The 128,840-nt window shown below is 35.8% G+C and overlaps 10 protein-coding genes, 1 long non-coding RNA gene and 4 pseudogenes across 15 annotated transcripts; 10 read left to right on the forward strand and 5 right to left on the reverse strand.

Annotated features, from left to right (window-relative positions):
• Positions 1-6,916: 6,916 nt before the first annotated feature.
• On the forward strand, positions 6,917-9,668 carry LOC116112886 (BTB/POZ domain-containing protein At1g63850-like). 2 transcript variants are annotated; one of them, XM_031399104.1, is made up of 3 exons: positions 6,917-7,966; positions 8,562-9,444; positions 9,628-9,668. In XM_031399104.1, the coding sequence occupies exons 1-3, from the start codon at positions 6,917-6,919 to the stop codon at positions 9,651-9,653; spliced, it is 1,959 nt and encodes a 652-aa protein (XP_031254964.1). In that variant the 3' UTR covers positions 9,654-9,668. The 2 variants fall into 2 exon arrangements, with proteins under 2 accessions (XP_031254964.1, XP_031254899.1); XM_031399039.1 differs by lacking the exon at positions 9,628-9,668 and having other exon boundaries at positions 8,562-9,546.
• A 3,546-nt stretch (positions 9,669-13,214) lies between these two features.
• LOC116107483 lies at positions 13,215-15,067 on the forward strand (annotated as a pseudogene).
• A 2,612-nt stretch (positions 15,068-17,679) lies between these two features.
• Positions 17,680-21,537, forward strand: LOC116111655 (BTB/POZ domain-containing protein At1g63850-like). 2 transcript variants are annotated; one of them, XM_031397895.1, is made up of 3 exons: positions 17,680-19,062; positions 19,658-20,540; positions 20,724-21,537. In XM_031397895.1, exons 1-3 carry the CDS (start codon positions 18,013-18,015, stop codon positions 20,747-20,749), a joined length of 1,959 nt encoding a protein of 652 aa, XP_031253755.1. In that variant the 5' UTR covers positions 17,680-18,012; the 3' UTR covers positions 20,750-21,537. The 2 variants fall into 2 exon arrangements, with proteins under 2 accessions (XP_031253755.1, XP_031253689.1); XM_031397829.1 differs by having other exon boundaries at positions 17,681-19,062; positions 19,658-21,536.
• Positions 21,538-24,616: 3,079 nt separating this feature from the next.
• LOC116110381 lies at positions 24,617-31,083 on the forward strand. 2 transcript variants are annotated; one of them, XM_031396696.1, is made up of 4 exons: positions 24,617-26,277; positions 26,467-26,755; positions 26,866-29,336; positions 29,448-31,083. In XM_031396696.1, exons 2-4 carry the CDS (start codon positions 26,567-26,569, stop codon positions 30,757-30,759), a joined length of 3,972 nt encoding a protein of 1,323 aa, XP_031252556.1. In that variant the 5' UTR covers positions 24,617-26,277; positions 26,467-26,566; the 3' UTR covers positions 30,760-31,083. The 2 variants fall into 2 exon arrangements, with proteins under 2 accessions (XP_031252556.1, XP_031252498.1); XM_031396638.1 differs by having other exon boundaries at positions 24,617-24,960.
• A 346-nt stretch (positions 31,084-31,429) lies between these two features.
• LOC116112070 (phosphoglycerate mutase-like protein AT74H) lies at positions 31,430-33,150 on the reverse strand. The gene is made up of 5 exons (XM_031398293.1): positions 32,538-33,150; positions 32,326-32,445; positions 32,033-32,246; positions 31,864-31,944; positions 31,430-31,767 (listed from the first exon to the last, which is right to left on the reverse strand). Exons 1-5 carry the CDS (start codon positions 33,028-33,030, stop codon positions 31,695-31,697), a joined length of 981 nt encoding a protein of 326 aa, XP_031254153.1. The 5' UTR covers positions 33,031-33,150; the 3' UTR covers positions 31,430-31,694.
• A 10,687-nt stretch (positions 33,151-43,837) lies between these two features.
• On the forward strand, positions 43,838-47,666 carry LOC116111178 (homeobox protein BEL1 homolog). 2 transcript variants are annotated; one of them, XM_031397471.1, is made up of 5 exons: positions 43,838-43,937; positions 44,297-45,328; positions 45,675-46,057; positions 46,489-46,549; positions 46,724-47,666. In XM_031397471.1, exons 2-5 carry the CDS (start codon positions 44,384-44,386, stop codon positions 47,348-47,350), a joined length of 2,016 nt encoding a protein of 671 aa, XP_031253331.1. In that variant the 5' UTR covers positions 43,838-43,937; positions 44,297-44,383; the 3' UTR covers positions 47,351-47,666. The 2 variants fall into 2 exon arrangements, with proteins under 2 accessions (XP_031253331.1, XP_031253264.1); XM_031397404.1 differs by lacking the exon at positions 43,838-43,937 and adding an exon at positions 44,017-44,098.
• A 6,493-nt stretch (positions 47,667-54,159) lies between these two features.
• LOC116111430 lies at positions 54,160-57,507 on the reverse strand. The gene is made up of 3 exons (XM_031397633.1): positions 56,100-57,507; positions 54,558-55,100; positions 54,160-54,464 (listed from the first exon to the last, which is right to left on the reverse strand). Exons 1-3 carry the CDS (start codon positions 57,036-57,038, stop codon positions 54,363-54,365), a joined length of 1,584 nt encoding a protein of 527 aa, XP_031253493.1. The 5' UTR covers positions 57,039-57,507; the 3' UTR covers positions 54,160-54,362.
• A 17,324-nt stretch (positions 57,508-74,831) lies between these two features.
• LOC116107577 lies at positions 74,832-77,195 on the reverse strand (annotated as a pseudogene).
• An 8,049-nt stretch (positions 77,196-85,244) lies between these two features.
• On the forward strand, positions 85,245-85,620 carry LOC116110094. The gene is made up of 3 exons (XR_004124850.1): positions 85,245-85,322; positions 85,404-85,455; positions 85,589-85,620. It is a non-coding gene; the product is annotated as an uncharacterized LOC116110094 (long non-coding RNA).
• Positions 85,621-87,434: 1,814 nt separating this feature from the next.
• On the reverse strand, positions 87,435-89,361 carry LOC116107656 (annotated as a pseudogene).
• A 314-nt stretch (positions 89,362-89,675) lies between these two features.
• On the forward strand, positions 89,676-92,217 carry LOC116109911 (putative pentatricopeptide repeat-containing protein At3g25970). Its single transcript, XM_031396176.1, is given in 1 exon segment — positions 89,676-92,217. A coding segment is annotated over 1 exon segment (2,433 nt). The 3' UTR covers positions 92,109-92,217.
• A 4,635-nt stretch (positions 92,218-96,852) lies between these two features.
• On the forward strand, positions 96,853-98,430 carry LOC116109998. Its single transcript, XM_031396272.1, has 6 exons — positions 96,853-97,279; positions 97,376-97,490; positions 97,596-97,677; positions 97,761-97,812; positions 97,954-98,008; positions 98,106-98,430. The coding sequence occupies exons 1-6, from the start codon at positions 96,917-96,919 to the stop codon at positions 98,282-98,284; spliced, it is 846 nt and encodes a 281-aa protein (XP_031252132.1). The 5' UTR covers positions 96,853-96,916; the 3' UTR covers positions 98,285-98,430.
• Positions 98,431-99,236: 806 nt separating this feature from the next.
• On the reverse strand, positions 99,237-101,532 carry LOC116110547 (annotated as a pseudogene).
• A 5,227-nt stretch (positions 101,533-106,759) lies between these two features.
• Positions 106,760-107,507, forward strand: LOC116112446 (protein SPIRAL1-like 5). Its single transcript, XM_031398610.1, has 2 exons — positions 106,760-107,077; positions 107,169-107,507. The coding sequence occupies exons 1-2, from the start codon at positions 106,850-106,852 to the stop codon at positions 107,241-107,243; spliced, it is 303 nt and encodes a 100-aa protein (XP_031254470.1). The 5' UTR covers positions 106,760-106,849; the 3' UTR covers positions 107,244-107,507.
• Positions 107,508-117,757: 10,250 nt separating this feature from the next.
• LOC116110987 (probable polygalacturonase) lies at positions 117,758-120,429 on the forward strand. The gene is made up of 6 exons (XM_031397224.1): positions 117,758-117,904; positions 118,080-118,415; positions 118,931-119,054; positions 119,140-119,314; positions 119,410-119,480; positions 119,559-120,429. The coding sequence occupies exons 1-6, from the start codon at positions 117,869-117,871 to the stop codon at positions 120,257-120,259; spliced, it is 1,443 nt and encodes a 480-aa protein (XP_031253084.1). The 5' UTR covers positions 117,758-117,868; the 3' UTR covers positions 120,260-120,429.
• Positions 120,430-128,840: the final 8,411 nt, after the last annotated feature.

The raw sequence follows: 128,840 nt of genomic DNA on the forward strand, positions 1-128,840 counted from the left end.
TTACGTACACTTCGACTAATCTTCAAAAGAAACTATCCCATAGCAATCTACCGTTAAAATCTCCTAAGTAAATCATGGATAAAAATACTAACTTTACGCTCAGCAAAGAATCAAACTGAAACTGTAAGTTGAAACTATGCAAATATAAAATACCATGGATACAATATAAAATAGAGAATGTGGCTATTGGGAAAAGCTAATAATAGCCTTCTTAATTAGTACTACGAATAAAGCAGTGAGTTGCTTTAGTGATGATTGTCTTTACAATTTATAATTTGCAGCAATTTGTTTAACCATTTTTTTTTTTTAATGAAATATAGGGCCCCACAAATTATAATAAAAAGGCCGATGGCTTTGAAGGATTCTTCTGGGACTCAGTCCAAAATTAACCATGTAATTAAAATCACATTTTAGGTAGCATTTCCTCCATCTGGGGTCCAGGAATTTGTCAATTTAATTCACTTTCTTAATCCAATAATTAAATCTGCAGACGTTTATCTTTGACCCACCCTTATCAAATCACATTATTAATATGAATTAGTGTATTCATATGTTGAATGGTTAAATTTATGATTAGTTCTCTGGAGTTGAAGTCCTTTTGGAGACATTTGCATTACCTTAAGTTTTTCTCTGAGATAAAGGTGGGGCAAAGATGGAGAAAAAGAGAGGCAAAATGAACAAGACATGAAGTGGGGGTTAAAGGGATCCACCAATCAATCCATGGGAAGCCCACAAAGGAAGGTGGGCATCAAGAACAAGAAGAAGAAGGGGTGATATTTGGTGTGTTTTTTTGCACATCATGTTGTCATTGTCCCCATCTTAAATGGGGTTGCCACTAACATATCAAATGGCCTTATTGAATGATTTGGGACAAGTTCAGGGTTAGGGCTCCCCCCCTCCCTCTTTCTTTCTTTTGTCTTCTTTTAAGTTAAAATCTCCCTAATTTAAAAAAAAAAAAAAAAACACTATTCCATTCTCACTTTCATCCAATCCATCCTTATCCCAAGTTATACATGAAAAACAAACAATAAAGATAACGTTTGATTTACAAGTCAAGTCGTATACGTCACAAATTGCTTGATTGATGAATAGTTGTTACGTTAAAAAGAATGGAGGAGATCGATAGTGATAGTTTTTTTTAATTAAATTTTTCTGAAAAATATGAGGCCAAAAAAGGGTCAAAAGAAGTCTAAATTGGTGAGTTAACAAGGGAAGGCAATGGGGGCTGTGAGTGTCGGAAGGGGCAACCATCCCATTAAGAAAAGTGATGGGGGAGATGAAAGCTCATAAACCCTTAACTAATGGCCAAATTCTTCTCTGACAAAATGTCTAAAACCGCCAAGACAAAATTAGGCCCACCCCCATTTTTTCACACAGTGTAGGGGCACCCCACCACCCCCGACCGCTCGGAGCGGACCTCTCATCACTCACCACCACCTGCGTGCTTCCTCTCTTGTCTCATTCTCTGTCTCTGTCTCCATGCCCTTTCACTCTCTCATTTCACTTTGTTATTGAAATGAGAAAGTAAATAATGTCAGAATTAATTACCTTAATAACAAATTAAGAGTGGACCATGTTGGGAACACCAAAACTGGAAAACCCTTTTTCAAATGGGGACATCAGATTTTACTGTCATTTGGCCTTATTAAGGTAGGCCAGCTAAATCCAACCCAAGATTCATAATTTTTTTTCTTTTTTCACCTAAACTTTATTAAAGACAAAAATATTCCACTTGCTAATGCAATTCTCTAAGTCTGAAGAACCAGTTTGTTTAATCTGTTTGTTCTCTTTTCCACCATGTTTAGCCAAAAAGCATGATTTGTATGCGATTAACTCCAACTCTTTATTCTAATTTAATACAAGTTCCTATCAGAATTTGCCTGCCATGAGGTTGAACTCAGAATCAAACTATTGTTAACTAGAAGCTAGAAATCAAATTCCATCCAACTTTGATTGTCAGAAACTGTCGTCTAAAACTTAGCTTAAAAAGAATGGCCATGGAATAAGGTAAAAAATATATAAATATATATTAAGAACAACTTGCAAGATGGTTTTCTGGGTCACGCTTGAATTGACATGTGAATGCATGTTGATCATTGGCGATTTGGACTGACAAGGACCACGTGGCCTGTTCTCTCTGTGTCCTTTTCCCCTTATTTTGGGAAAATTCAATCACTCCTCATGTATATTTCCCCTCTACATCTTGCCTTAAAAATGTCTTATATACGTACACTAATGAATTCATTTCCTCATTTTGTTGTGAAATTTTTGCTGTCAATTTCATTATCCCTTATTGCAGAGCCATGAACCCAGAAATGGATCTTTCTCTTTCACTCTTTCTCTCATGCATGCACAAGTACTGACACAAAGGACAAACACAGCCTTAAAGACATATATTAATGAATACATAAAGATTTGACAAAAGAGATTTACTCAAGAGATGAGCTAGCTTAGTTCTCTCTTTTTTTTTTTTTTTTTTTTTTTTTTTTTTTTACAAGTTGCTTCAATAATATTATTGAATAAGATCATTAAGCAGAAGATGCCTGCACCATGAAATTAAAAAGAGAAGTTACAGCTATGTAATGAGATGTAAAACTGAGAAGTATCTGTTGTCCCCCTTGTGGTTTGTCAAGGAATGTGGTTTCCAGACAAGTTTTTGTACGATTGCTTTGCTTTTTGGACAACTTTGATCACATCTACTGTATACCCACGTTTTGTTTGAGGAATTCAAACCCTGTGTAAATTATATTGTGATTTCCATAATTAAATGAAATTTTTTAAGTGAGCTGACTGAGGGACCTCTCTCTCATCCATCTAATCAAAACGACAAAACAACCACAGTCGTTTTGTTTGTGCATCTCTCTCTTTTTCTCACCACCACCATCAAAACATTATCTTCTCTCTAATGGGGACTCTGCCGGGCTCCCCTCCTCTTCTTTGACCCTTGATTTGGATTGTTTCTGAGGGTTCCTCCGACCACTATCTAAAGAGAAGTTTAATTGTGTTAGTTATAATAGAGAGAATATAGAATTAGTTCTGAACCAAATGGTTTTGTTTTTGTAAAATAAACAAAATTTGTAAAAAGATTGGGACCCCAAGATTGAAGAAAAAGCAAAAGATGAATGTGGGAGAATTGCAGAGAGATAATAATGTGATGAAAAAGATAACGATATTAGCAGAGACATAGGTCAGAATGGTGGGTCATATTGGCATGTGGCTATGTCTGCCTCTGGTGTTCTTCTACCTAACCCCCACCCATTTCTTAAGAAACTATTCAATTCATGTGATACACTCTTCATATCTCACCATGGATGTAGTATTTCTCCCACCTATCATCACCGTTCTTCATCTGTTTCAATATCATGCAGTATCATCAGAATCAATTTTAATTGGTTAAACGGATGTAAAGAATAAGTTTGTTGTGCCTAAAAAATAGCACTGATATCAGCACCAACCAATCAGAGTTCAGGAAAGCTTTGTATCGTCTAGGAGTTGCCACTTCATCCCAAGATAGAGGGATACGATTGTCACCAACCCAGTAGATTCAAGTTTTTGTCTATGAGTAGATGAGGACCGCACACCTGTCCCAATTTATCAAAATAAAAGAATAAGAATTAAGGAGTCATCCCTACGTGTCAAGACAACTTTTAAAGCATTCATTACATTAACCTAAAAGTGTATAAATGAGCACTTCTCTTCACGAAAAGGGAGATTGAGCATATGAAGCTAGACATATATTTGAGCTTCATTATTTCTCTCTATAACAAAGTATTTCTTTATCTTTGTATGCCTTACGGGTAATATCTAGAAATACTCAAAGAATTAAAATAACAGTGGATGTAGGATTTGCTTCAAGCATCTGAATCACTATAAAAACTTCTCTTATTAGTCTATTATTTATGTTTCTGCAAATTATATATCTCGCACCATATTCAAATCTCATGGATCCATCACATATAATTTCTAAGACTCTCTTAGCACTTTACATGTGCGAGTCATCAACAAACTTAAACATTGCGGGGATAGTGTAAAGATTGAATTATTTCCACTGTGCTCCTATCAACTCGTTGTGATACATACAAACCAAACAAAGCAAAGACAATCTCTCCCGCACACTCAATTATTCCTTCTTCTGCAAGGTCTTCTCCATTGAGCAAACATGAGCTTAACTTCATCAACTTTTGATTTGATTTAATAAACAATGAAAATTAGATGGTGATAATTGGCATAGGAGAAGACAAGTCGTTTAACTTTTAAAAGGTAAACACCGTTGTTGCAGATTAATCTGGTCCATCAATAGTGATTAACTACTAATTAATTATACAATAAAGAATAAGAAAAAGCATACGAGAGTTAAAGTAAACAGAATATGTTGGGTAATTAATCACCATTGTTGAGAAAAATACTCACACTACTTAGCTCAGGCCTTGTCATCACATATCATTTGGATTAATATATTGCAGCTTGCGCTATCTTTGTGCCGTGTGATTTTTCCTAAACTTTAGAGTAAAATTTTTAATTTGACAGATAGTTTGTCTTTGTCCATCATTATCTTTGACAATTTGGTCATATTATTTTCTAAGTAACGGGTCCTCCAAAGTAGAATTTAATGGGGTAAAGTAATAAAGTCATAGCAAAATTGAGTAATAATAGCCTTACAAAGAGGCATACAAAGAATCAAATCCAGTCCTTGAAATTCATGATTGTCTCTTTCTCTCTCTCTTTTTCCCTTCTTTTAAGGAATGGATTTGACTCTTAATATGTCTCTTTGTAAGGCTAGTATTACTCTTTAAAATTTGGACATGGTACCTAGTGGCTGTGGCAAACCCATGGAATGCCAAATAGAGACGAAAATAACATTTCACCCTTGAGGTTTCATTAAGGTACAAAGCAACCCACAATCCCAGATGCTAAATTCTATGAGCTCTTGAGTAATTGAGTTTGAGTCCTCTTAGACATTAAAAAAGGTCTAGTGGGACTCTTACTCAGTCGATAGTTTCATGGTTCGGAGAGATTAATTAAGGTATGCGTAAACTAACTCGAACACCAGTGATTAAAAAAAAAAAAAAAAAAAAAAAAAGCCCAACATGCTAAAAAATGACAATAACACTCAAAATGTTAATTGATTCTATTGAAAGTTTAGTAAGAATAAACTCATCAATTGTTATACGAAATATATGAACGAAACTGTAGATGATATGGACAATTAGATGGCCCTTTTACAAGTCCAAGCTTTCGTCCCAAGCCCAGATTCTAAACTCAAATAAACCCAACAATAACGTTCCAAATTCGGCCTATGTTTATCTCAAAAAATACCTTCAGCTAGACTCAAGTATTGCAGACGAGCCTATACGAGAAAATTGATGAGCCCAAATTATGGCATTGTAATATTTTCACCGCCAAAAGGGTTTGAATGATTATCCACCTAACTCCAAAACTAGAAAGTCTGCTCCACTCAACTTCATAATAGCACCACTGTTCCCTGTAGTCCATTAAAGACCGCATCCATGAAAGTACTTGAATGAGCTCGGTCATATTCATTGCTCTGAACAATGAAATTATAACAAATACTTGCATGATTTCTCTTGGAAGTTTTGATTGTTGTCCTCAAGAATTCCATTAAAATAATGGTGGCAACAGAGGGTGAGGAGAGATCCACTAAAATCCACACACAGCCTCAAACCCAGAACATCAAAAATCATTCCCACTTATGATTTGGGATTATGGTGTGGAAGATGATATCCACGTGAAGAAGTATGTATCATTTTTACTTGACAGAGATGCAAACTGATATTCATTTTTTGGCCCACCATGAAGACTTGACTTGCTTAATTAAGCTGCTAAACTAATATTAGTAATATGCTTTAATTTACATTAAGAAATAAGACAAATGAAATTTGGTTTGGTTTTATCCGCTTTTGTAAGTCACATGCCCACTCAAATCTAAAAAGGGTTTTGTACAATGTCTTTTGTAGTCATTTTATATAAATTTCTTTGCTGGTTAGAGATCAGAGAATGGGGCAAAGGTCTTTTAATAAGATAAAGTGAAAGAGGAAGCAGGACTCACAAGCTATTATGATGAAAAAGGTGTAATTAATGTAATCAAACTTAGCCTTTTGTCTTTCTTCATTAATGCTCCACCTTCATATTCAATAAACAAACACAAAGCCTGTTGTTTTGATTTGAGCTCCCGCACCCTGTTGAAGCTTGAGCATAATGAGAGAGACCCTATAAAAATCTCAATCCAATATCTCGGATTATACACAGATAATACAGAAGAATACTTCCATGCTTCATTCATATTACCACTTTTCATTCATTATTCAGCATGCCCACTCTCTGTTCTATGTTAATATTATTTTCATGAATGGGGCCAGTTTGAGTCCACGTGAAATTGAAAGCTGTAAAAATCAAGGCAGAAAATACGATCCCATCCCGTCAATTGAAGTAACGAAGCAGCAAAAGACACGATTGATATGCATCATCTCATAAATAAAGAAAAATATGAATGAAACAAGAAACTTCTTGTGTTTGTGGGGCTGACCTGACAGTCCTTGAGTGCCTCTCTCCCTCACCTTTTATTTATTTTCTCTTTGACAAGAAGTATCCCAAATCCAAAAACTCATCGTCGTCGGCGGAAAACACAAAACCCAAAACCAGCACTCTTTCATAACAACAATAACACACATTAAATGCTCTCTCAGGTTTCTCAGTCACAATTTGCTGTTTCCTCCTGTCCTTTTTCTCACTCTCACTGTGTCTGTCTCGTGAACACCGCCATTTTTTTTTTAATTCAATTTTCTCTGGAAAAACAATGACAAAAACAAAAACATGCATTCTTTTTCTCTCTAATGCCCTAAACTAAAAGACAACAAAACGCATAAACCAGCCACTTGAAAATAATTTCGCATATTTCATGGCAACAACAACTACAACTACTACTAGTACAACGACCACTACTCATCTCAAAGTTCAAGCTCAGCCCATCAAGCCCAAACGCCGCAAGTATCGTGAAACCACTATCTCCTCCTCTGCCACCCCCACCACCTCTACCGCCATTACTACTACTACTACTGACTCCTCTGACCTTTACCCGACTCGGAAACTTGACCCGCCTACGATAGTCTCGCCTGATAATTCCTGGTGCTGCCCTGCTTCAAAGCCCATTTCAAATCCTCCACCAACGCCGCCGCAGCCGCAGCCACAGCAACAACAGCAAAGATCCGTCCGTACACCCGTAAGAGAGGCTGACCCGATACTAATACCGTATTCGCCTTCATCGTTCAGGATCCGGTTCTCTCCCGGGAGTCTATCGCCAGTCATGGACTTCACGCATACCTCACCAACATCATCAACGACAACAACGCTCAACGGTCACTCCTCAGATTCAGCATTCTCTTCAAGTTTCAGCAAATTTAATTCGGCTTTAACCGCGGGTCTTTTAAACCCGATGTCGCCCCCACCGGATAAAACCCGTTCCAGCCCGACACTTTTCGAAATGATGGCGAGTGAACCCGAGGTTCACCCGAAAGCCCAGATCCCAACAAGCCACAACTGTATCCCCATAATTCCGCCAAAAATGAGTCACTACCAACAACAAACATTTGATAGCCAGCAATTGAAAATGCAAAGAATTTCAGATCTTTTGCTGACGAGGAGTCCAGGTAATCAGTTCAACGAGGCGGCGTCGAGTGACATAAAACTAACTCTGAGTTCTAAGGATGGTATAAGCGTGTCCATCAATGTGCACAGACAGATAATTGTGGCACATAGTAGATTTTTCGCGGTTAAGTTATCGGATCGGTGGACAAAACAGCAGCAGAAAACTAATCTTCCGTACATTGTGGAGATTGCGGATTGTGATGACGTTGAGGTTTATATTGAGACTTTGAGGTTGATGTACAGTAAGGATCTTAAAAAGAAGTTGATGAGAGAGGATGTTTCCAAAGTTCTTGGTATCTTGAAGGTAAAGTGGTTAAAAAATTTTTTTTCTTTTTTTTGTCAAGTAAGAGCAGTAGTTATTGGTTTTTTTTTTTTCTTTTCTCGGTGTCAATTTTTATGTTTTGGGGTTTTCTTGTTTTTGAAATCTTATGGTCAAGTGTTAGGATTTATTTTTGTTGCTTAAAAACTGTATGCAGGATAAGGAAGGAAAATCAAAGATTTTGAATTAACTTAAAGCCTCCACTTAACTAGGAACATGCTAGTAAAATGGATTCTTTATGTGCAGTGAATAGTGTGGTTTCGGTTTTATGCTTTGTTGTGGGAAAATATAGCTAAGTTTAAAGGTTCTTACTCTAATATATATTTCCTTTTGTTAGGGAGGCCATGTAAAAGGATTTACCAACTGATCCTTTTTTGTCTTTCTTATAAATTCAAGTCAACCAAGATCTCCTATACACTTAACAAGGGTAGCAATCAACTCTTGAGAAAATTTGAAATTGCAAAATTCTGACTGTTTGATTAGAAGTTCTATATAGATCATTGTTGACTATTTTTGCAACTAAATTGAGGGTTGGGGTTTAGGGGATTTAATTGGTTGGTTTTTATGTGTGTTTTTTTAGGTTTCAGCAGCGATTGGGTTTGATGCGGGGGTTTTATCTTGTCTAGAGTACTTAGAAGCTGCACCATGGGCTGAGGATGAAGAGGAGAAAGTGGCTTCACTGTTATCAGAGCTCCGACTTGAAGGTGTTGGAGCTGGTGAAGTTTTGAAGAGGGTTTCAGTTGAAGTTAATGGTGGAACAGAAGAGGGTAGTGACAACGAGGAGGTGCTTCTCAAGCTTTTACATGTAGTTCTTGAAGGCAAAGATGAGAAGGCAAGACGCGAAATGAAGGGGCTGGTATCTAAGATGCTCCATGAAAATTCATCTCAAAATGATCTTCGAAAGGAGTCACTGTACTCTGCTTGTGATGGGTGTTTAAAATTGCTACGCCAGCATGTTCTCCAGGTGGCAACAGGGGATTTGCAGGATGTGGGACAGATTGCCAGGCAGGCGGATAATTTGCATTGGATTTTGGATATCTTGATTGATAGGCAGATTGCTGAGGACTTTTTAAAAACATGGGCTTCTCAATCTGAAGTATCTGAGGCACATTCAAAAGTTCCAGCCATCCATAGGTATGAGATTAGCAGAGTTACTGCTAGACTGTTTGTTGGAATTGGCAAAGGACAGTTATTGGCTTCAAAGGATGTGAGATACTTGCTTTTAAGGACTTGGTTGGAGCCTTTTTATGATGATTTTGGGTGGATGAGGAGGGCATCCAAAGGCCTTGATCGACACTTAATTGAAGATGGTCTTAGTAACACGATTCTTACTCTGCCTCTATCTTGGCAACAGGAAATTTTGCTTGCTTGGTTTAATAGATTCTTAAACTCTGGTGAGGATTGTCCTAACATACAAAGAGGGTTTGAAGTTTGGTGGAGGAGGGCCTTCTGGAGACGCAATGGTGAGCAGGAACGACCAAGGCAATTACGAATTACAACTGCAACTATTGAGAACTCATAAATTTACCTCTTGCGCCATGAAATAAATGATAATGCTCTAATGGATTTATTGCCTTCTTGTGATTGCTTTGGTCTTGGTTCTAAATTAATTTTTTTCTTTTTTGTCTCCTTCCTTGCTAAACCAGGACTGGATATTCTTTGGAGGAGTTGAGTTTCACTGTAGTGGATATGTGTCTGTTTGACTTCATATAACCGGGTTTAGTCTGGAAGAAGACAACATTCTCTGAATGCAACTCGCATGTATATGTGAAGATAAACTCAATAGAATGCTTGTTTTGTCCATTTGACACTTCAGTTGGTGCACGTATACTTTTGGTATTGGATTTAGTTTTCTTATTAGGATGGTCCATCTGTTCTTATGTTATCATCTTATATTTATATAGACTCTTATAGTCTTATTCGGTTGATCTCAAAGAAGAGGAACATTCTGGCTAACCAGGATTGGTTGTTCATGTCTGAGATATTAGAACTGGTTTTTATTGCAAGAGGGCTAGGTAAAGCATCCAGCAAATGTGATTGTATAGCAACAATGATGGGCTCAGCTTCACTTTGTAATCAGTTCTGTCCATGTTGACAATGGATAAGCTTGGAGCTATGAGATGGTGGAAATTAAGTGTAACTATATAAGGTTATATGGGATATCTCTGAAAAATCAATTTGGCCGCTGAGTAGTTGAAGCATTACAAACAGTTACCATCATTATCATTTCTCATTGCTGTATTGCCATTTTATTGGATTGGGTTGGTACTGGATCAGTTGGTGTTAATCATATGAATTACCATGCATGGTGTTAGATAACTAACCTGTATTTATTTTTATTTTTACTTTCGGAAATGTTATTATAAGTTTGATTGACACTCATCAGTTTGATTGCTTGGCTCAGTCTTAAGTTTTGAATTTTCTTATTTAGATAAATTCTCTCACCAGTTCCTCTGACTCTTATCTTGGAATTGTACGGACATGAGATAACCATTGAGGATATATCTGGATTTTTCTTCTCTTGTGCTATTTTTTCTTTGTTGTTTTGGTAGGAAGTCTGGTCATTTTGTTTTCCTCTATTGTCCTTATCTCCTTATGAGAACCATATGCATTCCATCCACTACATAAATATTGGGGGCATTATTAGAGCTGCCTTGTCTTTGTGTGGACTTCTTGTCGCTAGAGCTATTAGAATGCCGAATATTTGGCAGGAAATTTTGAATTTTTTCAGACACATCTAGATGAAAGTTGGTGTTTTGCTGTTATGACAATTGCTAGTTCATGGTTTCATGGACAGAGGCCAATGTGAATCTGCAGTCTAATGAAACTTATTTCATTTTGTGATTTTTGTTTTGTGATCCCAATACTTTGCTTTTGAGGTGATACTTAGTACTAGCTTTTCCTTCCGAGAATAACTTTAGAATAGCTTCAGAGTATCAAGCCATGTGAATCATATTCTCTTTAGGTAACCTAAAGAATAACTTCCCTGGTGGTTTTCCTGTTAGTGTTTGATGTTCTTTACTTGCTTCCAGGCAAAAACAGAACGTTCTTTCATTATTTTTCTAGGATACGGAGTTTCAGATTTCAACTTTACAGGTACCAGTTCGCTGTAGGATTCTCAAGCTTTCTTATCATCCTTTTCTTGAGTTCTAGGCAATGTAGATTAGGGAAGCACCACTATCATATTATTCATGTTTAAGGGTCCAGTTAGCTTAACCAAACTGCTTAAAAGATTTGGTTTCCAACAATAATTGGATTCTTTTACCCCATTTAAAAAAATGTCAATCTTGCAACAGGTTTTTGATGTTTGTTTTCATGTTAAATTTGGTGGTTGAATGAATGAATGAATGAAGGTAGCTTGTGCCCACCTCCTGCTGGTAACTTTCCTTGTGCATGTGCTGGAATTGATGTTAAAGTTTGATAGAGACAATTTTGACAGGACTTATTTTATTTGATGATTTTGTGTCACCATTTTCAATCAAGATCCGTGCAGCTCTCTATTGATGGAACATGCACTACCAAGAAATTTCCTCAGTTCTCCTATACCAAAATCTTTATGTAGACGTCAAAACTTTATAATATACAACCCACTGTTAAGTTTTCACTTTAAGAATATGTTGGGTACTCATTTAGTAATGAACAAACATGAAGAACTATTACATTTAAGTGGGATTAGGGTTGGCAATTTTTAGGTCCTTATTTCCGTTCTCCTTAAGATATCGTTACCTGACCTCAAGCTTCGGCCTCCACTCCGGAGTTTTGGAACCAAGGTGATAGAGTAGAGTGTGTTTGTTTTATTATTTTGGGTATGATTTTTTTAAAAATTGAGTTGAGTGGTTATTACGAGGTAAAATTTAAAAATTAACAGAAACATCCCCTTGGGTTTGTTAATTTAGTTAAACACCCTTACAATAAAACATTGAAAATTAGTAAAATCACCCCCATTCACCCATTAAATGCTGACCACCACCGTTGAAGGGTGGTCGACAGTCATTGTAATGGTGCATGACCGGTTAGATCTAGCCGGTCGTACATCGATATGACATTTTTCGATCAAATTCACAGTGGATTAGACCACATTTGGTCATCAACGACGACCATGATGACTAGTTATGACCAAATATCTGGCCGTTGAATCTTTGGTTGTAGATTTAGTCTTTTCCGACCAGATCCACGATGGATTTGGCATGGAAAATGGTAGACTGGCACATTACCGGCCAGATCCAATTGGTACCCCATTACGCCAAATTTCGGCCACCTTCCGACGGTGGTGGCCGAAATCTGGCAAATGTGGGTGAGCAGTGGCAGATTTACTTAATGACGAGTGGGGACCACGGCCCCCACTCAAACTTTAAAAAACTTTGATTGTATAAATATTTATATTTAGTTGTATTTTACCCCCTATAAGACTTTGACATTTTGCCCCCACAAATTTTTTTGTTTATTTTTTGCTCCCATCGAGTGAAATTTCTGGATCCGCCACTATGGGTGAGTGAGGGTGTTTTGGTTAATTTCTAAAACTTTTTTAGGGAAATTAACAAATTTAAGGGGTTTAACAGAGTTGAATAAAATAGAATTAGATTTTTAGAATAAGGAAACAAATATGTTTTTTAGGTATGATAGGGTATAAATAAAGAAACAAATACAACCTTAAATTTTTGTGTGGGTTTTCACCTTTTCCCACCTCCACCCTAATCCCGGCCTCTGGTTGCAGGGTATAATTTTCTCCATTATTGCCTCTAACCTTGACTTTTTTTGAGGGTATAAGCTTGCTTTCATAATCTCTAAAGAGGAGCAATGAAGCTTGGTCCATTGGTAGGTTTATGTTGTATTCATGAACTCTATGGCTACGCGCATGTTTACCTTAAAAAAACATTAAAAAAATATATTTTAAATCATAAATACACAAACCAAAGCCCTAACCCTAACCCTAACCCTGGCATTAATTAAAATTTTCAAATTTTGAATTGAAAAACATTTAATGTTCGTATTTCCTATTGGTCCACAACTTATAAATATCTAATTTCGTAATCTACCCAATCATCAGTCTTTTAAACCCGATGTCGCCCCCACCGGATAAAACCCGTTCCAGCCCGACACTTTTCGAAATGATGGCGAGTGAACCCGAGGTTCACCCGAAAGCCCAGATCCCAACAAGCCACAACAGTATCCCCATAATTCCGCCAAAAATGAGTCATACCAACAACAAAACTTTGATAGCCAGCAATTGAAAATGCAAAGAATTTCAGATCTTTTGCTACGAGGAGTCCAGGTAATCAGTTCAACGAGGCGGCGTCGAGTGACATAAAACTAACTCTGAGTTCTAGATGGTTAAGCGTGTCCATCAAGTGCACAGACAGATATTGTGGCACATAGTAGATTTTTGCGGCGTTAAGTTACGGATCGGTGGACAAAACGCAGCAGAAAACTAATCTTCCGTACATTTGGAGATGGCGGATTGTGATGACGTTGAGGTTTAATTGAGACTTTGAGGTTGATGTACAGTAAGGATCTTAAAAGAAGTTGATGAGAGAGGATGTTTCCAAAGTTCTTGGTATCTTGAAGGTAAAGTGGTTAAAAATTTTTTTTCTTTTTTTTGTCAAGTAAGAGCTAGTTTTGGATTTTTTTTTTTTCTTTTCCGGTGTCATTTTTAGGTTTTGGGGTTTTCTTGTTTTTGAAATCTTATGGTCAAGTGTTGATTTATTTTTGTTGCTTAAAACTGTATGCAGGATAAGGAAGGAAAACAAAGATTTTGAATTCTTAAAGCCTCCACTTAACTAGGAACATGCTAGTAAAATGGATTCTTTATGTGCAGTGATTAGTGTGTTTCGGTTTTATGCTTTGTTGTGGGAAAATATAGCTAGTTTAAAGGTTCTTACTCTAATATATATTTCCTTTTGTTAGGGAGGCCATGTAAAAGGATTTACCACCTGACCTTTTTTGTCTTTTATAAATTCAAGTCAACCAAGATCTCCTATACACTTAACAAGGGTAGCAATCAACCTCTGAGAAAATTTGAAATTGCAAAATTTGAGTGTTTGATTAGAAGTTCTATATAGATCATTGTTGACTATTTTTGCAACTAAATTGAGGGTTGTGGTTAAGGGGATTTATTGGTTGTTTTTTTATGTGTATTTTTTATGTTTCAGCAGCGATTGGTTGATGCGGGTTTTTTATCTTGTCTAGAGTACTTAGAAGCTGCACCATGGGCTGAGGATGAAGAGGAGAAAGTGGCTTCACTGTTATCAGAGCTCCGACTTGAAGTGTTTGGAGCTGGTAAGTTTTGAAGAGGGTTTCAGTGAATTAATGGTGGAACAGAAGAGGGTATGACAACGAGGAGGTGCTTCTCAAGCTTTACATGTAGTTCTTGAAGGCAAAGATGAGAAGCCAAGACGCGAATGAAGGGGCTGGTATCTAAGATGCTCATGAAAATTCATCTCAAAATGATCTTCGAAAGGAGTCACTGTACTCTGCTTGTGGGGTGTTTTAAAATTGCTACGCCAGCATGTTCTCCAGGTGGCAACAGGGGATTTGCAGGATGTGGGACAGATTGCCAGGCAGGCGGATAATTTGCATTGGATTTTGGATATCTTGATTGATAGGCAGATGCTGAGACTTTTTAAAACATGGGCTTCTCAATCTGAAGTACTGAGGCACATTCAAAAGTTCCACCATCCTAGTATGAGTTTAGCAGAGTTACTGCTAGACTGTTTGTTGGAATTGGCAAAGGACAGTTATTGGCTTCAAAGGATGTGAGATACTTGCTTTTAAGGACTTGGTTGGAGCCTTTTTATGATGATTTTGGGTGGATGAGAGGGCATCCAAAGGCCTTGACCGACTTATTGAATTGGTCTTAGTAAACGACTTTCTTACTCTGCCTCTATCTTGGCAACAGGAAATTTTGCTTGCTTGGTTTAATATATCTTAAACTCTGGTGAGGATTGTCCTAACATACAGAGAGGGTTTGAAGTTTGGTGGAGGAGGGCCTTCTGGAGACGCAATGGTGAGCAGGAACGACCAAGGCAATTACGAATTACAACTGCAACTATTGAGAACTCTAAATTTACCTCTTGCGCCATGAAATAAATGATAATGCCTAATGGATTTATTGCCTTCTTGTGATTGCTTTGGTCTTGGTTCTAAATTAATTTTTTTTCTTTTTGTCTCCTTCCTTGCTAAACCAGGACTGGATCTTTGGAGGAGTTGAGTTCACTGTAGTGGATATGTGTCTGTTTGACTTCATATAACCGGGTTTAGTCTGGAAAGACAACATTCTCTGATGCAACTCGCATGTATATGTGAAGATAACTCAGTAATGCTTGTTTTGTCCATTTGACACTTCAGTTGGTGCACGTATCTTTGGTATTGGATTTAGTTTTTCTTTAGGATGGTCCATCTGTTCTTATGTTATCATCTATATTTATAGACTCTTATAGTCTTATTCGGTGATCTCAAAGAAGAGGAACATTCTGGCTAACCAGGATTGGTTGTTCATGTCTGAGATATTAGAACTGGTTTTTATTGCAGAGGGCTAGGTAAAGCATCGCAAATGTGATTATAGCAACAATGATGGGCTCAGCTTCTCTTTGTAATCAGTTCTGTCCATGTTGACAATGGATAAGCTTGGAGCTATGATGGTGGAAATTAAGTGTAACTATATAAGGTATATGGAATATCTCTGAAAATTCATGGCCGCTGAGTAGTTGAACATTACAACAGTTACCATCATTATCATTTCTCATTGCTGTATTGCCTTTATTGGATTGGGTTGGTACTGGATCAGTTGGTGTTAATCTATGAATTACCATGCATGGTGTTAGATAACTAACCTGTATTTATTTTTATTTTTACTTTCGGAAATGTTATTATAAGTTTGATTGACACTCATCATTTTGATTCTTGGCTCAGTCTTAGTTTTGAATTTTCTTATTTAATAAATTCTGGCACTAATTCCTCTGACTCTTATCTTGGATTGTACGGACATGAATAACCATGAGGATATATCTGGATTTTTCTTCTCTTGTGCTATTTTTTCTTTGTTGTTTGGTAGGTTAATTGATTCTATTGAAAGTTTAGTAAGAATAAACTCATCAATTGATATACGAAAGATATGAACTAAACTGTAGATGATATGGACAATTAGATGGCCCTTTTACAAGTCCAAGCTTTCGTCCCGAGCCCAGATTCTAAACTCAAATAAACCCAATAATAACGTTCTAAATTCGGCCTATGTTTATCTCAAAAAATACCTTCAGCTAGACTCAAGTATTGCAGACGAGCCTATACGAGAAAATTGATGAGCCCAAATTATGGCATTGTAATATTTTCACCACCAAAAGGGTTTGAATGATTATCCACCTAACTCCAAAACTAGAAAGTCTGCTCCACTCAACTTCATAATAGCACCACTGTTCCCTGTAGTCCATTAAAGACCGCATCCATGAAAGTACTTGAATGAGCTCGGTCATATTCATTGCTCTGAACAATGAAATTATAACAAATACTTGCATGATTTCTCTTGGAAGTTTTGATTGTTGTCCTCAAGAATTCCATTAAAATAATGGTGGCAACAGAGGGTGAGGAGAGATCCACTAAAATCCACACACAGCCTCAAACCCAGAACATCAAAAATCATTCCCACTTATGATTTGGGATTATGGTGTGGAAGATGATATCCACGTGAAGAAGTATGTATCATTTTTACTTGACAGAGATGCAAACTGATATTCATTTTTTGGCCCACCATGAAGACTTGACTTGCTTAATTAAGCTGCTAAACTAATATTAGTAATATGCTTTAATTTACATTAAGCAATAAGACAAATGAAATTTGGTTTGGTTTTATCTGCTTTTGTAAGTCACATGCCCACTCAAATCTAAAAAGGGTTTTATACAAAGTCTTTTGTGGTCATTTTATATAAATTTCTTTGCTGATTAGAGATCAGAGATTGGGGCAAAGGTCTTTTAATAAGATAAAGTGAAAGAGGAAGCAGGACTCACAAGCTATTATGATGAAAAAGGTGTAATTAATGTAATCAAACATAGCCTTTTGTCTTTCTTCATTAATGCTCCACCTTCATATTCAATAAACAAACACAAAGCCTGTTGTTTTGATTTGAGCACCCGCACCCTGCTGAAGCCTGCTTGAGCATAATGAGAGAGACCCTAGAACTTATTACATTTACTTATCTTAGAATAAAAGAATATAACTTTTTTTTTTTTTAATTATGGGGATGTTCGAGTTACTTTATACATATTTTAATTAATCTTTCGAAATTTTGAAATTACCAGTTGGATAAAAGTTCTAATGACTATCCTTGTTAGTATTCAAAAAAAGACTTAAACTTAAAATCTCTTGAATAATACACCTAAAAATCCTTATCGAACAGCTAAATCACCTAAAAATAGTGCAAAAGAATACTTCCGCTTCTTTCATATTACCATTTTAAATTCATTATTCAGCATGCCCACCCTCTGTTCTATGTTAAATATTATTTTCATGAATGGGGCCAGTTTGAGTCCACGTGAAATTGAAAACTGTAAAAATCAAGGCAGAAAATACGATCCCATCCCGTCAATTGAAGTAACGAAGCAGCAAAGGACACGATTGATATGCATCATCTCATAGATAAAGAAAAATATGAATGAAACCAAAAACTTCTTGTGTTTGTGGGGCTAACCTGCCTCTCCCTCAACTTTTATATTTATTTTCTCTTTGACTAGAAGTATCCCAAATCCAAAAACTCATCGTCATCGGCGGAAAACCCAAAACCAGCACTCTTTCATAACGAACAATAACACACATTAAATGCTCTCTCAGGTTTCTCAGTCACAATTTGCTGTCTCCTCCTGTCCTTTTTCTCACTCTCACTGTGTCTGTCTCGTGAACACCGCCATTTTTTTTTAATTCAATTTTCTCTGGAAAAACAATGACAAAAACAAAAACATGCATTCTTTTTCTCTCTAATGCCCTAAACTAAAGGACAACAAAACGCATAAACCAGCCACTAGAAACTAATTTCGCATATTTCATGGCAACAACAACTACAACTACTACTAGTACAACTACCACTACTCATCTCAAAGTTCAAGCTCAGCCCATCAAGCCCAAACGCCGCAAGTATCGTGAAACCACTATCTCCTCCTCTGCCACCCCCACCACCTCTACCGCCATTACTACTACTACTACTGACTCCTCTGACCTTTACCCGACTCGGAAACTTGACCCGCCTACGATAGTCTCGCCTGATAATTCCTGGTGCTGCCCTGCTTCAAAACCCATTTCAAATCCTCCACCAACGCCGCCGCAGCCGCAGCCACAGCAACAACAGCAAAGATCCGTCCGTACACCCGTAAGAGAGGCTGACCCGATACTAATACCGTATTCGCCTTCATCGTTCAGGATCCGGTTCTCTCCCGGGAGTCTATCGCCAGTCATGGACTTCACGCATACCTCACCAACATCATCAACGACAACAACGCTCAACGGTCACTCCTCAGATTCAGCATTCTCTTCAAGTTTCAGCAAATTTAATTCGGCTTTAACCGCGGGTCTTTTAAACCCGATGTCGCCCCCACCGGATAAAACCCGTTCCAGCCCGACACTTTTCGAAATGATGGCGAGTGAACCCGAGGTTCACCCGAAAGCCCAGATCCCAACAAGCCACAACTGTATCCCCATAATTCCGCCAAAAATGAGTCACTACCAACAACAAACATTTGATAGCCAGCAATTGAAAATGCAAAGAATTTCAGATCTTTTGCTGACGAGGAGTCCAGGTAATCAGTTCAACGAGGCGGCGTCGAGTGACATAAAACTAACTCTGAGTTCTAAGGATGGTATAAGCGTGTCCATCAATGTGCACAGACAGATAATTGTGGCACATAGTAGATTTTTCGCGGTTAAGTTATCGGATCGGTGGACAAAACAGCAGCAGAAAACTAATCTTCCGTACATTGTGGAGATTGCGGATTGTGATGACGTTGAGGTTTATATTGAGACTTTGAGGTTGATGTACAGTAAGGATCTTAAAAAGAAGTTGATGAGAGAGGATGTTTCCAAAGTTCTTGGTATCTTGAAGGTAAAGTGGTTAAAAAATTTTTTTTCTTTTTTTTGTCAAGTAAGAGCAGTAGTTATTGGTTTTTTTTTTTTCTTTTCTCGGTGTCAATTTTTATGTTTTGGGGTTTTCTTGTTTTTGAAATCTTATGGTCAAGTGTTAGGATTTATTTTTGTTGCTTAAAAACTGTATGCAGGATAAGGAAGGAAAATCAAAGATTTTGAATTAACTTAAAGCCTCCACTTAACTAGGAACATGCTAGTAAAATGGATTCTTTATGTGCAGTGAATAGTGTGGTTTCGGTTTTATGCTTTGTTGTGGGAAAATATAGCTAAGTTTAAAGGTTCTTACTCTAATATATATTTCCTTTTGTTAGGGAGGCCATGTAAAAGGATTTACCAACTGATCCTTTTTTGTCTTTCTTATAAATTCAAGTCAACCAAGATCTCCTATACACTTAACAAGGGTAGCAATCAACTCTTGAGAAAATTTGAAATTGCAAAATTCTGACTGTTTGATTAGAAGTTCTATATAGATCATTGTTGACTATTTTTGCAACTAAATTGAGGGTTGGGGTTTAGGGGATTTAATTGGTTGGTTTTTATGTGTGTTTTTTTAGGTTTCAGCAGCGATTGGGTTTGATGCGGGGGTTTTATCTTGTCTAGAGTACTTAGAAGCTGCACCATGGGCTGAGGATGAAGAGGAGAAAGTGGCTTCACTGTTATCAGAGCTCCGACTTGAAGGTGTTGGAGCTGGTGAAGTTTTGAAGAGGGTTTCAGTTGAAGTTAATGGTGGAACAGAAGAGGGTAGTGACAACGAGGAGGTGCTTCTCAAGCTTTTACATGTAGTTCTTGAAGGCAAAGATGAGAAGGCAAGACGCGAAATGAAGGGGCTGGTATCTAAGATGCTCCATGAAAATTCATCTCAAAATGATCTTCGAAAGGAGTCACTGTACTCTGCTTGTGATGGGTGTTTAAAATTGCTACGCCAGCATGTTCTCCAGGTGGCAACAGGGGATTTGCAGGATGTGGGACAGATTGCCAGGCAGGCGGATAATTTGCATTGGATTTTGGATATCTTGATTGATAGGCAGATTGCTGAGGACTTTTTAAAAACATGGGCTTCTCAATCTGAAGTATCTGAGGCACATTCAAAAGTTCCAGCCATCCATAGGTATGAGATTAGCAGAGTTACTGCTAGACTGTTTGTTGGAATTGGCAAAGGACAGTTATTGGCTTCAAAGGATGTGAGATACTTGCTTTTAAGGACTTGGTTGGAGCCTTTTTATGATGATTTTGGGTGGATGAGGAGGGCATCCAAAGGCCTTGATCGACACTTAATTGAAGATGGTCTTAGTAACACGATTCTTACTCTGCCTCTATCTTGGCAACAGGAAATTTTGCTTGCTTGGTTTAATAGATTCTTAAACTCTGGTGAGGATTGTCCTAACATACAAAGAGGGTTTGAAGTTTGGTGGAGGAGGGCCTTCTGGAGACGCAATGGTGAGCAGGAACGACCAAGGCAATTACGAATTACAACTGCAACTATTGAGAACTCATAAATTTACCTCTTGCACCATGAAATAAATGATAATGCTCTAATGGATCTATTGCCTTCTTGTGATTGCTTTGGTCTTGGTTCTACATTAATTTTTTTCTTTTTTGTCTCCTTCCTTGCTAAACCAGGACTGGATATTCTTTGGAGGAGTTGAGTTTCACTGTAGTGGACATGTGTCTGTTTGACTTCATATAACCGGGTTTAGTCTGGAAGAAGACGAACATTCTCTGAATGCAACTCACATATATATGTGAAGATAAACTCAATAGAATGCTTGTTTTGTCCATTTGACGCTTGAGTTGGTGCACGTATACTTTTGGCATTGGATTTAGTTTTCTTATTAGGATGGTCCATCTGTTCTTATGTTATCATCTTATATTTATATAGACTCTTATAGTCTTATTCAGTGGATCTCAAAGAAGAGGAACATTCTGGCTAACCAGGATTGGTTGTTCATGTCTGAGATATTAGAACTGGTTTTTATTGCAAGAGGGCTAGTTAAAGCATCCAGCAAATGTGATTGGATAGCAACAATGATGGGCTCAGCTTCGCTTTGTAATCAGTTCTGTCCATGTTGACAATGGATAAGCTTGGAGCTATGAGATGGTGGAAATTAAGTGTAACTATATAAGGTTATATGGGATATCTCTGAAAAATCAATTTGGCCGCTGAGTAGTTGAAGCATTACAAACAGTTACCATCATTATCATTTCTCATTGCTGTACTGCCATTTTATTGGATTGGGTTGGTACTGGATCAGTTGGTGTTAATCATATGAATTACCATGCATGGTGTTAGATAACTAACCTGTATTTATTTTTATTTTTACTTTCGGAAATGTTATTATAAGTTTAATTGACACTCATCAGTTTGATTTCTTGGCTCAGTCTTAAGTTTTGAATTTTCTTATTTAGATAAATTCTCTCACCAGTTCCTCTGACTCTTATCTTGGAATTGTATGGGACATGAGATAACCATTGAGGATATATCTGGATTTTTCTTCTCTTGTGCTATTTTTTCTTTGTTGTTTTGGTAGGAAGTCTGGTCATTTTGTTTTCCTCTATTGTCCTGTTCTCCTTATGAGAACCATATGCATTCCATCCACTACATAAATATTGGGGGCATTATTAGAGCTGCCTTGTCTTTGTGTGGACTTCTTGTCGCTAGAGCTATTAGAATGCCGAATATTTGGCAGGAAATTTTGAATTTTTTCAGACACATCTAGATGAAAGTTGGTGTTTTGCTGTTATGACAATTGCTAGTTCATGGTTTCATGGACAGAGGCCAATGTGAATCTGCAGTCTAATGAAACTTATTTCATTTTGTGATTTTTGTTTTGTGATCCCAATACTTTGCTTTTGAGGTGATACTTAGTACTAGCTTTTCCTTCCGAGAATAACTTTAGAATAGCTTCAGAGTATCAAGCCATGTGAATCATATTCTCTTTAGGTAACCTAAAGAATAACTTCCCTGGTGGTTTTCCTGTTAGTGTTTGATGTTCTTTACTTGCTTCCAGGCAAAAACAGAACGTTCTTTCATTATTTTTCTAGGATACGGAGTTTCAGATTTCAACTTTACAGGTACCAGTTCGCTGTAGGATTCTCAAGCTTTCTTATCATCCTTTTCTTGAGTTCTAGGCAATGTAGATTAGGGAAGCACCACTATCATATTATTCATGTTTAAGGGTCCAGTTAGCTTAACCAAACTGCTTAAAAGATTTGGTTTCCAAAAATAATTGGATTCTTTTACCCCATTTAAAAAAATGTCAATCTTGCAACAGGTTTTTGATGTTTGTTTTCATGTTAAATTTGGTGGTTGAATGAATGAATGAATGAAGGTAGCTTGTGCCCACCTCCTGCTGGTAACTTTCCTTGTGCATGTGCTGGAATTGATGTTAAAGTTTGATAGAGACAATTTTGACAGGACTTATTTTATTTGATGATTTTGTGTCACCATTTTCAATCAAGATCCGTGCAGCTCTCTATTGATGGAACATGCACTACCAAGAAATTTCCTCAATTCTCCTATACCAAAATCTTGATGTAGACGTCAAAACTTTATAATATACAACCCACTGTTAAGTTTTCACTTTAAGAATATATTGGGTACTTATTTAGTAATGAATAAACATGAAGAACTATTGCATTTAAGTGGGATTAGGGTTGGCAATTTCTAGGTCCTATTTCCGTTCTCCTTACCTGACCTCAAGCTTCGGCCTCCACTCCAAAGTTTTGGAACTGAGGAGATAGAGTAGAGTGTGTTTGTTTTATTATTTTAGGTAGGATTTTCAAAAAAATTAAGTTGAGTGATTATTACGAGGTAGAATTTGAAAATTAACAGAAACACCCCATTAGGTTTGTTAATTTAGCTAAACACCGTTATAATAAAACATTGAAAATTAACAAAATCGGCCTCACACAAACATTAAATGCTGGCAATCGGCCACCACCGTCGGAGGGTGGCTGGCAATCACCGTAATGGCACATGACCGATTGGATCTAGCCGGTCATGTGCCAATATGGCATTTTTCGGCCAGATCTACCGTGGATCTGGCCACGTTTGATCGTTAACGACGACCATCTCTTGGCCATCGTTGATGACAAGCTACAACCAAAGATCTGGTCGCTAAATCTTTGGTCGTAAATTTGGTATTTTCCGCCAGATCTATGGTGGATTTGGCACGAAAAATACTAGATTGACGCACTACCAGTCAGATCCAGTAGATAGGGCATCATTATGCCAGATTTTGACCACCTTTGTAGTGATGGTGGTCAAAATCTGGCAAATATAGGTGAATGAGGGTGTTTTTGTCAATTTTTAAACTTTTTTTAGGGGGTGTTCAGTTAAATTAATAAACTTAAGAGGTTTAAAATAATTAAATAAAATATAATTGGTTTTTTAGGGAAATAAATATATATTTTGGGTAGGATACGGTAGAAATAAGGAAACAAACACAACTGTAAATTTTTGTGGGTTTTCACCTTTTCCCACCTCCACCTCCACCCCAATCCCAGTCTCTGGTTGTAGGGTATAATTTTCTCCATTATCGCCTCTAACCTTGACTTTTTTGAGGTATAATGAAAGCTTGCTTTCATAATCTCTAAAGAGGAGCAATGAAACTTGGTCCATTGGTAGGTTGATGTTGTATTCATAAACTCTATTACTTCGTTTGGTTAGTTTTTTATAATACTATTATTAGTTTTTCAAAAAAATTAAACAGTAAAATATCATTATTCCCAAAATATTATTCTATATTTTTTAATTTCTTTTAAACCTCCTAAATTTGTTAATTTAACTAAACATTTTCAAATTTTTTTTTTTAGAAATTACAAAAATACTCCGGTCACCCTCCGACGGTGATGGTCGGTTGTCCATATTTAATAGGTGGGTTAGAGGTATTTTTATTAATTTTTAATATTTTATTATAGGGGTGTTTAGTAAATAACAAATATAGAAGATATTTTTGTTAATTTATAAATTTTATATCGTCATACTTATCCAATTTAACTATTTTTAAAAAATTATTCTAAAAATTATGAGAATAATAAACTTAACGAACTATGGCTAAGCACATGTTTACCTTAAAAAAACATTAAAAAAATATATTTTAAATCATAAATACACAAACCCAAGCCTTAACCCTAACCCTGGCATTAATTAAAATTTTCAAATTTTGAATTGAAGAACATTTAATGTTCGTATCTCCTATTGGTCCACAACTTATAAATATCTAATTTCGTAATCTACCCAATCATCAATGCTACCAAAATTACATTTCAATTTGGATTTTAAATATAATTTTATTGTACTGTAGTGTAGTTACTTTGGAGAAATCCAACAGTCGTAATCAGGTCTGTTTGGGCGCAATTGTTGACTTTGTTGAGAAGCGAAAAAAGCAAAACGGAGGGATAATTTGGGAAGAGGACGCAAAGAAGGAAGGGTAAAATAGAAAATAAAAAAAGCATGAATACGTGGTGAAGCAACACTGAGTTGACGGTACAAAGCAAAGAATAAAAAGAGAAAGGCAATCTAAAAGGGAAGAGGAAGTAGGGAAACGAATTCCTAAAATCAAAGGAAGGGATCCAAGTGTGTTGTTGGAAAGAAATGTATTGAAGGTAACCGCAGAGAAAAATTGATACTTGCCGATTGTTATTAGTAATTTATATATTTTATTCCTTTGAAATATGAAAAATATAAAGCAGAGGAAACTCTTACAGTGTGAACAAGTGTGTCTCATTTTACTGAAAGAAAGCCAGTTCTTGTCATTGATTTTGGAGCCTTGATTGGAGTTATTCAGCTCGGAAAAAGGGATCTATTTCAGTATTGTTGCCCTGGATTTGTGTTTCTGTTTGTGTGTTTTCACAGGTAAAATGAAACCCTAAGTTCTTGATTTTCCGATTTTGCTCTTTTCTTTTTTACTTCTTTATTGTTCTGGATTGACTCCAACTGTGAATGAGCGAGCCGCCGGGATTCCTGTATCTTTTATTGATTGATTGGGGCTCTTTCAAGAAGAGAAGATACGAGATTAGGGTTTTCGGAACTGTTTTTTTTTGCTTTTCTTTTGTGGTCAGATCTGAGAAATCGTTTATGAAGACTTTGACTGGTTATTGCAATTCGCTGCGTTTTGGGTTATTGAAGTTTTTGAACATTTGATTTGGTTCTCACTCAAGGCTTGCTTCAGATCTGTCTTTAGTGTTACAGACCCTTGTATTGGGTTGTTTCTGGACGAGTTGTATGTGTTTCTGATTCAGACAAGTTTTAGTTTAACTACTTCTTCAAGCGTGTGATTCATTGACACAATGCTGGGCTTGAGGGACCTTCATGTTGGCTAAATTGTCTTCCAATTCGTTTTGTAGGTTATGGGATTCGTTTTCCCTGTGGTTGATCACATCTACATGATCTGCTCTGTGCTTATAATATTGCTGCTTGTCTTGTTGACTTGAGATGTTAATTGCGTCAGTTTTCCTCATCGATCTTTATACGTCATTGCACTTATTGGGATTGCGAACTTTTCACTTGATTTATTGTGTGATCAAGTTGGCCTCTTAAAAGATGAAATATGTATCGGTTTTCCTAATCAAGATGCAGAGGCTGCTTTTCTAGTTGCTGCTAGGTTGGCCGGTGGTTGCCCCAAATATTGACTGTTGTGTTTGATCTCACGTCGCTTTATTTTCCTGTTTAGTGCAGCTATTAAATGGAAAACTTCTTATTAAGTTTGTTACTTTGGAGTTATTGAATTTATTGACAGTGAATATGAGTATGTTTGAAGTGGTTTCTGCACTATTGGTTGCTTCCAGCAATGATGATGTAGATTTATGGTATCGCCATATCTTGTTTTGTGCTGCAAATAATAATTTGTCTTCTCTTTTTCTTTGTCATGAAGAGCCTTGTTTTAAGAACTTTAGGATTTGATCATGTTTGTTGCCAGTGCTTTAGACTGAGTTGCGCTTAGCCTTCAACTGAGTATTAACATGTTTGCGCCTGAAGGATAGTGACAATCCAGTAATTTCCTCTCTGCTCTTTAAGGAAATCATTGATTGGGTTGATCACCTGTTTACCATATCCAGACTGAAATATTTTTCAGTTGCTGCGGCTGGTGCTGATCTAATTTATAAGCTAGTTGATCTTAATATCTGATACCAAGAAGTCATATCTAATGTTGCAAGTAGCAGAGTTTTAGTGGTGGGTATTGGAGAATCTTTATTATGACTAGTTCATGATATTTTAGGTGTCTCAAATGAAGATGCATTTGCTTGATATTTCTATCATGACTTTACCTATTGTTATATATTGTAAATGTACCACACATCTTGATTTATTATCTCATGATTTGACTTGAAGGTTCATTTGTGTTCTTGCACTGTTTTTCAGCGTCTAGCTTGAAATAAAAAGAAAACAAGCTACAACGGCATCCTGCAGGACCCGTGGTGGAAAGCCGTTGGGTGATGAGAGAGGGTCACCACCTGGTAGCATGCTGGGCACAATTAGTTTGGAAGTTGCCAGCTTTATCAATTCTGATTTGACTTGGAAGGGTTCAAAAGGTAAAAGGAGTTCATTGAGGCGGGCCAAGAGGTCAGTTTCAAGAAGCTTGAAACGTTGTGGGGAGCTTGTCAACCAGTACTCGAAAACTGTGGACATGCCAGTTTCTGAATCTGAGAAGGTTGGATATAAAGTCATTGTAATTTTGTTGTAAGCATGATTCTAATATGTGCAAGATGAAATAATATCACATTAAAACTTGATGCTATCATCTCCTTTTCTATTTTCCAGCTTGGAGTGAGTATTCTTGGTTGTCGCTTCAGTGAGAAGGCAGAACATGTGCCTATTAAGAAAAGAAGATTTGTGTATAGATCACCATCTCCACCACCTAGAGCCATGTCATCACAATCTGAGGAAACCGAGACGAAAAGGCCTTCCAAGTTGGAACCTGGGGTAATTGATTGCTCTGCTTCTGCAAATGACTTGGGTCAGATTGTTGACAATGTGTGTGATGCTGATGAGACAAATATGGAAAGGGTAAAAGGACATGTTGATGAAAATGAAGACTTCTCAGGTATTTCTATACTTGCAGCTGCTGCATGCAGTAAAGGTTTTGGAGGGGAAGATGGTCACACTGAGGATGGTTCTGGAGTTGAAGAATCTTTTGTGCGCGATGTTCCTTTAGAAGGTTTGACAAATAATGAATCATGTTCTTTGTCAAAAGAAGTTTCTAAGGATGATCATAGTTCTGCTGAAAAATCAACTAAAGGAAGTGGTTCTTGCATTTCTGCATTGCCTGCAGAAGAACCTGCTGCCTGCCTGAGAAAAGGTAATTCCTTTGAAAGTGAACTATTGCATAGAAACAATATGGAAGATACTTCTGTTCAGGATCATTTAACTTCGAAGGATGTCTTAATCCATAAAGTTGAGGAAACAGTTCAAAAACAGGGATTCTCTTCAAGAGATGACCGTTTGCACTGGGATTTAAATACGTCAATGGACTCCTGGGAACATCCTTTTGACTATCAAGTTGTGGATTCTAAGATTGATGCTGCGGATGGTGTTGCTGAAGATGCGGATTATGGTAATCATAGTGATAAGATGATAAACTCAGAAGGTCATGGATTGCAAATTGACTCTGGTGATAGTAAAGCTGATGCTGAAAAGGAAATGCCACCTAGTGATGCTACAGAAATGGTTCATACATCGAATCAATCTAACGTAGAGGAATGCAAATCAAAAGTGTGCGCTGAATCTGGCGGTGCTGATTACTTGGAAGAAAATGTTCTTTCTTCTGAGTTTGAAGATGCTGTGAGGGTGGATCAATCTAAGGGAAGTTTAGAATTGCAGAGTCGAGAAAGACTTAGTATTGATGCTGGACCTGGTGACTTTGTTCCAGCTGATGATGTTAAGAGGCTCTCAGCTTCTATTAACAAGGATAAAAATATTGCAGACCACAGTGTTTCCTTTGGCTGTACAGGTAGTAATGAGGGCTTATCTTCACATGGGGTTGGCAATTTGGGTTCATGTGCAGATAACAATCTACCTTCTAAGCCTACTTGTAACGCAAGCAGCTCTGCTGCTGATGCAGGTGCGCTTAATTCCTCTGATTCTCAGGTTGAGAAGCTGGAGGTTGCACCTTTTATAGCTTCGTCTGGTAACTCCATCAATGAGATTGGGGATGTGTTAGATAAAGTTGCTGATGAGACAAAGGAAATTTCTGCTTCGCCTGATGACACAGATGTCCCTATGGATATTGATCCAGTAGAGGCAGGGCAGCCACCGAAGATAGAGTCTCTTGGTGGTGTTCTGGAGACCTTTGCCCGTTCTTCTCCTCTAGGTATTGATACACCTACCTTAGGTGCATCAATTGAAGCTCAACCAACATTGTCTGTGGATTTAAAGGTGCACCATGCCAACGTTTCTGTGCTTGAAAATGCTGAAACTAATACTTTACTGAATAATGATGGTGAGGAACCTGAGAAAAAGTGTATAGAAAAGTATACCGAAATGTTGCAACCTCCGTCTGTTCATAGCTCTCATGATGTCTTATGTAGAAGCAATAATGATGATCTTGTAAATAGTTCTGATAGGATGGCCTTAGAAGAACCTTTAGACAATGGTTATTGTTCTGATGTTTCTCATGATCATGCTCATGTGAAGTCGAGTGAGATCTTAGATTATGATTCACAGTATGAAGATGGAGAGGTCAGGGAATCAATTGTTCATACTTGGGAAGATTATGATGGGGAAGAAATGGAAGCTGAACATGTTGACTATGGATCTGACAATGCTAATACTCTGGGTTGTGAAGCTGAAAAAACTGTGAAGCATACACAAGAAACTGACTTTCAGCCTTGCCTAAGTGGCTCATCAGGATCTGGTAAGGAAAGACCATTGAAAGGGAAAGATGGAAAGGTGGAGGTTGAGCTGGGTGATGAAGCAGGCGCTGACAAGGTTATTGGGGATGGTGTTGTTTCTAAGGTAGATGATACAAACAATCAATGTCTATCAGCTGATTCAGCCGAGAAAACATCCAGGTGGGATCACAAAAATCTTTCAGATGCATTGACTGCAGAGATCGATGGCAGCAGTAGGAAGAACATTACTGATGACTCTATAGATGTCCAAGACACTGACGGTACCAAGGTGAGGGTGTTCAGACCAACAGAGTTCAGGAGGGAATTGCCATCACACATTGAAGGACGAGTATCTCATGATGCATATTTTGAGGATGACAAACCTTACATGCAGGGAAGCAGGTACAGATTATAACTCTAATTTTGCTTCATTCAGTTTATGTTGGTAGACTCTGCGTGCTAATTCCATGTCATCCAATTTTTGCTAAACATTTCTTAAATTCTTGAATGCAGTGATGCTGATAACATTAATCCTAGATCTGAAAGGGATCCTGGATATAGAGAATCACTGGGTAGGGGCAGATATAATCAGCATGTTCATGCAAGAGGTCAGGGAAGTGATCATTGGGTCCATTCTGCAGAGAGTCACAGGGGTCTTAAACGCTATCAATCACCTAATTATCATGGCCCAACATCTTTTCGTCGTCCAGGGCCTGAAAATGGTTCCTTTGGCAGACAAAAGATTGATGCATCGTCACTCAGTGTACATCGGCGTCTTACCAGAAGTGGGTCACCAGTTGACAGGGATGAGGCATTTCGTTTCCGTTTGGGTTTTAGACCATCTAGAGAGCTGAGTCCTGGTCGGCGTGTTACTCTTGGCAGAGGCAGGTCTCTTAGATATGGTCCTCGAGTGGATGGGAGAGGCCTCAGGGGGAGATACCATGGACCTATGCCTGATGATTGCTCTGAACCTTCGTTGAACCATTCCCATCCTTCAGCCAAGAGAGAGAGAAGCTTTTCACCCAATGAAAGGAGAGGTGAAGATCGTGCACGTAAATCCCTATCGAAATCTCCTTCAAGATCTAGAACTCGCTTTCCTGACTCAGGTAATCCAAATTTAAAGCATCGAAGTAAATCACCTAATTTTAGATCCGAGGTAAGAATGCCAAGAGGGAAGTCACCTCATCAGCGGCCTGGTTTTTTGGGAGACCGTGTGGTAGGATTTAGGACAATGCATAGAGGTCATGGTTCCCCACCTCATAACTCCAGATGGATTGGTGATTGGAAAGATGGTGTGGTTCATCTTAGGGAGCAAGGTTTAAATCAGCGTTCTTCTGTTTTAGACAGGAGATCACCAGGAAGATTTGGCCCCCGTGATGACAGGTTTGATGTTGATTCCCCGCGAAACTACAGATATGTGCATCCTGGAAGATTTACTGAAATGGACGGAGTCGGTAGAGGACGAGTAAGGTATGAGGGCAGTGATGATAATAGGGAGAAACATAGTTATAGATTTGGGCCATTTCCCCCTGCAAAGCGATATGGTATGGATGGCGTTGTGAAACCATTCCGTTATAATTTGGATGATGGTTTTGTGAAGGCTCGTAATTCTCGTTATGGGGAAGCTGCTGATTTTCATGGCAGAGGGAATCCTAGGGAATTTAGCAGGGGCATTGAGAGTCGGATTGGGGAAGGGCCGAGAAGATTTAGAGAAGAGAGAGGCCCATTCACATATCAAAGGGATGGAAAATATAATGTCAATCCAAAATCATTTGGGATGCGGGAAAACGATGATGATATAGCTTCAAGGAGAAGACCTTCTTGACTCTGTAACTAGTGCCGATTTTTTTACTCCTTCAAATTGGGCGCAGCGGCAGGTAGAAGAAATATCATATGCTGGACTTGATGAAGTAGTGCTTTCATTTACAGAAGGCAGGCATCTCATCTCAGGACCATCACTTGACGGATTTGAATTTTCTACTGTGATTTCCCTTTTTTGAGTTTTGATGAGATCAAGTGGTTACCCCTTTTTCCCCTTCATTTTACACTATATATAAATTTTTTCTTTATGGCCAATGGGTGATGTAACCTTTTGCTGGCCCTTGAAATATGATCAAATCAATGAAAAGTAAAATTTATTTTTGTACTAGTTTTGCCAAGTGAATTTAATGTTTCTTGTTTTTGGTCATCGAAGGATATGTATGATGGATTATCCAAATTTTAACCCTTGAACTGTTAAACTCAAAAAATTGTCCAGCCGTTATTTCACTGGCCCGGCTCAGTCAACCTGATATGCATACTGAATTACTGATTATGTTAACTGGTGATCAAACAAAACATATCTAGGCTCAGCCTGTCGACAGAACCATTCCCCTTATAATATTTGTGTAAATAAAAACATCATCAAGGATTTATAGCTTTCAACTGTATTTCTAATTTTCTATCACCACCGTACACACAAGAAGGAGAAACAGAATATTTGCCATTGTCATGCTCTGCATTTGTATACGGTATGCCACACCCACTTTTCTACAATATGAATTTATTATGGATTGTTCACTTCCATCATCTAGCATTTATAATATAGCTTCATTGGATTGGACGCCATATTCCGTTGATAGCGTTCTTGATTTTTCAGGTAAAATGATCTACCAGTTAGAATCCTGTCTGTCTGGTGACGAGCTTCTGTCTTGTCTTCTATGGCGATATACATATGTTGGTGAATAATAAACCTTCCCTTAAACTTGGGAGCCGTCTTCATCAAAAGTGAGTGAAGAAAGAATTCACCAATGGGCACTCATAGTTTATTTCTCTGGGTTTTGCATAACTTTGCCTAGAGTAATAAGCCAACAAAAACCCAAGTTATAACTAAACAGGAATTAAATATCTGATTAATTACTTCGAAACTAAAATGGCATTAGTTTGATACCATTCTTGATCCATTATCATTTCATTTGTCAGTCCAAACTCTCTCAGCTCTTCTTCGGTGTGGTGTACTAATAAGCTGTACCTGTGTAATTAGAAGTCACAAATGAAGGTTTTAATTAAAGACAATAAACGATTAGATATAAATGACTGAAGGTGCGAAGGATTAATACCTTCCACCAGAGCCTTGTCCCATAACCATCATTTTTCCATTGCCCAAATTGTTAAGCCCTTCAAATTGCTCAACTGTCCATTTGTACCACCTCATCAGAAACACACGTAATGTGAGACCATGGGAAACAATTACCAAGTTCATATTTTGGCTTCGTTCTCCTGGTGGTTGAAACCTTCCATTATCAATAGCCGCTCTAAGTGTTTCTCTGAATCCTGTTTACATCTTCAATTCTTAGTATTAAAAATCTGAAAGAGAATATTAACCAATAAATGGTTGCATAAATAAGTTTACCTGTGATTCTGTCATAAACATCAGCTGCAGATTCGCCATTAGGAAAGCGGTAAAAGAAACGACCATAAAGCCTACGAATGGTTTTCTCAACTCGCATTTTCTCTCTATCCTGAAAGTTCCCTTTTGATGACACCATTAAGTTGTCAGATTTTGTTCAGTAAAATAATTGGCTAGTTATTGTTTTATTGAAATTCTGCTTTAAATATATGTACCGAAATCCTGCTCTCGAATTCGAGGTTCTTTAATCATGCCAGCAATTCTTGAGCGGTCAAATGCACGACCCAAGTTCTGTAATGTTTCGAGAGTCCTTCTATATGGTGACACATAGAAGTAAACCTTCCAGTCATCGGCTCCGTCTTTCTCAATCAGCTCCCTAATTCTTCTTCCACATTCTTCAGCCTGATCCTTACCTTTGTCTGTGAGTGCAATCTTTGGATCAGGAATTCTAGTATAAGCACTTTCATCAATATTTCCTTCACTCTCTCCATGTCTAACCAGGATTATCCGGCAAGGCCGTGGAGGAGGAATACTAGCCGGAGGCATATGAAGAGTTTTTTCCGGATAACTGACATGCCCATTTTGAGAAAGATTAACAGTTTCAGCTGTACTGTTTTGACAACATTTGATTGAACTAAAACTATATGGTTGTGATTGAAGAAAAGGTTTAGATTGTGCCGGGGAAAATGTGAAAAAAGTGATGGCCATTGTTAAGTAAGCAAAGAAGATAACAAATCAACAAGTGAAAAGGAAAACAGATGTTCAGGTTGTGTCAACTATCATGTGTTTTAATTGTGGCTTTTTATTACTCTTGAAAGCTCCAGGAATACTGCATATGCATACGTTGTATACTTATTAGCCTTATGAAAACATCTTTAACGAAAATTCAATTTGTGAATTAAATGTATTTTTTGTGGTGCAAACTTGGGCGGGGACCCTTTTTATTTTATCTTCATGTGGTGATAATTTGATGACTAGAAGGAAATTTAATGAACCGTATAAAAGAAATTTGGTGGTAGAATGTCCGCAACTTGACTGGCAGCGGAGAACAACACAAGAGGAGGTAAGTAAACCAGCCACGATTGACCCAATGGAACTTAAAATGCTGAGGTTACCACAAACATTTCCATCCAAAAGCTAAGGCTAAAATGAGCAACAATCAGTAAAAGGAAAAAGGCATCAAAACTTGTGTGAAAACGTGTTGTCAAACCATTTGTCTTTTGCAAAACGTGACAGATAATTAGATGCAAGCAGACCATTCAAGTTTTGAGGAAAAATACAATACCTGAAAGAGATAAGAGGGGTTATTTGATCCCCCACCTAGACCCAACTTCCATATTATTCGTTTTGTCCTACTAGACATCGAGGCCATTGAGCAAAGGTACCAGACAAAACACAAAAGTGTTACTTGAACTCGACCCACAATTAAATTGGATTGAAAAATGGGTATGTAAGCATTTGCCTCCTTATTTTAGTTATGGCCCAGATACAAATTGTAAATGACTAAGCCCATCAAAATTTTGTTACAATTAAGAGCTTACACACCCATTCATACTATTCAATGCTACAAGCAATAAGTATGAGAAAAGTTGCTTCTTGTTTAGAAGCATTCTAAATGATATTGATTTTTTCGTTCTACGATTTGAATTGTTCAGATCAATTTATACGTATTTTAACTAATCTTTTAGGACCCTGAAACTATCAACTGGCTATAAACTTCAATAATCACTCCTATTAGCAATCATTGAGTCTCGAACTCAAGAAACCATGTTAGATCCTTATCTTTTACATTTGAGAAGACTCAAACCTGAGAAATCATGTTAAATTATTATTTTATTATTTTATTATTAAAGAGACTCAAATTTATGAGGTTATGTTAAATCTTCTTTTCCTCCATACCATTAGGCCACCCAACGGTGGTTAATGTCTTAATGATATTGAATTTTCCACGCTGTGTTTTGTTGCAGTTCCGCTGTGGGCCTAGTCTCCTAAACGATGTTTATGTGTAATTTATTATGTTATAATAAGTCATGATATTAAAGGGTAGTCAGCCCACCTGAGTTGACGTTCATAATTACTTGTAGGACATCCGGAAACCTAATATTAATTATTTGATTAGTGATTGAGGTCACCCATATGAGTCATTCTTAGATAATAAGTAATAAAAACTTATGAGCAAGCTGTTCCTTGCACCAGAGGTTACTGCTATTGCTGCAGTTGTTGATTCAAAGAATAGACCCGTAATTTGTATTTTTTTGGTTCTTGTTGTATATATATATACACACAAACAACAATTGCCTTGTTCAAAGGGAAGTGCTTGGAAATTGCATACTTGAAGATTTTTACCCTTACAGCTAATGGGTAGTGATAAAAAATTTGGCCTTAAGCAAAATCCTGAGTCTTGGCCACGTTTTCGTTTTGCAAATCATCCGCAAACATGCCAAGAGAAAGCACTAAATTCCAATTAGCTGTAAGTAACTGAGTGTCAACCACACAATTCTGTGAGTAGATATAATCTCTTTATTGCCACAGAAAGTTCTTCAAGATTACCAAAAAGCTTGGTCATTGACAAAGAGATGTGGAAAATTAATGCATTGGAAGAACTAATATATTGACTAGCATTTTTATTACTGCATAAGGAAATGCCTAGGTTTATATATGAGCTAAGAATAAAAAATTCAGAATATCAGGAGATATCACATTATCAGGTAGAAACCTGAATTGGGATATATTAACTGTAGCCTGCTTACGAATTATGATGGTAAGCACTCATCACTATAGCTTGATTTTTAAAGTGTTTTTATGTAGACCCAAGCTATCCAATTACAGGTCTATTATCTATTCCACTTGTGACAATATTAATCAGACTCCAAGGAATTAGGATAAGATGTCTATTTTTTTATTTTATTTTATATATTTGTTTATGTTTGAAATTCAACTTATTTTAACTAAACGCAATTAACTACCTAGATTTACCTAATCCGTAGGACTTTTATATATAGCTTAAGATCATATGATGAAACTTCTCATGTNTATGATGGTAAGCACTCATCACTATAGCTTGATTTTTAAAGTGTTTTTATGTAGACCCAAGCTATCCAATTACAGGTCTATTATATATTCCACTTGTGACAATATTAATCAGTGGATATCAGACTCCAAGGAATTTGGATAAGATGTCTATTATTTTATTTTATTTATTTTATATATTTGTTTATGTTTGAAATTCAACTTATTTTAACTAAACGCAATTAACTACCTAGATTTACCTAATCCTTAGGACTTTTATATATAGCTTAAGATCATATGATGAAACGTCTCATGTTTCACCTGCTGTGAACATGTCTTGATGCATCTCTTTCAACCCCTTAAAGCTAAACCATAAAGAAACCCAACTAGGGTTAATTAGAAAGAGAAAGAAGAAGAAGAAGAAGAAGATACTACAAGCTACAAAACAAAGAAGCTCTTTACAAAATTACTGTAAGCAAGTGAAAAAGTATCTCTGTGTAAGCCCTTATCAATGGTGTGAAAGGTATAACATGAGAACTGACGGAAGTTTGTTTTACATTCTACCAATACATGAATCTTCTCTCCTTTAAAATTTCTTATTATTATATATTTATAGGACCGATTAATAGAAGCGTCACCAAGTAGAAAATTAATCAGGATAAAAAGACTGATACTTGCATAAACACAAAACAGAAGCTTTCATTAGATTTGTCTCTTATACAAGATTATTTATTTAGTTATCCAATCATAACGCAGGCGAGGTCTCAAAGAAACTTCTTGTGATTCACAACACATAATTTTATAACATTAAAACATACGTGCAAGCTTAATTAACTTGCAGAATATTATCAACAGGTGTGTACACTGCAGTAGACTAGAGAAAATATAGAAAGAAACCCAGTATTAGGAAACAAAGTTACATATTGACGTCAGATTCCGCAAAGGACAACGTGCAAATAATATATAAATTAAATAAATTATATCTTAATGGTGTTTGTCGTATACATTGACTTTAGTCCTGTCGATAACTTATCTTTTTCGTGTGAGCGAAGGAGGATGATCGGCATATAGTAAAATGGGGGTTCCATATCTCGATTTATATATATATAGAATTCATCACCTAAATCTTCCTGTTTGGATCATATGCTTTAGTTATGTTCTTTGCGGATCGATTTTTTCATTAAAAATATATATAAATATCGAAGGAAATTAAAAATTTAACGGGACTAATTAATCATGGGAAACCAATGAGTAATTCCTTTCTTGGGATGAGTTATATATAAATATGCCCTAATTCTATGATCGGTCAGCCTGATTAGTAACTTTTTAATTAATAAATTAGAGAATTCATTAATTATATGTTGACGTTTAACTCGATGTATGACTTGTAAAACTTGACTCAGTCACTGTGGTGGGTGAGATTCATGGTGCATATATATTTCCAAACTGAGTCTACTTAAGATGGCCCTCCCAACTCCGACAGGACATTTTTCTTTTTGATGATTTTGAATAATTATTTGACCAATAAATTAAAAAGTATTCATATATAAACTCAATTACTCTGTTGAAACTTTAGTTTATTTTCATTTTTCAATGTAGTTGTATCATCTTTAACTAATTTGGCATGTAAATTTCTGANATGGGAAACCAATGAGTAATTCCTTTCTTGAGATGAGTTATATATAAATATGCCCTAATTCTATGATCGATCAGCCTGATTAGTAACTTGCTAATTAATAAATTAGAGAATTCATTAATTATATGTCGACGTTTAACTCGATGTATGACTTGTAAAACTTGACGCAGTCACTGTGGTTGGTGAGGTCCATGGTGCATATATATTTCCAAACTGAGTCTACCTAAGATGGCCCTCCCAACTCCGACAGGACATTTTTCTTTTTGATGATTTTGAATAATTATTTGACCAATAAATTAAAAAGCATTCATATATAAACTCAATTACTCTGTTGAAACTCTAGTTTATTTTCATTTTTCAATGTAGTTGTATCATCTTTAACTAATTTGGCATGTAAATTTCTGAGCAAGAACCAGTCAAACTTGGAAATATTGAAGCTTAAATAATTGGAATATTACTTGATAACTACTATGAAACCTTTTGGAGTTTGATTCTCAGTAATATAATAATAAAAGTATTATATTCTTGAAATTTAAACATGTAAAGTCTACGAAGAGGCATAGAAAAGAGGGGAAAATTAATTAAGAAATAAACACAGGACCTTAAATTCCATAAGAATTTTTAACTGGAACGTCACTATAAAAGATGCAAGAAATTATAAGCAGTGAGTTATACATTAAATTTGGTAATTAAAAAAAAGCCAATTATAAATCATAATATATGTAGATTATGTAAAGTAATAGTCCTTAAGTTAATTGCATATTTGAAAAGGAAAAGCATGACAAGACCGGAATTGGTATGGGCGTAGCTGTGGTTGAATCACTCATTTTTGTTTTTTCTGGGTGAGCTTATTGTCATACAAGTCAAGTCGCACACATTGACTTTTCTGTTCGAGTTGAACCCTCATTTGATGATATATTGAGCAGTGTTTATATGAACCATACCAATTTTCCACTTTCAAACTGGTCCACAATCAAAAAACCATCTTATCAACTAAACTTCGTATAAGTCTACTCGGATACCAACAACACAACAACATCAGTTAGCTATCAGATTCAGAATACCTTAACATAGCCAATCTTCATGTAAATTAGGAGTCAAGCGGCTTAAAAAACTCAACAATGTCATGGCACTTCAAATTATTTTAGGGCTTCATTTTTGTGTACCTCATTTTGAGAGAAAGATGGAAGTACAGTCCTAGCATTTAAGACGTACGTATACTACAATAAAATCATTATATTTATCATTGAAATGGTAATTGACTATATTGATGATAATTCATGCTAGAATATGTAATTACTTTTTCATAATTATTGCTAAGATTATTATGAATTAAGGATGGAAAGAAAAGATGGTTACTGATGAGAATGTGAAGAGCCAGATAGATTAGGACCATGCGATTTGTGAGATTGGCTCTAAGTGAGGAAGGAGCCCCACCTGTCGAGGACAGATTGTTGCTAGGGTTTTAATGCCCGCATGAAGAAGTGGCCTCTTTGCTTCTGAGGATTAAAATCTTCCAACATGCGCACTACTACTATTCTTCTATAACATTCAAATTTTTCCATCATCGCTTAGCCACCACTTTGATCTTTCTCAAGGTTCTTTTCCATCTTTCTGTTTCTTGATTAGTTGCTGGCCCTACTTTTTTTAACTTGTACCCCTTTCTCTCTTTCAAGTGACTAGAATGTGTGTCCCCGCAAAATTGCTCTCAGCTCAATTCTATGAATGAATTCACAAGACCGAGTCCACACATGAACCAAAAAGACTGAAATAGGTATTTTACTGTTTAATTTTTTGTTTGATCCTTAGACTTTTGATATCTATATATATATCAAGATAATTAATGTTATATATGAGTACGAGGCATTATTTTGAAAGGCACTGTGTCATCCATACAATTGACTTGTGAACAAACAAAGGTAGCAAGGAATTATTAGACTGGTTTTCGAAAATGATAGTATGAACTGATGCCGGGTTTTCCTAATACTGTTACAATACAAAATACAAAAGTACTGACTCAGATGATCAAATCTCTTAAAACAAAAGGACATATATTCCACCCACCCTAAACATTTCTAACTTTCTCTTCTTAATATTTAATTATAAATATTATTTTTTTAATCAGAAGGATTAAAAGCCTGCTGCCAAAACCTTTCAAACCTAACAACGGGATTCGACAAAATAAACCCTACATATTCTTCTGCATTATCAACACTTTGACCTCACTATATTCAATTTTTCTTCCTAGAAAAACATATTAAAATGACGAACCAATCACGTGATCATGTGACCAAATCAGCAGTTCCTTAATTACCAAATTTAATAACAGGATTATGAATATGATCACTGTCATGTGAATATAAATAATTATATCATCTCATTGGTGTCAACGCTGGACTACTTAAATTAGTCTCATATATGCCAATATAAAAAGTAAAACTAGGGTTAAAAGAGATGATATTATAAGGAATACTGTAAATTATATTAAATGTCCTTTTCATTTTTTTTTCTTTTTATCCAATTCAATCTCCAAGTAATGTATATATAGTAAGATAAATATGAAGCATAAGTTGTTGAATAAAAATGCCAAAGAAAATTAGATAAAAGCTCACATGGTAGCATATGATCGTTTAGATAATAAAAGGAAAACAAGTTTAGAATCACTACTGAAGATGGTAATAAGCTTTACCCAAATTACATAACAGAAAAACAGTTCTGGGTTTTTAGGATATCAAAATCTCTTCTTTCACTTTCAATTACATATTTTTAAAGAAGAAGAACCTGAGTTCCTTTTTGTCTCTTAACTGCCCTCAACTTGTTGGGTATACGTGATACTTTTGCTACTTAACAAATTGATCAAGACCGTTGGTTTGATGGATGACTTGTTAGATATATAGGGTTACAACCATCAACCAGATCTTGACAGTCCATTCAAGCACAAAAATGGGTGAAGATTTTGATGTGTTCATATTTTAACGGCAATGAAAACAAAAAGCCTTATATTTAACTCACTTTGGACTATATAATTCATACCCAATTGCCCCACCATCACAAAATTTTCCATGTGGGTGGTCTTTTTGTTGTATAATATTGTACCACACTAATGCCAAGTTGCTATCTGTCCCACAAATTTTGGATTAAAGAAGAAAACCAAATACTATTATTCTCACTCATCAAACCATCAAATTTTCATACTTCAACCTCACAGACTCACCACTTGTACCAGATGAACAAAACCCTAATTTTTTGCTAGGGTTTCCAAAGGAAGAACGTTTTCATTAAATTGGGTTTATGCTTTACGGTGATGTCTGGAGGAAACTTACACGAAAATAACATATTTGATTCTACATATAAATGTACGTAAGAGCAATATGTATGTGAAGGAATAGAGAGGTCCTCCCTCTGTAATTTAGTGAAGTTATTAGAAGACAGAAGGGGATTTGTCGTGGACGGTTGTAGTACTTTATCACTGCAAAAATATATATTAGATATAGTACATTAAAGAATATGGCAGAGGTCCCAATAGCTTACTTTACTGATGTCCTCTACTGATTCAGGACCTGCCTTGTGGTTGTGGGCTACTTATTTATCATGCATCATATATATATATATATATATATGTTCAATAACAAAACTCTATGACAAATTAAATGAAACGACCTTTCCTTTAAAACCCCCTTTGTTAATCCCCTATTAATTATACATATTTTGATATAATCATCTTCTTCTTTCTGTTCATCACTTTCAAACTTTGGGATTTGTGTATTAAAAAAAGAAGAAGAACTGTGGGTTGATTTCTCTTGATTCCAGGTTTTCAGAAAAGCTGCATAAAAATAAGATAGGTATACAGTGCATTCATTGATTCCCTCATACTATAGATAGATAGTTAGATGGGTAAGTAGATTGGTCCTGTAAAAATTATTGAAAGGTTTTGAAGCATGGTATGGACCACACTATCAATTAATACAAAGAAACCTAAACCCACAAACAACACTGCCCCAGCAATAGTTCCAAGTTTCAAATCATACCCAGAATTGTACACTGATTCCATTCTTATTCAGACCTCTGCAGGTGATCTTTTTTACACACTCACCCCCGTCTTTTCTGGGTGTCTCTTTCTGCTTCTTCACCTAAAAAGCTGTACTCCTATTATACCTTTCATTTTCCATTTTCAAATTTTTATAAGGCGTGAGTGGGTAAAAGTAAAACGCACCCGTTTATTGAGGCCGTATAAAATCTGATGAAAGTTACGTGAGGGTGAGGGCGATGGAGTTTCCAGTGAAAGTGGGAGTTTGCGTATAAGATGCGGTAGGGTGTGTAGCAATGTTTCAAAAACCGGATCGGGTCTTGACCCATTCAAGGGTCCGGTTTCCAGTTTGACCGGTTGGATCAGTCATAACCGTATTCTATAAAATTATCTTTTAGTCCCTAAATGTTTGAAATTCATAAAAAACAACCCTAAATAATTACGCATGACTCCCTTAACGTTTGAAATCTATCCAAAACACCCATGTCACTCGAAGAGACTGGTGAGTGGTGGCAGCAGCGACGATCGACGACCAATCGAAGTTTGGAATCATGGGGCTTTTGATGTATAGGTGCTAGTGAATCTTATGGTGGTGCAAGGAGTTCTACCGGCGCCGGAATTTTTCGGAATCAAGAAGGAAGGTCGACAGTTGCGTGAACAATGGTGGACAACGATAGACGACCAATCGAAGTTTGGAATGATGGGGCTTTTGATGTAGAGGTTCAGGCGAATTTCAGGGAGTTATAATGGCATCGAAATTTGCCGAAATCAAGAAATAAGGTCGACATTTGCGTGAATGATTTGTGGACGGCGAGCGACAAAAGGCTGGATGGCGGCCACTGAAAATGGATGGGTTTTGTCTTAGAGATGTTGTCAAGTCTTATGGTAGTCTTATCTCCCTCGAACGATACCGGAATCCAACGGGATTGAGTCACGATTGGACCGTGATTCGATACTATTCCAACAGCCCAATCATGTCTTATCCGGTTTGATTAAAAATACTGGTTTTTAGAAGACACTGGATTGGAGATGACGCTGGCTCCTGATCGAACCGGTCTGATTGAATGATCCGGTCCAATTTTCAGAACACTAGTGCGTAGTGTAGTGTTCTTATGAATACAGAAAAAGTACAAGGTCTGAGAAGGCACAAAAAATATCGGTGATGTCAGCAATGGAGTAAGTGTAAAACTAGAATAGGAGAAAAATTGGCAAGCGGCGTAGAAAGCTCGTTATAGGACCACCTGCTTTTAGCGGACAAAAATTTAAAGCTGTATGGGATTTCCCCATTTCTCACTCTCATCTTTCTTTCGTCTACGTCACTCTCTCCAGAACCATTCTTATTCCTGAGATTAATTTTTAATTAAATTCTTAATCATAAATATTCCCAAATTAATTGTTCATAATTTGCATGAGGAAATTAAATATAATAATGAAGATAAAGAGGGTGGAAGGAAGGTGTGTGTAACCATCACTGGGTGATCCAACGATCAATTAAGACTTTTGGATGTATTACTCAAGAGATCTTTAGTTCGATTCATCTCGGCTACTAATAGAGATGGCAACTGGAGGCTTACCCAGTTATTAACTTCAGGGTTTTAGGGAATTAATTGAGGTACGTGCAAGCTGATCTGAACACCCTCCGACCACTAGAGGCTTACCCAATTGTTAACTTTAAGACTCAAAGAATTAATTGAGGTACGTACAAACTGATCGAATACTTTAATTAAAAAAAAAAACTTACCTAATTGTTAACTTCAAAACCCAGAAGAATTCAGTTGAGATGGATGACAAACTGGTAGAACACCTAATTTTTTTTTTACATAAAACAAAGGTTTGCGTGGAGGGAGCATATTTGGAGTGAGTGGTCCAGACTTGTATAGAGGGTAAGAGGAGGATGGGTGGAGTACTTTAATACACCAATTAATAAGAATTTGATGGGAAAGTTTGGACCACCTCATCTCTTCTCATGCACAGTCCCTTGTTTCGGGAACAATTTTTTTGCATCTAATTCTTCTTCTTCTCTCTCTCTCTCTCTCTCTTTGCCTTCCAATTTTTTCACAATTCACAACCCAAGATTAATCCTCCACAAATTGAAAGGCCAACCCCACAATACATCACTCCTCAAAGTAGAGAGCCTCTCTGAAACCCATCTGAAAAAGCCTGCTTCCAACTCCTACTCAGGAATGAATTATTGGGATTCGTGTCTCCAACTCTATACATTTAACCTTAATTTTAATTTAATGTTATAGGTTATATATGGTACGGGGATCTTTTTACGAACCCCAATTAATTAATTAAACGGGAACACCTCATGTGGCGGCTTGTAGTTTGTGAACCAGGCAAACGACGATCATTGTCTACTGTTGTTTGGGCTTCTGATTTTAATTATTCAATCTGTATATCTATATACTTTCTGAAGCAGGGGATAGTTTTTTTCTTAATTCTTTTACTTTTTTTTTAAAATTATATTATTAATTAGTTAATTGTGGTGGTCATTTTTATATTGTTGGGTACGAAATAATTGAGGGGGGGGTGACCTTTTATCTTCTTAATTGGAAGTCTATTTTGGTTTTATTAATATCTGAACGCATTGACCCACTTCAGTTTTTAGGCTTTAAGAGAGAGAAAAAGAAAAGAAAACCGAGGTTTTTATCAAATGATGATCACGGCTAGCTATGAAGTCATAATAGTTTATATCTGCATACTCTGATCTTCTCTTTTTCTCAAGATATATTATATATCTCAGCTTTATTCTTACTAGGTTTCTCTCATGGCTCAGCATGTTGTTGACTTATTATTGACAGAAGAGGTCTGGTGAGAAACAAGAGATCACCTCTAAATTCTTCTTCTTCTTCTTCTTCTTATTCTTCAACACCACTAAGCAAATTAACTTCTACTTCTGTTCAATCCTTAACAACATACTTCATTCTTGTTCTATATCTGGTAAGCCTTTTCTTCTTCTTTTATGTCTTGTTGTATGTTTGCATTTTAACGAGCCAACAAGGAAAAAGGTTTTTTTTTTTTTTTTNTCAACACCACTAAGCAAATTAATTTCTACTTCTGTTCAATCCTTAACAACATACTTCATTCTTGTTCTATATCTGGTAAGCCTTTTCTTCTTCTTTTATGTCTTGTTGTATGTTTGCATTTTAACGAGCCAACAAGGAAAAAGGTTTTTTTTTTTTTTTTTCTTCTCTCTTTGATTGAAAGAAAGGATTTTGTTTACGATCTTGTTTTGTGATTTCAACTTTTGTTTAATGGTGGGTTTTTGGGAGTGAATCTTGATGGAACTCTGGTTGCAGAATCAGCATCAACTTTTGGAATATTTGAAGATAGAGGCAAGCTATAGCCACGTATAAACAGCAAGAAGGAGAGATAATTGGGTATACATGGCTAGAGAAATCTGTGAAGATAAATCAAGGAACATCATTTCATCAGCAGCTGGCTTTTGTTACTCAGATGTTTCATCGAGTAACCCAACAATTCATCAAACCCATCTGGTGAACCAGATCCAAGACTTTGAATCGAATCCAGAGATCTTCAACTTGACCACGGGCATGGATATGATAGGGTTTTCAAAGAATCTACAGCAGCAACACAGTGACAGTAACTCTGCTATGTGGAAAGGTTTCTTTAGCAAACATGGAAACAACGCTGGTCCTTCTTCTTCAAAGATGATCAATGAGTCAACAACTGACTTTTATCGTCATCATCATGAGTTCAACAAACCAGTGTTCACTACTGGAATATCAGAAACAAGTAATGAGAATCTTATAGTTGGAACTCATGAGCATGGTACTTGGCAAGAGAATAGGTTACTTGTTGATGATTCTTCTTTGAGGTGTGTTTTTCCTTGTGAACCAAATGAAAGACCAAGTCAAGGTCTTTCACTCTCCCTCTCTTCAAGTAATCCTTCAAGTATCGGTTTACAGTCTTTTGAACTGAGGCCAGCGAATCATAACAACCATGACCAGCAAGATGAATTGAGGTTTATGGGGTCAAGCTCTAGAGATGGGTTCTTTGGAAAGTCTGCCAGCATTCAAAACCAACAACAAATGATGCAAGATGGGTTTTTGGGTAAAGCTGCAGATATTCATCATCAAGGGCAGTTCCAGCTGAGGAATTCAAAGTACTTAGCTCCCGTTCAGGACCTTTTGAATGAGTTCTGTAGCCTTGGGACTAAGCAAACTGATGGTCCAAAACAAAAGACCCATAAGACCAAACAATGGGATGATGAAAATGCAAGTAGTTCTTCGAGAAGGCAATCTCTTTGCTCCCTGGAATTCATGGAATTGCAGAAAAGAAAGACAAAGCTGCTTTCAATGCTGGAGGAGGTATATATTTATATATAATATGTTTCGATTTCATTGTTATTCCATAAAGGTGCTTTCTTTTTCCAATATCTTTCCCATCAGAAGAGAAAAATAAAAAGAAAGAGCTTTTTTTCTTTTTTTATTCCGATTTAATGAGAACAGTGAAATTTTCTTCTTGATTGGGTGGGTTCTCCGAACATGTTTCTTGAACAAATTTAGCGACTTGGGACCTCCCCATAAATGCCCAGATTGTGATCCTTCTTGCTTTTTACTTCTTTTCTAACCCTTCTATTCCTTTTCTTTTCATGGCATCTGATTTTTCATCTTATATTGTGGCAAAAAATTATAATTTGTCATGTGTGGTTAGGTTGACAGAAGATACAAGCACTACTGTGATCAAATGAAAGCTGTGGTATCTTCCTTCGAAGCAGTGGCTGGTAATAGAGCTGCAACAGTCTATTCAGCTTTGGCTTCTAAGGCCATGTCAAAGCATTTTCGATGTTTAAGAGATGGGATTGTGGGTCAAATTCAAGCTACAAAGAAGGCCATGGGAGAGAAAGATCCAGTTGCACCAGGCACAAGTAGAGGTGAAACACCAAGATTAAGGATCCTTGATCAAACTTTGAGGCAACAAAAGGCTTTTCAACAGATGAGTATGATAGAGAGTCATCCATGGAGACCCCAAAGAGGCCTACCAGAAAGATCCGTATCAGTTCTTCGGGCTTGGTTGTTCGAGCATTTTCTCCACCCGTAAATTTCCCCTTCTTTTGCTCTCCTCTTTCTTTTCCAATATTCAAGTATAGTCTCTATATGAGTAAACTACAAAGTAGACTTAGTGAAAGAATCAATGCTTTCTCCAAAGAAATGAAAAGTAAATATCAGTTTTCATTGTTTTGGTACATGTAAGTTTTCATAGTCTCAAACATTTTTCTTGTAAAAACAACGTAATCTTTTGTTCGTTTCTTTATACCACTATGCAGATTCCATGTTTCAAATTTGTCATATTACTTCTTTTCAATCATTCGAAATATCACTTGACCCTTTCCCTGTTATTTTTCTGTGTATTTAGTTCTGTTACATCGGACCCATCTCTCTCACACACACACTCAACTTGTAAAAAGAAATATTTGTAATACCAAACTCTCAATATTAACAATGTTTCCATGAAAATTCCTTTGCAGATACCCAAGTGATGTTGATAAACATATCTTAGCCCGCCAAACTGGTCTATCAAGAAGCCAGGCACGTCCACATCTCTCTATGGCTTATTTTAATCCTACATGAATTAATTTATATTATCAATGGCCCGTATTTTATTGGGATCCATAGTTTTAATATAATAGTATTCAATTATCATACCGTGTCAACATATTATATTTCTTATACTTTTTTTGTTTCTTCCATATGTTTCAATAGGTGTCCAATTGGTTCATCAACGCAAGAGTGAGGCTGTGGAAGCCTATGGTGGAAGAAATGTACTTGGAAGAAACAAAGGAAGGAGACAACAACATGGCCTCTCCTGATGGGGTTACTGATTTTGATGACAATGGTGGCCGGCCTAATCAGAATCCTAAAACTGATCAGAAACCAACACCGGACCAACTTGTCCGAATTGACTCAGAATGTCTATCTTCCATCATCAATAACCCTGATAAGAATGATCCTAAAACCCCTAAAACCCTTCAGCAAAACCAACACTTGCAGCATCAGCAACAAAACTTTGGGGCATTCGGTGCTATGGAATTGGATTTTTCAACATATAATCAACATGCGGTAGGTGGGGTTTCTTATGCAAATGATCATAATAATGCTAATCAGAATTTCAATGGTGGTGGCGTGTCCTTGACATTAGGGTTACAACAGCATGGAGGGAGTGGAGTGAGCTTAGCATTCTCACCTGCATCACAAAGCTCACTTTTTTACGCCAGAGACCACATTGAAGATTGCCAACCAGTTCAATATTCACTTTTAGATGGTGAAGGACAGAATTTGCCTTATAGGAATCTGATGGGAGCTCAGTTGCTTCATGACTTGGCTGGTTAGAAGCAAAGTTCGTCTTCATATTTATGAAGCGATCATTGAGGAATTCTTAATTCTTATGAAAAATTATGGTGGCACAGTTAAGTCAGTAGTTTAGGTATAGATCGATAATACTTCATACGATAATATATATATAAAAGCTACAGTTGGGTTGAATATATATATGCTGTGGAAGATAGTTTCATGGCTAGCTCTGGTAGTTTTTCATCTTCTATATATTTTTAATTGGTACAAACATGTCTATTTACTGTTAGGTTAAATTTCAATGGCAATGGAAATTGATTGATGCAACATTATATAGATGGATATTTCTTTCTTCTTTTGGGTGGAATCTATTTTTCAAAGATCTAACCTATTATATCGCTCTGTCTATCTATCTGTCTATCTATAGATAGGCCTGAACTTTCCATCCATCTTTTCTCTCTCTTTCTTTCTTTCTGCTCTTGCTGCCCAAGCTCTAAGTGATTGAATCGTTTGTGGATGATATTATTTGGATTGAATGAATAAGTTCCAAACACTTTTCTTGGGCTCATCTGGGTGGTTTATTTTATCTATGAAGACAAATTAAATTTAGTAGCACAAATTGGTTGGGTCCTTAGTTTACAAGATTAAGACAATTCCCCCACAAAAATCACAGAATATCGTGATCATTTCATTGTTGTGGTCCCTATTTCATGTTGATGAAGATGATATTTCATTGCCCCCGAGAGTTGCTTTGCTTTATGATTTTTCAACTTTGGCATGGTTTATGCTACTGCTTTTTGTTGATGAAAAGCTACCTTTATTAACTGCCTTTCTTTTTTAAATAGTGTGGAAGTCATTATACGTTTAATTTTAATTTCTATAAACATTATTTTTATTATAAATTATTTTTTAAATTTAATTTTAATTTTAAATCTTTTCTGGACCATCTCTTTGCATGCTCAAGATTTCAACTTTAGCAAAGTTAGTTCATGATGTGCATACCCAATACACTTTCAACCACGTTTAATTGAACCTCATATAGCTTTAAAACATTGGCTATACCTATACATTTGAGGAAATAAAGACAAAGAAACAATGTCAAATTGCGTCGTCGTCATTGTTCTACTTCTACAACGATACAAACAAGAACACCGTGAAATCGTCAAGGAACACTCTATGAAGAGAAAAATATAGCAAGTTTTCATGTGTTTAGAAACAATAAATATCAGTAAAGAAGATGGCTCGATGGATGAGCAATCATGCCATTGATGCTACCAAGCAAATTATTGTAACCCACTTGAGTTTGATAAGTTTGCTCGATGATGGATCTTTATGACGAAATCAAGTAGGTGAAGATATCCATGAAACGCATGGGAGATTAACCTAAAATGAGAAGCATTAAATGATACAAATGTTGGTTTCGATTCCAGCTAGGGAAAGTGAATTATATAGGAAAAGGGATTCATTCATTGATTACCGTTGGAAGCTTGCATGGGGAACCATAATGATAGCAATATTAACGTCCTTGTGATACCGTGAAACCTCTCTATAATGATACTTTATATAGGAATAAACTCTACATAGTTACAAAAAATTATAATCCCAATTTCGGATAGTTATAAAAAAGAATAAACTTCACATTGTAATAAGTTATAATTTTTCTAATTCTCGCTTTTAAAGAAAGTTGTCTCTATATATTAATAATTATATGTAATAATTCGCTAGCATGGATACCTTTTTGTTAAAGCCAAAATATTTTTAGTTGGATTATTTCCTTTCTCTTCTTGTCTAATTGCAGCAATAATTTCCTCTTCAGTTAAAATATACAGGATTTGTTGCTCATTTGGATGATCGAGGAAGAAAGTAATATTCATTCGATTAGTGCAGTAAAGTTGTCAAATTTGATTACTCAATTCTGCAATAACTTTTTTATTCTCCTAATCTACTTAATTTGTAACTTCCAATTCATTGACACCGGGTTCGGGGTCTTAATTTTACAATGTTTAAAACCATTGACAATTGTCTGTGGCTTCACATCAATTGACCATGCATTTAACTGTATTTACAATTTTATCAATGACACTTATCTTTATTGGTTCCAAGACACGATCTTCTATCCATTTCAAAGTAGGCAATTGAAGCGTTGAGTTGAAATCCTAATATTGTATTACTAAAATATGGCTTATAAAATAAGAAAATAAAACAATAGTTTTTGTAACTATACCTCGATTAAGTTATAACATTTTCATAGTAATAAAATTAGTTGATCCCATTATTATGAATATAAAGAGGTTTTACTGTATAATTTTTCATTCATTAGTTATACAAACTGTGAACTGTTTATCATGTTTGTTTATTTCTCTGAAGGTGACATACATAACATATACATATCCTCAAAAGCATTAAGCTTCTTATGATTGTAAAGGGAAAACAAAAATACATACCGTTTTAATTACCGTTTCATTAAATAACTGTTGTATTTTTTTTCTTCTTCTTTACTGTTCCATAACTTCACCGCAAACCAGAAAGAGCAAAAAGGAACCATCTTGTTTTTTCTTTATTTAGGTATGGCATGGAATTGGTTAAACATAGATTTTGGGGATGTCCGACTGCTGCAAAGGGTATGTTCTAGAAAAACCGAACTTTTTATCACCCGAACATCCTTTCTTTCTCTAGTGCTAATATGTTTTGTTGGGTGGCTGAAGAATTACATCTTGATGTGGTCTCGTCAACTGCATATACAGCCATAATTATTGATTTCGGTCAATTTAGGAGATCTTTGATTATGAAGTTTGAACTACTTTAGGTTTTGAGTGTTAGTCAAAATATATATACAGAAAAATTGGATATTCGAAGATTTCCGTGTTTAATTGGCATTACTTAACGTATTTTTACATTAAAAAAAAACTATGAGATTTTGTTTAATGTTTTTAGGGATATCCGCATTATAGAAAAATGCAAACAATATTATATACATACACCTACTCAGAAGGTAAATTAAAATCTTGCATTCAATGAGTTATAACTCTTGCTAACAAGAGTCGAGGTGAGATTCTCTGTAAGCGAGACACAGTAGAAACTGGTCAAAAAGATTGCATGTAAAGATGCACAGTCGATGGCAACAGCTGCTTGAGGCAGTATAGAAGAGTATCAATGGTTTGAACCTATCACAATTTGCAATACAAAACTATATAATATTGTGTATATATATATATCCCCATCGGACGCCTGAACAGGAAAGAACCCAGTTTTTAACCTTTCAAGAAGCTTTTACTACTATTCTGTTTTGAGGCTGAAGCTACCAGTCTATATTGATATGACACCTCCTGCAACTTTTTACCCAACTTGATATTCCCACCGTTCAACTCCCTTCTACATTTTCTATCTTAACACGCCTTAATTACAATACATATTTGCCACTTGATTTGTACTGTAAATCGATATTTAGGAAGGGATCTTTTGGTTTGAAAAGACATAACACAACTACTCTCCATATTAATTAGGTCTTTGGGACGCAGGCTGTTGAGTTTTCTCGTGTAGTTAGTGCTGCATATATCTGCATCATTATGGTTAATTAGTTGGAAGGTGGTGTTCTAGGGCAGCAATTGGTTGCAATTTAGAACGGTGGACCACTGATACGTACTTCAGATTAGAACACTGTTGGTATTTGACGGTTGTGGTTGGCTATAATGGCGATTAATGGCCGCCGATACAGCAGATAGATAGTATTAAAGAGTTTGAAGGAGACAAGGCAAACACAAAATCTAAGTACGTAAACTGTAGACTATTTTTTAGTTAAATTAGCAGGTAAAAAGCTATGGCAATATGGGCATCATCTTTAGTTGTGTTTGCTCAATCGATGACCAGATCCATAGCAATCAATTAAATGTGTTTTGTATTTAATTTTGCTCGAAGTGATTTAACATTTTTATATGCTCAACAATGTTGTCTAACTCACTGTAAATAACAGACATGTTCCTACCTAATTAAATTTTGCTATTATAGAATTCAATTCTTAATTGCACTTTCTATTTAATTGATATATACTCATTAACAACCTGTCTCTTGTCGTTTTGCTTTTGGCCTGGTTCAAAACTGTAATACTATGTGCAGGAGAGCTTATGGAAGTAGAATTCTTAGGATAATAGAGCCTGGGAAAATGTAAAATAGAGTCCTAGGGGTGGACGGGTCTGGGTAGCCGGCCCAAACCCTAGGAACCGGAACCAACCGGTTTCTAGGATTTAGGAACCAGAACCCGTTGGTTCCAATTCCTAAATTCTTAGAACCGGAACATGACCTAGTAGCCAACACTGTTCAAGTAAAATTACTAATACACCCCAATTGTTTACAAAAATGACACTCAACTTTTACAAAAATTATAAATACAAATCGAGTACCTAGACCTCAATTCTAGTTCCAGTTCCCAATTCTGATTCCGATTCTTGAAGTGGTGGAATAGAAACTAGAACCGCACAGTATCAGTTCTACCAAATTTGGAACCAGACCGACACCCCAAGTACCCGTCGGTTTCGGTTCTACCCTAAATATTTACCCACCTCTACATAAAACAATTGTAAATCATTAAAAAAATTTATTCCTTTCGAAAAGTTATATAAGATTTTTTGAATTATTTTTCTTTTTGAAAAGGATATGATAAAAATTTAGATTATAAACCAAAAAGAAATCCAGAATAACATAGGAGTATGTATCAAATCACTTGTATATAGATATATACCACCAATAACTACCACCTATGAATTTTTCGCCTCACATCAATCTTCACCATTAATATTTTTTATATATTGAAAAAGTATGTGACAATTATATATTAACCAGGGGTAACATGGTCCCCTGTAATATCATATATTCATTTTGTAATTTTTTTTTTTTTTTAACCAATAAATAAATCCGATAAAATGGCACACGAGGAAATGGAGATCAGATCACTCTCAATATTTTACTACTGCAAAACTCTTGGCCCAATCCTGCAACAAAATTCGCCCTCTTGCAGGCCTACAGAAGTAAGTGCTTACGGACTTTGACCACTATCTTCAAAATGGAACCCAAGAACAATTACTTTGGGCTTGGAACTCAGTCTTGGTCTACAAGCCTTTCATCATTCTGGATCATACTTTAATCCTAATTGGGCTCCACTGGTGGTATATTTTTTCAATTTATATTATGAAAAATTATTTTGATTTATTTCTTAAAATTTTATTGGATACAATAGGTTGCAGGGATGTAATAAGGGCACCGACAATTTTTTTGTTTTTTCAAGTTAAAAAAAAAAAAAAAAAAATTAGATCCATGAGTGGTAGTCGAGGCCGTACTATAAGGACCCATTGTTCTATTCATTTCATTTCATATCAATCAATCAAGGGAAATACTGAAGCCATCGATTTTGCACCCTTAACTCCCCATCCTGACTGATTTGGAGCGCGAAGTGGGGAGTCCTCGATCCGACCATGTCGCACTCTACGTTAGTCCAAATGAAAAATCGCTATGGTATGCAGAATTTCGGTAGTATTACTCGTTAATTATAAAATATTGTTTTATAGTTTTGATATTTTTAGAGTTGGGTGAAAATAATGAGGTAGAATTTAAAAATTAACAAAAATATTTTCCTATGTTTGATAATTTACTAAACACTTTTATAATATAAATATTAAAAATTATAAAAACACTTCCACTCACCCATTAAATATCGACCACCATCGCTGAATTGTGGCTGGAGTCGCTATATTGACATACGATCAATTAGATTTTTTCAGACAGATCTATTATGGATCTGACTAGAAAAAGACAGATTCATTGTGAATCTAGTTAGTAAATGATAGATCGATGTATTATCGACCAGATCCAGGTGACAGTGCGCTATTATATAAAATTCTAATCACTTACCGATGGTGGTAGTCAAAATCTAGTAAATGTAGATGAATGAGGGTATGTTTATTAATTTTTACACTGTTTTTTAAGGTGTTTAATAAAACAATTAACTTAGGGGTGAGAAAAATATTCAACCACACAATGACACAAACGTGTAAATTTTAAGAACGAAGAGTATTGTAGAGATTGAGCTAAAAAAACAAATACTCTAACAAGAGCCATTAATGGTGTTTATTGTCTGGTGCAATTATTACAGATGTGTGTGATGAGTGAAGGCATTTGGACCATTGATAAAGAATTGGGACCCATTTCTGTACCTTGATAAGCCAGACATAAAACGGACCCCGCTCATCTCACCTACTTGCAAATTTTACGCCTCTAATCACAAAAGGGCTGTGTGAAAAAAAAAAAAAAAAGGGTTTTTTCTTGCAATCACGTCGTGAAACTATTGGAAAGTGAAATTTGAAAAGTCACCAAATAAAGCCCTTTAGCAGTGCTCCACATACTGTCCTTCTCGTCACCGACACTTGTGTTAATCTAATTGATTGTTTAAGACAGGTGGAGATTAGCAGAAAAGATGATTATTAATTCGTTAAAGATTTAATTAAAGAATAAAGTGAAATATCCTAATTATTGTATATTTAATAGGTCAAGCTCAGGTCCTAGTCAAACTATTAAGTAATATTATCTCTAACACGTGTTAGCGTGAAAAAACGATGACTACCCACTAAGTGTAAATCTGGTGTAGTTTTGGACCATTAAAAATTTAAAATATAACACTAAAATGGGGCTATGGTTGGTAATGGTGACACTTTTTAATGGTCGGAATCATTTAAAATTAAAAAACTCCAACAACAGATGACACCTACTTGAAAAGGTCCCTGTGGAATCAACGACATACATTTTAAGAAACAACTGGACAGAACAAAGATTAGGTGACTTCATCTACTGTTCCCAGGGAATATTAAAAAATAAATTATTAAATACATAAACAAACCATACTGATCTAAAATGTACGAAACAGATAAGGTACAAGTTTGATACATAATTTCTTTTCTGGTTCTGGGTTTGTGGTGATGATTGTTCATGGATCTACTTTGGATTACACTTACAAAATTGGAAGTGGGGATGAATAAAAATTTAAAAAAATTAATGCCCTCAGTAATTATACTTCGCTAACCTCACTCTCTCTACATACACCCACATCTATCTCCATCTTTCCACTCTTCTTTGACTTCATCACCCTGCAACAATTTCTTCTTGGAGACTGTTCAAAACACACAAAAAAACAAATACGTATTAGCCATTTTTTTGTATCAAGCAAGCCAGTAATTGAATAATAATGTACTCAACAACTTACTCTTTCCCACAGATGTGGATCTGGTTTTTTATGAACCACCACTACGTCAAGTTTTGCAGGATTAGCCATCTTCCATCTGCAAAAAGGGTGAGGGATTTTATGCCGGTGATACTCGGTCACTGTGTGATTCATTGTTGAATTGAATTTGGCGTCCGACAAGTAAAATACAAAAGGTTTTTGACACTGGTTTCGGGTAACTGGACGAGTGTTGAAGGCGTATGCCGTGTAATCTGCTCTTCTATACCAATTCAAAAATGTTCTTGAAGGCATTTCTATCTCGCGAGGGGAAAATATTCCACGGAAAATTTGAACTGCAAAGCCCCATGAAACTGAAATTGTCCAGGTCTTTTCTTTGTCATAGCAGATAGATTGTTGCATGAGCGACGCAGAATCTAGCTTCTTAGGCACCATAAGCCGCTGAAGGGCTTGAACACGAGTCACATTGGGGAAGATGGGCTCAACTACGTCCAGGTGATGCAGCGACACCAAAGGTGCAACCGGGTGCGCAGCAAGGAGTCCAAACAAGTTTCCATACACATCATACTGATTGCAATCCATCAAGAAGCAACTGTTAGCATCAGTAACAATCTTCATGACTATATATATATATATATATATATATATACCGACCAAAATCAAACTAAAATAAATCAAAAAAAATTGACTAGATGGGAGACAAAGTGCCCATCAATATGCACCTCAATGGACCATTTAGTAAAATTAACAACTTATCTTATTCATAATGTAAATCATGAAAATACCAAGTAGGATTTTGCAAAAAAAGGCTCGTTTAAATTACAAGTAGCAATCTCAGACTCTTCAGTAAACGCTAATAGAATGCATTAAATGATCCAACTGTTTCAAGTCAAACTCACACATGACAGTGCGTGATGTGCACGCACAGAAGATGCCCGTTGATGCAACGTCTGTTGATAGTTACGAAAATGGGTCCCAACCACGGTACGTGGACCCTAACCCGACATAATTTGAGCCTAGCTACGGACACCATTGAGCTAATCTGACGCCTCTTGTTTAGATCCTCAAAGATGATAGAATAATTTTATGGTGTATAAAACATGTCCATTTTTAGATACTACAACCAAAGCCAATCAACATCTCCGCTGGAATTCCTATGGATGTAGAAAAGTCATCTCGGGAAATATCAAACACGCAAATTGTAAATTACAATTACAATGACATAAACTTTCCAAATGACTTCATTAACTAAACAAGCACCCAATATTAACTCACTGATTAACTTTTAATTCTAAAATTAATGGAAAACCCAGAAAAAACGCGTATCAGTCAAATTATCGCGATATTATCATAAACCTCTACTCTCTATTACAGGACAAACGATCATCGAGTTTACAACCACATCGAGCAAAAGGACTCATTAAACCAGAACAAACTCAACCCAGATTACAAAACCCAAAACTAAGAAATGTGAAACAGAAATTAAATTTCAAAACCAAAAAATAAATAAATTAAGAAAAGCAAATGAAGAACAGTAGGGATTGAGTGAGTGAGTGAGTTGCAAACCTGGTGAAAACCGAGTTCTTTAGTAAGTGGAACACCGAGTTCCGCCATACAAGCTTGCATTCGATCATCGGAACCGTAGAGTCCCGGATATCTTTGAATACATCTGTCTTGCATCTTAACAAGCGCTTTAGCCAATGGATAACTTATAGCAAACCCACCACCACCGTAAGCCATTCCATAAGAAAAAAAAATATTCTGCAAATGGGATTCCGATAAACTCCCAATATAATAAAACTGGTTATGGTCATATTTTCTCAAAACCCTAATCAAATTCTCCGTTATGAAAACCGTGTCGTCGTCTCCCATCACAAACCACCTCACGTTTGTTAGCCCAAGTCGGAGTGTTTCCGACACGATGCGTGAGATCCGTATAGCCGAACGGTGACCCTGCTTGTTCTTGTAAGGGAACTGTGAAGTATCGCTTGAGATCTTTGTGGGAGGCAAGTTTTCGCTCTTGTTTGCTTTGACGGCATCGTCAAGCCACACAACGCCTCGCATTTGTTTTGGTTTGTACCATATCTTGATGTACTCTTTTCTTTTGTTCCAAAGTTTAGCTGATGCCGCGATGCCAAACACGATGTGGTGGATATCAGTCGGTACTTGTGTTCGTCTGTCTTGAGGTTCGCGTCGGTGGACGAGGTTTTGGCCCGCCGTTTGATTGAGAATCAACGGCATGGATGTGAAATTGGCCATTGTTGCCGTTGCCGATGCCGACACACGGTGAGTGATGGAGAAAGGTTCTTCGACGCAACCGCGTGAGGTGGAGACGAGCTTCAGAGTGTAGACAACATAGGTGACTGAAACGAAGAGGATAAGCCAGACCATGAGTTTGGGCCCGGCCCGGCTGCTCGACCCGGTTCCTGTAAGTGGGTTTCCCGACGGGCTTCTCATCTGAATCTGATCCCACATTGGTTTCTCAGAATCTTTAGGGGTCTTCATTTTCCTTTTTCCTTTGGAATTTTCTCTCCTTTTTTTCTGTCTTATGAATGTGAAAAAATTAGAGGCCGTGCATTGGTTAAAACGTGTTAGATTGTGAAGAATGAAAATGGGTTTTAACCAGATTTGGTCAAAATAAAAGCTCAAATATCAAAAACTCAAAGTTAAGGTTCAATTCAAATGAGGAATTTCTTTAATGAAATGTTAGATTGGAAAAAAAAATTCTGGATTTCGTAAATTAACTGGAAATAATGAAGCCCAAATATGAGAGATCAATGTGGATTGAGATTTGAGAATGCCCAGAAGCGAAAATGTGGTAAAATTTCGGAGATGGATATCTACAAATTCAAACGAAGAAGAAAATGAGGTACAAAGAACTACAGAGAGGTAAAGGTGAGAGCATGCACAGGGATAGCTGTCGGATTTGGAGACTCTCTGCGGATAGAGCTACAACGCAACGTAATATTTATCTTTAATAATATTTTTTTTTTTTTTTTTTTTTTTTTAGGGGTTCCTGTTGTACTTGAGAATTATTTATGTGTGATTACTCAGATGTATGTGTTGCATGGACATGTGATTGAAACGGAGGATAGATGATGAGATTTGGTAATTAGATTGGACCCACTGAAATTGACTTTTCTTACATGTAGGTTACACCGTTGTAGAGACAGAGCAGTTGGATTTCAGGAGGAGAGTCCACGTATCAAAATGGTCTAAAAATATCAGATGATTGCACCGACTCTCACCCTCCCTCCCCTCTGTCACCAACACCACGCCCTTAACCGCAGTTCTCTGTTTCTCATCTACAACTACTTACTCATAAAAAGCCTGATATTATGTCATTTTATACCTTCATTTTTTCTTTTTCTTTTTTTATTCCAAACAATTCTATTATTAGCAAGTTTTGAGTTAAGCGTCTTCTTGGATACTGAAGAAGATAATCAGAACTCTTATTAATCTATAGTTTTAAAATCTCACCGAATTAGTTAAATACACATAAAAAATGTACATAAGTGGTCCAAAGTCCAAACACCTTAATATATTTTAATTCAACCCATTTGCTTAAAATGTGAAATTTTTAATATAAAAACTCACTTTTATTACCTAGTATTTAGAGATTTGGATTCATGGAAGCATTATAAATACAATAATATTATATTTATAAAAAAATCTTATAAAGATTTTCATACAAAGTGGAATGATAAAACATGAGTAAAAAAGTCAAACAAAAAGTCAAACTCATTAAATTTACTCTTTCATTCATTTTTTATCATATCACTTTGTATATAAATCTTTATAAAATTTCTTTTGTCATTTCCAATGATGCTCTTTATTTTGAAGGGTACCTTTCATATAAATAAAAAATATCTCTATTAATTTTTAAATATAAAAAATATAATTTTTATTTAAATCTAATGTATTATTTAAATTTAATAAAGATACTCTATATTTTTAAGAAAGAAACTTGATGGGAGAGAAAATTAATAAATAAAATACATAAGAATTTATAGTTTATTAATTAAAGTTAAGATAGAAAATAAACTTTGACTCCCTATAATTAAACTTACTTTTTAATTTATATCTTAAAAATAAAAAATCTATTAATTATAAATTTAATCTTTATAATAAAGAATTTAAATTATGTCACTATCTTGGAAGATGTTTAAGCGTTGTATTGCTCTTATAAGTAGGTGTATTCGATCAAAATTATCCAGATTTGGAAGATGTTTAAGCGTTGTATTGCTCTTATAAGTAGGTGTATTCGATCAAAATTATCCAGATTTGTTTGATTTGTGAAGAGCCAATCAGCCAACTACTTTTTTCTAGAATAAAGTATTATATTGACAAAAACATGTACTTTGACTCCATAAATTAAAACAGTATAGTGGTTATAATGATTTCCGTAGACCCATTCGGGGACAATTCTGACTACCCAACGGGGGGGCTATGGTTGTGCATGTAATTGAATATTAAAATTTAATAAGAGAATAAATGCCAAGTACTGTAAAGTAAGAAGATAATAGAAAATTGCGGTAATGGGCGAAGTTTGGTTAGCTTGTTGCTCTGGTCTGGCACTTTAATTGAATAGATTAGGCAACTAACCTTCCCAGNCGGAGGATAGATGATGAGATTTGGTAATTAGATTGGACCCACTGAAATTGACTTTTCTTACATGTAGGTTACACCGTTACAGAGACAGAGCAGTTGGATTTGAGGAGGAGAGTCCACGTATCAAAATGGTCTTAAAATATCAGATGATTGCACCGACTCTCACCCTCCCTCCCCTCTGTCACCAACACCACGCCCTTAACCGCAGTTCTCTGTTTCTCATCTGCAACTACTTACTAATAAAAAGCCTGATATTATGTCATTTTATACCTTCATTTTTTCTTTTTCTTTTTTTATTCCAAACAATTCTATTATTAGCAAGTTTTGAGTTAAGCGTCTTCTTGGATACTGAAGAAGATAATCAGAACTCTTATTAATCTATAGTTTTAAAATCTCACCGAATTAGTTAAATACACATAAAAAATGTACATAAGTGGTCCAAAGTCCAAACACCTTAATATATTTTAATTCAACCCATTTGCTTAAAATGTGAAATTTTTAATATAAAAACTCACTTTTATTACCTAGTATTTAGAGATTTGGATTCATGGAAGCATTATAAATACAATAATATTATATTTATAAAAAAATCTTATAAAGATTTTCATACAAAGTGGAATGATAAAACATGAGTAAAAAAGTCAAACAAAAAGTCAAACTCATTAAATTTACTCTTTCATTCATTTTTTATCATATCACTTTGTATATAAATCTTTATAAAATTTCTTTTGTCATTTCCAATGATGCTCTTTATTTTGAAGGGTACCTTTCATATAAATAAAAAATATCTCTATTAATTTTTAAATATAAAAAATATAATTTTTATTTAAATCTAATGTATTATTTAAATTTAATAAAGATACTCTATATTTTTAAGAAAGAAACTTGATGGGAGAGAAAATTAATAAATAAAATACATAAGAATTTATAGTTTATTAATTAAAGTTAAGATAGAAAATAAACTTTGACTCCCTATAATTAAACTTACTTTTTAATTTATATCTTAAAAATAAAAAATCTATTAATTATAAATTTAATCTTTATAATAAAGAATTTAAATTATGTCACTATCTTGGAAGATGTTTAAGCGTTGTATTGCTCTTATAAGTAGGTGTATTCGATCAAAATTATCCAGATTTGGAAGATGTTTAAGCGTTGTATTGCTCTTATAAGTAGGTGTATTCGATCAAAATTATCCAGATTTGTTTGATTTGTGAAGAGCCAATCAGCCAACTACTTTTTTCTAGAATAAAGTATTATATTGACAAAAACATGTACTTTGACTCCATAAATTAAAACAGTATAGTGGTTATAATGATTTCCGTAGACCCATTCGGGGACAATTCTGACTACCCAACGGGGGGGCTATGGTTGTGCATGTAATTGAATATTAAAATTTAATAAGAGAATAAATGCCAAGTACTGTAAAGTAAGAAGATAATAGAAAATTGCGGTAATGGGCGAAGTTTGGTTAGCTTGTTGCTCTGGTCTGGCACTTTAATTGAATAGATTAGGCAACTAACCTTCCAGCAAGTTCAAATGGATTTGGATTTTAACGGGAGCCTTATTATTTATTTTTAGAGTAATAGTATATTTACACCATTATTTATATCATTTTTATTATATTATGATTATTTTATTAAAATAATTTTATTATAATATTAAATATTTAAAATAATTAAAAATTTATATAGATATAGCATATATCATATTATGATATAATAAAAAATGGTGTAAAGTAGCATTATTCTTATTTTTTATTGTCGTTTTCATCAACCGATTTCAGCATTATTTCTCCAATTGCGCCCCACTTTCAGCATTATTTCTCTAGGCAATTGCAGATGTGAACCCACTTTCATATCCCTCCACTAACTAAGAAATTAAACAACTCCCACTTTTTTATGTTGCTACCTCGTGCTTTTATATTTATGCAATCACATAATGATAAAGTAATACTAACCTTATAAAGAGGCATATAAAGAGTTAAATCTAACCCTTAAAATTCATGATTGTCTCTTTCTCTCTCTCTCTTTTCCTTCTTTTAAGAGCTGTATTTGACTCTTTGTATACCTCTTTGTAAGACTATTATTATTTATATATATATATAATAAATAAGATGTTCGGATTAGTTTACGTACACTTTAACTAATCTTTCATAATTTTAAAACTATTCATCGTATAAAAGCTCTAATCGTTATCCCTATTAGCAACCGAGTAGGGATTCAAACTCATAACTTTTTAAGTAATACAACCAAGAGTTTTTATGGAATCACTCGATTACCCACGTATAGTTTTTACCAATTATATTTATTTTGCCTAAACATACACCCGATTGTGAAACTACAATTATTCTAATACTTTTAAGTGATTGGCTCTATCCTTTTAAAGAAAGCAAATTTAAAGTTCTTGAATGATAAGTGGTTGATCAATTATTTCTTAATTCAAAAACCCGATAATTTTTTAAACTCTACTGTGCCGTAAATTTTGCCTTGTCCTGTATATAAGATCCTATTAACGTGCTAAAGACATTTAGACAAGTATTATTTCTTTCCTAATAAATCCAACAACATTTGAACGTATCAAGTACTGTTGAAACTTTCCACGGATTAGAGACAAAATATCTTTGTCAAATAACCGTATGCAAAAAGTCCATTATTTATTCACAAAAAAATTGAGTTAATGATTTTTTTTCAACTCAAATAATGATTTAATAATATGTTTTTTACTTACAAATTTTTAAAATATTATTTTATTTTTTAAAATATTATTTTATTATTTAAATTTATATTTTAACGATAAACAAAGAGCAAACATGATTTAGGTTGTTGAGATTTTTTAAGATAGAAGGACGATAAGTTTTTTAGAGATAGAAAATTGGTTTTTTGTGATTGAGATTTATCGGTATTTAACTTGAGAATGACGATTATACAAACTTTAATCATTTGTTTATTAGTGATTTGCGAGGTCGATGAGAATAGAGTTTAAGAGATTTTAGTAAGTGATGATTGAAAAAGAAAATAGTGATAATATAAGATCGCAATATATTGAAATAAGAAATAAGATATAAATTTGAATAATAAAATAATATTTTAAAAGTTTATAAATAAAAAAAAAATATGATTAAACTATTATTTAAATGAAAAAAAGTCCTTTTACTCGGGGAAAAAAAAAATTATTAGGTACCTCCATGTTAAAAAAGAAAATCAAATGGGCCACATTGATAGCGCTGTGGCGTGGTGGGCCTGGTGGTTTTTAATTAAACCCGACAAACCTGCCTGGAAGCCTAGCTGGCCACTTACACACCCTCCCAAGTTTGATAAAATCTTCATAAAACATAAATGGCTCCTATACTTAAAAATCGATAACAGTGTGACAGTGTCCTGGCCTCGAAAGCAGGAAAATTTATAGCGATTCCTGTATTTTAACTGCCAAAAAGCATGGGCTTAGATAATGATAAAAGCCGTTTAAATGAAAGGACACGTGAATCCACAGAACAACTCCAACGTCTGGAACGTTTTTGACGATTTATAATATGTTTAGGATTTGGGTTTGAGTCAAGGGAGAGGTTGGCCCNAAGAGAATAAATGCCAAGTACTGTAAAGTAAGAAGATAATAGAAAATTGCGGTAATGGGCGAAGTTTGGTTTGCTTGTTGCTCCGGTCTGGCACTTTAATTGAATAGATTAGGCAACTAACCTTCCCAGAGAGTTCAAATGGATTTGGATTTTAAAGGGAGCCTTATTTATTTTTTATTGTCGTTTTCATCAACCGATTTCAGCATTATTTCTCCAATTGCGCCCCATTTTCAGCATTATTTCTCCAGGCAATTGCAGACGTGAACCCACTTTCATATCCCTCCACTAACTAAGAAATTAAACAACTCCCACTTTTTCATGTTGCTACCTCGTGCATATATATTTATGCAATCACACGGTGCTTATATATATATATTCATATTAGTTTATACACACCTCAACTAATCTTTTGGAACATTGAAACTATTCATCGTACAAGAGTTTTAATGACTACCCCTATTAGCAATCAAGGAGGGATTCGAACTCATAACTTCTTAAGTAATACAACTCAATGTTCTAAAAACCGGACCGTCCGGTCCAACCAATTCGATCTGTAACTGACGATATATCTGGTCCGGTATCCTTTGAAAACCGTTAATTTCATTCAAATCGGATTGGACCACGGTTGGACAGCAGGAATAATGCCCAATCGCGGTCTAATCATAGCTCAATCTCGTCGGATTCTGGCATCATTCGAGGGAGAAAACACCACCATTAGCCTTGACGGCATCTCCACGACAAAACCCAACCATTTTCAGTGGTCGTCATCCAGCCTTCATCGCTCACCATCCACCTAAAGTTCACACGATCGTTGGACTTTTTTCTTGATTCTGACGAGTTTCGACGTCGATGGAACTCCCTAGCAGCACCATTAGATTCGCCGACACCTATACATCAAACCTCGATTGGCCGTCGATCGTTGTTGTCGCCACCATCACCAGTCTCTTCGCGCGACAAGGGTGTTTTGGACAAATTTCAAACCTTACGGGAGTATTATAGGGGTGTTTTTTTAATGAATTTCAAACATTTAAGGACTAAAAATAATTTTACAAAATATGGTCCAACCGACCGATCCAACCGAAAACTAGACCCTTAAATGGGTCATAGTCCGGTCAGTTTTTAGAACATCGATACAATCAAAAGTTCTTATGGAATCACTCGATTACCCAGAGGTAGTTTTTACCAATTATATTTATTGTGCCATAAATTTTGTCTTGTCCTGTGTATAAGATCCTATTAACGTGCTAAAGACATTTAGACAAGTATTATTTATTTCCTAATAAATCCAACAACATTTGAACGTATCAAGTATTGTTGAAATTTTCCATGGATTAAAGACAAAATATCTTTGTCAAATAATTGTATGCAAAAAGTCCATTATTTATTCACAAAAAAATTGAGCTAATGATTTTTTTCCCACCCAAATAATGGTTTAATGTCAATGTTTTACTCACAGACTTTTAAAATATCACTTTATTACCTAAACTTATATTTCAACAACAAATAGATAACAAACTTAATTTAAACTATTAAGGTTTTTGAAGAGAAGAGATCGATAAATCTTTTAAAGGTAACTATGATAGAATAGGAAAAGCGGGTGAACTATTATTTATATGGAAAAAAGGCGTTTACTCAAAAAAAAAAAAAAAAAAAACAGTACTACCTCCATGTTAAAAAACGAAAATCAAATGGGCCACATTGATAGCGCTGTGGCGTGGTGGGCTGGTGGTTTTTAATTAAACCCGACAAACCTGCCTGGAAGCCTAGCTGGCCACTTACACACCTCCCAAGTTTGATAAAATCTTCATAAAACATAAATGGCTCCTATACTTAAAAATCGATAACAGTGTGACAGTGTCCTGGCCTCGAAAGCAGGAAAATTTATCGCGATTCCTGTATTTTAACTGCCAAAAGCTTGGGCTTAGATAATGATAAAAGCCGTTTAAATGAAAGGACACGTGAATCCACAGAACAACTCCAACGTCTGGAACGTTTTTGACGATTTATAATACGTTTAGGATTTGGATTTGAGACAAGGGAGAGGTTGGGCCCGCCGACTCCGGAAAAACTTAAAAAATAAAAACATGCCATGGACTTGTAGACAGTGACTAGACTGTTAATATTATCCGTATCTCAATTGATCATTTTATTAATCTTTGAAAGAACTTAAATTTATAATCAAAAACATTTTTTACTTTTTATCAGATAAGATAAGATGGGTGTTTAGTTAGTTTGTGTGTATCTCAATTAATTCTCAGAGACTTTATAACTGTTAATGATAAGAACTTTAATAACTATCCTATTAATGTTTGGGATGACTAAGCTCACAAACTCATAAAACTTTTTTTTTGCTCTTTTATCATATAAGATAAGATAGGTTGGTGAAGTGGAGCTTATTAGGTCAACTTGGACGGTTAATTTAAGGACATTTTAACAACTTTTAATAATAAAAAAAGTACTTAACATTAGCTCAACTACAACTTTGACTCTTAATGGCGTCATGAATCAGGGGGTATTATGGTAATTCCAAAAAATATGTGGGTTACTTTTTTTTTTGTGAAAAGTTAAGGAGATTCTTGTAAATACCTCTTATTTAAATAAAAAGCTTTATTTCCCGCGTACGACCTCGTTTTTAGAAAAATTCAAAGAGAAACTACTCTTGAAGAAACTGTTCACAATCAGTCAATCATGCATGAAGAGAGGCTTGCTCACCTCTCTCCGAAAACCCTGCATCAAAGCGTTAGTTGTCCAGGACCATCTCCCACAAGCTCTCAGATTTCCTCTCTGTCTTCTCTCACTTCTGACAGACCAAATCTATTCTCTTTTCATCAAAAAAGGCACTCTCTGACCGTTTTTATCCAGTATTCTCATCTCTCACTTCACCAAGCTCGGCGATTTCATCGTTCTTATTCATCCTCTCCGACACCCAAAACCCTGATATCGTCACTACATGCGCTCATTTCGGGTTGGCCGTTTCAAACTACCGGGACCCGTTTTTAAGCTTTTTATTGGTAAGGCTTGAAGGTTTGAGACCCGATGTGTTCTCCTGAGTTCTTAGTTAAGGCTTGTGAAAATTTTGAACACAATAAAATTGCTCATGCGGTTTGTTTGAAATCAGGGGTAGTTCTGGGGCGTTTTGTTAGTGGGGTTGGTTGAGAATATGCGAAGTGTGGAGATATTGTATCGGCTAAGAAATGTTTTAGAGGAGTGTTTAGAAGTGATAATGTGGTTTGTACTGCTATGGTCTGTGGGTATGTGTGGAATGGGGATTTGAGAACAGTAAAGAGGTTTTCAGGAGATGAGAGGTTTAGGTTTAGAGTTAAATGAGTTTAGCTTGACCAGTGTGATTGGTGCGTCTTTGGTGCAGAAGAAGGGAGCAGATTCATGGGTTTAGTGTAAAGTGGGTTTGATCTGTGGAGGTTATAATCATTGAGATAACGCGATCATGAATATGTATGCTAGGTTTGGGAAAAAAATGGATGCTATTAAGGTGTTTGATGAAATTGCTGAACCGGATGTTGTTCTTGGACTGAAAGGATTGGAGCTCTTCTGGTGGGGTGGAAGCCTTAGAATTGTTTAAAGTTGTGTTCTGTAATGATTTCGAGATAAACGAGTATACATGATCAATGTGTTGTCTGCTGTAGCAAGTGGAGAGGATGTTGAAACTGGGAAACAAATTCAAGCATTTTGTCACAAGGTGGGGTTTCTGGAGGTAGTTTCTGTTGCAAACGCATTAAATATATGTATAGACTGTGGGGCAAAATTATGATGCCAGACGTGTTTGTATGTATAAATTGTAGAGATTCTGTTTCTTGGAATTCTGATTGCGGGGTATTCTGAAAATGGATTTACTAGTCAGGCTCTTGAGATGTTCTATCATATGCGTGTTGTTCATTGCCAATGAAATTATACTCTAGCTAGTGTTCTTGACGCTGTGCCAATTCAAAATCTATGAAGCAAGCAATGCAAATTCATTCAATGATATTAAATCTGGATTCAGTTGGATGAATCCATAGTTTCTTGCTTGATAATTACATATGGGAAGTGTGTGGGATAATGAATCAAAGAGTATTTCTGAGATGATATGAAAATCGTGGTACATGTTAACGCTCTGGCTACTGCTTTAGTATATGTTGGTAGTCATACATATGCCCTGGAATTCTTTAGAACCATATGGGCTTCAGACCCTCAAGTGGATAGCTCAACTTTCAGTATTGTCCTTAAAGCGTGCGGTGCTATAACAGATCTGGAATGGGGAAGAGCACATTCACTCCTAGATGTAAAACATGATTTGAACAGGATAGCTTTGTTGAAAGTGCTGTTATTGACATGTATTGTAAGTGTGGAAGCATAGAAGATGCAGAGAAAGCTTTCAGGAATATATCAGCAGAGAATTGGCTGCTGTTGGAATGCCATGATGATGGGATATGCTCAACATGGTTGTCATCATGACGTATCTAACCTTTTCACAATATGTCCAAATTTGGAGTGAAAGCTGATGAGAAACATATCTTGCGGTTCTCACTTCATGCTGCCACGCTGGACTAGTGAGAGAAGAGCACAGTTACATAGATCACATGTTTGAACTTGATGGAGTGATTCCACAATTAGAACATTATGCTTGCGTGGTTGATTTACTTGGCCGAGTAGGACTACTAGAAGATGCAAAGAAGACCATAGATCAAATGCCTATTCCACTGATGCTCACATATGGCAAATTCTCTATCAGCTTGCAACATACGTGGAAATATTGATTGGGAAGAGTTGCAGCTAGTAAAATTATTGACCTCCAGCCTGATAATGAATTGCTTATGTTCTCCTTTCAAATCTATATGCTTCAGCGGGAATGTGGAATGCTGTTGGAAAATTGAGAAAAGAACTGAAAGATAAATTTATCGCAAGGAGGCTGGTCTAGTTGGAATCAAGTTGCAGGATCCACACTACTTTTATGCTGATGATACTTTACATTCCCAAAGTAAAGAAATATGCAAGGAGCTAATAAGGTTGATGAGCCATGCAAGCCTTACCATATGAAAAACTGGTCTTTTCTGAATGATTTCTGAACTATTAAGTATGGAAATCATTTGATCGTTGTGGCGGCCACAACATATAGTACCTGAAGTTGGATCTGCTTCCAGGACTTTTAGAGATTGCTGGTCATTTCTTAAAAGGTTGGAGCTTGTGAAATAAATCATCATACGATTGCATTTATCACAGGTACAATTTTTTAACCATGGAAGTGAAATGTAAAGTTTGCTTCGTTATTCTGTGAAAGCATTAGTTGCTCGTGGTCATCAATGGTGGACGACATTAGATGTACTAAAGAAGATGAAAACGGTTTGACGGAAGTCATGTTAATAATTAAACTTTTTATCTAGTGGCTCTAGCAGTGGTGACATACTTTTAAAGTTGCAGAATGATAACGGCATAAAACCATAAAGTAATTGTGAGTTAAATTAATATAAATATCCCTTTATTAGTTGAAAAAAGTTACGACCTGTTTGAATACCTGGCATTCAATTGATCAGTTTAGACTATTTCATAGTAGTTCCATCTTCTCTTCCATAAGCGGATGCCATTGTTCAATATCGGGAATGCAATCAAGTAAGAAGGAACCATACCATTTCTCCTTGCTGATTAATATGTATCAAAATTTGCAGTATCTTAAATCTGGGAGTACTTGATTGGAATAAGAACCTGATGAAGTGGCTCAAAAAGCAGAAACAAAAATCTTCTAGTGTTTCTCTGCTTTCTTTTGACCTCTTTTTCTATTTTTGTCAGAGGCTCCTGCTAATGCCAATAGTGGCAGAGACTTCAAGGTCCAGGACCTTGTTTTAACATAAAAAACTTTGGATTAGGTCAACTCTCTTTATGTAATATATTGTGGAAGTAAAGGATGAAAATGAAATGTGGTACAGGGCAGTGAATAGTGAGATGAGCTGAGAGATGGGAGGGGGAGGCATGCCCGCACATGGCTGTGCTGTGTGTCAGGATCTCTTCCAGACCAACTTTAGACAAATTAAGTTCAAGGGGGATTGGCAGTGACTTATTATTGATTCTGTTTGAAAAAAATGCACTGGTTGCGTGCCCATCTGATTGTGAACTCGTGTGGTTGAGGAGATTATGCAGATCTTGTTACATTTTTAATGTTCGTATTCATTCCTGTCAGACAAAGTAGTTGAGGCTGGACTTTGAAATGTGGAAAACGGTGATTTATATAATATTGTTAAAGGATTTGTTTTACCCACCTATGGCTGGAGCCAGTGAACTTTTAACGAATGTAAAGAAGGTAGATTAGTGGGAATCGTTCCGTTTTTTCATATTGATTATAGTTATAGCTTTGTATTTTAATACAATGTTGCTCATATTCTGGATGGTGGTATTGTAAAGTTAGCTCCATTCCAAGCCAATAAGAAGAGAGAAAAGAGAGTTAATGCATAAATCCGAAAGTATTAGTAGTTTTTTTTGTTTGTTTATGACGGAGGTGTTCGGACCAGTTTGCACATATTTTAACTAATCCTTAGAAACCCTGAAACTATGGTCGGGTAAGAGCTCCAATGGTCACCCTTATTAACAGTGTGGAGATTGAACTCGAAAGATCATGTTAAATCTCCTCTTTCTCTTTACCACAAGGAGACTTGGACTAAAAACTATGTTAGATTTTCATTGCTTTTTACCTTAGGCCACCCAATGGTGATTGTTATTAGCAGTATTTGCCATGCACAACCTCTTATTTGCCGTTACCACGGGCTACTCATGGGTGGGTAACCCTAAATTTCAATCATATAAAGTTGAAAGTAGCATACAAACAATAATGAAAGGTTTGAAATGAGCTCACTCTTTAATGGACAACACAATTTTAGGTATTCAAAGAAAGAAGATTTGATCATGCACAATTCATATATCCAGATGATCTTCAAAATTTCTGTATTTTTTTTTTTTTTTTTTTTTTTTTTTTGGTGCATTTGGTCATTGTAAGGTGAAAATGGGTTGTTTTCAAATTTTTAGATTCTGGGTTGCTTTTTGACTGAATCCAGTTCTGTTGGGTCATTTTAATAAATTATTTTTTCACCAAAAAAATAACTTGTAGCATCTTTGTTTATATTACTATACTTTCAGGCTCACTTTGCCGTGGACAAGTGTATATCCGCTTCCCCCTCTTTTATTTTGATTCAAATTTAGCTCTCTGCAGTAAACAGAAACTTATTAATGAAATCTAATGGAAATGATAAATAGAATACTAGTGCAGTTTTGCCTTATGTAAATATTATCATGTCATCCTGAAATATATCAATTCCCTTACGACTGTATAATCCTTATCAACTTTGTGTAACAATTTAGCTTCTGATCAGAAGGGTTAAAGGGAAAATAAAAAAAAGTAAAGAAGATAAAGAGATGAAGAAGAGGAGAAGAAGAGAAGAAATATGAGAGGAAAAAGGGCTGAATACATTAAGAAGATAATTGCCATACACATTAATTAATTTATTATACAACATATCGTCATTTTCTCTAATGTTCTCTCAAGTAAGTTTTTCTTGGATATTGGCGTTTTGAAGAAGCTTTTGATAGCACAGAAACGTGGATTTGAAGCTTTGCAGTATTCCGACTTTATCTGCCCTCTCTTCGGAAGAGGTTTTTGGTCTTGAAACTTCATATGAGTGCACCGCCGGAATATCTCTAACCTTGTTGTTCATGATTGATGACATTTCAAGATTTTTCTCTGAAAGATTTTCTGCTTTGATAAGAAGTTTGGATATATGACCAAGTTGCATTCGGTTGACCATTTATATAGCAACTCCAAAATGGTATTCCAATGCTAGGGGCTCGGCTGATTGATCTGGCATAGAAATGGAAGCTAAAAATTAGTCTTTTGAGATTGGCGGCAGTTGGGTGGCATGCCAGCGAATTTGCCTGGCTGTCAAGATTCCTTTCAGCTAACCGAGACAAGATGAATTTTTAGGTTGATTTATTACTACTTGGATAAAAATTATATATATATATAATAAATGATATGATATGATTCATTTAATTATTGGCTTTGTCTGATCATGAACACGTGCGGGTTGCTGGGTTAGAAAGGTATATCTAGGGTTCTCCTGTGGATATTGTCTCCTCTTGTTGAATTTTAGTGAAGAAGTTGACAAAGAATGAGAAAAGAAGAATTAATGCAATAAGTAAGATTTAGATTTTTTTTTTTTTTTGTTGTTGTTGACAGACAGATTTGTAAGTTTAAATGCAATTTGCGTTGTTTTCAGTGAGCAAGGATTATATAAATATATCCATTTCGTGTTTGTCCATGTTTTCAGGGATACCTCCTTGGTAATGTCAAAATGTGTATCAGTATTGCCTAAAAAACACGCACACTGTTCTATTTTATGTGTGTCTGGTGCTGCATCACATGGTCAAGTAGCTTCTTCTTCGTTGACATAATCATATACAGAGGAGAGAGAAGGAGACGATGACATCCACACATGATGAAATTACTTATGCGTCCGTCTCTGTCATTAAACACTGCCATCTTAAGTATCAATTTCAAACACAAGATGTCCAATAACATGGTCACAGTTTCACCAATCACAAGCTTTAGAAACATATCCTGCATAATAATCGGTAGGTCAGTTAATCTAAACGCAGCCATTTGAAAATCTGAAGTTTGTCACCGAGTGCATGGCAGCCATTCTAGAAATACATGTTTAAGGAGAGTCTAATCCGCTCGGCACATCGAATATCTGCAGCTATTGCCGTGTATTCTTAATACTATATGTAAAGGGTACTAAAATAATCAATTAAATAGTACTAAAATTTGGGGAAACCAGACGGCTAATTAGATCAATGATACTGTTTTTGTTTTGCACATTCAATCTGTTGGTTCCAATTTATTCTTAATGCTAACCTCTACCCTCAAATGCTAATTATTATTATCATATACCATTGGCGCTCAATAATTCTGCTGGCATGTCCCTTAAACCCCACACTCATTACAACGTCCTAACTATTGTTATTTAGTCTATGTTTAGGCCTAGCAAGCTATGTTGCAACGTACTTTCTAGGAAGACGATGCATTAACGACTTCAAATCAACACAATTTTACTCCATGAAATCAGCGTCTGGCTTTTGATCAAAATATGTTTCTTTTTTAATAACTAAGGTGCTTGAGTCAGTTTAGACGCATCTCAAGTAATCTCAGAAAGAGTTATCCTTAATAATTGAGATGTTCGGATTAACTTACGCATATTTCGACTAATCTTCAACTCACCGTATAGTGCGTACCTTAACTAATCTTCAAGCAACCCACTTTGTCCCAAGTAAATCATGAACAAAGATACTACATTTACGTTAGCAACGGAATCGAGCCTAGGACGGTGGGTTGAACCATTGCATTCCCCTTGCTTCACACTTACCACTAGACTTAACCATGGGTGGGTCAAAATGTATTTACTTTTAAACCCAAAAGGGGAAAGAAAGAAAGATGGTAATAAAGCAGCCATTTAATTTAAAAAAAATTATGCAAATTTAAGAGTAAAGATTCTTTGGTTTTATGTCAAGCAACTGAATTAAAGCGCACAACCACATTTGATGATCCTTCTAATGTTTTAAGGCACATGTAACTTTATCTTTGCTCTATTTTGTCACAAATGTTACTATGTGGTTACCTTTATTAATTGTACCCAACTCTCAAAACCACAATCACATACATGCCTATCCATCATTCTGAGAAGGCAATGGCCGCTGCCATCAATTTCTCAGGGCAAGCCCTACACGAAGTGTGGGCTTCAAAGCAAGGGAAGGAATGACCTCATCATCCCTTGCCCTCAAAAGGGTCATGCATGCTAAAGCAGCAAAAGATGAAATTACAACACATGGAATGTCCATGAGAAGCCAAGCAGGGAGTAAAACCTCCATAACTGTAGTGTCATCAACACGCTTTGATGATTATGAATCAAGTCCGGTTTCTGCATCGATACGATAGCGAGTTCTACAAATGTATCAATGAGCAGAACTTGCAGGAATTAGATGCTTACATCCGACGATTGCTGCTTCGAGGAAGCTCCTTCCCTAAACCATTTAAGGGGGAAAAAGGTACATCTCTAGTCTCTGGTTTTCTATAATTTAACTAAACGATACATGCAATATTGTTTTTTCCGCAAATGGAACCTAAAATAGATGCTACAGGAAGTTGTGCAATTCTTTAACAACTTATGGCAAGCATGGGCCAGAATGTGAAGTTCAATGTCGAACACATTGTGAAGATGATGACCTTACAGCTGGGGTAAATTGGCGCTTAGGTAATATCATCTATCATTGTGTCACTATATTGCATCTATCTTATTTCTATAATATATTATTCACGTACGAGCAATTTCATAAATTCAAAGAATTTAACTGCAGAATGGAAAGGGGCATATATCCTTTCACAGAGGATGCAGCTTTATGAATGCTCAACAGAAGGAGACAGATTACTAATAAAGTAATAGATAAGCAAAACTATAACCTATTGTCAATCGCATTAAGAAAACACAATTTGATTCTAATCAATAATCACAATGCAGGAAAGCCGGGTTGTAATCGAGTCACCAATCAAAACAGGAGGCATAGTGGCTGGTAATTACATAAACTTTCTCCTAGAGCAGTTATTAATAGTTAGTATTAAACGAGGTGTTTTAATTTAAACAGGTATACTGAATAGTTTCTTTTTTTTTTTTTTTCCCCACAATGTGAGTGTCTCTTTCTGATGTATCAGACTCTTTGAAGAATTTGACTTCACTATTTGACGATTTCCTAAGACAACCGAATGTAAGATTCAAACTCAAGTCATTACATTTCAAAACCGAATTCATACAAAATTCAAAGCATCAAACTGAAGTAGCTTACTGGTTCTACTAGCAGGGTTACTTAAGAGTCCTCAAGTAATAATACAGTACATAGTAAGATCTACACCATGTTTTTGGCGGCTTTTATCAACCCAATTGTGACAGGCTACATCAACATGTGGGAACTTCGTGATTCGATTACTTGGCTTGCACTCAACATTCTAATAAACATTCTAAAGATTTTCTCAAGTAAAGACTACTTACACAAGTATGCTTCCTTTGTACACAAGCTCCAGCGTAAAGGTTAAAGCTTCATACTCGTAGTCATTTAATCATCATCCTCATTGCTAATCCACCATGTTTCAAGCAATGAGAGAGCAACCAATGGGCCAATCATAGGAGGAATTGGTGGGGGCTTGCTGAAGGCTGCAATAGGCTCTGCATTCTCCGTTGTGATTAGCCCTCCATCTGTGGAGTCATTATTTACCAGTTTCTTTGGAGTTGTCGTGCCCCCTCTATTGGTTACAATAACACATTGCTGTCATGTAAGAATTTGTATTTGTTGTATAATTATATAAAAAGGGCATCACAATTTACAGGAAAAAATATACCCCATAATCCTGTGATCGGATAGATTTGTTTCAGTCTCAATTTGTATTTGCAAGCAACAGTGCAGCAGTTCCTCTCATGTATTCTGAGAAATTCAGCAATCCTGAAAAGTGAAAATTTATAAACTTTCCAAGAGAAATACATCTCGTCAAATTAGACTAAGCAAATTTTCTAGGGCACCAAATGACTAAGCGACTTTCAGTCAAAACAATTGGTAAACGTTTTATACATAGGCTCAAAAATCGACATATTTCTTCGAAAAAATCTTAAGCAAAACCATAACGAAAAATTCGATACTTCAAGTGCGACATGAAATGCAATAGAACTAAGTTGATCAACAACAAGTACAAAGGAAGAACACAGAGACTGTCCATAGTCCATACCTGCAACTTCGAGTGTCGAGTTTGGAGCAATCAAAGAGAGAAATGCTCTGCGTTTCAGTTAACGTGGAGAGTGTTGAAGCTTCGAGACTTTGTCACAAAATACAGTTCGGTACTAAATGGCCCTAAGTGTCAAATGGGCTCGACCGCATGTGTATATGGGCCTCATTTTTATCCCTATTAGCTCAGTCCGTAATTTTATTTTTGGGCCTCAAGTTTGATACTAAATACCCGTTCCCATTACTAAGTACAGACACATATTTAAGTCCCCACTTGAGCAGGTGTTTACCTTTCACGTCTCAATTTCAAATGATCAGCCAATATTTGTCTCATCTCCGATTTTGAAGCCTATTCCGTGCACGTATTCAATTCCAATTCCATAAGTTTTAGCACATTCACATCAAAGATTTTGTAAGCCCCAAATCAAAGTTCTTAATATTCCCAATTTCTCGGAAATGCTTGAAAAAATTATATTAAAATAAAGTTTGGTGTTAGCTCGGTGGACACTGGTACATATCTGAGGAGGAATTTGTGGCCAATGACAGAAGCCATACGCAAATGGCATTATGTTATAAAGACGTCATCGAATTCAATTTACTTAGTGAGTCATCCTCGAGCACCAATGTTGTTTTCTCGTGCTCCACGTGTTCCTATTATGCTTCTGTGTGACCGCCCGTGCCTTCCACGTGTAACCAAACATTATGCCTATTCCTTTTATGGATATATAAAATATAAAATATTATTGGCACCAATAAAATAAAGAGCACTACAAAGAAAACAATTAGTAAAATCATATTGGACTTTTGGATTTCTTGATCCTCTTATCTCTTTAATCTATTCTCTTGCTCCCACCTCTTCTAGCTCCTGCAAAAGTTGACACGTGTTACCATTACCTTCTGCCATATTACTGTACTTTAAAGAAAAAATTATTTGTATATGTTCTTACTTGAGGTCCCAGAAACAACCCATATGGCAACCCACTGAATTTTTCCGAGTGATGAAGCTGATACGATATACCAAAAGGGGACAGAAATTAATAATAAATTGATTATAAATTATAATATAATCAGATAATTAACAGATTATAGCATACTTGATGAGCTGCAGCAACTCTTCTTAAATATGGCACGTCTGCTATGGGCCCTACTGGAAATCGACGGTGTACCAGACCGTCATGAACAAACATGTAGGCCATCCCAAACACTGTGATTCCTAAACCCTGGAATTTTCAGCAAAATCGTGTCAAATAACAAGAGATAACTGTTGATAAAACGCCTAAACTACTTCTGTAAGATGCCAAATCAGTGTTCAGAGGATGTTTGACTCTGACTAAACCGACAGACGTTGCAAGATCTAATGCCTCGATTAACAACAAAACCATAAGGAAGAAGGACGTACGGCGCCGAAACAGAGTCCAGGAACAAGGCCTTTGTTGAAGAAGCCATAAGAAAGAAGAGCAATAGCCGGCAAAGCATTAGTTATTGCAAAAACATCATTCAGCTCTAAAGAACCGTCCCTTGGTCGATGATGAGACTGCAATATTTCAGAACAGAACAATTAAATTAAGTTATTGATTTGAGTTCAATTAACCCTACAAAAAGAGCTCAGGTTATGTAAAAGTAATTAAAGTTGATTCTAGAAAACCAAACTGACCTTATGCATGTGCCATAATGAAGCATGCCATAGAGCTCTATGAGCCCATCGCGCCCAAAACTCCATGCCCACCTGCATTTCAAGAGCACCCAGATACAACTCAATCCCAAATAACAGAGTGCGGCAGAGTTACTCTTTGCTACGATATATTGACCAGCACAACTTTAACTGCAAGAATTTTTGTAACTTACAGCGGCACCAACAGAGAGCGCAAATGTACCGAACATCTCTAGAAGTTGCAACTCTCCACCCTGATAAAAGAAGCAATCAAAAACCAAACCAAGAAATAACATAAAGCAATTAAGTCGTGAAACGCTCATTACAATATATATCGCAAGAAAGATTAGTACCTCCATTTGCCATGAAAATCTGTAATAAACAGCCAAAACTGCCATCGAAGATATGCCAAGAGTAGACATGATTGCAGCAACGAGGTACGTCTGTCTCTCTGATTTTTTTCTTGCCCGTCTCTGATTCTGTGTTTCAACAAAATTATTCTTCTCAAATTTAACACCACCTTGTTTACTCTTCTCCATGACCAAACATATTCGCAAACTCTTGTTTTTCCGGTTATGATTCATCAGTGTTGAGAACGAGTAAGGTAATACAGATACGGAGGTAGGTTTTGCCCTCGACAAAATATCGCGACCAACACGATACGTTACAACACTTGAAGTGGATGAAACTCCATTCGTCATAGAATTCAAATCAAAAGCTAAACCTAAGAGAAACCAAAGTTGAAGTCTGGAAATTATACGAAGATAAGTTAGAAATGAGTGCAGACACCGAGTGACCGACAGAGATTGAGGGACTGGATCAAGTTTGAAATGAGGTTTTAATTTTATAGAGGAGGCAAAATGGGTGGAAGAAGCTGAAGTTAAGCCAGGTGAAGTGTATGGTGACGTCTAACGTAATAAATCTTTTAAGTTACTCGTCGATGTTGTAAACTCCGAAGGAACACATTACTCGTCGTGTAACGTAATGAGTCCAGCTGTTCATTGATGGTTCTATTTAGCGGAATGCCCTTCTGTTTTGGGATCAACTCGGAGTCCTGAGAGGATTTTCTTTAGTACTATGCTCACCTAATCCATCGCACGCATCATGTATTTATCTGAATAAATTAAGAGGGATACCAGTCCCACAAAGAAGACTGTCCATATCATTTACCACCGTATTTATTTTAGCTAGTAATGATTAATGAATCTACTTTTTCAACCAAACAAATTGTCTTTCTAATTTTCTCTTCTGTTGTTATCCGATGATAAACCTTTTAATCACTAAGATTAGTTATACTTAGAAGGTCTTCTATTCGATTCACAGAAAATATATTTAACATATTTGTATAATTACGTTGGTCTACTAGACTTGTAGGATACCTAAGTGGTCTTCTATTCGAGTTACAGAAGAAATACTTATCATAATTGTGAAATTATCTTGATCCATTAAATTGTAAGATGTTCTGTAGTCTTAAGGATTAAACAGACTTTAATATTGACCTGATACCTCAGTTATCTGAAAAATTGCCTTTCTAATAGTAAACAGAAACAGAAACGTGATTTCAGAAACACTGAGGAAAATCTGCTTTTTCGACCAAACAAATTGCCTTTCTAAACATACGCAACTCTTTTGTTAGCTATAGCTAGGCAACACTTTTGTCTAATGCGATAACGGCCGAATCGCTGAGAATCTACAGCTCAATTGCTCAAACCATACATGTCGATATTTATTTGATGGGGTCAATTAGGTAAAGCCCAAAGTCTTGTAATTTATCTTGGACATGTCACTGCAGTCCTTTCAGGCCCAACTGCCTGTTGTAGCCAAGGCCCAAGGTAACACCGGAAATATTCTGATATGCATGAAGTCAAATATTAGGAAGTTTTTGTCATAAACCTCTTTGGTTTTAATGACAAATCCAATGGGGATTGATTGTTCGTGGATAAACAGAGAAAGCTCCTCGCAGAATGATGAAGCAGTAGAAAGATCATCAACCTTTTATTTTTCTTAAACCAGCATGACAACCTAAACATGATAAAAAAGAAAACCTCTAATCGGGAATAAAAAAGCAAAAGCAAGGAGAAGAAAACACAGAATGTACATTAAAGATTGTATTGAAATCTGCTCTATCACAACTGTGGGAACTTCACACACCAAAGACGCAGCAAAACGCCCTAGCTCATTGGGTTGCTTGGTCATTTTTAAATTATCTAGAACAAATATTCAACCAACAGTTCGATGCTAAACCCTAAAACCCTAGCCATCATAGTTCATGTCATAGACTTATGAATTATCAATCATTAAAATTAAAAAGAGACATGGTGCAGGTTATGTGATCGGATAATATTGGTGAGAATCTAAACAAATTAAGTAGAATCTTTAAAACTATTTAAATTGCAGTGATATCATAGCTGGATTTGCAATAAACCACCATTCATATTTGAAGTACGTACTGCACTACGCACATAACTGGCATGTCCTCGACTTTGGCCAAAAAAATATTGTTTTTGGTAAAGAAAAAGAGGGGTTATCATCGTATGGATTCTATAAATGGATTGATATCCTCTTTGTTTTATTGTTTCCGTTTATGATAATGGGTTTATGGATGTACTGAACTCAAATATAAAGCTGTACTACTGATTCACTGAAGACTGAAAAAGAAAAAAGATATTCATCCTTTTCCAAAAGAAAAAGCAAAGACAGTTGGGATATGCCGATGAGATCACTTATAGTAAGCACGAACCACATAAATATAGGCTAAAAGACATGGTCAAGAAAATTTTCTGGTGTTTCTCCACTAAGTGCAACGACCATACCTACAGCCTGCTTTAATCAGTCGGTGAAAATATTCTACAAAAAAATGATAATGGCGGGCCAAAACCAAGGCCTTTAATACTTGCAGTGGTAGCGAAATTTCTAGTGCTATTATTGTTGAATAGATCCCACTTACGCCGCATTTACCTAATTTGGGGTTGTCTATATCGTCATTGATCATTGGCCTCTGATATTCTTATACCCTTTCAGCGGACATTTACTCTCCAATTCAATATCAATCACAATCAGGTCGTTTTCATCAACAAAGAGGAGTTTTTCTTCATTTCATTTTGATTTCTTTACAGTAATGATCTGCATATATCTTTAACCTGTTGTCTTAATCATTCTTTTGGAAGAGCATACCAAAACCAAATCTTGAGTCGGGTTCTACTCTGTGGTTAGAATTAATACAGCTAAGCATGCCACCAGAAGGAATTTCATTCTTTAGGTCAGAAGGGTTTATCTGATGAAAGTAGTGTAACTCTTTTAGGACATTATCTACTGCTCATGGCCTCAGATTTAGCCCCACTTTTCAACTTTTACCTATCTACAAAATATGACATTCAGATGTGTCATTTGCGGGCCATAGACATTATAGTTTTTCATCAGCTACTGCAAAAAGGTTGAGACATATGGGCTCTCTATAAGTGACTGTACCCTCGACAATTTCATGGCTATGGTTCAGTCTCTTCCAACTTTCCCAGGACCTTATACACAAAAGATTCCTAATTTAATCATTCGAACCTCGATTTTATACACAATTAAGTTACAATTTGTCAAAACTATCAACGTTTTGATAAAGCACTATACCATCGAGGATATTCAAGGACCTAACCAGATTGGACTGTGAATGACTGTTGGAAAATTGAGAAAAGAACTGAAAGATAAATTTATCCGCAAGGAGCCTGGTTCTAGTTGGTCAAGTTGGAGGATCCACACATTACTTTTATGCTGATGATACTTACATTCCCAAAGTAAGAAATATGCAAGGAGCTAATAAGGTTATGAGCACATGCAAGCCTTCCCAATTTGAAAAACTGTTCTTTTCTGAAGGATTTCTGACTATTAAGTATGGAAATCATTTGTATCGTTGTGCTTGTCTTGAAGTTGGATCTGCTTCCAGGACTTTAGAGATTGCTGTCATTTCTTAACAGGTTGGAGCTTGTGAAATATCATCATACATTGCATTTATCACAGGTACATTTTTTTAACCAGGAAGTGAAATGTAAAGTTTGCTTCGTTATTCTTTGAAACATTAGTTGCTGTGGTCATCAATGGTGGACGACATTAGATGTACTAAAGAATGAAACGGTTTGACGGAGTCATGTAATAATTAAACTTTTTATCTAGTGCTCTAGCAGTGGTGACATACTTTTAAAGTTGCAGATGATAACGGCATAAAACCTAAAGTAATTTGTGATTAATTAATATAAATATCCCTTTATTAGTTGAAATTTAAGACCCTGTTTGAATACCTGGCATTCAATTGATCATTTTAGACTATTTCATAGTAGTTCCATCTTCTCTTCCATTAACGGATGCCATTGTTCAATATCGGGAATGCAATCAAGTAAGAAGGAACCATACCATTTTCTCCTTGCTGATTAATATGTATCAAAATTTGCAGTATCTTAAATCTGGGAGTACTTGATTGGAATAAGAACCTGATGAGTGGCTCAAAAAGCAGAAACAAAATCTTCTAGTTGTTTCTCTGCTTTCTTTTGACTCTTTTCTCTATTTTTGTCAGAGGCCTCCTGCTAATGCCAATGTGGCAGAGACTTCAAGGTCCAGGACCTTGTTTTAACATAAAAACTTTGGATTAGGTCAACTCTTTTATGATAATATTTGTGGAAGTAAAGGATAAAATGAAATGTGACAGGGCAGTGAATAGTGAGATGAGTGAGAGATGGGAGGGAGGCATGCCAGCACATTGCTGTGTGTGTGCTCAGGATCTCTTCCAGACCAACTTAGACAATTAAGTTCAAGAGGGATTTGCAGTTGACTTATTTTGATTCTTGTTTGAAAAAAATGCACTGGTTGCGTGCCCATCTGATTGTGAACTCGTGTGGGTTGAGGAGATTATGCAGATCTTGTACATTTTTAATGTTCGTATTCATCATGTCAGACAAAGTAGTTGAGGCTGGACTTTTGAAAGTGAAACGTTGAATTTATATATTATTTTAAAGGATTTGTTTTACCCACCTATGTGGCTGGAGCCAGGAACTTTTAACGAATGTAAAGAAGGTAGTTAGTGGGAATCGTTCCTTTTTTCATATTGATTTAGTTTATAGTTTGTTATTTCTAATACAATGTTGCTCATTATTTCTGGATGGTGTATTGTAAAGTTAGCTCCATTCCAAGCCATAAAGAGAGAAAAGAGAGTTAATGCATAACTCCGAAAGTTACTAGTAGTTTTTTTTGTTTTTTTTATGATCGAGAGGTGTTCGGACATTTGCAATATTTTAATAACTAATCCCTTAAACCCTGAAACTATGGTCGGGTAAGAGCTCCAATGGTCACCCTTATTAACAGTGTGGATTGAATCGAAAGATCATGTTAAATTCCTCTTTCTCTTTTACCATCAAGGGACTTGAACTTAAGAAATATGTTAATTCTATTGTGTTTTTACCTTACACCCAATGGTGATTGTTTAGCAGTATTTGCCATGCACAACCTCCTTATTTGCCGTTACCACCGGGCTACTCGGGTGGAGACCCTAAATTTCAATCATATAAAGTTGAATTAGCATACAAACTAAATAATGAAAGGTTTAATGAGCTCACTCTTTAAATGGACAACACAACTTTTAGGTATTCAAAGAAAGAAAGATTGATCATGCACAATTCATATATCCAGATGATCTTCATAAATTTCTGTATTTTTTTTTTTTTTTTTTTTTTTTTTTTTGGTGCATTTGGTCATTGTAAGTGAAAATGGGTTGTTTTTCAAATTTTTAGATTCTGGTTGCTTTTTGACGAATCCAGTTCGTTGGGTCATTTTAAATAATTTTTTCACCAAAAAAAGTAACTGTAGCATCTTTGTTTATATTACTATACTTTCAGGCTCACTTGCCGTGGACAAGTTGTATATCCGCTTCCCCCTCTTTTATTTTGATTCAAATTAGCTCTCTGCGTAAACAAAACTTATTAATGAAATCTAATGGAATTGATAAATAGAATACTAGTGCAGTTTTGCCTATGTACATATTATCACTGTTCACCTGAAATATATTCATTCCCTTACACTGTATAATCCTTATCAACTTTGTGTAACAATTTAGCTTCTGATCAGAAGGGTTAAAGGGAAAATAAAAAAAAGTAAGAAGATTAAGAGATGAAGAAGAAGGAGAAGAAGAAGAAGAAATAAGAGGAAAAAGGGCTGAATACATTAGAAGATAATTGCCATACACTATTATTTAATTTTTATACAACATATCGTCATTTTCTCTAATGTTCTCTCAAGTAAGTTCCTTCTTGGATTTGCGTTTTGAAGAAGCTTTTGATAGCACAGAAACGATGGATTGAAAGCATTTGCAGCTATTCTCGACTTTATCTGCCTCTCTTCGGAAGAGGTTTTCTGGTCTTGAAACTTCTACTGAGTGCACCAGCCGGAATATCTCAACCTTGTTGTTCTGATTGATGACATTTCAAGATTTTTCTCTGAAATTTTCTGCTTTGATAGAAGTTTGGATATATGACCAAGTTGCATTCGGTTGACCATTTATAGCAACTCCAAAATGGATTCCAATGCTAGGGGCTCGGCTGATTGATCTGGCATGAAATGGAAGCTAAAATTAGTCTTTTGAGATTGGCGGCAGTTGGGTGGCATGCCAGCATTTGCCTGGCTGTACAAGATTCCTTTCAGCTCAACTCGAGACAAGATGAATTTTTAGGTTGATTTTATTACTACTTGGAAAATATATATATTATATATATAATGATATGTATGATTCATTTATATTATGAGCTTTGTCTGATCATGAACACGTGCGGGTTCTGGGTTAGAAAGGTATATCTAGGGTTCTCCTGTGGTATATGTCTCTCTTTGTTGAATTTTTTAGTGAAGAAGTTGACAAAGAATGAGAAAAGAAGAATTAATAAATAGTAGATTAGTATTTTTTTTTTTTTTTTTTTGTTGTTGACAGACAGATTTGTAAGTTTAAATGCAATTTGGTTGTTTTCAGTGAGCAAGGATTATATAAATATAATTTCGTGTTTGTCCATGTTTTCAGGGATACCTCCTTGGTAATGTCAAAATGTTGTATCAGTATTGCCTAAAAAACACGCCACACTGTTCTATTTTATGTGTGTCTGGTGCTGCATCACATGGTCAAGTAGCTTCTTCTTCGTGACATATCATATACAGAGAGAGAGAAGAAGACGATGACATCCACCATGATGAAATTACTTATGCGTCCGTCTCTGTCATTAAACACTGCCATCTAGTTCAATAATTTCAAACACAGAGTCCAATAACTATGCACAGTTCACCAATCACAAGCTTTAGAAACATTCCTGCATAATAATCGGTAGGCCAGTCTAATCAACGCAGCCATTTGAAAATCTGAAGTTTGTCACCGGATGCATGGGCAGCCATTCCTAGAAATACATGTTTAAGGAGAGTCTAATCCCTCGCACTCGAATATCTGCCAGCTATTCGCCTTTTTCTTAATACTATATTGAAAGGGTACTAAAATATCATTAAATAGTACTAAAATTTGGGAAACCAGACGGCTAATTAGACAATGATACTGTTTTTGTTTTTGCACATCAATCTGTTGGTTCCAATTATTCTATCTAACTTACCTCAAATGCTAATTACATTATCCATTGGCGCTCAATAATTCTGCTGGCATGTCCCTTAACCCCCACACTCTATTCAACGTCCTAACTATTTGTTATTTAGTCCTATGTTTAGGCCTAGCAAGCTATGTTGCAACGTACTTTCTAGGAAGACGATGCTTAACGACTTCAAATCAACACAATTTTACTCCATGAAATCAGCTTCGGCTTTTTGATCAAAATATGTTTTTTTTTTAATAACAAGTGTTGAGTCAGTTTAGACGCATCTCAAGTATCCTCAGAAGAGTTATCCTTAATAATGGAGTTCGGAGTTAACTTACCATATTCGACTAATCTTCACTCACCGCTATAGTGCGTACCTTAACTAATCTTCAAGCAACCCACTTGTCCCAAGTAAATCATGAACAAAGATCTACATTTACGTCTAGCAACGGAAATGAGCTAGGAGGTGGGTTGAACCATTTGCATTCCCCTGCTTCCACTTACCACTAGCTCATAGGTGGTCAAAATATGTATTTACTTTAACCTCAAAGGGAAAGAAAGAAAGATGGTAATAAAGCAGCCATTTAATTTAAAAATCTTATGCAAATTTAAGAGTAAAGATTCTTTGGTTTTATGTCAAGCAACTGAATTAAAGCGACAACCACATTTGATGATTCCTCTTCTAATGTTTTAAGGCACATGTTAATTTATTCTTTGCTCTATTTTGTCACAAATGTTACTATGTTGGTTATCCTTTATTAATTGTACCCAACTCTCAAAACCACAATCCATACATTGCCATCTCATCATTCTGAAAGCAATGGCCGCTGCCATCAATTTCTCAGGGCAAGCCCTACCACGAAGTGTGGGCTTCAAAGCAAGGGAAGGAATACCCTCATCTCCTTGCCCCAAAAGGTCATGATGCTAAAGCAGCAAAAGATGAATTACAACACTGGAATGTCCATGAGAAGCACAGCAGGGAGAAAACCTCCATAACTGTAGTGTCATCAACACGCTTTGATGATTATGAATCAAGTCCGTTTTCTGATCCGATACGATAGCCGAGTTCTACAAATGTATCAATGAGAGAACTTGCAGGAATTAGATGCTTACATCTCGACGATTGCTGCTTGAGGAATGCTCCTTCCTAAACCATTTAAGGGGAAAAAGGTAACTCTCTAGTCTCCTGTTGTTTTCTATAATTTAACTAACGTACATGCAATATTTTTGTTTCCCAAATGGAACCTAAAATTAGATGCACAGGAAGTTGTGCAATTCTTTGAACAACTTATGGCAAGCATGGGCCGATGTGAAGTTCAATGTCGAACACATTTGTGAAGATGATGACCTTAAGCTGGGGTAAATTGCGCTTAGGTAATATCATCTATCATTGTGTCACCTATATTGCATCTATCTTATTTCTATAACTATATTATTCACGTACGAGCAATTTCATAAATTCAAAGAATTTAACTCAGAATGAAAGGGGCATATATTCCTTTCACCAGAGGATGCAGCTTCTATGAATGCTCAACAGAAGGAGACAGATTACTAATAAAGTAAAGATAAGCAAACATTAAACCTATTGTCAATCGCATTAAGAAAACACAATTTGATTCTAATCAATAATCACAATGCAGGAAAGCCCGGGTTGTAATCGAGTCACCAATCAAACCAGGAGGCATAGTGCTGGTAATTACAAACTTTCTCCTGGCAGTTTATTAATTGTTAGTATTAAACGAGGTGTTTTAATTTAAACAGGTATACTGTAATATTTCTTTTTTTTTTTTCCCCACAATGTGGTGTCTCTATTCTGATGTATCAGACTCTTTTGAAGAATTTGACTTCACTATTTGAGATTTCCCTAAGACAACCGAATGTAAGATTCAAACTCAAGTCATTTACATTTCAAAACCAGAATTTCATACAAAATTCAAAGCATCAAACTGAAGTAGCTTACTGGTTCTACTCAGCAGGGTTACTTAAGAGTCCTCAAGTAATAATACAGTACATAGTAAATCTACACCATGTTTTTGGCGGCTTTTATCAACCCAATTGTGACAGGCTACATCAACATGTGGAACTTCGTGATTCGATTACTTGGCTTTGCACTCAACATTCTAATAAACATTCTAAAGATTTTTCTCAAGTAAAGACTACTTACAAGTTATGCTTTCCTTTGTACACAAGCTCCACGTTAAAGGTTAAAGCTTCATACTCGTAGTCTTTAATCATCATCCTCATGCTACTCCACCATGTTTCAAGCAATGAAGAGCAACCAATGGGCCAATGATAGGAGGAATTGGTGGGGCTTGCTGAAGGCTGCAATAGGCTCTGCATTCTCCGTTGTGATAGCCCTCCACTGTGGAGTCATTATTTACCAGTTTCTTTGGAGTTGTCGTGCCCACTCTATCTGGTTACAATAACACATTGCTGTCATGTAAGAATTTGTATTTGTTGTATAATATAATAAAAGGGCATCACAATTTACAGGAAAAGAAATATACCCCATAATCCTGTGATCGGATAGATTTGTTTCAGTCTCAATTTGTATTTTGCAAGCAACAGTGCAGCAGTTCCTCTCATGTTCTGAGAAATCAGCAATCCTGAAAAGTGAAAATTATAAACTTTCCAAGAGAAATACATCTCGTCAAATTAGACTAAGCAAATTTTCTAGGGCACCAAATGACTAAGCGACTTTCAGTCAAACAATTGGTAAACGTTTTTACATAGGCTCAAAAATCGACATATTTCTTCGAAAAAATCTAAGCAAAACCATAACGAAATAGTTCGATACTTCAAGTGCGACATGAAATGCAATAGAACTAAGTTGATCAACAACAAGTACAAAGGAAGAACATGAGACTGTCCATAGTCCATACCTGCAACTTCGATGTCGAGTTTGGAGCAATCAAGAGAGAAATGCTCTGCGTTTCAGTTAAACGTGGAGAGGTTGGAAGCTTCGAGACTTTGTCACAAACTAATCAGTTGGTACTAAATGGCCCACGTGTCAAATGGGCTCGACCGCATGTAGTATATGGGCCTCATTTTTTATCCCTATTTAGCTCAGTCCGTAATTTTTTTTTTGGGCCTCAAGTTTGATACTAAATACCCCGTTCCATTACTAAGTACAGACTATTTTAAGTCCCCATTGAGCCGGTGTTTACCTTTCACGTCTCAATTTCAAATGATCAGCCAATATTTGTCTCACTCTCAGATATTTGAAGCCTATTCCGTGCACGTATTCAATTCCATCCATAAGTTTTAGCACATTCACATCAAAGATTTGTTAAGCCACCAAATCAAAGTTCTTAATATTCCCAATTTCTCGGAAATGCTTGAAAAAATTATTATTAAAATAAAGTTTGTGTTAGCTCGGTGGACACTGGTACATATTCTGAGGAGGAATTTTGGCCAATGACAGAAGCCATTACGCAAATGGCATTATGATTATAAAGACGTCATCGAATTCAATTACTTAAGTGAGTCATCCTCGAGCCACAATGTTGTATTTCTCGTGCTCCACGTTTCTTATTATCTTCTGTGTGACCGCCCGTAGCCTTCCACGTTAACCAAACATTATGCTATTCCTTTTATGGATATATAAAATAATAAATATTATTGGCACCAATAAAAATATAAGAGCACTACAAGAAAACAATTAAGTAAAATCATATTGGACTTTTGGATTTCTTGATCCATCTTTTAATCTCTTTATCTAATTCTTCATTGCCTCCCACCTCTTCTAGCTCCTGCAAAAGTTGACACGTTTACCATTACCTTGTGCCATATTACTGTACTTTAAAGAAAAATTATTTGTATATGTTCTACTTGAGGTCCAGAAAAACACCATATGGCAAGCCACTGAATTTTTCGTGAATGAATGAGCTGATATGATATGCCAAAAGGGGACAGAAATTAATATAAATTGATTATAAATTATATATAATCAGATAATTAACAGATTATAGCATACTTGATGAGCTGCAGCAACTCTTCTTAAATATGCACGTCTGCTATGGGCCCTACTGGAAATCGACGGTGTACCAGACCATCATGAAACGAACATGTAGGCCATCCCAAACACTGTGTATCCTAAACCCTGGAATTTTCAGCAAGATCGTGTCAAATAACAAGAGATAACTGTTGATAAAACGCCTAAACTACTTCTGTAAGATGCCAAATCAGTGTTCAGAGGATGTTTGACTCTGACTAAACCGACAGAGGTTCAAGATCTAATGCCTCGATTAACAACAAAACCATAAGGAAGAAGGACGTACGGCGCCGAAACAGAGTCCAGGAACAAGGCCTTTGTTGAAGAAGCCATAAGAAAGAAGAGCAATAGCTGGCAAAGCATTAGTTATTGCAAAACATCATTCAGCTCTAAAGAACCGTCCCTTGGTCGATGATGAGACTGCAATATTTCGAACAGAACAATTAAATTAAGTTATTGATTTGAGTTCAATTAACCCTACAAAAAGAGCTCAGGTTGTAAAAGTAATTAAAGTTGATTCTAGAAAACAAACTGACCTTATGCATATGCCATAATGAAGCATGCCATAGAGCTCTATGCGCCCATCGCGCCCAAAACTCCAGCCCACCTGCATTTCAAGGCACCCAGATACAACTCAATCCCAAATAACAGAGTGCGGCAGAGTTACTCTTTCTACAATATTTGACGAGCACAGCTTAATTGCAAGAATTTGTAACTTACAGCGGCACCAACAGAGAGCGCAAATGTACCGAACATTTCTAGAAGTTGCAACTCTCCCCCTGATAAAAGAAGCAATCAAAAACCAAACCAAGAAATAACATAAAGCAATTAAGTCGTGAAACGCTCATTAAATATATCCCAAGAAAGATTAGTACCTCCATTTCCATGAAAATCTGTAATAAACAGCCAAAACTGCCATCGAAGATATGCCAAGAGTAGACATGATTGCAGCAACGAGGTACGTCTGTCTCTCTGATTTTTTCTTGCCCGTCTCTGATTCTGTGTTTCAACAAAATTATTCTTCTCAATTTAACACCACCTTGTTTACTCTTCTCCATGACCAAACAATTCGCAAACTCTTGTTTTTCCGGTTATGATTCATCAGTGTTGAGAGCGAGTAAGGTAATACAGATACGGAGGTAGGTTTTGCCCTCGACAAAATATCGCGACCAACACGATACGTTACAACACTTGAAGTGGATGAAACTCCATCGTCATATTCAAATCAAAGCTAAACCTAGAGAAACCAAAGTTGAAGTCTGGAAATTATACGAAGAAGTTAGAAATGAGTGCAGACACCGAGTGACCGACAGAGATTGAGGGATGGATCAGTTTGAAATGAGGTTTTAATTTTATAGAGGAGGCAAAATGGTGGAAAAGCTGAAGTTAAGCCAGGTGAAGTGTATGGTGACGTCTAACGTAATAAATCTTTTAAGTTACTCGTCGATGTTTGTAAACTCCGAAGGAACACATTACTCGTCGTGTAAGTAATGAGTCCAGCTGTTCATTGATGGTTCTATTTAGCGGAATGCCCTTCTGTTTTGGATCAACTCGGAGTCCGAGAGGATTTCTTTAGTACTATGCTCACCAATCCATCGACGCATCAGTATTTATCTGAATAAATTAAGAGGGATACCTCCCACAAAGAAGACTGTCCATATCATATAAAAAAATAGTACTAAACATTAGCTCAACTACAACTTTGACTCTTAATGGCGTCATGAATCATGGGGGTATTATGGTAATTCCAAAAAATATGTGGGTTACTTTTTATTTTTGTGAAAAGTTAAGGAGATTCTTGTAAATACCTCTTATTTAAATAAAAAGCTTTTATTTCCCGCGCTACGACCTTCGTTTTTAGAAAAATTTCAAAGAGAAACTACTCTTGAAGAAACTGTTCACAATCAGTCAATCATGCATGAAGAGACTGGCTTGCTCACTCTCTCTCCGAAAACCCTGCATCAAAGCGTTAGTTGTCCAGGACAATCTCCCACAAGCTCTCAGATTTTCCCTCTCTGTCTTCTCTTCACTTCTGACAGACCAAATCTAATCTCTTTTCATCAAAAAAGGCCACTCTCTTGACCGCTTTTTATCCAGTATTCTCATCTCTCACTTCACCAAGCTCGGCGATTTTCATCGTTCTTATTCATTCCTCTCCGACACCCAAAACCCTGATATCGTCACATACAATGCGCTCATTTCCGGTTTGGCCCGTTTCAACCTACCGGGACCCGTTTTCAAGCTTTTTAATTGGTTAAGGCTTGAAGGTTTGAGACCCGACGTGTTCTCCTTGAGTTCTTTAGTTAAGGCTTGTGAAAATTTTGAACACAATAAAATTGCTCATGCGGTTTGTTTGAAATCAGGGTTTAGTTCTGGGGCGTTTTTGGTTAGTGGGTTGGTTGAGAATTATGCGAAGTGTGGAGATATTGTATCAGCTAAGAAATGTTTTAGAGAGTGTTTAGAAGTTGATAATGTGGTTTGTACTGCTATGGTCTGTGGGTATGTGTGGAATGGGGAGTTTGAGAAGAGTAAAGAGGTTTTCATGGAGATGAGAGGTTTAGGTTTAGAGTTAAATGAGTTTAGCTTGACCAGTGTGATTGGTGCGTCATTTTGTCTAGAAGAAGGGGAGCAGATTCATGGGTTTAGTGTTAAAGTGGGTTTGATCTGTGGAGGTTATAATCATTTGAATAACGCGATCATGAATATGTATGCTAGGTTTGGGAAAAAAATGGATGCTATTAAGGTGTTTGATGAAATTGCTGAACCGGACGTTGTTTCTTGGACTGAAAGGATTGGAGCTTCTTCTGGTTGGGTGGAAGCCTTAGAATTGTTTAAAGTTGTGTTCTGTAATGATTTCGAGATAAACGAGTATACAATGATCAATGTGTTGTCTGCTGTAGCAAGTGAGAGGATGTTGAAACCTGGGAAACAAATTCAAGCATTTTGTCACAAGGTGGGGTTTCTGGAGGTAGTTTCTGTTGCAAACGCATTAATATCTATGTATATGAAATGTGGGCAAATTTATGATGCCAGACGTGTTTTTGATGATATAAATTGTAGAGATTCTGTTTCTTGGAATTCCCTGATTGCTGGGTATTCTGAAAATGGATTTACTAGTCAGGCTCTTGAGATGTTCTATCATATGCGTGATTGTTCATTGCAACCTGATAATTATACTCTAGCTAGTGTTCTTGACGCTGTGTCCAATTCAAAATCTATGAAGCAAGCAATGCAAATTCATTCACATGTAATTAAATCTGGATTCATGTTGGATGAATCCATAGTTTCTTGCTTGATAATTACATATGGGAAGTGTGGTGGGATCAATGAATCAAAAAGAGTATTTTCTGAGACTGATATGAAAATCGTGGTACATGTTAACGCTCTGGCTACTGCTTTACTATATGTTGGTAGTCATACAGATGCTCTGGAATTCTTTAGAACCATATGGGCCTCAGACCCTCAAGTGGATAGCTCAACTTTCAGTATTGTCCTTAAAGCGTGCGGTGCTATAACAGATCTGGAATGGGGAAGAGCAATTCACTCCCTAGATGTAAAAACTGGATTTGAACAGGATAGCTTTGTTGAAAGTGCTGTTATTGACATGTATTGTAAGTGTGGAAGCATAGAAGATGCAGAGAAAGCTTTCAGGAATATATCAGCAGAGAATTTGGCTGCTTGGAATGCCATGATGATGGGATATGCTCAACATGGTTGTCATCATGACGTATCTAACCTTTTCAACAATATGTCCAAATTTGGAGTGAAACCTGATGAGATAACATATCTTGCAGTTCTCACTTCATGCTGCCACGCTGGACTAGTGAGAGAAGCACACAGTTACATAGATCACATGTTTGAACTTGATGGAGTGATTCCACGATTAGAACATTATGCTTGCGTTGTTGATTTACTTGGCCGAGTAGGACTACTAGAAGATGCAAAGAAGACCATAGATCAAATGCCTATTCCACCTGATGCTCACATATGGCAAATTCTTCTATCAGCTTGCAACAAACGTGGAAATATTGATTTGGGAAGAGTTGCAGCTAGTAAACTTATTGACCTCCAGCCTGATAATGAATCTGCTTATGTTCTCCTTTCAAATCTCTATGCTTCAGCAGGAATGTGGAATGCTGTTGGAAAATTGAGAAAAGAAATGAAAGATAAATTTATCCGCAAGGAGCCTGGTTCTAGTTGGATTCAAGTTGGAGGATCCACACATTACTTTTATGCTGATGATACTTTACATTCCCAAAGTCAAGAAATATACAAGGAGCTAATAAGGTTATATGAGCACATGCAAGCCTTACCAAAATTGAAAAACTGTTCTTTTCTGAATGATTTCTGAACTATTAAGTATGGAAATCATTTGTATCGTTGTGGCGGCCACAACATATAGTACCTTGAAGTTGGATCTGCTTCCAGGACTTTTAGAGATTGCTGGTCATTTCTTAACAGGTTGGAGCTTGTGAAATAAATCATCATACGATTGCATTTGTCACAGGTACATTTTTTTAACCAGGGAAGTGAAAGTGTAAAGTTTGCTTCGTTATTCTGTGAAAACATTAGTTGCTTGTTGTGGTCATCAATGGTGCACGACATTAGATGTACTAAAGAAAATGAAAACGGTTTGACGGAGGTCATGGTAATAATTAAACTTTTTATCTAGTGGCTCTAGCAGTGGTGACATACTTTTAAAAGTTGCAGAATGATAACGGCATAAAACCATAAAGTAATTTGTGATTAAATTAATATAAATATCCCTTTATTAGTTGAAAATTTAAGACCCTGTTTGAATACCTGGCATTCAATTGATCATTTTAGACCATTTCATAGTAGTTCCATCTTCTCTTCCATTAAGCGGATGCCATTGTTCAATATCGGGAATGCAATCAAGTAAGAAGGAACCATACCATTTTCTCCTTGCTGATTAATACGTATCAAAATTTGCAGTATCTTAAATCTGGGAGTACTTGATTGGAATAAGAACCTGATGAAGTGGCTCAAAAAGCAGAAACAAAATCTTCTAGTTGTTTCTCTGCTTTCTTTTGACCTTCTTTTCTCTATTTTTGTCAGAGGCCTCCTGCTAATGCCAATAGTGGCAGAGACTTCAAGGTCCAGGACCTTGTTTTTAACATAAAAAACTTTGGATTAGGTCAACTCTTCTTTATGATAATATATTGTGGAAGTAAAGGATGAAAATGAAATGTGGTACAGGGCAGTGAATAGTGAGATGAGCTGAGAGATGGGAGGGAGGCATGCCAGCACATTGCTGTGTGTGTGTGCACAGGATCTCTTCCAGACCAACTTCAGACAAATTAAGTTCAAGAGGGGATTTGGCAGTTGACTTATTATTGATTCTTGTTTGAAAAAAATGCACTGGTTGCGTGCCCATCTGATTGTGAACTCGTGTGGGTTGAGGAGATTATGCAGATCTTGTTACATTTTTAATGTTCGTATTCATTCATGTCAGACAAAGTGGTTGAGGCTGGATTTTGAAATGTGAAAACGTTGAATTTATATAATTATTTGTTAAAGGATTTGTTTTACCCACCTATGTGGCTGGAGCCAGTGAACTTTTAACGAATGTAAAGAAGGTAGATTAGTGGGAATCGTTCCGTTTTTTCATATTGATTATAGTTAATAGCTTTGTTATTTCTAATACAATGTTGCTCATTATTTCTGGATGGTGGTATTGTAAAGTTAGCTCCATTCCAAGCCAATAAGAAGAGAGAAAAGAGAGTTAAATGCATAACTCCGAAAGTTATTAGTAGTTTTTTTTGTTTGTTTTTATGATCGGAGGTGTTCGGACCAGTTTGCACATATTTTAACTAATCCCTTAGAACCCTGAAACTATTGGTCGGGTAAGAGCTCCAATGGTCACCCTTATTAACAGTGTGGAGACTTGAACTCGAAAGATCATGTTAAATCTCCTCTTTCTCTTTTACCATCAAGGAGACTTGGACTTAAGAAACTATGTTAGATTCTCATTTGCTCTTTTACCTTTAGGCCACCCAATGGTGATTGTTATTAGCAGTATTTGCCATGCACAACCTCCTTTATTTGCCGTTACCACCGGGCTACTCATGGGTGGGTAGACCCTAAATTTCAATCATATAAAGTTGAATTAGCATACAAACTAAATAATGAAAGGTTTGAAATGAGCTCACTCTTTAAATGGACAACACAACTTTTAGGTATTCAAAGAAAGAAAGATTTGATCATGCACAATTCATATATCCAGATGATCTTCATAAATTTCTGTATTTTTTTTTTTTCTTTTTTGGGTGCATTTGGTCATTGTAAGGTGAAAATGGGTTGTTTTTTCAAATTTTTAGATTCTGGGTTGCTTTTTGACTGAATCCAGTTCTGTTGGGTCATTTTAAATAAATTATTTTTTCACCAAAAAAATTAACTTGTAGCATCTTTGTTTATATTACTATACTTTCAGGCTCACTTTGCCGTGGACAAGTTGTATATCCGCTTCCCCCTCTTTTATTTTGATTCAAATTTAGCTCTCTGCGGTAAACAAAAACTTATAAATAAAATCTAATGGAAATTGATAAAACATTGGTAATATCAATCAAATATTCTGTTTAGAATACTAGTGCAGTTTTGCCTCATGTACATATTTATCATCTGTTCATCCTGAAATATATTCAATTCCCTTACTACTGTATAATCCTTATCAACTTTGTGTAACAATTTAGCTTCTGATCAGAAGGGTTAAAGGGAAAATAAAAAAAAGTAAAGAAGATTAAAGAGATGAAGAAGAAGAAGAAGAAGAAGAAGAAGAAATAGACAGGAAAAATGGCTGAATACATTAAGAAGATAATTGCCATACACTATTAATTTAATTTATTATACAACATATCGTCATTTTCTCTAATGTTCTCTCAAATAAGTTTTCCTTCTTGGATATTGGCGTTTTGAAGAAGCTTTTGATAGCACAGAAACGATGGATTTGAAAGCATTTGCAGCTATTCTCGACTTTATCTGCCCTCTCTTCGGAAGAGGTTTTCTGGTCTTGAAACTTCTACTGAGTGCACCAGCCGGAATATCTCTAACCTTGTTGTTCATGATTGATGACATTTCAAGATTTTTCTCTGAAAGATTTTTCTGCTTTGATAAGAAGTTTGGATATATGACCAAGTTGCATTCGGTTGACCATTTATATAGCAACTCCAAAATGGTATTCCAATGCTAGGGGCTCGGCTGATTGATCTGGCATAGAAATGGAAGCTAAAATTAGTCTTTTGAGATTGGCGGCAGTTGGGTGGCATGCCAGCGAATTTGCCTGGCTGTACAAGATTCCTTTCAGCTCAACTCGAGACAAGATGAATTTTTAGGTTGATTTTATTACTACTTGGATAAAATATATATATATATATATATAAATGATATGATATGATTCATTTATATTATTGAGCTTTGTCTGATCATGAACACGTGCGGGTTGCTGGGTTAGAAAGGTATATCTAGGGTTCTCCTGTGGATATTGTCTCCTCTTTGTTGAATTTTTTAGTGAAGAAGTTGACAAAGAATGAGAAAAGAAGAATTAATGCAATAAGTAAGATTTAGATTTTTTTTTTTTTTTTGTTGTTGTTGACAGACAGATTTGTAAGTTTAAATGCAATTTGGGTTGTTTTCAGTGAGCAAGGATTATATAAATATATTTAATTTCGTGATTGTCCATGTTTTCAGGGATACCTCCTTGGTAATGTCAAAATGTTGTATCAGTATTGCCTAAAAAACAAGCCACACTGTTCTATTTTATGTGTGTCTGGTGCTGCATCACATGGTCAAGTAGCTTCTTCTTCGTCGACATGATCATATACAGAGGAGAGAGAAGAAGACGATGACATCCACCATGATGAAATTACTTATGCGTCCGTCTCTGTCATTAAACACTGCCATCTTAAGTATCAATAATTTCAAACACAAGAGGTCCAATAACTATGGTCACAGTTCACCAATCACAAGCTTTAGAAACTTATCCTGCATAATAATCGGTAGGCCAGTCTAATCGAAACGCAGCCATTTGAAAATCTGAAGTTTGTCACCGAGTGCATGGGCAGCCATTCCTAGAAAATACATGTTTAATGAGAGTCTAATCCGCTCAGCACTCGAAATATATCTGCCAGCTATTCGCCTTTTATTTCTTAATACTATATTGTAAAGGGTACTAAAATAATCAATTAAATAGTACTAAAATTTGGGAAAACCAGACGGCTAATTAGATCAATGATACTGTTTTTGTTTTTGCACATTCAATCTGTTGGTTCCAATTTATTCTTAATGCCTCAACCTCTACCCTCAAATGCTAATTATCATTATCATATACCATTAGCGCTCAATAATTCTGCTGGCATGTCCCTTAACCCCCACACTCTATTACAACGTCCTAACTATTTGTTATTTAGTCCTATGTTTAGGCCTAGCAAGCAATGTTGCAACGTACTTTCTAGGAAGACGATGCATTAACGACTTCAAATCAACACAATTTTACTCCATGAAATCAGCGTCTGGCTTTTTGATCAAAATATGTTTCTTTTTTTAATAACTAAGGTGCTTGAGTCAGTTTAGACGCATCTCAAGTAATCCTCAGAAAGAGTTATCCTTAATAATTGAGATGTTCGGAGTTAACTTACGCATATTTCGACTAATCTTCAACTCACCGCTATAGTGCGTACCTTAACTAATCTTCAAGCAACCCACTTTGTCCCAAGTAAATCATGAACAAAGATACTACATTTACGTCTAGCAACGGAATCGAGCCTAGGACGGTGGGTTGAACCATTTGCATTCCCCTTGCTTCACACTTACCACTAGACTACCCATGGGTGGGTCAAAATATGTATTTACTTTTAACACTCAAAAGGGAAAGAAAGAAAGATGGTAATAAAGCAGCCATTTAATTTAAAAATCTTATGCAAATTTAAGAGTAAAGATTCTTTGGTTTTATGTCAAGCAACTGAATTAAAGCGCACAACCACATTTGATGATTCCTCTTCTAATGTTTTAAGGCACATGTTAAATTTATTCTTTGCTCTATTTTGTCACAAATGTTACTATGTTGGTTATCCTTTATTAATTGTACCCAACTCTCAAAACCACAATCACATACATTGCCTATCTCATCATTCTGAGAAGGCAATGGCCGCTGCCATCAATTTCTCAGGGCAAGCCCTACCACGAAGTGTGGGCTTCAAAGCAAGGGAAGGAATGACCCTCATCTCCTTGCCCTCAAAAGGGTCATGCATGCTAAAGCAGCAAAAGATGAAATTACAACAACATGGAATGTCCATGAGAAGCCAAGCAGGGAGTAAAACCTCCATAACTGTAGTGTCATCAACACGCTTTGATGATTATGAATCAAGTCCGTTTTCTGCATCCGATACGATAGCCGAGTTCTACAAATGTATCAATGAGAAGAACTTGCAGGAATTAGATGCTTACATCTCGAACGATTGCTGCTTTGAGGAATGCTCCTTTCCTAAACCATTTAAGGGGAAAAAGGTACATCTCTAGTCTCCTGTTGTTTTCTATAATTTAACTAAACGATACATGCAATATTTGTTTTCCACAAATGGAACCTAAAATTAGATGCTACAGGAAGTTGTGCAATTCTTTGAACAACTTATGGCAAGCATGGGCCAGAATGTGAAGTTCAATGTCGAACACATTTGTGAAGATGATGACCTTACAGCTGGGGTAAATTGGCGCTTAGGTAATATCATCTATCATTGTGTCACCTATATTGCATCTATCTTATTTCTATAACTATATTATTCACGTACGAGCAATTTCATAAATTCAAAGAATTTAACTGCAGAATGGAAAGGGGCATATATTCCTTTCACCAGAGGATGCAGCTTCTATGAATGCTCAACAGAAGGAGACAGATTACTAATAAAGTAATAGATAAGCAAACTATTAAACCTATTGTCAATCGCATTAAGAAAACACAATTTGATTCTAATCAATAATCACAATGCAGGAAAGCCCGGGTTGTAATCGAGTCACCAATCAAACCAGGAGGCATAGTGCTGGTAATTACATAAAACTTTCTCCTAGAGCAGTTATTAATATGTTAGTATTAAACGAGGTGTTTTAATTTAAACAGGTATACTGTAATAGTTTCTTTTTTTTTTTTTCCCCACAATGTGAGTGTCTCTATTCTGATGTATCAGACTCTTTTGAAGAATTTGACTTCACTATTTGATGATTTCCCTAAGACAACCGAATGTAAGATTCAAACTCAAGTCATTTACATTTCAAAACCAGAATTTCATACAAAATTCAAAGCATCAAACTGAAGTAGCTTACTGGTTCTACTCAGCAGGGTTACTTAAGAGTCCTCAAGTAATAATACAGTACATAGTAAAGATCTACACCATGTTTTTGGCGGCTTTTATCAACCCAATTGTGACAGGCTACATCAACATGTGGAACTTCGTGATTCGATTACTTGGCTTTGCACTCAACATTCTAATAAACATTCTAAAGATTTTTCTCAAGTAAAGACTACTTACACAAGTTATGGCTTTCCTTTGTACACAAGCTCCAGCGTTAAAGGTTAAAGCTTCATACTCGTAGTCATTTAATCATCATCCTCATTGCTACTCCACCATGTTTCAAGCAATGAGAGAGCAACCAATGGGCCAATCATAGGAGGAATTGGTGGGGGCTTGCTGAAGGCTGCAATAGGCTCTGCATTCTCCTTTGTGATTAGCCCTCCAACTGCGGCGTCATTATTTACCAGTTTCTTTGGAGTTGTCGTGCCCACTCTATCTGGTTACAATAACACATTGCTGTCATGTAAGAATTTGTATTTGTTGTATAATTATAATAAAAAGGGCATCACAATTTACAGGAAAAGAAACATACCCCATGATCCTGTGATCGGATAGATTTGTTTCAGTCTCAATTTGTATTTTGCAAGCAACAGTGCAGCAGTTCCTCTCATGTATTCTGAGAAATTCAGCAATCCTGAAAAGTGAAAATTTATAAACTTTCCAAGAGAAATACATCTCGTCAAATTAGACTAAGCAAATTTTCTAAGGCACCAAATGACTAAGCGACTTTCAGTTAAACCAATTGGTAAACGTTTTATACATAGGCTCAAAAATCGACATATTTCTTCGAAAAAATCTTAAGCAAAACCATAACGAAAATAGTTCGATACTTCAAGTGCGACATGAAATGCAATAGAACTAAGTTGATCAACAACAATTACAAAGGAAGAACACAGAGACTGTCCATAGTCCATACCTGCAACTTCGAGTGTCGAGTTTGGAGCAATCAAAGAGAGAAATGCTCTGCGTTTCAGTTAAACGTGGAGAGTGTTGGAAGCTTCGAGACTTTGTCACAAACCGATCAGTTGGGTGCTAAATGGCGCTACGAGTCAAATGGGCTCGACCGCATGTAGTGAAACGTTTCATTCCTGATCTGGGCCTCAGTTTTTATGCCCAGTTAGCTCAGTTCGTAATTTTTATTTTTGGGCCTCTAGTTTGATACTAAATACCCCGTTCCCATTACTAAGTACAGACATATTTTAAGTCCCCACTTGAGCAGGTGTTTACCTTTCACGTCTCAATTTCAAATGATCAGCCAATATTTGTCTCACTCTCAGATATTTGAAGCCTATTCCGTGCACGTATTCAATTCCCAATTCCATAAGTTTTAGCACATTCACATCAAAGATTTTGTTAAGCCACCAAATCAAAGTTCTTAATATTCCCAATTTCTCGGAAATGCTTGAAAAAATTATTATTAAAATAAAGTTTGGTGTTAGCTCGGTGGACACTGGTACATATTCTGAGGAGGAATTTGTGGCCAATGACAGAAGCCATTACGCAAATGGCATTATGTTTATAAAGACGTCATTGAATTCAATTTACTTAAGTGAGTCATCCTCGAGCACCAATGTTGTATTTCTCGTGCTCCACGTGTTCCTTATTATGCTTCTGTGTGACCGCCCGTAGCCTTCCACGTGTAACCAAACATTATGCCTATTCCTTTGTATGGATATATAAAATAATAAAATATTATTGGCACCAATAAAATATAAGAGCACTACAAAGAAAACAATTAAGTAAAATCATATTGGACTTTTGGATTTCTTGATCCATCTTTTAATCTCTTTATCTAATTCTTCATTGCCTCCCACCTCTTCTAGCTCCTGCAAAAGTTGACACGTGTTACCATTACCTTGTGCCATATTACTGTACTTTAAAGAAAAAATTATTTGTATATGTTCTTACTTGAGGTCCCAGAAACAACCCATATGGCAAGCCACTGAATTTTTCCGAGTGATGAAGCTGATATGATATGCCAAAAGGGGACAGAAATTAATAATAAATTGATTATAAATTATAATATAATCAGATAATTAACAGATTATAGCATACTTGATGAGCTGCAGCAACTCTTCTTAAATATGGCACGTCTGCTATGGGCCCTACTGGAAATCGACGGTGTACCAGACCATCATGAACGAACATGTAGGCCATCCCAAACACTGTGATTCCTAAACCCTGGAATTTTCAGCAAGATCGTGTCAAATAACAAGAGATAACTGTTGATAAAACGCCTAAACTACTTCTGTAAGATGCCAAATCAGTGTTCAGAGGATGTTTGACTCTGACTAAACCGACAGAGGTTGCAAGATCTAATGCCTCGATTAACAACAAAACCATAAGGAAGAAGGACGTACGGCGCCGAAACAGAGTCCAGGAACAAGGCCTTTGTTGAAGAAGCCATAAGAAAGAAGAGCAATAGCTGGCAAAGCATTAGTTATTGCAAAAACATCATTCAGCTCTAAAGAACCGTCCCTTGGTCGATGATGAGACTGCAATATTTCAGAACAGAACAATTAATTAAGTTATTGATTTGAGTTCAATTAACCCTACAAAAAGAGCTCAGGTTATGTAAAAGTAATTAAAGTTGATTTAGAAAACAAAACTGGCCTTATGCATTGCCATAATGAAGCATGCCATAGAGCTCTATGCGCCCATCGCGCCCAAAACTCCATGCCACCGCATTTCAAGAGCACCCAGATACAACTCAATCCCAATAACAGAGTGCGGCAGAGTTACTCTTTGCTACAAATATTGACGAGCACAGCTTTAATTGCAAGAATTTAGGTAACTTACAGCGGCACCAACAGAGAGCGCAAATGTACCGAACATTTCTAGAAGTTGAACTCTCACCTGATAAAAGAAGCAATCAAAAACCAAACAAGAAAAAACATAAAGCAATAAGTCGTGAAACGCTCATTACAATTATATCGCAAGAAAGATTAGTACCTCCATTTGCCATGAAAATCTGTAATAAACAGCCAAAACTGCCATCGAAGATATGCAAGAGTAGACATGATTGCAGCAACGAGGTACGTCTGTCTCTCTGATTTTTTTCTTGCCCGTCTCTGATTCTGTGTTTCAACAAAATTATTCTTCTCAAATTTAACACCACCTTGTTTACTCTTCTCCATGACCAAACAGATTCGCAAACTCTGTTTTTCCGGTTATGATTCATCAGTGTTGAGCGAGTAAGGTAATACAGATACGGAGGTAGGTTTTGCCCTCGACAAAATATCGCGACCAACACGATACGTTACAACACTTGAAGTGGATGAAACTCCATTCGTCATAGAATTCAAATCAAAAGCTAAACCTAAGAGAAACCAAAGTTGAAGTCTGGAAATTATACGAAGATAAGTTAGAAATGAGTGCAGACACCGAGTGACCGACAGAGATTGAGGGACTGGATCAAGTTTGAAATAGGTTTTAATTTTATAGAGGAGGCAAAATGGGTGGAAGAAGCTGAAGTTAAGCAGGTGAAGTGTATGGTGACGTCTAACGTAATAATCTTTTAAGTTACTCGTCGATGTTGTAAACTCCGAAGGAACACATTACTCGTGTGTAACGTAATGAGTCCAGCTGTTCATTGATGGGTCTATTTAGCGGATGCCCTTCTGTTTGGGATCAACTCGGAGTCCTGAGAGATTTCTTTAGTACTATGCTCACCTAATCCATCGCACGCATCATGTATTTATCTGAATAAATTAAGAGGGATACCAGTCCCACAAAGAAGACTGTCCATATATTTACCACCGTATTTATTTTAGCTAGTAATGATAATGAATCTACTTTTTCAACCAAACAAATTGTCTTTCAATTTTCTCTTCTGTGTTATCCGATGATAACCTTTAATCACTAAGATTAGTATACTTAGAAGGTCTTCTATTCGATTCACAGAAAATATATTTAACATATTTATAATTACGTTGGTCTACTAGACTTGTAGGATACCTAATGGTCTTCTATTCGAGTTACAGAAGAAAACTTATCATAATGTGAAATTATCTTGATCCATTAAATTGTAAGATGTTCTGTAGTCTTAAGGATTAAACAGACTTTAATATTGACCTGATACTCAGTTATCTGAAAAATTGCCTTTCTAATTAAACAGAAACAGAAACGTGATTTCAGAAACACTGAGGAAAATCTGCTTTTTCGACCAAACAAATTGCCTTTCTAAACATACGCAACTCTTTTGAGCTATAGCTAGGCAACACTTTTGTCTATGCGATAACGGCCGAATCGCTGAGAATCTACAGTCAATTGTCAAAACATACATGTCGATATTATTTGATGGGGTCAATTAGGTAAAGCCCAAAGTCTTGTAATTTATCTTGGACATGTCACTGCAGTCTTTCAGGCCCAACTGTCTGTTGTAGCCAAGGCCCAAGGTAACACCGGAAATATTCTGATATGCATGAAGTCAAATTAGGAAGTTTGTCATAAACCTCTTTGGTTTTAAGACAAACAGGGGATGATTGTGGGGATAACAGAGAAAGCTCCTCGAGAATGATGAAGCAGTAGAAAGATCATCAACCTTTTATTTTCTTAAACCAGCATGACAACCTAAACATGATAAAAAAGAAAACCTCTAATCGGGAATAAAAAAGCAAAAGCAAGGAGAAGAAAACACAGAATGTACATTAATTGTATTGAAATCTGCTCTATCACAACTGTGGGAACTTCACACACCAAAGACGCAGCAAAACGCCCTAGCTCATTGGGTTGGTGGCATTTTTAAATTATCTAGAACAAATATTCAACCAACAGTTCGATGCTAAACCCTAAAAAACTAGCCATCATAGTTCATGTCATAGACTTATGAATTATCAATCATTAAAATTAAAAAGAGACATGGTGCAGGTTATGTGATCGGATAATATTGGTGAGAATCTAAACAAATTAAGTAGAATCTTAAAACTATTTAAATTGCAGTGATATCATAGCTGGATTTGCAATAAACCACCATTCATATTTGAAGTACGTACTGCACTACGCAATAACTGGCATGTCCTCGACTTTGGCCAAAAAATATTGTTTTGGTAAAGAAAGAGGGGGTATCATCGTATGGATTCTAAAGGATTAATATCCTCTTGTTTTATTGTTCCGTTTATGATTATGGGTTTATGGATGTACTGAACTCAAATATAAAGCTGTACTACGTCACTGAGGCTGAAAAAGAAAAAGATATCATCCTTTTCCAAAAGAAAAAGCAAAGACAGTTGGGATATGCTGTTGAGATCACTTATAGTAAGCACGAACCACATAAATATAGGCTAAAAGACATGGTCAAGAAAATTTCTGGTGTTTCTCCACTAAGTGCAAGGACCCCGTGAAAATATTCTACAAAAAATGATAATGGCGGGCCAAAACCAAGGCCTTTAATACATGCAGTGGTAGCGAAGTTTCTAGTGCTATTATTGTTGAATAGATCCCACTACGCCGCATTTACCAATTTGGGGTTGTCTATATCGTCATTGATCAGGCCTCTGATATTCTTACCCTTTCAGCGGACATTTACCTCCAATTCAATATCAATCACAATCAGGTCGTTTTCATCAACAAAGAGGAGTTTTTCTATTTCATTTTGATTCTTTACAGTAATGATCTGCATATCTTAACCTGTTGTCTAATCATTCTTTTGGAAGAGCATACCAAAACCAAATCTTGAGTCGGGTTCTACTCTGTGGTTAGAATTAATACAGCTAAGCATGCCACCAGAAGGAACTTCATTCTTCAAGTCAGAAGGGTTTATCTGATGAAGTAGGTAACCCTTTTAGGAAATATCTACTGCTCATGGCCTCAGATTTAGCCCCACTTTTCAACTTTTACCTATCTTCAAAATAGACATTCAAATGTGTCATTGTCGGGCCATAGACATTATAGTTTTCATCAGCTACTGCAAAAGGTTGAGACATATGGGCTCTCTATAAGTGACTATACCCTCGACAATTTCATGGCTATGGTTCAGTCTCTCCCAACTTCCCAGGACCTGATACACAAAAGATTCCTAATTTAATCATTCGAACCTCGATTTTATAACAATTAAGTTACAATTGTCAAAACTATTTTCCCAACAACAAAAAAACAAAAAAACGGTTTTTGGAAAATAAAAAAGGGGCCATGTTCCCATCGAGGATATTCAAGGACCTAACCAGATTGTACAGGCACTGATTTTGAAGGGTCAAATATGAGTATCACTAATTTCTTATCTAAGCGCCAAAGGAGGTGTTAGGGCCAAAAATCGTCGTTGACCCAAATAGAAGAACGGGACTGAATGAGGAAGAGACCAGGCCCAATCCCGATGCGATCCCATCCAGATTAGGCCCATTTGATATGAGATACAGTTGGCCCAAACTATCGGGTCCGTGCCTCCAAATCCAAATTCATTTCATGGATCTATGAGCAAGTCTAGAGCCCACGGCACCCACAGATCACTTTCCTATTTCAGATCAGTCTCCTATTCGAGGTCACCTTCCTGTTCAGGTCACTTTCCTACTCGAGGTTACTTTCCTGTTCGAGATCACCTTCCTATTCAAACACTAGTAAGATAGTTCACCACTGCCCTAATTCCTCTAGAGTTTGTATTAGAGTCACGTTGGGACTCCTACTCCCATCAGGACTGGGAGACCAGACTGTCACTATATAAGCAGAGGTCAACCCTCTCACAAGGGAAAGGAGATTACATTACACCTTTATACCCGAAGCTCATACTTGAGAGCTTCACATCATCGTCATAGTCACAGTCCCCGACTAGACTTCCGGTAACCTCTCTACTCCCTAGCCTTCACTATACTAGCCTTTTTCAGCTTTGCTGACTTGAGCGTCGGAGTGCCTAAGACAAACACCACCCCGGTGTTTTCCATTCGCTTCACGCATTTGTTTTTCTACGTGTGTAGGTGCAACAGATCGCTAGTGGCCTCAACTTTACGGGATCAGACCCCCTTCCGTACAAGTAGATTTTTACGTCTACAGGTGGCTCGTCGATGAACATAAGTAAAAAATTTTCCACTGGCCTCGGCCTGCAAGTTCCCTTTCCCGAACTATATACGTAAATGATCATTCTTGTTTTAAGCCTTAACATTTTATTTGAGGATCGAATACAATTCATCGATGGGTCCAGTTGCAAACAGTTCGTGGCCAACCAAAACTTTAATCTTCCTTTATATGTTAATTTGATGTTTAAAGCCATTCCTTTATCTTGATTCACATATCCATTAATTGATTACGATATACCTCTATAGCTTGCTTCTAATTGAATAAAATATTGCGGTTTAGGCCCAAGCCACATAATCCTGTCGTGATTGATGATAGTTATTCATGGCTAGGCAACAGTGCATCCGATTTTGAATCTTTTCTTTTGTGACTTTTATATATAGTGATGTATAATCACCTTTATATAGAGTGGACGTGGAAATTAATTACTTGCTTAGATTGTGAGATTGAAGATCATCAAGTCCTGCCTAGTAGATGCCACAACCCTCCAGCAGTCTGGGGCCAGTGTTAACCGTGTATTAAGAAATTAAAAAAATCTGTGTGCTAACAAAGGATTAGTCAATTGACTTGTCAACAGTAAAAAGAAATTGATGCCACTAACTTTTAATTAATGAACTTAATATTGCTTTAAATTGTTGATTAAGTCTACTGATTCGACATTTCACCCGCCAACACTGTGAAGCGACAGTTGAAGTGTCATTTTGACTATCTTAATTTGCATGGCTTTAATTGATTAGTGTATGCTAATACATTTAAGAAAAAAGTAATTGCACAGCTTGCAGATATTATACATATATAAGCCTTACTAGAATACTGGATAACATATTACCCTAATCTTTTAACCCTCAGATTATTTATAATCAAAGGTCCATGGACCAAAAAGCATGATCCAAGGGTTGTTCTTCTTAGATTACGGTCTTAATAATATAGTTCCATGATACAGTAGCTTTCTTTTTCTGATACTAGTTAGCCAGACTGCTAGTTAATAATCAGCAATTCACCAGTTGTTTTCGGAATAGCAAGGGCCGAATCTTATGTTTTTTTCAACTGCACTTCATGTTCCAACAAACAGAAAGTATATATAGCTGCTGAAGTTTTCATACATTATTTTATACTTTGTTTATGAAGGATTTGAAAAGACTACAGACAATGAAATGCTAATGCATTTCTAATGAAAAGAAACAGATATATACACCACCTCGGGTATTGATTTCTTTTTCACCTTCTTACTTCTAGACCACAAAGTATCCCCATGGACTTAATTAAGATTTGCCTGTTAGTTAATTACTTCTAGACCATTAATATGAAGTATGCATATGCAGTTGGTCAAGCTAAAATTCTATTATCCAGCTCATCGTATTGCTGACCAGCTGGTAGTAGCTAAAATCTATATGTTGATCATATATTCACGTATCTGAAGAAAGAGGGTTATGTAATTAAAGATTCCTGTAATTCTTCGTATGCATGACCAAAGCATTCATAGCTAGGATGCTCCTTTTCAACATCAAACTTAATTCTAATGCAATCCTGACAAAATTGGGTCTAACTACTCAATAATGAGCATAAAAGACCAACTAAGCATGATGCATTATATTAACAATGAAAATGCCCATACATATATATGTATCTACATACATACATGATCAAAACACACTATAAATTAGGGTTTTTACCTTTCCTCTCTCGTTACTTGTAATATTTCGATAATTAAACAGATCTAAAAGCAGCCATGAGTAGAGGTGGAAGCTATGGCGGCGGACAAAGTTCCTTAGGCTATTTGTTTAATTCTGACGAGAAACCAACCAAACCTCCGCCCTCGCAGACTACTGTTATCATTCCACCGTATGGTGTTGATACCACCACAGAGAACACTCCTGATGTTCAATCTTCTGGGAAACAAAACTTTTCAAACAACTACCAAAGGGCTCAAGGCCAGAACACAGGCAACTTCATAACTGTGAGTTCTCTTCATGATACTTAATTATAAAGAAGTGGATTTTTTATTTTTTTGTGATTTTGTTTTACCAACTACTTGAAATGTTTTTCAGGATCGTCCTTCAACAAAAGTTAAATCAGTTCCTGGTGGAGATTCCTCACTGGGGTACTTGTTTGGAGATAAGTGATGTTGATTGTTTCTTTTCTGCCTAAGAATAGCTGCTTTGTGGGATTTCAATAACATGTAAAAATAAGGGATTCAGTTCTCATCAGTACTCTTTCGAGCTCATGGTTATCCTTCTAGTTTATTATATGCATGTGTGCAAGAAAAGCAGTTTGTGTTAGTCTATGAATCTACAAATAATTGTATTTCAGTAATCGTCTTGTTTGGGTTTTTTTTGTATGACCAGATATGGAAAGAAGGAAGGGAGATCCCTTTCCATTTTAGTTCATTTCATGCTTGCTGCTTGCTTCTAAAACGATTATATGTTAATATTAAAATTAAGTTCTCATCGATGCTTAGTTATTTTTTTTTTTTTTTCTTTTTTTATACATATTAAAGTTTAAAGACTAAAGGTCTCTGAGTTTGAAATCTAAACTAAACTATAGTTCTTCCATTGGCGTGTTTATCAATGGACAAATTGATTATATATCATTGTACTTTAATCTATTTAATATGCTCATGGGAAGTGGAATCAATAGACAAATGTTTCCTACCGGGGACCTTTTTCTTTATTTCTTCAGAAACTCAGGAATGTCAGGCAAGAATCAACTTCATACTTTTATATAATCTCTTACCTTATCTTATCTTAGGCGTCCTTGCATCTACATGTATATATATAAGGGAAAATAATACGGTCACCAAAAGGAGTGTACCGAATTCATGCATCGAATGACGTAACGGAATCCTGACCATTGATTAATTATAAATTAATATTAATTGACAGTCAGGATTGCGTCACATCATTCGGTGTACTCCTTTCGGTAACTGTAGCATTACTCACGGTAACTGTAGCATTACTCATATGTAAGAGCATCTGTTCTTTATTTTAAAGAGTATCTTTCATATAAATAAAGAACATCTTCATTAATTTTTAAATATCAATAACACAATTTTTATTCAAACCCAATAGACTCTTTAAATTTAATGAAGATGTTTTTTATTTTTAAGAAAGAGACTTAATAAGAGAGAGAATTTATAAATAAAATATATAGGAACTTGTAGTTTATTAATTAAAATTAGGATAGAGAGCGAAATTTGACTCTCTAAATATGGAGAGTCAAACTCACTCTCTAATTTATATTTTAAAGATAAAGAGTCTGTTGGACTCTTATTTTTATGGATAAACTCTTTATAATAAAGAGTTTGAGTCATATAAATAGTCTTTTAAAGATGTTAGAATCCTCTGGAATATATAAAAACATAGCATTAGTTCTTACATTTTAGTGCAGTTAATAACTTCATATCTTTTCATATATAATCGTTAAACTTCACCAACTCATCTCGTAATGGACTAATTAATAATTCCTATGCACAAATAAGGGTTAATAAAACAGTACTTGTTTATGTTCATTAATCGACAAAGTCTATATGTCCAAGATTTATATTTCCTTACTTGTTTTCTTCTCTATTATCAGTTTTTTGTGTGTTAGCTGATTATTGAATTAAATTAAATAACATTAAGTGAGAAATAACTATTTTATACATAGAAAAGATAAACATATATATCTCAAACATTTTTTTTTTTTTAGCGGGGTGTCCGGGCTAGCTTACACGCATCTCAACTAATTCCTTGAGATCCATTGAATATCCTACAAACCCAATGTTCTAAAGTAAGTTACAAATGTGATAGATAACTTAAAGGTTCGAATTCAGGGAATCAATGTATTAAATAGTTTGAGAGATATTGACATTATTTTTTTGCATATAATTAGTAGACCTGAAGATTGCCGCAATACTTCACTCCAATGGATAGAGTATTATTAACTGTCAGTCATGGTATGATGCATGGTTTTGCCAATATGCAGTGCCATTAATTTGAGTAATAGCTAGCTTCTGTTGTTAATTCCGTAAGTGCTATAGACACCATACTTGTCTCACCAGGGAACTATAACAGCAAGTTCTGATGATCAGTTGATTCTTCCCTCCTGAGAACTGTCAAATAGCAGACTTTGTTAGAAACAAGCTATTTATTGTCTTTGTGTGCTCTTTTCTTCCTTTTATATGCAGGTTCAGTTTCGTCATATATCAGGAGCTCCATACCTTTTGATAGCTTCACTTCTCTATATATCCATTGGTTTGTGTTTCATTCATATATATGCTCCTCCTCTTTTGTTGGGGAGGGAAGCGAATATCCTTTTCATCAGTTAATATTAGAATAATGCAACAATATATTTGAACACCCTGTTTGAATTTAATGATGTAGCATTCAATCTCTTTCTGGCATACATATGACCTCCATCCATGCATCCTCGCAGAGCATGAGTTTAAAACGAAAAGAAACATGCGTTTTTAGTCTACTGTATTTCTTGGGTATTTTCTGAACTTGATACTGTTATACATGCATATATCTCTCTCGTTCTCTGGTTTCAGAGATATTTTCATATTGATGAAACCCTCTTAACTTTATACTAATCCGCCTGTGAATATCGTTGGGATCCGTTCAATGTAAATTCACTAAGTGGAAAGAACGTTAACAAGGTGCCTAACCATTCTTTTCTTCTTTAGCTGTGTGTAATGTTTTGACAAAAGGCATGCTTCACAGTCAAATATTATATGTATGGTGATCATTTATAGCTTTCACTTAGGCGGATAAAAAGATATATTGCTGTATTGAGTAAAGAAGAAGAACAAAAGAAAATTCAGATTTTGAACACAGCCATGATAATTCAAATCGTACTATCATATATAAAATCTTTCACAATGCAGAAAAATCCCGAAGATCAATTAGCCCAAACTTCAGCCATTGATATAAACTATATAGTCCGTAAGTATAGAAGCATGGCTGGATTCTTGGATGGGATGCGCACGATTAGTTCTTTGGGATCAATATATGGGTAGGTTAAGTAGAAGGAAACTCCATTAGTTGATCAGAAAGTTAACTACGAGGTAAAATTTTGGAATCTGTAATGCGAACATTCCACGATCAAATTAAGAATTGATGGGAGGCTCAGTCATCCATTAATAAAAGGGAAAAGAGAATTGAATTTTAGCATTACCAAATAGGCATGTGTTATTAGGGTTGGGCATAATACCCGTCCTGGCAGGGACTTGTCCCGACCTGTCCAAATGGGGCGGAGTTTCTCCTAATTATTCAGGATTTGGATCAGGCCTAGGTTGAAAATCGATCCCCAAATTCAGGGATGGGCCAAGGACGAGATTGGTCTTGCCTCGGTCTGGCCCAGCCTGTATATATATATACGGGCTGGGCCAGACCAAGGCAAGACCAATCTCGTCCTTGGCCCATCCCTGAATTTAGGGGTATATATATATAATTTTAACCATTTAATTTTATATTAATTTTAATAGTTGAAAATCAATCAATGAAACCATAAATTATACAAGAATAAATTATAATTGTGTGAATATTTTATAAAATCATATACAAATAGGTAATAAATAAAACAAGATTAAATATAATAAATCATTATAAATATTTGTAATACATAATAAATATGTTATATATGTATAATGTATCATTTGATATACATAATATATATATTATTTATGTATAATATATTATTTGATATTTTGATTGATTATAATAAATCAATAAATCATTATAAATTTTTTTTCCCCTCGTTGAATCATTATTTGAATTCTATTACTTTTAGGGCTAAAAATCGTCTTGGGCTAGACGAGGCCCAATAACGAAATAAACATGTCACGACCCAAGACGTCAACTTAATCCCGATTGGGTCTACGCTTAAAATCACTTTGTGAACTATCCACTCTATGAGTTGGGCTATCCTATAAGTTAAGCTAAATTGGGTTTCAACTCATTAGCCTGTAACAGTCTATAAATAGGATATCAGAATCCCATTCTATTTCCTCTTCTACTAAGATTCCAAATCTTACTCAAACTATCAAACTTGATCTGATAAAGTCAAAAAATCATATCTCTTTCATGATAGGGATTATCTCCCAAAATAGTTCTTAGTGTCCTACTAACATTCCAACTTTTATTTAAACTATTAAACTTAATTTGATAAAGTCAAAAAATCATATCTCTTTCATGATAGGGATTATCTCCCAAAATAGTTCTTAGTGTCCTACTAACATTCCAAATCTTATTTAAACTATTAAACTTAATCTGATAAGGTCAAGAAATCATATCTCTTTCATGATAGAGATTATCTCCCAAAATAGCACTTAGTTTCCTACTATGACTCCAAATCGTATTTTAAACTATTAAACTAATTAATCTGATAAGGTCAAGAAATCATATTTCTTTCTTGATAGGGATTATCTTCCAAAAAAAGGACTCAATGTCCTACTAGGATTCCAATCCCTTGGGTTCACTATAAAAACAAAGGCTTGCCCTCTCATTAAAAGGATGAAATCTCCCATAGTCAATTTATACTATTCAAAATCATCTATTTGCTCCTAAGTTCTTGCTCCCAAGAACCTGACGCCTCCGCCGTAGTCCTAGCCTCCGACAAGACTCCTGGTAATTATTCATCTCCTTAATTCTTATCAAATAATCTCTTTCAGTCTCGTTGACTTCAGCGTTGGAGTGCCTATAGCAAACACCACCCCGGTGTTTTCCGGAAGTTTCATGCTTGTCCTTTCATGTGTGTAGGTCTAACGGATTGTCAGTGGCCTCAACCTCACGAGATCATACCCTATTTTCATGATGGTAGATTTTTTGTATCTACAGTTTGGTGCCCACCGTGGGGCCCTGACAATCATCTGCCAACAACGACTTACAACATGGGAGGTGACAGGGAACTCCTTTTGACTGACAATGTTAATCAGAAATTTTTTTTTTTCTTTGTTTGTTTTATCTATTCACATGTCATATTATATCTATTCAGCATATCGTAATTTAGTTTATATTATATCCATTCAACGGGTAGTATAAGACCTTGAAGCTCATATTATTGTTCTAAATTAATAATAGTTTCATATTATTGTTCTAAATTAATAATAGAATAATAATGTGTCAGAGTTTAAAGTGGTGTTCCTAAACCACTTGATTCATTGACCTTGCTTCAACAATCTCTCTTCTCTAATCCTCTGTTCAGATAAGACAATAGCTTCTGTCTCTAACCTCTCTACACGCGCCTTTTCACTTCAATCATCAAACCACCATGTGGTCTGCCACCGTCATTAGAGCTTTGCAATGCATTACCTGGCATAAAACCAGTCAATTTGGTCCTTCAAGAAAATGCCGTAATACGCCAGCATCTCCAGGACCTTCGCTCCATTAGAAGGTAACTCAAACTTGACCAACCTTGATCCAATCCCAATTCATTTTCATAGAGATTTGCCACCACTTTGAAACCCAAAACCCGTCCAACTGTTCTCCTAAAATCGCCCTAACAACTTCTCCAATCACACAGTTAAATCCTAAAAATACAGCAGTAATCCTCTCAAAACACCCAAAGTCATCTACTAAACACGAAGAAAAACCCCCCAAACAAAACTTGCTTAAGTGATGCCACCCCATTCTCGCCTAATCTCCTTACCTCAAAACTCAAAACTTGAACCATTGCCCCTTCCCAACCAATACATATCAGCTCAAACCACCTTCACACCACAATCTCTAGCACACCTGTCACAAAAGCCCTCACGCTCCCCAGTGTTTGCAAACTTTCCACCCCCCACTGCAAGTCAGCATCACTAAACAATACGAGTAGTCCACTAAATGATATTTGGGTCTGCATATACAATATCAACGTGCCCATTTGATTCAGCCCAAAAGAGGATCACGTGCCCACTCAACTTCAACTGGTTCAGCTCCGACATAGAAAGTAACACCTCTCTCTCCACTCGGTCCAGCAAGCATGGGTGGCAACACTTGAAGGGGAAAAATATGTGTCATTATCTCCTTTTAACTACCACTTTATTTGGTTAAATCTTTCTCTATTCGGCCCATTACTTAAATATATGCAACCCATTTTTTCATTTAGCTCACTCTTCATTCAGTCCATAACACATGCACATCATGCATATTGACTCTCCATTCAGCTCTTTGCTTAAAACATATATGCCATGCATGTCATTGCTCTAGCTTCAATCAAATGTTTTCAACTACAAATTGGTCACGCTGACTCGACTGCAAGCTCCATACAAGCTCCACTTGGCATACACATTCGATCGGCCCAGACCTATTCATGAGTTTACACCTTCGATCGGCCTAGACTGATTCATGAGTTTATATCTTCGATCGACCCAACCCGATTCATGAGTTCACACATTCGATCAGCCCAGCCCAATTAATGAGTTCACACCTTCGATCAACCCAGCCGATTCATGAGTTCACACCTTCGACCGGCCCAGACCGATTCATGAGTTCACACCTTCGATCGACCCCGACCGATTCATGAGTTTACACCTTCGATCGACTCAGAACGATTAATCAGTTTACACCTTCGATCGGCACAGACCGATTCATAAGTTAACACCTTCTATCGGCCCAGCTCGATTCACAAGCATACACCTTTGATCGGCCCATACCGATTTATAGATTTACACATTCAATCGGCCCAGACCGATTGAAGGACTTGCACCTCAAATCGACAAGTCATCGACCTAATCCACAAAATGATCCATCTGACCTAAGGAGCTACTATCACTAATCCGCTCAGTCTACACTTATTCGATTAAATCTACTCTCTAAGCTAAATACTCTTTAACTTAAAGAGTGGGGGGCTAACTGTTAGGGCCAAAAATTATCTTGGGCTTGACGATGCCCAATAACGAAATAAACATGTCAAGGCCCAAGGCCTTAACCCAATCCCGATTGGGCCTACGCTTAAAATCACTTTGTGAACTACCCACTTTATGAGTTCGGCTATCCTATAAGTTAAGCTAAACTGGGTTTCAGCCTATTAGCCTGCAATAGTCTATAAATAGGAAATCAGAATCTCATTCTATTTCCTCTTCTACTAAGATTCCAAATCTTACTCAAAATATCAAACTTAATCTGATAAGGTCAAGAAATCATATCTCTTTCATGATAGGGATTATCTCCCAAAATAGTTTCTAGTGTCCTACTAAGATTCCAAATCTCAATTAAACTGTTAAACTTAATCTGATAAGGTCAAGAAATCATATCTCTTTTACGATAGGGATTATCTTCCAAAATAGCACTTAGTGTCCTACTAAGATTCCAAATCTTATTTAAACAATTAAACTTAATCTGATAAGGTCAAAAAATCATATTTCTTTCTTGATAGAGATTATTTCCCAAAAAAGAAGACTCAATGTCCTACTAGGATTTCAATCCCTAGGGTTCATTATAAAAACAGAGGCTTGCCCTCTCATTAAGGATGCAATCTCCCATAGTCAATTTACACTACTCAAAACCATCTATTTGCTCCTAAGTTCTTGCTCCCAAGAACCTGACGCCTCCGCCGTAGTCCTAGCCTTCGACAAGATTCCTGGTAATTCTTCATCTCCTTAATTTTTATCAAATAATCTCTTTCAGCCTCGTTGACTTGAGCGTCGGAGTGCCTATGATAAACACCACCCCGGTGTTTTCCGGAAGCTTCGCGCTTGCCCTTTCATGTGTGCAGGTCTAGCGGATTGTCAGTGGAATCAACCTCATAGGATCGGACCCTATTTTCATGACGGTAGATTTTTTACATCTATAATTACTTAATTGTCTTTGTTATATTATGGTAGTTATTTATTTAGAATTTATTATAATATATTATATATTATACGTTATATGTAATATGCTATTATCCGTAATAATAATATCATATATTCACATATTAATACTTGTTACCTAATACAATAATACATAATATTATACCATTAATATATAATATATTTACATATATGTATAATGTTATAATTATGATATTTTGATTCATTATAATTTTTTTTTAATCAATAAAAATTTAGAAAAAATTTTAATACAAAACCCCAAACGGGGATTCCCCATTTGGGGATCAGGCCTAATTTAGGGATTCCCTGAATTCCCTGTTCGGGCTAGTGCCAGAACTGGGGAATCCCCTTAGGCTTTCGAGCTAGGGCCAAAGAGAGGGGTCCCCGGCCCTGCATTAGCCCGTGCCCATCCCTATGTGTTATATCTTAAAAATTTCTTTTTAATATCGAAAATACCCATGTTTAATTAGGTTTAATCAAGGTTTTTATTTGCACCTATTTCCCATAATTTCAAACTTAATTAGGGTTTTTATTATATCATTTTTCCCCAATTTCAAATTTAATTAAAGGTTCTTGTTTACAATACTTTTCCCAATTTCTTAATTAGGTTTTTCTTATTTATGCCCCTTTTTCCCAATTTCAAATTTCAAATTTATCTTTTTCTTATTCAGATACATAATTCATCATGTTGTGTGGTTACTTTTTTCATAACTTTAGTAATATATATTCATCAAACAAAGAATTATTTGAAATAAAAAAAATGCTTCAATGATTTAGAAAATTTAGATTTGGGGTTTGCATAAGAATTAAAGGTTAAAATTAAAAAAAATATATACAGAATAGAAAATGATTGTATTTAAAAATTATCATATCGTCAAGGTTAAACTCATCAAAATAAAAATATATCTAAAAGTGGGAAATAATCAATTTGATTAGGGGTTAAAAAAACCTCCCATTGGCAATTAAAGATATTGGACTGGCGGAAGCCCAATTGGGCCGAGATTTGGGGTGGACGTGTCAAGTCCAAAATTAATAAGACATTGGTCCAGGCTCAGTCATCCTAGCCCATTGCAATTTTCTACTTCTTCATACAACCAATACCTGTAATCCTTTTGATGACCAACACCAACAGGACTGCAACTTGGGAGAAACTGGGACCAAGAAAACGACTGAAGTTAGTATTTATCCTTTTCCATATTCAAGATTTTATTCATGTCTTCAAAAGAAAACAATAAAAAGTAATTAATAAGAAAGATGGTAGCCTTGCCTCAGTATCAAACGACATAATCCAGAGATATTTTAAAAGCGCACTATGAGCCAATACCAGATGGCAGAACTGGGACCAAGAAAACGACTTCATACTTATTGCAAACCCGCAAAAGCCACTATCAACGAAAGAAACCAGGAATTCAAATACTCTTTCGTTTTGTTGTTTTCCCAAATGTTATCTCCAGAATGATTACTGTGGATAAAGTTTATTTCAGTGGAGACCCACTTTGTTGGGAAGTCAATGATATACCTATAACATTTTGAATCCTATCGGGTGTTAGTTGCTAATTGATTTTTTGGATATATTTTCCCTTTACGTACACCTCAATTATAGGAGTAATTACGGGAACTCCATTATTCTTCAATGGAAGAATTATTATGGCTGAATACCTTGCTTTACAGACATGGCTAACCAGAATTATGAGCTCCGTATGCACTTCTACTTCAAAGATTAACTAATTTAGATAACTGTAGAGTTAATAATTTGCTCCGTGATAAGTGCTAGCCACTATAGATGTGAGTTTTGTCAACAGAAGCTGACAAGTTAATTAATGGGTGGATCAAATCAATTCTTTTCAACTTTCTGATGAGAGACGCTCCCTCTAGAATGAAACTCATATGTAGTCTTTGTCAGTAGCTTCACGGTCTCTGTTGAAAATAAATTATTGTTTGAAATACCACCCTTCAAACATGTTCTGAGAGCCTTCAAAATGAGAAAAAGGCATTATTTGCAGTCTACTAACAGAACTATAGCATTGATTAACTGCCACTAGTCAATGTTGTTGCTTGGCAAAAATGGAGAAAATTTGCATATTCATAAACCAATGGCTTGTAAGAATCCATTTGCCATTTGGGTGAAGCGTGTAATTAAAAAACTCCTGGCAATTTATATTCAATGTATCATATCTTCAATTTTTTCAAGTGGAATTGAACTTTCTTATAACTATGCATATCAATTATACTGTAATCTTTACTACATAATGTTCAGATCCCTTATTGAGAGAGAAAAAGTGTGAGCATGTGGTTTATAAGGGTTTTAGCATCCTCTCTTGATAAGTCAATTTTTCAAAGAAAGATCTACCCAAGTTCACAAAATAATCATTGTCTATGTTCTCTAAGGGACGACCTCTAAGAGTAGGCAACTCAGAGTGAAGCTGTCTAAAGTGGGTCAACGATATTTGGAAATAGATGATCTAGGAGAGTACGCCATTGAGTAAAGTCATCCAAAGTGAGTCAATATAGACATTGGGTCTCCAAGCGTGGAAAAATGCTATAATCCCACGTTAAAAAAGAAAAGGTGTGGGCATGTTTTATAAGGGTTTGGACATCCTTCCCTAACAGACATGCCTCATAAGAGTTTGGACATCCCTTACCCTAACAAATCAAATTTTTAAAGAGAGTTTTATCCAGACTCCCGAATAGATCACAGTCAAACCTAATAAGGCCCACAAAAAGACCTCTGCCTCCTAACCAATTCCTAATCTAGCTTTTTCTTTTGCGCACAGTTAAAAACGACAAACTTGTCAAACTAGTTTGAAATTTTGAATATAATAGTACTTTTGGCTGTTCCCAGTCAAAAGTTTGGGAGTAACTCTCTGGACTTTTTACAACCACCCAAGTCCTTCTCTATATATACTGAAACAAAGAAAAAATCTTTTAAACTCATTATTTACAAGCAAAATTAATCCACCGAACTTTTTGTCAATGGAAGAATTATGGACAAGTCTCAGAAGAACTCAGGTAAATATTCTTCTACTTTAGTCTTTGCCTTATCTCTGGCTTCTTAACATAGCTTTGGTTTATAATAATTCTGTCTGGTTCTTTGCATTTCTTCCGTTGGTTGATTCATGTCTCACTAGCTCTTTTAAAGAAACAAAAATCTTATGTAATTAAGTCCACACAATCTCTTTTCCAGGTACTTAACATCGTCGGATTACTTGTTGTACTTGTTTTGTTGAACACAAATGGAGTTGAGAGTAGAAAAAAGGCCCATGATTTGGTGTCCTTTCAGTATCCGGCTATAAATTGCAGAGCTCACAGCGCTTCGTTAGAAGATTTTGGCGGAGTTGGTGATGGAACTACATCAAACACAAAGGCTTTTAAGGCTGCAATAGACCATTTGAGCCAGTTCGCAACGGTTGGCGGGTCCCAACTCTATATTCCTCCCGGGAAGTGGTTGACCGGAAGCTTCAATCTCACCAGCCATTTTACTTTGTATCTTCACAGGGATGCTGTTCTTCTTGCTTCTCAGGTTGGTAAACAACATTTCAAAGTCTCAGCCCATAAGAAAATAGTTCACTTAACTAGATATTTAATATGAAACCCGCATTTTGTCGGGGAGATTGGATGGATCACACCACATACCATATTTTTCAAGGCAAAATGCATTAACTAAATCTAACAGAAATAGGAATGCACTCTTTTAAGCCGTTAATGCGAAACGGCTTAATTAGTAATTACTATCTCATAACCTTCAGTTATTCTAGCAAGCTTTCCTAGTCTTTTCTTAACGTTTCTGCATTCAATTGTGGCGGTGAAGATGCTTTTGCAGGGATTTTTCTGCGTTCAATATGATGTATTTTTAATTTAATTTTGGTCTATTTGATCTAGCAGAAAAACTCTCAAGCACACTTTAAAGTGGACTGTACTTTCATCATTATAGTTGATTCTGAGACGTATATTCAGCATTCTTAGAGTACATGATAATGATGAAATGATCTGCTTGACATTTTTATTCAATTCTGTTCATGATTTCTGATAAATTAGGATGAGAGGGAATGGCCCATTATTAAACCTTTACCATCATATGGTCGAGGAAGGGATAATGCTGTAGGTGGAAGGTATATCAGCCTAATTTTTGGAACCAACCTTACTGATGTTGTCATAACAGGTACAGATCACAGCATTAATCACAATTGAATTTCCAAAATTATTTGGGATTGTTGAGGAGTAGATGGAGTTTTATTTTGTTTCAGGGGACAATGGAACTATTAACGGTCAGGGTGAACCCTGGTGGAAAAAATTCCTTGCAAAAAAGCTAAAGTATACCCGGCCTTACCTTATTGAAATCTTGTACTCTGAGAATGTTCAGATATCCAGTCTCACATTTATCAATGCTCCATACTGGAATATTCATCCTACTTATTGCAGGTTTCTCTTTTGCTTGCTTATTGTTGTTTCTAAGATGTGTTGAAAAAACAAGAGAAATAAAGAATGTAAGACACATATTGATCATATTTTTGCAGCAATGTCATTATTCAAGGCCTAACAATCCTAGCACCAGTGACAATTAAAAACACTGATGGCATCGATCCAGGTGAGAATCAAGAAAATACCACAACCACTTTAAAGAGTTTTAGTCACACTGGGTTAAAACATTTGATTTTGGTTTCAGATTCTTGCACAAATACCCGAATTGAGGATTGTTACATTGTCTCCGGAGATGATTGTGTAGCAGTTAAAAGTGGTTGGGATGAGTATGGAGTTTCATTTGGGATGCCAACAAAGCAGCTTGCTATCCGGCGACTAACATGCATTTCTCCATCCAGTGCGGTGATTGCTCTGGGTAGTGAGATGTCTGGTGGGATTGAAGATGTCAGGGCAGAAGACATCACAGCCATTCAGTCTGAATCTGGGGTTAGAATCAAAACTTCTGTAGGAAGAGGAGGCTTTGTGAAAGACATATACGTCCGAAGGATGACTCTGAAAACCATGAAATGGGTATTTTGGATGACAGGCAATTACGGTGATCATCCTGATAATAAATATGACCCTAAAGCACTTCCTGTGATTCAAAATATCAATTATCGTGATATCGTTGCTGAGAATGTAACAATGGCTGCTAAATTGGAGGGAATTCCCGGTGATACCTTTTCTGAAATTTGTATATCTAATGCGACCATTGGACTAACAGCAAAGCCAAAGGAACTACAATGGAACTGTACAGATGTCAAAGGGATTTCAAGTGGCGTGACTCCTAAACCATGTGAGGTGTTGCCGGATCAAGGACCAGCGAAGATCAAACAATGTAAATTTCCTGTAGACAGTTTGCCTATTGATAACGTTAAACTACGCACTTGTTACTACAAGAAGTAGTTTTGATCTGTCAATGTAGGGAAACTCCATTAGTTGCTCAGAACGTTAACTACGATGTAAAACTTTTGGAATCTGTAATGTTAAGTGTGAACATTCCACGATCAAATTAAGAATTGATGGGAGGCTCAGTCATCCATTAGCAAAAGAGAAAGGGAAGTGTTTTGTTTAAGTATTACCAATTACCAACTAGGCTCTATGATATCTTAAAAATTTATCTTTAAACCTTATTTAATACCAAAAATATCCTTGCTTAATTAGGTTTAATTAGGGTTTTTAATATTTGCACCCATTTCCCACAATTGCAAACTTAATTAGGGTTTTGATTATACTATTTTTTTCCCCTAATTTTAGACTTAATTAAGGTTCTTGTTTACAACCTTTTTCCCAATTTCTTAATTAGGTTTTTCTTATTTATACCCCTTTTTCCCAATTTCAAAATTCAAATTTTTTTTTTCTTCTTTAGATACATATTCATCCTGTTGTAATTACTTTCTTCATAGTTTTAATAATATATCTTCATCAAACAAAGAATTAATTGAAAAAAAAAATTGTTTCAATGATTAAGAAAATTTAGATATATGGTTTATATAAGAATTAAAGATTAAAAAAAAAAAAAATAGAGAATAAGTGTATTTATAACTTACCATGTCATTAAGGTTAAATTTATTGAAACAAAAATATATTTAAAAGTGGGAAAGAATCAATTTGAAGAGGGGTAAAAACTAAAAACCAATGTTTTTGCCTTATCCGATTTCTATAATTTCCAAAATACACATTTATTTTCCTTTGATGAAAATACTATTATGTTTTATTCAATTATTTGTAAACCCCTTAAGTTTGTTAATTTAACTAAACACCCAAAAAAGTTTAAAAATTGACAAAAGCACCCCCACACACCCACCCACCCACCCACCCACATTTGTCAGATTCCGGCCACCACCGTCGAAAGGTGGCTGAAATCTAGTATAATAGCGTACTATCAATTGAATCTGGCCAGTAGTGAGCTGATATAACATTTTCTAGCCAGATCCACCTTAGATCTGGTCGAAAAAGGCCAGATCTTTGGCCATAGCTAGTCGTCAATGACGGCCGTATCTTTGGCTGTCGTTGACGACCAAACGTGGTCAGATCTAGCTGTCAATGGCTAGATCTAGTCGTAGGTCTGACCTTTTCTAGGCAGATCCACGGTGGACATGTCTAGATCCAGTCTGTCGTGCGTTGATACGACGGCTCTAGCCACCCTTTGACGATGGTAGCCAACTGCTGGTATTTATTGGGTGGGTGGAGGTGTTTTTATAATTTTTAATGTTTTTATTATTGGGATGTTTAGTAAATTAACAAACCTAAGAGGTGGTTTTGTTAATTTTAAAATTATACCTCGTTATTACCACCTAATTCTTACTTTTTCAAAAATATTATTCAAAATACTAAAATAAACGCACCCTTACAAACTGACCTGCATAGTGACTCGGACAGATAATTGGATCCGGAGTTAACTATCGGTTGGACCGGTGACATTATCTTCTGGATCTCATCACCCAACTTCTCCTTTATCTCATTAGCTCGTGAATCCCACGCCTCTCATATGATCGAAACGTGTCCACCTCCACCTCCACCAACAAACAACTTTTTATTTGTTTTTTTATTAAATGCAATACAGTACACTCTTCCTCTTTTTAAAGGACATTTAATATTTGTTTTTTAAAAGCTACATCTTTTTTATTTATTAAATTAAATTATTTATTTTCAGTCTGTTCCACCTGAAGATTACAGGAACGAAGAAGAGTAGAGTAGAGAGAGAAAAAGCTTCAACAACTTCTTTCTCCAACTCTCTTTGTTGTTCTTTACTCTTTCATTTCTTTTGTTTTAATTTTTAAAGCTCTTCCGATTCTTCAGCTTTCCTCCAATCAAAATGTGCATGCCTTCTACACCAAAACACACAAACACATTCACTATTCTTTTTTGACAAAATCCTCATTTTCTTCTCTCTTATTAGATGTCTGCCGCCACTATTATATCCACCTCTACCATTCTCCACCACCATCGCCACCGTAGCAGCAACGGCCTAGGGTTTCAACTCCTCTCACTTGTTTTTTCTCCTCTTCTTTGAATTGGATTCTCTCTCTTCTTCTGGTGGCTTTGTTGATCAGTATTTTTCTTTTTTTTTTTTTTTTTGGGGGTTGATTAGCCTCGTGTCTTTAATCGAAAATTGTAAAAGGGATTTGAATCTTAGAATTTAGGGATCGAGGACTATACCATAAAAAGAGGATTATAAACAGAGGATTACAAAATGACATCATTAAAAGAAATAAACAAAAAATAAACAAGAGTAAGTTATATTTATACTATTTTTTTACGTTATTTTTTATTATATCATTATAAATTGTATGTTATAATTATATAAAATTTTAATTATTTTAAATTTTTAATATTATAATAAAATTTATGTGATCGTAATATATATCATATTATAATATAATAAAAATAATATAAAATATCGGTATAAATGTAATATTATTAAAAAAAACGGATAAGAAGAAAAAAAACCGAAAAAACAAAGAATTTAGGAATTGAAAAATGCTGGCTCCTTTTGGTTCACATATTGGGAAAACTATTCTAGTTTTCTCAAAAGTTTTTCCAAAAAAGTTGACTTTGGTTCACCTATTTTCAAAATATAATTCTAAATCATTCAACTTCCTTTAAACCTAGTAAATTTGTTAATTTAACTAAACAATCCCCAAGTTTTTTTTAAAAAATTGACAAAGACACCCCAACAACCCAAATTTACAAGATTCCAGCCACCACCATTGGAAACTGGCCGGAATATCGTGTAATGGCGCACTACCAGCTGAATCTTGCTGGTAGTGCGCCGATCTGGCCTTTTCTGACCAGATCCAAAGATCTGGCCGTCAATAGCCAGATCTTTGCCCGTACATAGTTGTCAACGATGGCCAAGATATGGTCGTCATTAACAACCAAATGCGGCTTGATCTAGCCATCAATGGCCAGATCTAGCCGCAGATATGGCCTTTTCCGGCCAGATCCATAGTGGATCTGGTCGGAAAAGGCCATATCGGCGTACGACCGGTAAGATCGTGCCAGTTATACATCGATAAGGCAACTCTAGCCACCCTCCGACAGTGGTGGCCAGCTGTCCGTGTTTATGAGTGGATTGGGGTTATTTTGTTAATTTTGAACATTTTATTTAGGGCTATTAGTAAATAAATAAACATGAGGGATACTTAGGTTAATTTTCAAAATTTTACATCGTAATACCCACCCACCCAATTTAACTTTTTTCAAAAGATTATTCTAAAAACTATCCAATAATAAACCAAACGGAGCCGCTACTCTTAAGAATTTGAGTTAACCCGGTTTTGTAACAAAATCGATTGTTTGCTACAGTAAAACCAGTTCAACCGCGAGTCAAAACAGATTAAATGATTAACTTCTATTTCCGGGTTTCTACCTTGTCGACCCGGTTAGGCCACCGGTTTTCGGTCAAACCGGTTAAACCGGACTGTCCGGGTTTTAAAACCTTTCAAGCTTGAAGCTTTCTCTCTCCACAGTCAGACTCATCCTAGCCCATTGCAATTTTTTACTTTTAAAATATAACTTTTTAATCTGAAAATAGAACAGTAAAATAATAGGGATAAAATCAAATACAATTTTTTCTTGGAAAAAGTACAATTTTAACAGCGAATTTCACTTTTTTTTTTTTTTATCTTTCAGAAATTAAATTCTTAGCTCGATATTTGATGAGACTAATGTTATACAAGACAAGAGTGGATGAAATGGATAACGAGAAAATGATCCTTATGATTTCCGCTAGTGGAGGAGGAAGAGATCATGATAGGGTTATCGATGTAACAATAAGATAAACTTTTTAGTTGCCACTCTTATTATTAATCGAGAGGAATCTAATTCAAGATTTTTTTGAGTAATACATTCAAGAGTCTTTATCGCCTCACTAGACTACTTAGGAGTGGTTAGACTACGGGATATCCAGACTAGTTTGCATATATCTTAACTAAAGGTGGAAAAGTAACCCGTCCGGCCTGGCCCACGACGGGTTACACAATTTGGCGGGTCGGTCCTAACCTGCCCGCCAACAAAGACAGGCCGGGTTAGGCCCGCCATTTTGGAGAAAATGGCTGGCCCAGCCCGGTCCACCAACCCTAACCCGCCGAATTAGGTAGCGAGCCGGGTCGGGTTAACCCTTTTTTTTTTTAATTTTATTTTTTTTATTTATTTAACTTTTCAAATTAATAATTAACAATTATAAATGAATAAATTATAAATGTAATTATTTTTAGTTAACTTTTCAAATATCAATAATTCAATAAAATTAATTTTTTTTTGGTTAACATTTCAAATATTAATTCAATTTTAATACAATAAAATTGTAATATAAGAAAAATTAAAAATATTAATTTATCAAAAAATAAAATAAGAAATTACAACAATTATTGCCTCGTTAAAAACCTCACCAAGAAAAACCCAATGAGAGAAAAACTTGGTAAAGAAAAAAGAGTGCAATAATTGACAATTAATTTACAAATTACATTTTACAAAACAACTAATTTGGGGGTGGTTCACTAGGACCTCCCTCATCTGTATCATCTTTATTACAAAATTGAAATGATTCTATTAAAGTATCGTCGACAACCTCGTTTGATCTTGATGGCGCGACCGTTCCCAGTCTCAAAGACATGTGAGGACTTCAATCATTTTTGGAGAAAGTTTAGTCCTCATTTCATTTAAAATTCTTCCACTTGCACTAAATGTTTGTTCGGATGAGACGGTTGAGATAGGAACAGCGAAAACATCCAAGGCAAGTCTTGATAATACCGAAAAAATATATTTTCTGGCTCTCCAATAGTCTAAGAGATCAATGTTGGCTCTCTATTGTGGATCTACTAGTAACATTTCAGGGGTTGCCAAATATTGTTGAAGCTCATTACTCTGCGACTGCATGGAGGACAATACATTAGTTGTTGTTGCTGTTGTGGTGGTGGTGCTTCTGAAGAGGAGGCTGTGCAGCGGATTCGGGTTCTCTTCGGCCTATTCAGTGCACCCCAAGAGTAGAAGTCTTCATTTGTTTCTTCTTATGCAGCTTCCTTGGATGCTTCGCCTCTTTGCGGGTTCCCATACCTGTTTTCATATTGGAAATATACTTCGAAAAGTCTATTTTTTACCTCTCCTATTTGATTGACATATACTTCGGTTTGTAAATTTTCACATAAATTGTCAAAACCATTTTCTAAACCTGCTAATTTAATTCTAGGATCAAACATAGCACCTAAACAATAAAAAAAAAGAATGGGTTCCCAATATTTAAAAAAAAAATATTCCATTGCCTTTATTGGTACCTTTAAAATTTCATTGTCTTTGTTTTTTTATAAATAACTCAAAATTTTTTATAATTGTATGTATTACCAATGGACTAGTAGGATAATACACACCAGAAAGTTGTAAAGTGGATTGGTAAAAAATTTTAAGAAAAGAATAAAATACTTTAGCTATTTGCCAATCATTTTCTACCAAATAATGAGGACCTCTATTATTTGCTACAAAATAACTAATTATATTAGCATAAGGTAAACATTAATCAAGCATTAAATAAATACTATTCCATCTAACAGGCATGTCTAATACAAAAGTTCTAGGAGACATATTTGATTTTATACAAGTGTCTTAAAATTCAGCATTTCTTTTATTACTACTAGCAATCCAAGCTAAAGAAGCCTTAATTCTATCAATATTTTCTTTAATTGTTTTCATACCACTTTTCACAATTAAACTAATAATGTGACATGCATAACGTTAGTGAAAAAACTTCAAACTATTATACAAATGATAATTACTTTAAAAAAAATCTATAGCTATAGTATTAATACTTGCATTATCTAAAGTTATACTTATCACTTTATCAAGAACATCATAATCTTCTAAAACTTCAACAATTTTATTATAAATTTGTTGACCACTATGATCCATATCCATTAATCTAAATCCTAATAAAGATTTATATAATTTAAATTCATTATCAAAATAATGACTAGTCACACAAATATAATCTTGTTTAGCTCTACCACTTCAAATATCGGCAGTTAGAGACACACTAACATGACAATTATGTATTTTATTTTTTAATTCTAATTTCATTTTTCTAAACAATTTTATTAAATCATTTCTAGTTGCAGTTTTAGAATAACTTTTAAATCCTAGAAAAAAATGAATTTTGAACCAATGTTTTAAAAACCGACCCGAGACAAAACCCGGCAAGATGGTTGGGTCCCGGGTCTACCGGTTTGACGTCAGCATGATGACGTCACAAAAACACTGTTCACAGAACCTGTATTTCCCAGATTTTGCTCCAAATCATAAATTCTAATATAAAAACTCCTTAACAAAGCATTATCATACATCATTACATCAATAATACAACAAATTTCAAATCAAACTAACAAGATAAATGAAGAAAAATCAAAAATCACATAATAGTTGTTTCAACTTTCAACTTTCAAGTTTTCAACTTTCAACTTTCAAGTTTTCAACTTCCAAATCAACACTTCAACATTCTAACAAAAAATGATCTTCACCGAATGGTCTTCAATCCATCATTCCATCCTCAATTAAAATTCACAATTCATAATTCACACACCACCTGATAGAGGTTATCATCATTATTAACATCGGCGACATCATCTACAAAAAATTCTAGCAAAAAAGGAAAACCATAAGTTAAATTTTCCCATTTAAATTGAATATAAACTAGATCATACCAAATTGAAATTGCTTAAAAAATTGTAAATAACCTTCTGAAGCATCTGCTGAGTCATAATAAGAAAGGTTATCACCAGATTCACCACCATCTATAGGAATAGCTTCTTCTCCATATAATGATTGTTCCAATTCTTTATAATTAAGCTCACCAACCTCCTCTTCCTCATCAACTATCCACCATTCAGTTTTATCAATACTCTCATAATCAATAGGATCATATGTAATTTTCTTGTAACAACTCCTGAAATAGAAGAATTAAATATTCAAATTATGACCAAGAAAGACATCAATAAAAATAAAAAAATGAAGAAGGCTTTATACCTATTTTGCAAACGCAAGTTATAATGAGTGAAAACCAAATCATTCAACCGTGGATGCTCCAATCTGTTCCGCTTTTTAGTATGTATGCGTTCAAAAACACTCCAATTTCGCTCACATCCGGAAGAGGTCGAAGTTTGACTTAGAATTTTGATTGCAAACTTTTGCAAATTTGGAGCACTAAAGCCAAATGTCCTCCACCATTCATCTAATTGAGAATAAAATTATAAATTACATTAGAAATAAACACAATTTCATAACTTAAAAAGTTAATAACTATTACATACCCGGCCGTGTAGTTTTGCAAGTTTGAAGAGCAAGCTCACGAGAAAAACTTTCCAGACGGTCTCGATATAATCTACTCTCCTCCAGTAACTTTGTCTTGCTCATTTTGAATGCACATGCTTTATTGTCAATAGTGTCAAGAAAACCATACATGACCTCAGTTTTTTTGGAGAAAGTATCTTCGTCATATTTGAAAGCAGGATTCAAATAGTATGCTGCTGCATGAATATCACGGCGCAACATCCTATCCCAACGCATCTTAATAATTGTTGTATAAGGCTTGTACAAATTTTTCTTGTTCTTAAACAGCTTCTTGATCCCCATCCTCGTTCTGTACATGCCATCATACACATATCCTATTGAAGGCCTCTCATATGAGTCTACAATCCGGAGCGTATGCATCAATGGACTCACAACTTTAGAAATTTACCAATGTCATCCCAGAATCGGTTATCTAGAACTATGGAATAAAGGCTTTGCCTATTAGTTTTTGCATATCGAGTACACAAAGTTCTATCTGTCACTGTAGATTGCAAGTCATGTGTGTGATGTAGGCTGCTCAATGCAATGAAAGTGGTGCAAAACGGGTTGCACCTGGGCGTATAATTTGTCCAACCCTATTCAAGTGATAGACAATGATGTTAGTACTTAATAAATTATAAAAAGTGTACATATATAATATGTCTTGACAATGTAAATTATAAACATATGAAGTAAAAGATATAACCTGTTTTCCCAGCAAAGCTAGCACAAATGAATGATTAACACAAACTTTGTAACCAGATGCACGTGTCGAAAGGTTGACTATATGACTCACTCAGCTATGTCTTTCAACTTCAATTAATGCAATGTGCTGACAAGTAGACCAAGTAATACTGCTATATTTGTCAGTCAACAATTTCCAGCCGCTTAATTTGCTCCATGGCAGTGACAAGATGGACAATATTGTTTGGTCAACCCATAAAGCTATTTCCTTAAACAAGCTACACAATGTTGTAGCATCCTTTACAACATCTGAAGCATCCACTGATTTCACAAAACACACTCCTTTAGGACAGTATACTAGGAAATTAATCAACGACCTATGTGAATATACGTCCAACCATCAACCATTAAAGTACATCCAACATCCTCCAAGTTTTCTTGTAACTATAACAAAGTAATTGCACTCTTTCCTTGCATTTTCAAT

This window comes from Pistacia vera, unplaced genomic scaffold (genome assembly GCF_008641045.1).
Source record: "Pistacia vera cultivar Batoury unplaced genomic scaffold, PisVer_v2 Contig101, whole genome shotgun sequence".
Taxonomy (NCBI): Eukaryota; Viridiplantae; Streptophyta; class Magnoliopsida; order Sapindales; family Anacardiaceae; genus Pistacia; species Pistacia vera.

Excerpts from the sequence above, each read along its gene's own strand:
- LOC116112886 (XM_031399039.1), top strand. The coding sequence starts at position 6,917 with ATGGCAACAACAACTACAACTACTACTAGTACAACGACCACTACTCAT. Across the intron at positions 7,967-8,561 it reads AAGTTCTTGGTATCTTGAAG|GTTTCAGCAGCGATTGGGTT; the intron begins GTAAAGTGGTTA and ends GTGTTTTTTTAG.
- LOC116111655 (XM_031397829.1), top strand. The coding sequence starts at position 18,013 with ATGGCAACAACAACTACAACTACTACTAGTACAACTACCACTACTCAT. Across the intron at positions 19,063-19,657 it reads AAGTTCTTGGTATCTTGAAG|GTTTCAGCAGCGATTGGGTT; the intron begins GTAAAGTGGTTA and ends GTGTTTTTTTAG.
- LOC116110381 (XM_031396696.1), top strand. The coding sequence starts at position 26,567 with ATGCTGGGCACAATTAGTTTGGAAGTTGCCAGCTTTATCAATTCTGAT. Across the intron at positions 26,756-26,865 it reads CAGTTTCTGAATCTGAGAAG|CTTGGAGTGAGTATTCTTGG; the intron begins GTTGGATATAAA and ends TCTATTTTCCAG. Across the intron at positions 29,337-29,447 it reads CCTTACATGCAGGGAAGCAG|TGATGCTGATAACATTAATC; the intron begins GTACAGATTATA and ends TCTTGAATGCAG.
- LOC116112070 (XM_031398293.1), bottom strand. The coding sequence starts at position 33,030 with ATGGCCATCACTTTTTTCACATTTTCCCCGGCACAATCTAAACCTTTT. Across the intron at positions 32,247-32,325 it reads TGTTTATGACAGAATCACAG|GATTCAGAGAAACACTTAGA; the intron begins GTAAACTTATTT and ends AGATGTAAACAG. Across the intron at positions 31,768-31,863 it reads ATGATAATGGATCAAGAATG|GCAAAGTTATGCAAAACCCA; the intron begins GTATCAAACTAA and ends TTATTACTCTAG.
- LOC116111178 (XM_031397471.1), top strand. The coding sequence starts at position 44,384 with ATGGCTAGAGAAATCTGTGAAGATAAATCAAGGAACATCATTTCATCA. Across the intron at positions 45,329-45,674 it reads TGCTTTCAATGCTGGAGGAG|GTTGACAGAAGATACAAGCA; the intron begins GTATATATTTAT and ends ATGTGTGGTTAG. Across the intron at positions 46,058-46,488 it reads TTCGAGCATTTTCTCCACCC|ATACCCAAGTGATGTTGATA; the intron begins GTAAATTTCCCC and ends ATTCCTTTGCAG.
- LOC116111430 (XM_031397633.1), bottom strand. The coding sequence starts at position 57,038 with ATGAAGACCCCTAAAGATTCTGAGAAACCAATGTGGGATCAGATTCAG. Across the intron at positions 55,101-56,099 it reads AAGAACTCGGTTTTCACCAG|TATGATGTGTATGGAAACTT; the intron begins GTTTGCAACTCA and ends GATTGCAATCAG. Across the intron at positions 54,465-54,557 it reads ATCCACATCTGTGGGAAAGA|TCTCCAAGAAGAAATTGTTG; the intron begins GTAAGTTGTTGA and ends TGTTTTGAACAG.
- LOC116109998 (XM_031396272.1), top strand. The coding sequence starts at position 96,917 with ATGGCCGCTGCCATCAATTTCTCAGGGCAAGCCCTACCACGAAGTGTG. Across the intron at positions 97,678-97,760 it reads GGAGACAGATTACTAATAAA|GAAAGCCCGGGTTGTAATCG; the intron begins GTAATAGATAAG and ends ATCACAATGCAG. Across the intron at positions 98,009-98,105 it reads TTTCCCTAAGACAACCGAAT|GGTTACTTAAGAGTCCTCAA; the intron begins GTAAGATTCAAA and ends TCTACTCAGCAG.
- LOC116112446 (XM_031398610.1), top strand. The coding sequence starts at position 106,850 with ATGAGTAGAGGTGGAAGCTATGGCGGCGGACAAAGTTCCTTAGGCTAT. Across the intron at positions 107,078-107,168 it reads ACACAGGCAACTTCATAACT|GATCGTCCTTCAACAAAAGT; the intron begins GTGAGTTCTCTT and ends AATGTTTTTCAG.
- LOC116110987 (XM_031397224.1), top strand. The coding sequence starts at position 117,869 with ATGGAAGAATTATGGACAAGTCTCAGAAGAACTCAG. Across the intron at positions 119,055-119,139 it reads TACTGATGTTGTCATAACAG|GGGACAATGGAACTATTAAC; the intron begins GTACAGATCACA and ends ATTTTGTTTCAG. Across the intron at positions 119,315-119,409 it reads ATTCATCCTACTTATTGCAG|CAATGTCATTATTCAAGGCC; the intron begins GTTTCTCTTTTG and ends ATATTTTTGCAG.